At 37.5% G+C, this 144,179-nt stretch overlaps 1 protein-coding gene and 1 pseudogene across 5 annotated transcripts; one reads left to right on the forward strand and one right to left on the reverse strand.

The window, feature by feature from the left end:
- The first annotated feature begins 26,144 nt into the window (after positions 1-26,144).
- On the forward strand, positions 26,145-118,932 carry PLPPR5 (phospholipid phosphatase related 5). Of its 5 annotated transcripts, XM_016127559.2 has the most exons (8): positions 26,145-26,794; positions 27,207-27,395; positions 60,846-60,978; positions 64,167-64,417; positions 91,012-91,188; positions 96,944-97,078; positions 97,825-97,953; positions 116,576-118,931. In XM_016127559.2, the coding sequence occupies exons 2-8, from the start codon at positions 27,207-27,209 to the stop codon at positions 116,606-116,608; spliced, it is 1,047 nt and encodes a 348-aa protein (XP_015983045.1). In that variant the 5' UTR covers positions 26,145-26,794; the 3' UTR covers positions 116,609-118,931. The 5 variants fall into 5 exon arrangements, with proteins under 5 accessions (XP_015983045.1, XP_015983047.1, XP_015983043.1 ...); XM_016127557.2 differs by lacking the exon at positions 26,145-26,794 and having other exon boundaries at positions 27,137-27,395; positions 116,576-118,932; XM_016127558.2 differs by lacking the exon at positions 26,145-26,794 and having other exon boundaries at positions 27,137-27,395; positions 96,944-97,063; positions 116,576-118,932.
- Positions 118,250-118,367, reverse strand: LOC118613121 (annotated as a pseudogene).
- Positions 118,933-144,179: the final 25,247 nt, after the last annotated feature.

The raw sequence follows: 144,179 nt of genomic DNA on the forward strand, positions 1-144,179 counted from the left end.
TTCTTTTCTTCTCTAAATCGAAAATCATAATACTAATCATAACAACTAACACTGAATACTTATGAAGTGCCAGATCCTGTGCTCAGAGATTCAGAGGTGGGCATGTTTATTTCCCAGTTACTGATGAGAATTTTGAGGATTAATGAGGTTAAAATGTTTTCTGAAATTTATAAAATTGGAGTAACCTGAGAGAGAGAGAGAGACAGACAGACAGACAGAAGACAGAGAGACAGAAACAAAGACAAGGAGACAGAGAAAGATACACACACACACACACACACACACACACACACACACACAGAATGCGAGAGAGAGAGAGAGAGAGAGAGAGAGAGAGAGACAGAGACAGAGAGAGAGAGAGAGACCCAGAGAGACAGAGAGAGAGACAGAAAGAGAGAGAGAGAGAGAGAGAGAGAGAGAGAGAGAGAGAGAGAGAGAGATTGGAGAAAAGACAAAAGACAAATTACCTATTTTCCCCATTTCAACAGAACATCTGTATCCCTGATAAATACTTCCAAAGTTCCTCATTTCACTAGTCAGTTAAACTGCTTCTCCTCCAACAGAGAAGGGCCAGCGAGGGGTGAGAGACAGCATCAGGAAATGTTTATTCCAGTGCTGAAGAAAGGTAGTGCTTCTTGTGGCAAGGGCCCGAAGTCCCTGACTGAGTTACTGTGGAGACTAGATTATTTCATGTGTTAGTTCTCATTATTAAAATCAGTAATCATTGCATTTTTCTCAAAAGTGTTGCAAAATCTTCTCCCCTCTGTAGATGTGAAGAAAGAGGGAATAGGGGTCTCTGATAATATCCACGAACGGGACACTCAGCCTAAGACGTGACTGCTCACATTTATAGTGGAAAGAGAACATGATGACTAATTCACATCATATTTCTCTCTGTCTTAGAGCATGGAAGAAGAATGTGCTGGTTAGTCTTATGTTCCTTTTAAGTTTATGATAATGATGCTCGATCGTTTATTTGTAGTGTTATACATAAACCTTAAGAATTTTTTTTTCTTAAAAATGGTTTGATTGTTTTTTATTACAAATATAAAGCATGACAAATACTTTATACAATGCTTGAACAGGGAAAAGAAAGAAAATCATTGGTTATTCCACTCCTAAGAGGCAATTATTGTTAACATTTAAACACACATACCTTATAAAAGGTAGAGTGGGGCACCCATTTTCAAGTGCTCACTAATTTGTAAAAATGTATATTTTCCCTTCATAACATATCATTGGCAACATTTCATGTTAATATGTATTCACATCAACATTTTTAATGCTGTGAAATAGTCCATCATATGGCTATATTTCATTTATGTACCTTTCCCTGTTACTGGGCATTTAGGTTCCTTCCAGTATTTCACTATTAAAATATGTGCTAAGATAAATATCCCTGTGCATAAGTTTTTGTGCATCATCACATTATAATCCAAAAGATCAACAAATATATCATTTTTAACCTTTTACAGATATACTGAAAATTCTGATACATTTTCTGGTATATACAAACTTTATGTATGTGTGAGGGGAGACATATATCGTGAACCCGTTTTATTTTTGAAGGCAAAGAGGGTATAGTCATAATCTGCTCCTCAATTAAGTGTCACTAACTTTGTAATTAACAGAATTTCTTGCAAGATTTTAGAACTAGCTTGAGTGTAAACTTCGTTTTCAATGTTATTATAAATTTTTCTATGATTTTGTACTTTCATAGTTTTTTGAAATTATTTTTTATAGAAGTATGTATTTTTAAATAGAATTAAAACTAAGATAACATGTATAATAATTTTTGAAACATTTTGTCTTTAATTTCACAAGGGCATTCTATTATTTTCTACAGCATTTATCTGTTATGTTGGAAACTATCTCTAGGTTATCCAACTACTAGTTAAAATAAAGAGGTCAAAGAAAGAAATTCTCTCCTGGAATGTGTCACAAGGAAGAAGATTTCTCTCTCTCTCTCTCTCTCTCTCTCTCTTTTTTAAAGGGTAGAAATGTCTATTCTAGGAATATAAAGTAGTCTGTACCTGTGGGAAAATAGAGGTAGATTATTACAACTCAGAATGAACTCACTGCCTTGGCCTTGCCCATGTTTTGTTATGGAATTTTTTTTAGATCACCAATTAGGATCAGAAGAAAAGTCAGTAAACCAAACTGAAGAGTTGACCTTCCAGCAGAAATAAGTAGGTGAAAAACAGCTATGAATTTTAAGACATTTTGATCTCTTGTATTTGTAACTTCAACATCCATATTTCATTCATTCAATAAATTCTTATTGGACATTTATTATAGACCAAGTTATATTATAGGTTCCAGAGATACATCAGTAAACAAAACAGAAATTGTTATAATTAATCAATGAATATTTTGTGATTCTGTAACCTGCTTCAGATATAGCTGGATATCTAATAACTAATTCAGATCTTTCTAATTTTCTAACATAGTGTGGTTTCCTGACCTCTTCTCACACTTGATAGTTTGATTGTTATGTTTAACTCCTGACTATCCTGACAGACCCCACCATGGCAATTGGTAACAAAGACACGACCACTTTAATTGTATACTCGATCAGTGTAGATGTTTACAAATGAGTCCTAAATTTACAACTACAGAAAATATAGCTTATTTCCAATAACTGACATAACTTTTCTTTAAAATCATCTTCCTGCCTCCCTCACCAACAATGCCAAGGAGCAGGGAAAATCTATCTTGTTTTACTTCAGTAACTTATATTGACCTAATAATTAAATTTTTTTCTTTAGTTAACAGTCTTATTCAAGTAAATTCTCCATCTTTTATATTTCCTGCTCTTGCTTCTGATATGTCCAAGATAACTTCAAGTTACAAGATGGGGAGAACTGGATAACCCGTGGTGATTGAGAGGAAGGAAGGGACAGTTCCACGCGTAGGTCCTTGTATCTGCTAGCATAGTATGCTAAAGTTTGTGGCTGGGGAATTTGTTACATCATCTTTGGTTTGATCAGGACTCAGAGATCCTCCTCTCTTGACTCAGCTTTACATTCACTTACTACTTACTGGTGCTAAGGTGTCATAGATGTGGCTACAGAGTACTCTACTTAGCCATAGTATAGTCAACCTCTGTGGAATCTCTGGCAGTATCACAGCTGGAATCCCAACTACTTCTACATCCCACATCAACTCTGCTTTGAGGGCATGTGACATCTTCCAGGTCCTTTCCACAGCATGTTGGAGTGAAGAGTGCCTCAGGAATGTCCTCTAAAGCTCTTGTTCTGCCTAAAGACTCTGAGAAGAGGTCAAGATAAGCAATCTCTACATCTATGTTCTCTCCAGGGTAGATTTGTTTAGACAGTTCTTAATGTAGGACTCAATGCTAGCTAATCTATATCACTATTAATACTTACTGTTTAGTGCAGCAGACACCTGCATGTATCAGGTATGGTTAAAAAAAAAAACCTTGTGGTAAAAATGTTTTTTATTATCTTTGGGATTTTTCCATTTAAAAAATTGACCTACCTTAGTGAAGTACATAGGATAGATGATCTTAAGTCAAAGCCCATAAAACAGACCTACCATCAACAAGTGGCTATGAAAACATTTGATTGAGGCTAATGGGAGGTTGAAACAAATATGCATAATAGAGATACATCTATTGGCAGATGTAAAGGTCTCTGCCACAAAATTATAGTATAAAAGTGTTTGCCAGTACTCTTTATTTTCTTAAGGCATTTGCGATTTTAGAGATGCCCAGTTTACATTAAGGGATAATGAATCCCACGAGATTTTAACATTGTCAGCCCAGTTTTTAAATGTGGTTAACTGACTTGTTAATACAGTGTGAGTTCTTGGGACTGCATTAGGCTGATCAGTCTAATTAGGTTGCATGCCCACTGGGCACCGACTGCGAGTGGTTGGTAAGTTTTTCTTTTAGACCTAATGTATTTTTTTGTCCCAATCAATTTTTTTTACATTAAATCTCAAAAAGTAGCATGCAAATTGGCACTTAAATATTTTAAAAATAAGAACACATGATTTATGGAACAAATATTTTCAATTAGTTTGAAAATTGTTCTCTAATTTTATAGAAGTGCTCTAACATTGTTACATAATTTTTTCCCAAAACGGTAAAGGGAAAAAATTAGTGACACATGTATTCATTAAATAGATGTTATGCTACTGGACCTCTGTAGAATTCTGTAATTCTATGTCTATGTAAAGGAATTTTTAATAATTATTCAGTATTGTTTTCACTCTAAGCTTGGTAGACTGATTTATTAGTTGTACAGCTGTTTAATCAGTAGCTTGAGATATTATTAGGAGTTTCCACTTCAATAGGATAAACTGACATTAAAAATGGTCTATGTAAACAATACTTTTGTGCTACACTGATAGCTAACTTTTAAAACTTTGTTGAAACTTTTTCTCTTGTCCACAGCTATTAGTATTATATATGTACTGAGAGCTAAAATATTTTTCAAGAGAAACTTTTTAATCATGTGTCCATGTCATGGTATTTAGACTATAAGATTCATGAAGGCACATCCAGGTCTTTTCCATCTTTGTTTTACAGAGTCTAGCACATGGTAAGGACACAAACAAATATGAATGAATAGATGCCTGATTGAAATCTCCTAGGAATAAATGACACCGAATCATGTGTTTATGAGATATCATCTTGAGAAAGAAAAAGTACAGTGATTCCAAGAGAATCTGCTTATGAAGATTCAGGGGATTCCTAAGAACTTCGGTCAGGAGGAAACCAGTTCAAGATGGAACAAGCTGTGTAGGCAAATATTTTCTTGTAAATAATATACCTGTATCTTGATTCATCATTGCAACTTTAACTTCCTTAAGAATACCCTGTAGTTTTATGTGAAGTGCATACAAGAGAAAATAAACTCAGCATTTTATAAACATTTTATAGCCTCAGCAAATTCTAGAGTTGAGAAGAATCTTGTAAGTCAATAGCTCAAGCTTCTACCAAAAAAATTAGAGACCTTTTCCTACCCATACAAATGATTTAGCCTGAATCCCTCTACTAACTAGAATTATATACTTTAATTACATACTTATGTGCTTGCTATCCAAATTGAAAGGTCCAGGTTTTACAGAAAGGAGTCAGTGGGTTTGGAAAAAAAAAAAAAAAAAAAAACTCTACAGGTGGGACAGAAGAAATGATTGAATAATTGGAGTTATAACAAAATTAAATTTACCTAATTAGGATTAAGACCTATATCTAGGTCAAAAGGAAACATTATGTTTCAATAGTCAAAATTAATTAAAGTGACCAAAACTATACATATGTTGGGGAAATTGTAATTTCAAGTATAAAACATCTTTCAGGCTATATTGGAGACTTCTATTTGACATTCTCAACCCAATATTGGGTTTCATCTTCTTTTGTAGTAAGAGTATTTTAACAGGGCCACCTAAAATAACCATTCTTTACTCCAGCCTCCTTTGAATCCTAATGCGGCAATGTACCAAGTTCTGGTCCAAAGACATGAGTAGAATTTGTATATGTAACTTCTAGGCCATGCCCTTAGTAGGAAGAGGCATATCTACTCCTTCGTGCCCTTCCCTTTCCAGCTGGCTGAGATGTGAGCATGGTGGTGAGCTACCTTCCCCGTGTGGAGGAGAACAACCTCCTAGAAATGGCAGAAAAGCCAGATGAAAGGACTTCTGGATCAATTAGCCTTGGATTGTTTAGGCTTCCACTGTTACCAAAGAGAGAAAGAAACTTCTAACTTATTTCAGCTCCTTTTATTTTAGGGTCTTACTTAATACACAGGTTTCCAGATTGACAAATTGCAAAATATCGAGATCTAAATAATATAGATATAAATTTATTTAAGTAGTACATAATAAACGAACATTTTACAACAGATACAATAATTTTTCTTTAAGAACTAATAAATATTGTGTTAAATCTGCCTATAGTGCTCTTTCCCAGACTCAGTGGGGCTGGATTTTTACTTTCAGTTCTCAGTTTAAGTGATTTCTCCTCAGAATGACTCTTCCTTGACCATCCAAAAAGTATAGTAATTGTTCCCATTGTATTCTGTTAGTTTATTCATTTTCTTTGTAGTACTTTTCACATTGGCAATGACATATTTCCTTATTGATTACGTGTGTCTTTCATTAGATTGTCAGGTTCATGAGGACTGAGAAAACTAACTCAAGCATCAGATGGTAAGAGTCCAGGAATACTTCACATTACAGAAAGAACAAAGGAGGTTCTCTTTTAATTACTAAAGTGAACACTCACAATGACACCCCCAATCCTCCTCATGCGTTACTTTTTCATAGGTTTCCTTACCACTTTATGTTATTTATTGCCTATCTCTATCTTGTACTAGGTAAGCTTCTTGTTTTCTTTTGTTTTCATTGTTGTATTTCTACACTTACAATAGTGCTTAAATGCATGATAGGACTTGATAAATTAATGATTACATATTACAAAAATGCTGAAGGAAGTAACAGTAGCAAATTGAATATAAAGAATAAAGAGAAAAAACTAAAATAATAAATCCAAAGAATAAAGCCTAAAATATTTTTTAAGTGATGGAAGCAATTGGAGAGTTTTTATTCAATAGGGGAAATTTGGAATTTGTTTTAAATTGTAACCTAAATTTTATTAGGAAAGTATTATTTTTTAGCACTGTCTTTCCCACTTAGCTCAGTACTAACAGGGTTAGTGTTCCATAAATAGCTTTTGAAAGAATGCATACTATACTGGGTTTGAGGGTTAGTACACGTGTTCTATTTGGAGTTGAAAAGGTAGAACTGAAAAATTGGAAAAATAGGGAAAGTAGATTTGAGAAGCTTCAACTTGGAAGCTGGAAGGTCTGGTGTGGCAAAGGAGTTGTTAGAGGTTAAAAATACATAAATAGTTTAAGGTGTTTATGCAACTAATTTAGTGTAAGAAATGTAACTCTCATTTGACTAAAAACATGTTTTAGCATATTTAGAAATTAATTTGAGAAATTTGCAAACTGGAGGCAGAGCACACAAATGCTAAACTTTTGAATTAATTTTTTGCATGTGTCTTTTATTCATTAGGTGAATTTCTGAAAAGTTATGTGCAAATCAAATAAGGGCAAATCTAATTATATCGACTTACATTAGAAGAGCTGTTATCTGCATTTGTGATTGATTTGCCATCGGCAGTCCTTGATAACACCTTTACCTTCTCTGCCCTTCAAGATTCTGTCAATTAGTTGATGAACTGTCAGCATTTAAATTTGTCAGGAGCATACTATTTAAACACTGTCTATGATGAATACTTAGTTATATGAGAAAATTATATTAGGATATATCGAGTTTTATTAAGAGTAAGAAACACGTATCATGAAGTCTTAGAAGATTTGTCATATAATAAGAAAGAATAAGGCATAAACTATGAAATAATAGTTGTTGAAAACACAATAAATATTGATGCAAGTTAAAGTGTAAAAGTAGAGTATGTAATGTTTTTAATCAGTGTGAGAATTTGACCAGCTATTGAGAGCTCTGAATTCAAATTTTCCAAGACTGTTACTTGATATAAAAACTTGAAAATAACACTGACTTCCTTCTATTTCATTCTCTTTAGTCTTAAAGCCTAATATTTTATTATAGGTATATTTTAATTATGTGTCTGTGTGGGTGTGTCTTTAATCTATAATGTATACATACACATAAGTAATTAGTCAATGTATCTTACTTTTTTTCTCCTTAGAATGTCTATAATGCATAATTTGAGTCCATTTGAGCTAATTAATATTGTTAAGAAAATATCTACATGAAAATATTAGGGAAACAAATTTGAATTCATGTTGAACCTGACTCAGAGAGTTCTGAAATTAGTAACTGAACACCAGACTGAGAAGGAAGAACCTGGAGAGAGAACTTCTTGTTCAGTCCACCCATTTAGATCCCTGTAGCACTAGCTAAAATTGTGCAGTTGCTACGCAATAAGTAATGGGTCCTCTACTTCGAAAATCATCAAATTTATTGGGTTACATATTGATACACTTATTCCTGCTTCTTTTTGTCTTCTGAACAAAGATAGACAAAAATATCAGCAACATAAGTCAGTTGGCCCTTAAGCATCAACTCTTTTCAGATGTAATCCAAACCAAATGCATTTCTCATCTTCTTTTCCGTCTCTCAACTATTCTGTTTCTCTCATCAGAATTCATGATTTTGATGCTGATGGTCCAAATTTCTTTCCCTAAGCATTCCTGCTAAGGATACAGGCAGAACCAGCATGATCATCACACTCTATTACTGTTCAAAACTTTGATCTTTCCATAGATTAAACAACAACTAGGGATGAGAGCAAAGTATATCGGAAATACCAGTATGAAATTCTCATATGTGAACATACACTGAATATTATTCAAGATAGACTAGAATATGTTGCAGTAAGAAAAGTCCTTAAAATTCTCAGCGGCTTTCAGCATCAAAAGATTTAGACTTTGTCTGTTTGCTTCTTTTGCGTTCCTTGTTCTTGCAACATCCATCTTAGGTCAATAGTGAGCTCTGTTCCTTGTTGTCTTCACTGAGGGTACAAGATGATGTCGTTTCATGTTGAGGGGGAATCAGCACTGTCTCCTAAAGGCTTCTACCTGGACATGGCACACTCAGCTTTTCTCATCCTGAACTGGCAAAAGCACGTTATATAACTACCGCCAATCTTAAGCGGGTAGAGAGTGCATGCAGCTCATCGGATACCTGGAAAAAAGAAAATTATAAATCACAAGTGCTCTTATTACTGCATCACCCTGAAATGAACAAGAATTATGTGTATATAATTTATTTTTAAATGTGAAATTTGAGTTTAAACTAGTTCAAAAGTATTTTGGAAAGAATAAATCACTATATAAATATAAGTATTATTATCATTGTTAATGTTTTTCAGACAATATATGATATCAGTATGGAGAATTTAGTAATTATAATAAATGACTAGTTTTAAAGTCTTTTGATTTTTTCTTTATTTATAAAGAATTTATTGAGTACCTCTTATTTTCCTTGTACTAGACACATAGAGATAAACTAGACACACAAGGAAATTACAATCCAAGAGAAAGAGTCACTAGTAAATCAACAATTATAATAGATTACATTAAATGTGGTAATAGAAACAAATATGGGATTTAAAATGCACACTGATGAGTTGAATTTCACAAAGGGAAGTCAGAACGACTCCGTAACTCAATAGATTACCAACAATAGGTACTTTAAGATGAGTTTTAAATAGTGAACAGAAATTAGTAGGGCTAAGGATGGTGTGGACAAAAGGAATACCCTATCCCAAAGCACAGGATCATAGGAGTTTATCTGATGGTGAGAAATTGTAAGGAATTCTAAGTAGCTTGGGAGTAGATTTATGGAGGTAAGGGGTCCACACAACAAAATATTAGAGGAGACAGGCAGATGCATATGTGCTAAGCTAAAATTTTCAATTTTATCTGAAAGATGGTGGTGAAACACTGGAGATTTTCTGCTTTTAGAAAGAAGATTCTGTTGGTGGGTTGAAGCACAGATCTTCATGGCTTCATACTATACCTGATATATAATTGGCACTCAATGAACAATGTTGAATGATGAGTGAGTGAGTGAATGGTGGCATATAAGGCTAAGGTGAGGTTGTCTCACCACAATACATTAACCAATTTCTCTAAAATTCAGAAATATCACACATTCGAGAAGTTGATAATGTTTAAATAATGATTCAGAAATGCAAGTATTTATTCATTCATTTATTGATCCACTGATTTTTTTCTTTAGTCCATTCATGTAACAATTCTTCTTTGCAAATTACTATATTAAGTGCTGTGTGAAGCAAAGATAAATATCATATAGATTTTGCTCCTGCAAGAACTATAGAGTCAAACAAAAGAAAGACCTACATTCAAATAATTGTTGTAATGTGATCTGTGGTGAAAGAAATACAAGAAAAGCAGATTGGTAATTACTCTGGTCAGTGAAGTTACAAATGATTATAAACAGTTTCTGGAATAGGTATCACTCAGGCTGACCTTCTGACAGGTAGATTTATTTTAGGCTTTCAGAGATAGTCAGGATAGAAGTAAAAAAGGTAAACAACCATACCTACTCCAAACAACCTGTTCAACTTTGTTTTTTTTTTTATTGTTATTGTTTAATCTTTCAAAATTATGAGTCAGACTAATTTTTAACTAAGCAGCTAATTCAAGCATAACAGCCAATCAGATAACACAGCATCTGTTTTGCATACAAATGAGCTCTCAATGCACCAGCTTTTCATATTTAATTTCCTTTTTTGACTTGTGGAGCAAATATTGACAGCCTCTTTTTTATCATCACTATTTCTAGAAAACTAAAATTTAAAAGGTTTTCAGTTTTCAAATGTTATCCTTTTAGAAAAGTGGTAATAGAAAACGTTTAAGTGTATATGCTTATTTTGCAGAAAATATGCACATTTTAACCCTCTCATTGATAAATGCTTTCATTACAGTATATTTCATTAATTTTGTTAACCATTTGAGTATTTATTATGTTCCAGAAAATGTATCATATGATCAATAACATCAGATTCATGAAGTCATTTGATTTGCCAGGTACTGAACTTTCTGTTTTGCACCTTTAATCTCATTTAATCCTCAAAATGACAATATGAGATAAGTTGTTGTATGAATAAATAAATGAAGAGATACAGGGAGGAATTGGAGCATCGGGAGACACTTTTGCATGAGAAGAAAATGAGAGGTCAAACGTCCATCTCAAAGTCTAACATCTATCTAATCAGCACGTTTTGGTTTGAACTCAGATCATCTGACTCTACTCTTTTCTATGGTACCATTCTGCCTGCCTTTGGCACTGTTTCGGGAAGATAGCATATAGGCACAGTGGTGACAGCTGTAATTTACGCAAATGACAATATTCTTGAACTCAGGTTTTGTTCCATATTTACTCTAAAGCTCCAGTGTGCTATTGTATGCTCCAGGGGGCAGTATGCGGTGATTGATTGCAGTTCTTAGGTAGAATGGGTTCAAATTTAGGCTATGACCTTTGCCAGCTGTGTGATCCCAGGCGAGTTGCTTAACCTCACTAAGCCTCAGTACTTTCATTTATAAAATGGACATAATAGTACCTGCCTCATAGAACTGAATATTGAATGTGAAAATCCACAGAAAGTGCCTCTAAAGCATATGCCATAGTTTAAAAGAATTGGTTAATATTTTATATCGCTAGATGTATTAGTTTCCTACGGCAGCTATAACAAAGCATCAAAAACTGGGTGACTTAGAACAACAGAAATTTATTGTTTCATAGTTTGGGAGGTGACAAGTATGAAATCAAGGTGTTGGCAAGACCATGCTTTCTCTGATGGTTCTAGGGGAGAATCTCTCCTTGCCTCTTTCAGCTTCTGGTGTTTGATGGCAACCTTTGGCATTCTTTGGCTTGCAGGTGTATCACTCCAATAACAATGGCCATCTTCTCCCTGTGTGTCTTCACATCATCTTTCCTCTGTGCACGTCTGACTCCTTGTTCAAATTTCCCCCTTTTGTAAGGATGCCAGTCATACCGGGTTAGAGCCCACCCTAATGACTTCATCGTAAATAGATTATCTCTGTAAAAATTTTACTTCTAAAGGACTGGGGTTTGGACTGCAGCTTATCTTTTGAGGGGACATAATTCTACCTGTAACACTGGGCATTTACTTTTAATGCTGCTTCTTAAAGAAGCCAAGTAACTTCAAATCCCTCAACCCAGAGAGCCGCGTAAAAAGCCTTTTTCTGAGAACTGTCCCTTGTACGTCCTACTTTTCTTTACCTAACTTCTCAGCCATCTCCTGACAGCCCCAATTGAGAGTTGCCTCTTGGGTCTGATTGCGCTGTCACTCCTGGTCTAATTAGGGGAGCCACTCACTGACCCATAGCTTCTATTCCCAGTAGGCCCTGAGTTCTGCTTTTCTTGCATCAGTACCTGCTTCTGGTGAGGATTGCCTTCCTTGGAGGCTGACTTTGTCCTCATTTTACCTTCCTTAATGCTCTATTGACATAGATGATGGTAGTAACAGCTCATATTTATTGAAAGCTCTTATGTGCTAGAAGTTATACCAAATATGCTACATGCATTGCCTCATTTAATCCCCATAACACCTCTGTATGGTAGGTTGACCAGTTTACAGATAAGGAAACTGAGGTTCAGAGAGGTTAAATTGCCCTAAATCACAAGGCTAGGAAAGGTCAAAGTTAGAATACAAGCCTAAGTGTGTTTCATGCAATGATTGGTTCTTAATTATATAGTCTCTGCACAGTGTAGGAGAGGAATAAGACCATAAAAATAAGTAATATAGAAATAAATGGGTGGACTAAGAGGCAAACAGAAAACTCTGTGAACACCCAGGAAGGGTTCTAATCCCCAAGGGGTTAACAAGGACGGCTCCCAAAGGATCGTAATTCACCAAGCATATGTGGATGTGTGTGCAATGAGCAGAGGCAGGTGAAAGAAGAGGGATCAGGAAGACTGAAACCTTAAAGATGATAGAGGGAAGCATGGAGAGTATATCAGGAGAAGATGGCATCAAAGTTTCTTATCAATGCAAAAATGACACGATCTGTTTACTTGTTGGGAGATTCACTCTGAAAGCAATGTAGAGAGGAGATTAGAGAGATACAAATCAAGAGTTAAGGTACGTCTATTGCACGGAATGAAAAGATGGAGGCTGAGGGAATGGAGGAGGGCAAGGATTTCAGAGAGTGCAGGTGCAATCCACTGCACTCGAACCTGATTTTATGTGTGCATAAAAGAGTGGGTAAACAGTGAAATCGCTACTAAGCTTCCAGTCTGGTGCCTGGATGGACGCAAAGTGCTTCTTTTCTCTAGAATAGGGAATGAGAAAGAAAAACAGGTACGGGGGAGGTGAGAGGCAATCATGGCTTTAATTCTGAATATGTTGAGTGTGAGATACCATAGATTATGTAAGTGAAGGATTTTCAGTACAGAAAAAAGGAACTACAGATACAAGACCGAAGAGGTCAAGTACAAACCTTATAGTCTTTGAATTGGAATGTCAGTATGAACTTATGGTGTGTTTTCTCTAAAAGAAAAAAAAAAAAGAGCTAGGAAAAGGCCTAGAAACAATGGCTAAACTGGTGGCAACAAAGCAACTCCTATTGATTGGATTTTGGTCTCTAAATACCCTTTCTCCCTAAAAAGAACCTAAGTACCTTGGGAAAAATAGCTGGTTCTATGTTTGGGCAAAACATGTGTGAGATGATCCTGGAACATCTTTTCATACCAGAAGCAAAGAAACAAATGTGGAGATACTTATACTGGCCCAAAATAGAATAATTGACATACAAATAAGAAAAACAACCTGACAAATTGAACACATCAAATACCTTTGAATCCATACATTTTACCTACATTTTTATTTTTTCTTAATGTTTGAAATGTATCATAATAATAATGCAAAAAATAAGGTAATTAGTACAATACCTAGCATGTAAAAGACAAAAATGGGAGCTCTTATTTTTATTATTACATCCTAAAAGTAGCTAGCACCATTCTATAACTCATTTTATTCATGCTTTTATGTTAAGAAGTTCTTTTTCAATTCATACTAACTTACCGATTCAAGGGAAATCATTGAATTACCTTACTTTTCTTGATCCTCCATTTTCCTGTTTTTAAAATAGGAATGAACGAAAATTGATAATTAATAAACTTTATTTTTCTACGCTTCAAGTTACTTGAAGAAAATCATCATTAAGATGTAGCGATTTTTATATGTAACCAATCTTGCTATCAACCACACTGTTCTTGCCTTTTGCTTTTAATACAAAACTATTTTACTCTACATTTTCAAATGTTTTCATTTTTATCATCAAAAGGGAGGGGGCATAACACATTACTAATTTTCAGAGACAAGTGCTAGACCATACGAAAAGGGTCATGGGATGAATTTCTGTTTTGCCTTTTTTCTCAGGCTATGCTGGTTGGATGTGTCCCACGACTTAGTTCAGCTTCGGAACATGGCCCTGGATCCATTGGTGGGCTTGGCACAAATTTTGTCGCTCTGACATAGGATTCATTAATAAGGAGTCAAATTCCTGAGATATTTTAGCTGCTAAAAGAGGGAAACAAATGTGTTCATGTCCTTGTTATTTTTCCCAAAGGGTAAAGGAAGAGGGAGAGTAGAGGGGGGGTAGAAGAGTCAAGGGAGTGGAACCTCTGTTTCCTGAAGGCAGGAATCTTAAGATCTGCCTTTCAACCCCAAGATTAAGCTTTGTTCTCATGGAAGTTTTGGTTTCCAAATTGGGATGCCTAGGGATATATATATATATATATATATATATATATATATATCCCTCTAAAACTCTACTTTTCAATTGGGTTAGTGTTCTATTTTAGTACACTCCTCAAGTACTCTATAATCTAAAGGAGAGACTTAGATACTGAAGCTAAATGAGAGAGGAAACAGTACTTATTTTCAGATAAAGCGAGAGTCATCAGCCTTCTCGAGAACATTACATAAGATGGCTCTACAGAGGCTGACCCTATTTCTGATCTCACCTTCTCACTCTTCTGTCTCTGCCAAAATTTATCCCTATCATCAGGTTCTCCCCACTCCGGCCTCTTCATTCACTTACACTTCTATGGGTCTTAATCTTCAAATGTGTGTGCCCATCTTCCCTTTCTTGGGAAAACAAAAAAGAACACTGTTCTATTCCCCTCACATTATTGATTCTCGAAACTACTACAACAAACAATACAGACCTGCTGCTTCCCTTTCCTTACTGCCTCTGAAATCTGGCTTTTTCTTTGAGTGTTCCATGTAGAATAAAATTTCGCAGTGACCAGGTTAGCATGCCCAGTGGCTCAGACTCTGTCCTAATTCCCCTCGTTTGCTTAGCAGATTTGATCTGTGCACTGCTCATGGTCCTTTGTGAACTATTTCTTCTTGGTCTCTTTGACATGGGGAAGTCCTCAATATCTTCAGACGTTTTCAATGATTACCTCTCTATTTCACTGGCTGCTCTATTATTCTTCACTTTTAGAGTATTCTTTCTAAACACTTTTAGAATTTGGGGGCTCTAGGGGGCTAATATATAATGTCACTTGATTTTACTGAATAATGTTAAAACTGATTGAAAAACTAGACACAGGAGAGCAGCAAATGGATATTAACTGTTACCATAGATCCATGGCAAAAAGGGATACTATTTTTCTCTGCCTCTTCACTTATCCCAAGCTTAGAGTTTGAAAGAACCTATTTGAGTGAACAAATTGGATTCGTATAGCAGACATATCCACCCAGAACCACTGTCTCCCAGAAAGAGAGAGAGGTGAGTCATCGGATCTTTCAGCCTTTAAATAGATATAAGATTTACCCAGTGGAAAAACGTGAACCGGTGAATGCCACTGTCACTTCCAGTCAGATAAATCACTGCTCCCACTTGGGGGGAAATGAGTAAGACACATCATGAGTGTCATTCTGGTGCAGGTCCCTGCATAAGGAAATGCGAAGCTATATATACATGCAGTGTGGGATATTCTTTATTCTTATTTTAATCATTGTCTTTATGTAGATACTTCCCATATCTGTGTTTCCGACCCTAATATATTTCTAAACTTTACAATATCAAATGTACTGGCCCCTGTTCACCTCATATTCCTGTGTTATGGTCAATGGCACCATTATCTTGGCTTAATGTATCAATTTAAACCTAAGTTATGGCTTTCTCAGTGATATCATTTTTGTTTTGTTTTTCCATTATGAATGTGATATATGTTCTAAAGAAAGTTTTAGAAATAGAGAAAAAGAGAAAGATGATAAAAGAATCTGAGTCTAATTATAATATTGTATTTTCACTGTTCTTAAAAATATTTGGTAATATTTTCCTATACGCTATACTATTGTGCTGTTGTTTCATTATTTACTCTAGCATGTTCTGTTGCTGGATATTTGAATCTTTCCATTTCGTTATGTTATAAATAATGTGGTTAAACCATAATTTCTTTAGTTTCAATTATTTCCTTGGTATCGATTACAATTTTGTACTTACTGGGTCAAGGAGCTATTTTTATTACGTAATAACTTGATAGCCTTCCAGGGAAGCTATATTACAAATAGTATAAGAGAACGTTTACCTCAGCACATTGTCACTAGCATGGATTTTTATCATTGTATATATCTTTTGTATTTCAATATAGTTTTTGAAGTATCGTGTTGTTTTGATTTGAGTACCTGTAGCTAATGAGGTTTAACATTTTTCGTTTGTATATGTTAACTGAGGGAGGGAGTGTTGAGGAAATTGCTGGAGGAAAAAAGGGTACAATTGAACCCCAAGAGCGAGAAGACTTGTTGATCTGAGGCTTGACTCTTTCATTTATTCTGTAAATATAAATGAAATGTCAGCCATGTGTCAGGCAGTGTTCTGTGTCAAATTCGCCATAACACAGTGCTTCCCAAAAGTACTGCATATTGGAATCACCCAGGGATTATTAAAAAGCTACCGCTGCCTGGCTCCCACCCCCAGACATTCTGATTTAATTGGTATCGGTGTGACGTGGGCAGAAAGTTTTAAATGCTTTCTAGGGATTCCAATGTGCAGCAAAGTTTAGGAACTCTGTCAGAGTAAAGGACAGGGTCACAGAACATGGTCAGGAATGCTCTGAGGTGTATAAAAAAAGACACTTGAAACCACACACACACACACACACACACACACACAACCACAATGTTTTGAGCATTTGGCAGACTTCCTCTGCATTGGGTTACTGCTCTCACTGGCTTCAGGCGGTCCTGCTTGGATGACTTCAAAAGGGTAAGACTAACCATTGGGCAGAGCCAACTGATGATACACCAAATAGCTATTGACTGTTTCAGTCTGAATCTTAGTTTGCCTTTCAGAAGGTTGGGAGCTACAGATGCATCAAGTGTGGCATGCTCACCATCACCTGTGAAAATCTCAAGCCCTTACCCACTGTGCCTGGTAGAAGACGTTAGTGTAATGTTGTAAATATACTTAATATTTTGATTTTTGTGAATTATGTTATTTTAAAATAGTGCATACTTCCTTATTTCCCATCTGAATTGCTCATTATAGAGTATCTCTCTCCTGGCAAATATATGTAAAGTCTGTGCAAAGTTTTTTATCCACTCTTTTGATTTAGTTATCAGAGCATACAACATCTGCTAAAGCTGGTACCCACAGTCAAAAATTCTTCTTACATCGCACTCTCTCTACTCACATCGTTAGTACAATTCAGATGGAAATTCTGTCGAGATGCAATATTGCTAACAGATTGTACTTTCCCAGAAAATTTGACCCCCAAATTTGATTTATTTAACATATTTGCATTTTAATGAATTTTTATCTGAAAGAGTAATCTCATCAAAATGGGCTGCTGTGGTTTTACTGAGTAATTCACAATTTTCAGCTCATTTATATGTGTTTATCAATGCACAGTAAGAATATTTGTAGAACGTGCAGGCACATATGGATTATGTCTACTTGAAATGTACGTTTAAAAAATTTGAAAGACAGCATTTGGTATTTTGGTTACCTTGCAGATGTTAATTCTCCAGTTTAATACATTCCAATGAGTCAGTCTCCTAATTTCAAGGTTAATAATAACTAAAGCTTCTGTGGAACTCTACAATTTATAGTACTTTTTTCACATACATTAACTCATTTAATAACATGCCCAAAGTCTTGGAAGAGCTGAATAACCATTTGAAGCTACTGAAGAGCCTCTTAAAGGGCCAGTTCCTCCCGCCTCGCTCCCCAGTCTCTGTCATCAACTAAGCCAAACCCGACTAAGCTGTTAGACTTAGGTATGGCAAGTGGACATGGGCAGTGGGTGTGGCTAGCGGGTGACCCGCCACCTGATGAGACCAGATTAGGTTCTGGCGCTCCTGCCTTCCACCAACCAGCCCCAGCCTCCTTCCAAACTCCATTTTCCAGGCTCAGTTGGCACATATGTGCTTTACCCGATGTATCTCTGCTAGTTCTCTAGTTCTCCACAGGGATTGGTATGTTGTCCCCGAATCACTAGGACAGAGTGCCTATTTCTGCCACCAGCTCTCATGGGAAGGAGCTCTAGTAGAAGGACCTTATCTACATTCTCCCTAACTATTGGTTGGGATGTTCATCTTCATACACTGAATTCTTGTCTCATATGTTCACAATATTCCTTAGGGTTAAAAATATATACATACCTACTCTAAAAGGCTGTTGCAAGTACATATCAGACTCCATTATGCCTCAGCGCAATATTTTATCATTTTCAAATACAGATAAGTCAAAATTCATACTTTCCCATATGAGATTACAAACTTTCACCAAGTATGTCACCTTCATATGTAAGAAAAAAACTGTAAAAATATCTAAAGCCTTATTAATATAGTGACTTTTCTTCTACAATTTCTACCCTTCAAATATTTCCTTTTTTATTTTTCATTGATGTTTTGGTGTTCAATTCTATGAATAACAGCACATGTATAGTTCAGGTAATTGCCACAACAATAGGGGTGCGGACAGCTCCACCACCCCAAAGAACTCCCTTGTCACACCACATCCTCATTCCTAGCCTCTGTCAACCCTTGATCTGTTCTCTGTCACTGTAGATGTGTCATTCAAGAATGACATATATATGTATTTTTACAATATGTAACCATTCGAGACTGGCTTCTTTCACTCAGCATAATGCCTTCGAAATTCATCCAAGTTACAGAATTTTATTCCTTTTTATTATTGAGTAGTATTCTTTAATATGGATATACCATAACTTATTTATCTATTTAAACATATTTTAATATGTTGTACCAATTATATGTTGTACCAATTTAATATGTACAACACATTAAAAATTATCAATATGATGCAACAGAAATTTATTGGGATCCAGCCAGCTCTAGATTCAAACATCAGTTCTGTTATTAATTGTGGGCAGGTGAGAAAATTTCTCTGATATTCAGATTTGGAAATGTGGGGGCTAATGGTGCTTATTTTATAGGGTTCTAAAAATAAGTAAATAAGATTAAAGCATGTAAAGTGCTTGGAACATAGTAAATAGTCAAATGTATCTGTCTTCCTTTCATCTGCCACCAAGTTAAGGTGGCATGGTATGTATTTTAAGAAATTTTTATTCTCTTGATTTTCAGGCGTGGAAACTCATAATATTAACTTTATGTATTTTGTTTTGTTAGCAGATGGAAGATAATTCATTGTACTATGACCAGTACAGATCTTTGCAGAGTGTAAATTCTTAATAAATATGTTTCTAAGCAAGTGCAAAAAACTAATTTGCATGCTTTTCTAATACAAGGTTATTTCATGGTGTGAGTTCCTAGAGGCCAGAAATTTGGTCAATTTGTTTTGAGCAGCACCAGAAGAATTGGGAGGCCATGTAGCCTGATGACGATATGTGATAGATGCATATTTTGTCTGCTCCTTGTCATGCAGTCATAGCTGGCTGGAGAAAAGGAGGCTTGGGTAATTCACACAGTATTGGTTGGTCCTCTGTTGGGCTAATTTCAAAGCATCCTTATCTCACTTGACACGGGACTCCATTGCTTGTCAGTAATTGATCTGTTGCCATTTCTGGAGCATAGCATCTGGCTTCTTTATCAGTAGGAGCAAGAAGAAGCAATTACATTTCTGACCCAAAGATAAAAAATGTGTATGCTTAGCCCAAACTCCCCATATTTTATTCATTTTATACTTCTGGTTGCAAAACTGAGTCAGAACGTCCTTCAGATACCAACATTTATAGTCCGAAAATCATATCGAGGAGGGTGTTAGTACAGTTGCACTACCAAGTAAATCTTTAAAGTTATGTGCCACCGATTCAGTTTTAATTCATGCTTTCTGACTTATAATCAGCTCAACTGGAAATCTATCAGATTGGGAGGCACAGACATTATTAAAAATGAGTAAATATAGTTTATTTTCTATTTTCTAATTTACGAGATAATAACCTGATTTTCAGCAATAAAGCATATTTGTATAAATTGATCCTTTGAACTTACCAGTAATCAACTGTTTTCCACTCTTAGAAATGGCAATTTCATATAGTTTGATCTAACAAGATATTCTAATATGTTGAATTGTGAGAGCAATGGATGATATTAGAAACAGAATTATATTCTCTCCTCCAACCAAAAGAAAAAAAAAATTCATATGTTGAAGCTTTAACCTCTAATGTTTAAACCAGTCCCTTTATGGTGTTTTGTTATCGTCACCCGGGCGGACTAATATAGGTGCCAATCCCCAATTCTCTTCCACTCCTAGTTCAATAGCTAAGCTGGGTCGTCAAGGGTTAAAGGGATGTAGGGGCATTTACTCCTCAAGTCTCATTTCCAGGTCCACTAAACACCAACATAAGAACTCTGCACAACTCCAGAGCAGCTTCTGTTTTATGCTGCTGTAGAATTGCAGATCAGTATCTTGATTTGAAAACCGATTTATTCGAACTGGACTCTTCACACCCTGGGAGCCTCAATTAAGTGAAGTGGTTTTAGTGGTACTGTTTCTACACGCCACCTTTTGGAAGAGAGGCACACTAAGGCTGATACTATCGAATTGCTTCAGTAAACTGGGGTAGTTGTGAAGGCCAGAGATATGTGAGTAAATTATCTCCCCCTGTTTGTAGTATATAGTAGTCACTCAACAAATAGTGTTGCAAGAAAACAAAAATGAAGTTCAGGCATTTTTTCACAAAACGTTCAGGGATTGCCCTACTATCAGTAAAAATAAAAATCAATCTCCTACATCTTGTATTACTACGGTAATGAACAGTAAGAGTTGAGTTGCAAAATAATAACCCTATGTCAGGTCACTAAAGAAAAATGTAATATATTCAGCATACTTTGATTACTAATTTAAGAGTTCTGACAAAAAAACATGGAAGGTTTCTATTAATAAAAGCAGTAGTTTCCCAGGATGCCCTATTTTATGAGACTTTTATGAAGTTAATGAAGGTTTTACTATTCTTGTTCTTCTATTTTTATTGGAGATCTATACGAGCCAAAAAGAAGTATTAAAGCAAATCACCAGTGAGTGTAAAACAAACTAAAACATTTTATTCTTATCTATTACATTAAATCGAAGACATCATTATACATGGAAACATTAATTATAATAAGGATATGATCGATAAAATAGAATATGATTAATCATACCCAATTTAATAAAAAAGAGCTATAACCAGAAGAGTAAACAAAATAACATGCGGTGATATGTTTTTCTTCCCCTAACTTCACTTCAAAGTGGCACAATAGATACTTATATTTAAGGGTAATGTTTTCTACTACTTAATTTCATCCAGTTCAGCAATTAAGATATTATTTTCTTTCTTTGACCCAAAATTATTTTCCTTGCTTATATTTATAAACTCTTATGGGGAAAAGTCCAGAGATTTAATAATTCAATTATGCATGATAAAATTTAGACAGAGAAATCAACCCAGAAGCTTTTCTGCCCTCACTAAAAAATAACATAGTGAAAATCATCTGATTCTAACCTAATAGTTGGTAATGGTCTATCTATGAACATAAGGAGCCACTTTGAGTGTCTAATTTCTGCTATATCATTATTCCAATCATTACCTAGTACACTGAAGGACAACCAAACAAATGCTGATTTGCATTCACAATCTACATCATTAACAAAGGACCTGCAGCTGTCTTCAGCATAGTGTGCCCCACGCATAGCACTGCTAAAGAAACTGTTTCTCAAAGTGTTAGCAGGATTTGTGATTTTTTTTAGTATGATCCTCATTTATCATTGCACAAATGATGACTTTCAGGTGTCTTCAAATAACATAAGATTACAAAGACAGTTCAGCAGGATTTTATGTAGGCCCATTTCCAAATGGTTCAATGAAAGTTTTGCTGATCCAGCAGAGGCAGGATTAATTATAGCAGTGTCGTGAAGAGTATCAATAACTATAACAACCATTTATTGTCATCAATGGTCTAGGCTCTGTATTATGTTTTGGTATTATGTCTTAGGATACTGTAGGAACTGAGAAATTAAAAAGACTTGGCCAAGGTCCCTTAATAATGAAGCTATAAAGCAATGATTTGAACTCAGTTCTATTGAGTCCCAGTCCTAAGGCTTAGTTGTCACACTTCACTGACACACTCCTATGCCCTTTTCCTTAATGATTGTTTAAAGTTACTCTCAGGAAATGTGCATATTTTGAAACGTCCCTTGATGTTATAGATCCACAGATTTATACTAACAAAACAATGTGGTTTTTAAAAAATGATGGTGACCTACAGTAAGCAATTTAATATTCATAGACATGGAAACAGACCAGGCAGAGATTAATCTTAATTTTTGTCAGTTGGAACTCAGTGTTGGGGAGAAAATCGAGAACCCACTTGTATTAGGTATTCACTACTCTTAATTAATTTTTAATGCAGATGTGCCCAATGCCTTCATGTTTATGAAACCTTTAAGAAATATAAGCCTTTCAATAAATCTTTTAAAGATTTATTAACCCAGTTTCATAGATGAGCAAACTGAGAGTCGGAGAAGCTGATTGCCATGATCACACAGTAAATATTATCAGCATGTTTCATTTAACTTTTGATTACTCAATAATTTATTTTTTTAATATGAGTGTTTACTTAATAATGTGTTAATTAAATTGTTCTATTCTTTACCAGTCTTAATGTTTTATAAACTTTGGCTCTTTTACTTAGTCTAGCAATTTCATGCTTGTACCTTCAGTGAACTATAACTAGGTTCTCTAATAAAATATGTGCTTTGTTTATGATAACTCTTTTAAAAAGTTTGAAAACTTAAAATACTAGAAATTTACAATAGAATATTTATAATACAGTCACAGAGTATGGCACTTTAAAGACATCTTAGTGGTTCTGGTCAGAAGCATCTGGCCTTTGAGAGAAATATCCTATTACAGCTGAACCTCAAAGACAGACATACAAATTACTATACTAGCTGTTTTTCTTCCTGTTTTCTTGAGAAAACAGCTACCTCCTAAATCAAGCACTGAAGATCATTCTGTGAGGTTGCAGTACACTATGACGTCAGCAATAAGTCAAGGTGTAATCCCAAATGTTCCGTGCTCTCTTTAGTTTGTTTTTGAGGATCCCGTATCTTTGAATTTATATGAACATGTTTAAACATGACATTTCTTAAATTAACCAGTTCTATGTCTTATTTCTCATTCAAGTATCAGGAGTGATCTCTATGTCAAATTATTTGGGAGCTAGTAAACTAATATATTTGTTCATTCTCTAGATCCAATTCAATAAAGTTCTGTTAAGATATTGTCTTGTGTAGTTCAATAATTACTAGAATGAATTACCAGATGCCCTCACTTATTCTGAATAAGCAATTTCCTGACCTTAAAAAAATCTCTTTCCAAATCTATTCCCATGAGATCTTCTACCAATCTATATGTTAATATTTAAAGTTCCTCTTTAGTACGAAGTCATGTAACTTTTCACACTTGTAAATCTCTATAAACATCTCTAGCTCAGGTTTAGCATTATGAATATAGCTTGTTGTTGTTTTTAAAAGGAAGATTCTATTCTTTTGGAGATGCTTCCCTAGTTTGTCTTATGTGAAGCCTTCTGAAGCCTCCTTACCCCACTTTCCTACCAAGATCCCCTCTACCTTGACTTTTTGTACTTTGTCTCTGTGGAAGAAAAGTTATAAACCATATAGACCAGAACTATATCTTCCCAGGCTGCTCTAGAATCTTACTAGTTCTTACTCATATATAAATATAGGGGTGGGGAGAAGGTTGGCATTGGAATTAATAAATAATTCCCCCAAGATTAGACTCACTATTTATCATGGTGCATATTTTATGGGTGGAGAAACATGGCGGGATGGAGTAGTTGTTAAGTCATGCACATATAAATATAATATGAATACCGAAAGTGGGAAAATAAAAGAGCTATAAGTGCCACATTTTTAAACTAGATTATCTACCGTGGTTGGAGCTGAGATGGGGAAAGTTTGAAAGATAGGACAGTGCTTTGTCAAGAAAGACTGACTGCTATCATACATTCAGAAGCACAATAACATACCTAAAAATTAAATTAAATTAAGAATTTTGGCAGGATTCTAAAGGATTAAATATAAGTAGTGACATTTTTAATCTTGAAACAGAAAGTTAAACTAAAGATTGAGGCAGGATACCAAAGGATTCTTTAAAGTTGAAAATGTGTATTTTAGAAAAGAATTAGTTTAAATGATTTATAAGAAAATAAGACAAAGAAACACACTAATAAATACCTTTTTTAATGCCAAGTACTTTAAATATTCTCATTTAATTGTCAAAATGAGCCCATAGATAAGAAAAATTAGTTCATTTTGTCCCCGTAGTAGCTCAGGCTCAGGAAGGTAAAGTAATCAGCCCACAGGCACATAGTTCATGCTCTTTGATCCACTTCCCACCATTTGTTTGAATAACCGGTCTGCTCCAATATTCACAGAAGTTTAATTTACTGTTGGTGTTGTTATAACATAAGCTAAGAATCAGTATTAACTTTCCATTTCCACAATGGATCTTTAGTCAATCATGGATCAGTCAACAACACTGTTTGACCATCTAATACAAACAAATCATGGAGATATTGAGAAGTCTGAAGTAAAATAATACCTTATTCCTGTGAAGGATAGCATCTGAAAGAGAAGACAGAATGTGCATAAAACTACAGAAAAATGTATATACTTACAGAAATATGGATACATCCAGAATCATTTTGTAAGCAATAAAACAGAAGAAAGCGGCCGATGATGTGCTAGAATGACCCGAGTTATGCTAGATCCATTTATGTCTAGAAGTTGAATTTTGTAGAATTTAAATACACACACAAAATGTTTATTATGTGCAGACATGATTAATTGAGCATGATTAACCCTCATATCACCCTTCAAAGTAGGTCCTCGCATTATCCCAATTTTACTAGTGATGAAACTAAAACAAAAGGAGGTCAAGCATCTTGCCCAGTTTTGCAGAGCTGGTAGGTGACAGAGCTGGGATGTGAACTGAGGCAGTACCAGAGTCACTTGCTTTCACTTTCAATGCCACGAGAGTATATTTATCTGGGGACATAAAGATTGTGATTCCCTAACCCTCGACACCAATTTTATATATGAGAACAGTTCCCTATTGTTCTTAGACGAGTAAGTTCATTAATGTATTCAACAGATCCTTACTGAATCCCCACAATGTGCCATGCAGTGCTCCCACTGGGGACAGAGCTGTGAACAGGACAGATACGGACCCTGCTTTGTTACAGGCACAGTACTAGGCACTCAGTACACATTAATAATGCATTATGATACATTTTAATTTAAAAAATAATGCAATAATAAATTAGACCCTTCGTAATCCAAAGGTATCCTTAAGAAATCTTTCTTCTATAAACTCTATTACATAGAAAGGTTTGGGAGAATCCTATTTAGAAGTGAAAAAATAATTTAAAACTCTTATAGCCTTAGAACGATTTTCTGAATGAGCATTAAACCATGTACCTTTGGAGTAGTCTTACCATGAATACGGTTTAATATTGCCATAATGTGGTAAGTCACTCTCGTCCATTTAAGAACAGTTCACCCTTACTGCCCAAAATTGCTTATTACTTATGTCCTTCGATGTCATCTATCCTGTAAACACCAACTAATTAAATACTAAATGTTTGTGATGATATGGAGGGTAAGGTGTTTTACACTGAGGAAATGCCACTGCCATTAATATCCCATCCCCCAAATACTGATCATTTGCCAAGTTTAAACTTCCATTTTAGTCTAACGATGTTGCTTTTTCCTGGTGACAAAGGCCCATCTCTAAAAATCATCAAGCTACAACCTATTAAAACGAACATTCTAGAAACCTATTTCGTGATTCTCACGTTTTAAGAAGGGCAGGACTCTAGAAATATTTCCATCTTCTTGGCTCATATGCATGCTTCCTTACCTGCTCTCTGGAGTGGAGGATAGGGGCAGTGTTAGGCTGTGGGGAGCCCCCCACCCCAAGTCTGCTGCTTAAACTTGTCATGCAGGGCAGGGACCCACACGGTATCACGAAGCGGGCTCTGTACATATCTGCAGTTCCATAGCTACTTTCATGCCCACGCACATGCGTGTACGCCCACGCGGGGGGTGCGTTTTGTGTGCATGCAGTGTGCACCCGCGTTGTCCCCCTCTCCGTTGTTCACCTGACCCCTGGGGAATCCCGGCTGGTCCGGGGACTCGGGGCATAGCGACATGAGGCAAATAGCCTGTTTTCCCCTGGTGGCTGCCACTGCTGGGTCCCCGAAATCTGCAGTGTCTCGTATCACAAGCAGCTAATAATGGGAGACAGAAGATGAGCAAGAGAATACAGGAACGAGGAAGGGGCCGTTGTACAGGAGATGGTGCTTCGGGAGCTACCGAGCTGTGATTTCTGGGTTTTTACATACGAAGACCTGGGAAGCCGGAGGGGAGGCAAAGAAACTCCGAACCTAAAATCCTCTAAGATTATTTTTCTAACTGCGCCTGGAAGCCACCGCCTGGCGTGTGTGCTGCGCGGGGTTAAGGAATCCAAGCGAGCGCCGGCTGAAACTCGCCGCACCGCTGCTGCCACTTCGCGCTTTGGTGGCGTTTGCGCTCGGAAGACGCGTCCACGCACCATTTTTCCAGGCGTTGTTCGGGTTTCTTAAACCGCCCAGCTGCTGTCTCAGAAGGGAGTTTCCAGAAGCTCCTTTTCTACTGCTTCCCCTCCCCCCTTTTTGGTTTTTACCCCCGCGAGGAGCTTCCCTAGCTCCACTGCGTCCGCCCTCCGAGGGGTACAGGTGCTCTGTCCGGGGTGCTGCCGCCACGTCCGCCCACGCCGCCTCCTCCGGGCGGGCCTAGGGGCTTGACCCGGTGCTGCTGCACCGCGGATGCTCTGGCGCCCGGGCGCTGCGGCCACTGCTGGTCGCCCGGGACTCCCCGCCCTCCCGCGCGACCCCGCGCCCGGGCGGGCGGCGCTTGCGGAGGGCAGGGGGCGGGGAGGGGATCGGGGGCTCGTCCAGGGGTAGCCGCCTCCGCCGCCGCCTGACGGTGCCTCGAAACCCGGACCTGCCTCCGCCTAGTCCTCCGGCGGCTCCATCCCGCCTCCCGCCGCCCCCGCCGCCGCGCCCCCGGCGGCTGCCTCGGCGGACCCGGGAGGCGTGCATGCCCCCGCTGCCCGCGGCGCTCACCAGCAGCATGCTCTATTTCCAGATGGTGATCATGGCAGGGACGGTGATGCTGGCGTACTACTTCGAGTACACGGACACGTTCACCGTGAACGTGCAGGGCTTCTTCTGCCACGACAGCGCCTACCGCAAGCCCTACCCGGGCCCGGAGGACAGCAGCGCCGTGCCCCCCGTGCTCCTCTACTCGCTGGCCGCAGGGGTCCCAGTGCTCGTGGTAAGCCCGGGGGTGCTCGCTCGCGCCCCCGACTCCCATCTTTCGCCCTTCGCCTTCGGGGTTGAGGCCCCGCGGAGATCCGGGCGCGGCAGCCTTTGCCTTCTAAGTTCCTCCAAGTTGCGTGCAGCCCCTTCCCCAGAGGACATTCTTCCAGGGCGCGTCAGGGTGGGTGCGAAGGAAGCCCCCGTGTCTCCCCACACGCCACCCCCGCACCCCCTGCGGTGGCTGCAGTCTCGGGTGATGGAGCGGGGGATGGGAGGGAAGGGGGCTGTGGGAGGTAATGGGCGAGGGTCAAGGCTGGGGTGGAGGGGAGCCACTGGGATGAATTTCGACTGCATCTGCTCGGTGGCCTTGCTCTCGGATTGCGACGGGAAGATGAGCAGCCGCGGGGTCGGCGACAGAGAGAGAGAGAGAGAGAGAGAGAGAGAGAGAGAGAGAGAGAGAGAGAGAGAGAGAGGAGATCAATTGCTGGGGTGTGGAAGAGACTCCTGCTCCGGGCGCCTTGTGCCTGTTTTACCACCCCCTTTCCCCTTCGGGTGAAAGTGCCAGTGGAACTTAGCTGACCAGGGAACACATCTCTGAAAAAGAATATGAGAACTTCTAAATGAAGAGGCTCCACAGCAGTGCTTGCTGAGAAGCAGGAGCTGTGCCTAAATTCCAAGATTTATTTAAAGGCTCCTCCACTCCCGGGGCAGCTTAAGTCCTTGTCTCTTAGAGCCTGGCTGAGAATGCCTTTTGGATGTATGGACTGGATGTGTGTGTGTGTGTGTGTGTGTGTGTGTGTGTGTGTGTGTGTGTGTGTACGGACACACATATGTGTGCATATATGTAATTGTTAGGATAATAACCATAATAATTTACATATGTAAATATGGTGCAAAGTTATTGGTAGAATTGGTGGTGTTTCTTCAGAAAACATTATGTATGGTTCCTGTAATATTGCCAGAGCATCAGAGGTTCCCTTCCTCTGTGGCACTGCCTGCCTCCCTCTCTCTCTGCCACCCTCCCTCAGTTGTTAACAGATAACAAATAGAAAATTAAAAAATGAAGAGGGAAGTGAAAAGGAAGTGTTATTTTCCGTGGCCGATCATGTGAATCACAGTAATGAAATGTTAAGAACATCTGTCGTATCCGTTAGGTTCAGATATTCCTGTTTCCTTTGATTTTAGGAGAAATAATTTAATAATTTACAAAATAATGAAAAGCACCTAACACGTGTAATGGAATTCCAGGAACAAACCAGGGAACTTTTTACTAACTTCAAAGTAACTTTGTTTATCATGGGTACTGTGATAGTTGACTTCAAAGTCAGCTGTGGCATACCGGTTTGAGAGGTGTTAGACCTTGTACCAGAAAATGTTTCGTTTTGTATTAATGGTAATGCACTGAAATGTGTCAGAAACCCCAAATCCAGCTACATATTTGTTTGTGTTCTCTCGCTTCCAATTGAAAAGATGGGAAAGAAAAAAATTGTTTTTTTCTTGAGGCCCTTTTTGCTTTCTGCAGATGTTTAGCTTCCAGGCACATGTTTTCTGGAAACTAAATAGTTCAGAGATTTTTCAAGGACTTTATCTATCTATCTATCTATCTATCTATTTATTTATTTATTTTAAAGAAAAAAAGCCTGCCATTTTCAGTACAATAGTTTGGTTATAACCATAATCAATAATGTCTGTAACCTGTCTCTTGGTAATTACCATTCTGTGTTTTCTTTAAATGAGATGCACTTTTCAGATCCTAACCATCCATCTATGGTGGCAGGTGCCAGTTTGAGATATTAACATATTGGCCCAAAGATTTTGATTATTCTTCACTTAGGGGGAACTAAGCAGGGAAAGGGAATGAGTCATTCCTGGGTGCCTACTCTACAGAGGGTACTGAGTTGTCATAGCCACGTGTTTTCAGAGCAACCCCTCCAGGAGATAGTCTCTCCAATTAACGTCCGAGGACATTGAGGGTCAGATAATAAACTACGAACACCTGCAAACAAGAAAGGTGGGTGCGGTGTTTGTATGCCAGAGACTAGTGCCAGATGTCATGCTACTTCTAGTACTTCTCAAGAATGAAACCTCTGAAGGGAAGACCAGAGATGGCTGATGGACAGGCGTCAAGGCAAGATCCAACTTCATTTACATGTTTTGACTTTCAGTGCTTCAGGTACCAGAGGAAGAATGTGGGAGTCAATCTGCAGAGAAGGAAGTGTCAGGTTTTGGAGGATAGCTGTGCTGCTGGCTTTTGTTTCCCCTCTGCTCTTTGGATAGTATACTCATAGCGTGAAAAGTTGAGAACAGTAATGGCAGCTCTGCCTTTCCATTCCTTCCAAGAACACTGGCTGTGCACAGTCACGTTGCATGGAAATACTATTATTAATAATAATGCTAGTAGTGCCTGTCATTTTTTGAGCTATATAATTTCACCCATCCAATATTTGCACTATCTCTGGGAGCAATTATTGTTATTGTCACCTACCATTTGAGAAAACTGAATCTTAGAAAGATTAAGTAACTTGCCCAAGGGCCAGAGCTAAAAATGTTATACCCAGAATTTTAATCCTACTCTGTTAAACTCCCAAGCCTTGGCCTTTTCCTTTACAATATGCAAATTTAGCTTACTCATAAATCATTCTTTTCAATACATGCCTCAAACAGTCTCATTCTCCATCTCATGTTTTTTGGACTGTAGTGATAAAGGTTTTTCATAATCTATGTATTTTTAACCTTTGAAATTCATTTCTAATTCTTTAGATTCATTTTGAAAGCAGCTCTCCTCACTACAATTTTTGGTTTCCTTTCATACTTTTTAAATGTATTTATCTAAAAATTAAAAGCAACATATTTTTTTCAATTTTATCACTTTTACATAGTGTTGACTCGGGGCCCAGGTTTGGAGTCTAACAAATTTGGATTCAGATCCAAAGCACCTCCTGCTGTTGCTATCCTAACAGTTGGGAACTCTGCTTGCTGGGTAACCTTGAACAACTTATTTAAGCTTGTTAAGCCTCCGTTTCCTGTCATAGGATTTTGAATATTAAATTAGATACATAAACGTCATCCTTGGCTTTTAGTTGATACTCCATAAGAGATCACTATATCATTATCAATAAAATAGCAATTTAGTAAATGTCTATTGAATTCCTGTGTTGCAAGCACCATATAAGGCAGAGGAGTGGTTATAAAGGAAACTTCACATGTAAACCATACTCACTGATTCTAAGGAGTTTGCAGCCTAATTTTGGAAATTATAACATGGTAAAGGTCATAGTATAAATAAATCATCATAATAAAAGTGTTACATGTGCATATACACTTACATAAATATATCTGTATGTACATAACACAAGGACCTGTGATGGTTCAGAAGAGGATGATGTTATTTTTATTTGGAGGGGTAAGGAAAAGCTCCATGAAGAAAATGGTGGCATTTGAGATGTGACTTGAATGAGAGGCTGACATGAAATTTGAGTCAGAACATCACAGAAGCAGCTACGTGAACAACCACTTGGTCACAAAAAAAACCGTAGGCTGTCCTCGAAACAGCAATTGGTTTGTCTTGGTCCTTGTTCACCGGTGTGTCAGGCAACACAGCGGGCACACTGCTGAGGAGGAAGACGAGGGTCTCACTAATCAGTCCTGGAATGCCAGGCTGCGAGTTTTTCTCAATTTGTGGAAAATTGAGTAATGTAGGGATATTGTGTGATGAGTGGTGTTTTAGGACATTTTGGAAACAGTTTGTAGGGCTGTTCCATTATTAAAATGTCTGTATGAGGTAATTTTAAACCCAAGTCTATTTTGCATTGTTAAATATTATTATTTTAATCATGTTTTCAGAAAACACCTGTAATTTGGGCTAATTTGCAAAGATGACATGGTTTACAAACTCTTCGAAAACAGGTTCTTTGGTTTGATCTGTATAGCATTTGCCTAAGCACCGCATACAGCATTTAGAGATATAAATTTAATTAGTGATCTTGGTTTCCACTGAGTTAAAGAACTGGCGAGGGAAATAGTTTCTGCTCCCCAAATTTGGATACAGTGGCCACCAGCAGCTCTTGTTCCCTAGATCTCTAAGCAGTACAGATGGTCTGAAGGAGACGGAACTAGATCTTTTATCTTGGTAGAGCCAAAACCAAGAAACCAGCACCAAGAGGAACAGGGACATCTCTGGAATCAAACTGCTTGGATTTGAAACCCTGATCTGTCATTTTCCAGCTGTGTGAACTTGAGCCAGTCTCACTATGCCTCAGATTTTTTTTTTGGAGGGGTTGTGAAATGGAAATTATATGAATATCATTATGAGTATGAAATGAGTTAACATGTAAATATCAGAGTAATGCCCAGCTATACTGTATGTGTTGGCCGCTGTTTGTTAGTTCTTCCAAGGTTGTGATGGTTAATCAAGATAACCTGTTTAATACACCTAGCGACATACTTTTGTTTGTTGGTGGATTCTAAGGCTGATAAAATATTAGAGGTGAACAAAGGCCACTCACCCACAGAAACTGGAGAATCTTAATAGCAAGAATAGTAAAAATCGTAACTCTATTCTTGGAATCAAGTCAGTGATTCCTACCTTCGAGATCTCCATATCTTCAAGTGGGCTAACACTAGCTAATATTTTCTACACACTTGACACCGTATTAGGCTCACTTAATACATTACTTCATTTAATGCTCACCACGGTAGTACTTTCTTTAAAGTACTACTTAAATGATAGTACACAGGAACTATCATGAAGCCCACTTTATAAATGAGATGTATGATGTTTAGTGAGATTATATGTCAGACTTGTATTAAAGATTTAAAATCCACTAATACAATTAATTTTCACAATAAACCTATGAAGGCAACTGGATGTAAGAAAGCTTAGATGACCAATTCAGAGTCCCCCAGTGATAGTGCCAGAGTTGTCAAAGCCCGTGCATTTAGTTCTTTTGTTCTATACCTTTATCCTAACATATTAATGAATCTTTAAAGATTTTTAGTCATAGTGATTCAACATTATAAGAGTCAAATTTTTCTCAAGGCTTTTATTCTCAATTTCAATGTTTCTGGTTTGATGGGAAGCTTTGTGTTCCACTGTAGATAATGATTTTAATGTGTGGTGTGGGAAATTATGTTTTTCCGATTGAGCTTGAAATGTTGTGGAGAGGTGGGTGGCAGCAGAAGGGATTCAAAGAAATTTCTGTTCTGAAGCCATGTTTCCTATCTCGGTAGCACACGCACACCGACATGGTGTGCGGCCACCTGCGTTTATGTGGAGCCACCCTCTGGGTCTAGATCTGCAACTGCAGTTCAGGGACAGTGGAGGGGGCTTCGAGTAGAAAGGCATGTTTCTTAAAATGGGACCTAGCATTGGATTCGTGGGAGCAGTGAACACACGGCAACTGTATATCAAACGCTGCATGTATGCATGTATGCATTTTTTTAGCAAGAGCCTCAAGAGCTTTATTACATTGTCAGAGATGTCCAAGGTCCCCTAAAAGTCGGACACTACTCTTTGAGGGTATATAGATCTGTTTAAACCCCTCCATATGCTTCTTAGGATCTTGCTTTACTTAGATAGTCTCATTCATATTTATTCATTCATATTCTCCCTCCCTTTTTTTTCCTCCCTCCTTCCTTCTCTTCCAGAATTTCTTTTTGTCTTTTTCCATTTATCCCCTTCCCTTTGAAAACTGATAAAGAGATGGTGATGCAGAGGGGAGAGCCAAGGCCCAGGACTCTGAACAACCAGCTAGCTTTTCCTCCTTCTCCTTTTCCCTCTCACTCCCATCCTTCTTCCTCTTCTCTTCCTCCTCCCTTTCTCCCTTTTCCTCTCCCTGTCTCCTCCTCCCCTCCATCCCCCATTGCACATTATCCTTTTGGTGTCTCTGAGCTAGTTACCTTATCTGAAAAAATTTTGACTTATTCCTTCCTACCTTTCTGAGCTACTGCGAGAATCAAATGGATGAGCAGGCACTTTGGAGATAATAAATCGCTTCATACGTATGAAGAAAACATAATGCGAGCAGAATATACAGGTGATGTAGCCACCTGGTTGTTGATGGTTATGACTGCTTTGTAGGATGGCTTTGCCAGTCTAATACACTTACTCTGTGGTGTGGAAAAATGAATAAGACTTTTATACTTTTTTATGAGTTTCCTGTAGAAAGGATAGCAAAAATAAATACCATAAAAAGCCAACAGTATGAAATAGTCTCCCAACTAATTATTACAGAGTATTACTCCAACAATCAATTATGTTTTTCAAAATATTTCAATCAGCTCTGAGTATTGTCAAGATTATTATAAAGAATCATTCTATTCATTTATGTAATTTGAAAGAAAGACTGTTTCAGGAATCAATGTTGATAACCATCTGTTGAGTACAGATTATATCTGATTAATTCTTAAATTTGCACCGTGCCAAAAAACATTATTTGTAAAAGTTTTGAATGATGAAAATTCATCTATTATATACGAGGTACAATGCTATTGCTTGGACTTGTGTAACAAATAGGTCTATTCACTGCCTTTCAAGAGTTCAAACAAAATACATGAAATTATATCCCTAAGCTTCAGTTTTCTTGTCTGTAAGATTGAGAGAATGACACTTAACATGAAGCCTTATGAGAATTAAATGTAAGCATGCATTAAGTACTCGATGAGTGATAGCTGCTCTTCTAGCGTAAATGACAATAATATTTATTGATTGTGCATAGCAAAAGGACATCAGGTGGGTGTGCCTAATCATTTCTGTTGAATGAATGAGGTGAACCATTTACTGTTCACATTCGCTCTCTCAGAAAATACATGTGCTAACACATTTAGGGAGCTTAAGCAATTTGCTCCAGTTAGTAAATGACACATGGAGGATCTGAACCTATTACTTCAAGTCCAATGCTCTGCTGGCTACAGGCAGTTGCCCACTAATTTGACTCATAGCATAAATGGTAGCATTCCTAGAAGACAAGGGAGGGTTAAAGCATATTGATTGCATATCAATGTGCTCCTTACAGTATCCATGTGCTTATTGATGTATAGCCTCAATTACAACCAGACATGAAAAGGAAATTTAAAGTCTGTGTTCAAAGACAAAACTTCATTAGTTCCTCAGGCCAGTGGAATAACAAATAGAACTCAAACTCGATTTTTCCATCATACAGGTCGAGAGGGCAAGTTCTGATGTGAGAGGTACGATCTTAACCTGGAGTTAGGAGGACCCTTTTAACAGACAGGAAAATCATAAGGAATATCATTCTGATAGAAGATAGTTCAAATTATGTGAAATGAAATTCTATATTCATATTATTTAAACTATTTCTGAGAATGCCAGTTTTCACTCAGCAGGCTGGTTACTTTTTTAGTCATGTTATGACAGATGTAGTTTGAGAATCACTGTCAGTAAAGTCACCTTTTTTTTTTTTTTTTTTTTTTGTAAAAACAGAATCGGAGATTTTTTTCCAGGCCTAGTGCATTTGAAACTCTAAAGATGGTCTTTTGCTGGACATTTCTCACTGAGAACATGTGTGAGTGAATGTGTGTGTGTATAGTATGTATGTATATATTTTGGTATATAATAAATTTGTAATTTTTTGTATGAATACATTTGTATCTCCCTTGCTTCTAACCTGTGTAATGCTTCCCCCATCTCTTCCCCCCAAAACACCAACTTTTGGGACATCCCACTCCATCCTTCCAGACTTAGCTTCAACTCCTCTGAGTGGATCTCTTGCCCCCACACCCCAAGAAGTAACAGTATTGTCTTTTATGATTTCCTCATTTCTCACAAATTATGGCTTTAAAATAACCTTACATTGTGGTTTATGTTATATTTATTTTTATTCTTGTTTCCTGACTTTGAGATGCTCACTAGACTCAAGCATTTCAAAGTCAGTCTGTTATAATCTAATGCAAGCCAATTTTGCCATACCTAATTCTGGTTATTTTTGGTAGATAAGATGTAGAGATTATAATGACCAAAATCTGCTGAGTGTATAGTTACTTAATAACCATTCGTTAAAATAGAGAAAATAGTCCATGCACCCCGTTCTGTAAATTCAGTGTTTCAGGTGAATGAAATCCTGCATTAGAGGTTTGGCACAGCCCTTTGGGATTCTTCGTCCTCAGGCTGACATGCTTCAAGCAGAAACCATCCTGAACCGATGGCTGGACCCTAGGACCCTCAAGAACAAAGTATTGGGGTTTAAGTTACAGGCCTCACTGAAGTCTTAAACCTTGTTAATTCAGGGTGGGAAACTATTTTACTCTATCCACCTAGCTTGAAAATCTTTAATTTCACCAATAAAGAATCCACTTTTAGTATTCATCATGCTAATTAAAAGTCACTACTTTCATTAATAAAAAATCATTTTTTATATCCACAATTCTAATTAAATCAGTTGTTAACATAGTAAAGACTCCTAGCAGCCTCTTTGGAGTGGACCTTTCTGATAAAAGGATAGTGACTATCCAGGACTTCCTCCTCCGTTCCCTTTCTCATTCCTTTTCTCTTTGAGCAAGTATTTGCTGAACACCTTCCATATGTAGCATACCTTGAAAATAATAATGAAAGAGGTTACTTGCTCCAAATCCCCAAACCAAGATTAAAGCAATCTCTCCCTTCTCCAAATCTTTCAAAGCAGTACCAGGAAATAAAAAGCTTATGAAAACATAGGGCAGTGAAATACAAATGTAGTCCTGACATGTCTGTGTATTCCAAAATAACTTGGACCATTTTCTCTCTAAGGGAGACAGGATTTGTGCTGATAGAACCAGAACCTCTATGCTGAGTAAATTGTGTATTGTGTTTTTAGTGCAATGACCTCCCCCCACTTTTGTAAGGGTGCTTTCTGTAGTGCCAGCAGAAACTGTACTTTTCTATCAAGATTTTTTTATAGAGATTTCAGATTTAGCTTTTTCTCACACTGGGGTGCACAGAAGCACTTTTCACACTGAGAAGCAGCTTATAATTTCAGAGATCTCATCAAAGCAGGATGCTATGTTCTCACAGACACCAAAATTGAGCATTCTTGGATGGAATAGCACACCTGGGGTCTCATCTTGTAATTTAAAATGAACTCCTGACATTTCCAATTAAAGAACAAAACAATATCTTTGGATGGGTGACAGTGACCTCTTCCTTCACATGTGCCTTTGCTGCCTTGGGTTTTCTCAGTTACTAAAATGAATTAAGAGATTTAGTCAAAACTACGTGACAACCCTTTTGGTCTTTTACAAAGAGACCTTTGTTCCCCTTCTCTCTGGTTCCTCATCACATGATTACTTGGGGTACCCTTTTCATTTTTCCTGGGTTAAGTCTAGAATACAGATACAGGAATCCAGTAGACACTTTATTCAAGCTACACTATCAGGCTCCTTCTGCCATTCCATTTTCAGAAAAGATTTGTGAATCCAATATGAGAGAGAACACGCTTCTTTGTAGCTGGAACTTTTTAGTCATGAAAGAAGCCTCAGAGATCATTTAGTTTACTTCTTAATTATCAAATGAATGACCAGAGAGATTAAGTGACTTGCCCAAGGCCATGCTACTAATAGGAATTACACACAAAAAAGTTAACATATACGGGCACTTGGTAATGCCAGGCATTGTTGTAAGTGCTTTTTAGGTATTAATTAATTTAATCCTCGAAACAGCATTGGAGATAGGCACTATTGTTATCTCAATTTATAGATGGAGACACTGAGGCACGGAAAGATTAAGCACCTAGCCCAGGGCCCCTTGGCAGAATGACTGATGTGCTTTTAACACAGGGATGGTCTTTGTTCCCAATACTGAATCTTTGCCATCTCCTGGGGGGCTTAAGACCACTGGCAATGAATCTCTCTGCATAGCAGCATTGGCTGGGAGAAAAAGATGAAGTATGCGATTATGAGAGTTTTTTTCTTGTGACTTTATACCGTTGACCAAAAAGATTTCACTGAATGTTATATTTACAATTAACACTTAATTTGTGACAGTGAACAGGTAGTACCAGATAAGCAAAGAGAGCATTTAATTCCCAAATCATTTGGTTCTATTATGCTTTCTTTTACGTTCCTAACATCAATCTTTTCAAGTAAAAAGTAAAACTGCATAAGAAACTTTCTACAAGTGATCATAACAATATCCTACTCATTTTTGATGCACAGATTGCAAATTCTTATAGTATGATTTTAACATAATGTAATCATAACACTATATCTAACTAACATATCTGCTGCACCCAAGGCACAATCATTTCTTTAAGGTTTGGCAACTAATTAGAGACATGAAAAAACCATTCAGAGGTATAAATATATTTAAAAGAAAGTGTGGACATTTATATATTGAAGTCTTTTTTTTTCTTTTTTTTTTTTTTCGAAGGAACTTAAGAATACTTTCAAAATGAGAGCGAAAACTCTAGGTCCAATCCTGTGGTGCCATTTCCTGGGAGACAGCAGAGACTTGGGAAAGCAGTTCTCTGCTATGCTATGCTTTATCTTATTCTCCCTGCTCTTTCTATCCACACTTTAAACACTTCCCACGCTTTAATTTAGGCCCCTCCAATCCCACCCCTTTCATAACTCTTTCCTTGAAGTTCCTAGTCAACAGTGATCTATATTTCCTGTAAACTTCTTTTCTGAATAATAGTCTTTTCCTCTGATCTTATACAGTCTCCATAAAAGAGAAGGGTATTTGCAGATGTGGGATGAGGAGCTGGAGAGAAAGCAAGATGAAATAAAAGAAACTGTGCTATACTATGTACTGTTTTATGGAAACAGTGAATGCAGATGATTGGTAATAAATTTTGTACATGAAGGTTTCATGACGATTTGAAATTAAAATAAATAAGGGAACAATGACTCACTGGCTTGATAAGTAGGTGACCTAAGCTTTCCTCCTTGGTCTGACTCATGGCTTCCCAGGCAGTTCTTTCTGGGTATGAGACAAGTCTCACTATTAGGACCCTTGACCTTACACTGAAGTAAGGTCTGTCTTTCCGAATCTTCTGCTCAATGGCCTGTCTCACTTTTTGAAGCCATGTGGAAGATGCTTCCCAATGTATGAAGCTCTTGTTCAGTTCTCTAATTCTTCCTTTCTTGAGACCTTTTACAGCATGGATTTGAGTCCATGCTACCATGCTAGCTACACACATCTGACTTCATTTGAGATGGCCTATGTTTTTAAGATGTAGCACCAGCACTCAGTGATGTATTTCGGGTGTACTTTTACCCCTGGCAAGCAGAGAAGGAATTTTACATGCATTAATGCATTAGCCTTAATGCATTAGCTCTGAGGTCAGTATAAAGCCACTTTGTGGTCAATTTTCTCATCTATAAAGGGAGTACGTTAAATTTTTTTTAAGCAGGCGAAAGCACTGCACAATGATGGACAGTGTCCCCCTCCCATGATCAAACAGACATTGCTAGGGATTGTGGTGTTTTTGTTTTGTTTTGTTTTGTTTTTCAACTGTGATTGATATGGGCTTCTTAAGACAAAACTCTAGGCAACGTCTTCTAATTGGATTTGCCATCTTGGAATCAGGTTATTATTAAAATGCTTCCAATTGTATGTAGCATATACAATGTAGTATACCAAATGGTTATGCATTTAGTTAATTACATACAAATATTCTGGCCTTCAAAAGATTATAAATTCCTATAGACTAGGAAATACGGCTTATGTATCTTTGCCTCTTGCTCACCTCATAGTGCCTAATATAATGCCTTTCAAATGGTAGATATAAGTAACTATTTGTATATTTTAAAAGAATGGAATTAGGGAAACAGAAACCCACATGATTTGGGGCACTCTTTTTTCTTTAAGACTATTATTAATTTCCTAAACATTTGAGTGAATGCTATTTTTCATGATAAAATATATTTAGATGCACTACCCGTTCATAGATACTTAGATTACAAAGTCCAAATTTTTTTTCCAAAACCAAAGTCTTCAATGTGTTGCATTATTTCCAGGTTGTCCTTGATTTCAAATAGTTTCCCCATATACACCCATATAGTTGTTTAAATTTAATCAAAGTTATATATAATGTAGCTCGAAATAAATTTTACTTCAAAAGGAAAATATTTCAAATGCCTCTCATTTTATTTTAAAATTCTTTAAAATCATCATATTTTTCTTCTGTAACCACTAATTCAATTCCTCATGTCTTTAATTGTTCATAGCACATATTTTTATAACTTTAAATTGCCACTACTTAAGCATATTTGTAGTATATACTCTTTCTTCACCAAGTGTGACATTTTCTATATTTCAAAACTTGTTTTTTTATTTTTTTCCAAAACAAACAAATTGGTTGATTTAAAGAGCACACCATCTTTCTTTCTATTTTGTAAATTAAACCACCAATACATTTTACATCAGAAATTTGTATATACGGTAAATTAGAAAACTTTTTTTTGATGTTCTGATGTAGGATTCAGAGAGCTGGTAGTGTTCCTAAATGAGATGAGTCATGATTTTATTGTTATTCATGGTCTCTGAATCATACTCTGTACATTTTCATTAGTAATCATAGACGAAGAGTTCAAACATTTGACTCAATACATGGAACTGTTTTTTAGAAGAGTTTCTTTCCTCAGAGAGTGATAAAAATTAGTGGTACTTCAGAGAATGACATTAATGAGTAAAGAAAGATTCAGTGCTGCTTGGGCAGGCTAATCACTTACAACTTCAATTAACTTTGGGAGGAACTGAGAAAATGAAGTCAGGATTTTACTGTTTATGGATACTTTCCATTGAAATTCAGGATTTCCCAATTAGAGTAAAATATCAAACAAGTGCAGATTAGCCCCTCACCTTATCAAATGGGTGCAAATGAAATAGCCTATTAGCAATTACATTAAAGCACAAGTATCTGGTATTCAGTAATTCAGTCCTTCATGTATTCATTAAAATACATTTCCTGAGTCCTCCCTGGAAAAGGCTTTGTGTGTGTAATGGGTTCTGCATATTTGAAGATGGAAGAAAGGATTTCTGTCCTCAAAGCACTCAAATATACTAATCCTGGTAGAGATGCACATAAATGGCACTGGGTGTCGGGTGAGGAAGAAAGATAAAAGAGTGATGAAACAGAAGATTTCTGAGAGGTGGTGATGTTAGCTAAGCAAGGGAGCAAGGTGTTCCAAGCAAAGAGCATGTAAAGTCATAGAAGCTGGAGAAAACTTCGTAGGTTGAAGGAACTTCCAGAATGTCTGAAATGTGAAAGTGTATATAGCACAGAAGTAGTTAGGTTCAAAACATAAGGCTGTTTAGCAGAAAATACGTTACATAGATACTCAGAATTAACTCAAAATTCCCCCAACAGCTTGAAGAGGTAAACCTGTGATACACATTCTAAGCTCTTAGCCTTACTCTCTCTATCTGCAAAGTGGAACACCTAAATCTTGTCTTACAATGAAATCTTCTATCCCTGTTAAGGATTTTAATTTAGTAAACTGAAGGAAGAACGTTAGAATATTGTTTAGCATTTTAAGGAATCTAGGGCAATATTCATCACATGGGTCTCGGCTGCTAAGTATGTTCCAGAGTACTTATAGTTTTAAAATAAAAATATCACTGTGAGATCAACTTTTACTAGATAACCACTAAGAAGTTAACTCCAGTGACACACATACTACATGATTTTAAATCATTATTTGCAATGTGAACAATGCTTAAAGATCAATATTTGTATAGTTACGAAAGTTCATGTTGGTATGCATAATTCAAATTTAAATTGGCAAGGATATTTTTGTTACTGTTGCTGTGTTTTGCTTCTATAATTAGGTCATCTTGAGTTGCATTCTAAATTGCATAGCAGGTGTGATCACCTGTGTAATAAGTGTCTTCAATCTCCTCATTATAGGTTGGAAATTAAAGGGAAATATGTGCATTTATATGTTGCTCTAAAAATTTGGGGACATGATTTTACAATTATTTCAGGAAATGTGGGTTAAAATGTATGTGAAATAGAACAGTACTAGTTTTGGGAGTTGAAACTCAGATTTTCCAGTTTATAATATTAAGGATTAAATGTGCTTGGTTTTCTTGCAAGATGCTCTATCTTTCTAAATTTAGTCATCTAATTACAATTTCCATTCATGGGAAATGACTTTAAAGAGTACATAAGACAGGCTTTTACACAAACAAGCTTTGATTGGATTAATTGGATTTGCATAAATTTTATGATGTGAATGTGCTAGTGTCTTGGCCTCATTCATGTAGAAGGGAGAACTTAAAGGGATTCGAAAGAAGAAACACATTATAGATTGCAATGGAAGCATGTAAAAGCAGTCAGGTTAATGGCATGGCAAGAAGAAATCATAAGGAGCTAAAGCAATCAAAACTTTGGCAATACATAAATTGACCAGCTTGGAAAGCTGGGCATTGGGGGAAAGAAGTGGGAGATTCAGACAGACCACACAATTTAGTTTTCTGTTTTTCCCAAAGAAAAGGTATCTAAACCAGCCGTGCCACCTGATATGGGTTTGATTGCAGCGAGTGGGGGAGCCGGTGGTACATTGAAGACCAAGAAGGCCAAGGCAAGGATGGCAGCTTGGATCGTGGGCAGGCAGGCTTTTGGCAGGCAACCTAAGAGAGGGTCACTTGGCCATCAGAGATGAGTGCTGAGCCAGGGTCACTGAAGAGATGACAGTGTGGAACTGGGACACTGAGAAGTAGGGCAGAGCAGGGCAGTCTAGCAGAATCAGCAAGGACCGAGGGGCCAAAGGAGGGTGGTGACATGATGGTGCACCCAAGATGCACAGTCTGGGGTACCGGACCTTGGCAGCCCGCATCAGGATCATCACCAGCAGTCGAGACCAGAAGCACTTCCCAGCAGGCAGCGGTCAGGCGCTCAGAAATTGATTCAGAGCAGAGTCTAAACAACAGATATGAAGTAATAGAATTAAGGAAGCCTTGATGTGGAACCCAACTTCTGACCTGACAGCTGCTAGCACAGAAGTGATCTGACGAACATTCATGTGTTAAATAATAATGTGGCATCAGGCATTAACAACATGACCCCTTACATTTGTGTAAAGCTCTATCATTCACAGCATGGCTCACAACGACCACGTGGCGTGGATATGATAATCACTTTGGAGATGATAAAACCCAGGCTCAGAAAAATTAGATCTGCTCAGTCTTGCAACCAAAACAGCAGCAGAACTTGGATTAGAACCTGTCCCTGTTGTTTTAAACCTTTGTTTGTGAAGTTCTTGGTGGTGAGTGGAGAAAAGGGCAACTGGTCCGAAGATATGTGAGAAGAACTCTGCTGACATCGGAAGTTCGCGTTCCGGTCAGGGATCCAGACTCACGCAGGAATAACCCTCGCATTTTGAAAACTCATTCCAGTACGAGGAGACTGCCTGGGACTTGGCAGGTACTCAGTTGCTGTATTAATGAATATCAGGTGAGGTGCCATGGTAGCCAGTGAAGAACAGAGTCAACGTGAACTCAGGCTATAGAGATGGCTTCTCTGAGGACACGGCATTTTAGGCACTCAGTGACAGGAGGCTCCCATGAGCAGCAGCTGTGCTTGGATTTGCTCGGAAGTAGGGAGAACTGATATTGAGGTAAATTTAGAATGAGACACGCCTGGGTGTGGATCTTGGCTCTACTACTAATTAGTGTAATATGGGGCTGGTTACTTCATTGTTTCCCAGTGTTCTTATAGTAAGTGCTCATTGTATAGAAGCTAGTGCTTTTGAACATGTTAATTTGAGGCGGAAGTAATTTAATTTTTATGAGAGTTTTATCATTTTGTATCATCACCATTTTGCGAAAGAAGAAACTGAGCACCCGAAAATGTCAAATAACTTGCATGAAGTTAAGTAATTTGAAACCAGAGGTCTTCCTGGCTCCAAAACCCATCTTTTTCCATCTTCCAGTGAAATGCTAGGCATGTGTTCAGGAAGTCTAGGAGGGGTTTTGAAAAGAAGGAGCATGCTTCTTTCACTTAGCCCATTTGATTACATTAAGGGACTTTGTACAAGAAGAAAAGAAGGAGCAAGTGAGGAGAGCAATAATTTCTGGTAATTGAAACATGTCCAAATACAACAATGAAGCATCTTTGATGGAGGGGAGGAGGTTTAGAGGACAGGATAAAAATTCCATATGAACATCAAATTGTTGAGAAGCCAATTGAAAATGTTGTAAAGTAAGGCGAAGTAAATCAAATGATATAAACATATTCAACTTCATATTCGATTGTGAATCTAGATGATATTGAGTTGAAATAAACAACCAGAAGAATTTATGTCTTATGGATGTTTAGAATTAGGAGAAAACAGCTAAACCAATAAGAACATTAAATAGGATGGAAATGAAAGAAAAATTGGGTGTTAGTTCCTTCCCACAGAATTATCTCAGCTTTATTTGTATTTAACGATGTCTTCATATCTTCTTTTGTCAATTCTGATTTCTCCAAACTATTCTTAATGAATGTAGGATCCCAGATAAGTAGATATGATAAAAATGGAAATGTGAAGGTTTGTAGATTCTCATAGTACCATTAAAGAAGAGGCTGTCCTGTGATTAGATATGTGATATGAATGATTTTTTAATATTTTAAAGTATTGGCAAAGGCATGAATTCTGAGCCACAGAGATTGTCTGTACATGAGTGTGTGTGAGTGAGGGAACGTTGCCACCAGAGCACCTGGATGTGGTGTCAGGTACACAAGGGTCCCAGCCAAATGCTACATTTGTTTGTCATAGAGAACATCATTCACTCACATGGCAGGTGTTCAGTTTGTGAATCACCAAGCCAAGCCTCTTTTCATTTTTCCTGTATCTCCCTAAAATACCCATCCACCACACTGGAGTTTCATGTGTGTTTATTTAATCCATCCACAAATGCATGCTCGGTTGTTTGCTAGAGCATTTTATCTATTAAAAACCAATACACTATAATAAAGAAACAAAATGAAAAGTTTTCTAAAAGCTCTCATATTTAAGTTTATACTTCTTCCTCAGGAAATCAATCAGATGTGCATGCTAAGTAAATGCTTAGAAATTAATAGAGGTGGGCAAAGCAGAATCTGTTTTCCTCTGGTTTCAATTTACAAGTGTTACCTCTTGCCTGGATGCCTTTTGCAATGATGAGATTGGATACAAAAACTCATGACCATGTTTCAGGAGAGGTAGAGCAGAGATCCACTTTACAACCCAATGGAATCAATTAAGTCAGGAAGAGCTGGGTCATGGAAACAATTGAGAAATGGACACAGAAGGGTAGACCCCTCCAAAGGCACTCTGGGCATCTTGTCCTGCAGCATAACATGGGCTGTGGAAGGAAAAATTACAGACGACAGGTGTTCTGAGAAAGTCTGCATCAGGGAGACCAGTAGGGAGCAGAATGACTTGGTACTGGGCATAACACAGCTCCTAGGAGTCTAAGAGCTAATGGATGTTAGGAAAATATGTCACTAAGTAAGAGAATAGGGCCTTAGCCACCATGCAGGGTTCAGCAGAAGAACTCCAGTGTCTGGAAGACAGACAGGAACAAACAATCTCATTGTTGGAGGGATGGGGTGCTAAATAGATGACCAAAGCAGAGACTCGGGAACAGGGATCAGCTAGCAGAAATCAGGTACAAAGTGGAAATTGCATTTAAGGATTATAATGTATAAATCTCCCTATCAAATATAAGGCAGACTGTTTAACCTGAATTAGCAGCAGAGACTTAATACTGAATTACAGAATTTAGCTGTGTAAATCTCTCCTGCCTAAGGTCAGTGTCTTCAGAGATCAGAGAGGGCTGAGCTTAAAGTTAGGAGACAAGTAAGGAAGAAGGATATTCTAGCAACTTTGGCTTTGTGAAAAGGGATAGGCAAAACAGAGCTAAGAATGAAACACCAATAATCCATATCGGAGTCCCTCTTTCTACTCTTTACTGAATTGTTTTCATTATTTAAGTCCAACATACTCTTAGGTCATTTAAGGTTAGAGTGTTTGTGAAATTGAATCCATTGATTCAACTAACAAGGTTTTCTGAAAAGGAAAGACAATGTGAAAAAGTTTTCTGCTTTTGTCACTGTCAGAGTCTTTCTTAAAGGTCACCACCAACAACCGTTCTGCTTGGACATTAACTTCCCGATTTCTTTGCAACACTGAAGGCAGTGGATTAAGGACCGACCACCTGCTTCTCCCTTGAAATTCTTTCTTCTCATGGTTTCCCGGATCATTTTCTTCTATCTTTCTGACACTCCTGCTCTACGTCTTTTGTTTGCTCCTCTTTTTATTTCCTTCTGCTCATTATTTGCATGTACCCCTCTGCTTTCCCACTGCTGTAGGCCTGGCTCATTACCTGGAAACGATTAGTGCAATAGCTACTTACCTGGTTTTTCATCCTTCTTGCTTGTCTCCTCTGCTTCCAGATTGATTTCCCTAAAGCATAATGTGATCACACCACTCCCCTGTCCCAAAATTTCCTAGCCTTCCACAGCAAACAAAATTAAGTACCAACTTCTCACTTGGATTTCAAGGCATTTACATTGAGTTGTCAAGATTATTGTCCTTTGGGCCTCCATATCTAGCCTATATTCTAGACAGATGGAGCCACTTTCTGTTTTTCAAGGACATCCTATACTTTCCATCCTCTGAGACTTTATTTATGTTCTCCTTTTGCCCTATAATTGTGGTAACTATATGTCCTGGTTTGCCTGGGTCAGTCCCGGTTTATTCCTGTTGTCTCGATATCAATATTACTAAGCTTCCATTTCACACTCAGAAGTGTAGTAGTTTGGATGATAAATTATATATATGGTCACTCTACCAATAAAGCTCTTCTCCTGTTTTCTTTCTCAGTCTTACTCCCCACTCCGCACTCTGTTTAATTTTGCTTGTGGTAAAACATAGCCCTATCCTTTCGAGCCATGTGCCATGTAAGAAATATCAACTTTCATGAGGTTTTCTTTCTCACTCCACACCCCACCATCACCAAGTTGATGTCCCTTTACTAGTTTCAACTCTTACATTGAGCAACTTGTTGTTGTAGTTATTTATACTTACATGTAGTTATATGTATAATTGTTTTATCCTTCACAGTACTTCACAAGTTCAAGGCCTTATTCTTTGTATTGATTAGATTGTTTTCATCTGTAAATGACAAAAAAACTCTGACTTAAACATGTATACAATAACGAAAATGCATTATATTATGTAATAGGAAATGCCAAATCAGTACAGCTCAGAAATGCCTAATTCAGTACCTGAACAATGGGTCAATAGATCTGGGTTTCTCTTCTCTTTCCACTCTGCTATTCTGTGTGCCTGCTCTGCTCTTGGCTGGCTCCTCTCACGATTCCACAATGGCCACCCTAGGAATCACGTGCAAATATAATAATGTCTAACAGATTTCTTCTGTGAGTTTCTTTTTAAATGCGAGAACCCCTATTCTAAAGCATTCATACCTAGCAAAAGTCGCCTCATTATTCCTTGAATGGAATTTCATCATCTACCCAGGTTTAAGTTTGTCACAGATAGGAGCCATCAGGACTTGACAAATCTTCCATCTTTTGAGGCCAAGGATAAGAGAGTATTGATAACTGAACAAAATCAAGGCTCTTGAGGAAGCAGGATGGTTAACATTGATTAGGCAAACAACACTGTTTCTACATATGAGTTTGGGTTAAATCAGTGTTTATTAAATAGGGTTTTAATTTTATTTCAGGATGTGAAGAATTTTAATTCACTTGAATATTCTGATGCTGTTAAGAATTATAAATACATTTATTAAATAAACCTTCAAAACGATCAGCAATGCACATAACAGGTTCATTTCAATACTATTTTGCTTAAGTTCATATGGGGAGATTATAATTAACATTTTGAAAGGAAACTTGATTGAGATTTTTAATAGGCATCTAAAATTGCTGGCCAGGAAACTGTGCTCAGAATTGCTCATTAAGTAAAATTGTTTTCTGTTGCTTTTTGGAGGAATGTTTTTCCAAGTATTTTAGTCCTATATTCATTGGACTCCTGTATTCGTTGAGTTTTATATTCTTAGGACTCAAATGTTCATAGGATTTCAATTATTTGTTGCAAATTTGCTTTTTGGTACTAAATTTCAGAATTCTCGAAAGGGCTACCAGTTGTGAAATATAATAAACAATAGGTCAAAAAATTGTGATTTTAAAATGTGCTATAGCACCAAGGGGAGCTTGGAAAGAGAGACTACTACACGAGGGCCCTCTTCTCTCATGCCCTTGAGAGGACTCTCCTCACACCCAGTGTCTGGCGAGGCCCGACACCTCCCAAGAGCCTCTGCGGTAAGCGAAAAGCAGAAGCCAGAGAATTTGGAGCAGTGCTTGTGTTTTAGCACAGCAGTTAGTACTGTACTCTGCACACTGGGAGCTTGTTCTACCTTGTGAAGTGTTGTCATCACTCTGCAACAGTGATGGACCCCGAGGGGAGATCATAGGGGGCCCAGCACCCCCGGGTCAACATGAGAAGGAACCAGCACTATTAACAGGAACTATTCCCTGCAAGAAAAGGAACAGAAAGACTCACTTTGTTTCTGAATGAAATAGAACAGAACAGAGGAAAACCTCTAAATCCTTCATTGGATATTGCTGCTCAGAGTTATGGACCTCGGTGCCACAGGGCTTAGGGCTGGCATTTTGTCTTCGGCAACACTCTTGCTAACTGCTGAGATACGATGATACCCAATATTTTGACAGCCCACAATAAGACTCAATACAGAAACAGAATCTAATATTATGCATGGTTTGGACATTTGAACAAGTTTTCTGAAGGATAAGATAAGATCAAATTCCTTCCAAGTGGAAAAGTCAAGGATTTTTATCTCAGAGCAGTTTTTTTACATGTATGTTCGAATACATGTAAAACCTAATCTAAATCGAATAGGGAGTGGTGGTGGGAAAATAGCCCAGGAACTCAGTAAGTTAGATATGGGAGGGATAGCGGACTTCAATGTCTTATTTATTTTTCTCCCTTGATAATTCAAATCGATGGAAAGGCTTTCACCTCAGTTCTATGGGCTTCTGCTATTCTACATAACGTTTACAAATAAACATTTAAACATTATTCTTTTGAGAAATAATATGAATCTACAACTTTTTATAAAGCTTTATTTTTTTTTAAATGAACTTCCTGTTAATATTAATTGAACCTCCCACCAAAGTGCCCCAACATCAATACTTCAAAATGACATTTTGGAATAACAAGCTGATTCTCAGAATAAGATGTGGAAGACTGAGAGGCATTGTGGAAATTAATATCTCCAGCCCCCCTGCACTCTGCGCACCCATACAGACTATGTCCTCTACTCTTTGTTTGAATAAAAGTAACTCTTTATTGGAGCATCTTATCTATACTTATCTAGCTTTTTTTTTTTTGAAAGAACAGATTCTCATATTTGTGCTTTATGCCAAAAAGCTAAATGGGGGAAATCATATTCATAAGTGCAGAAGTTCAGGTAAAAGAGCTTTAATTGCTAGGCTTTTCTTCCTAAAATAAAGCTAAATAATAAAATATCGTAATGTCAAGTGTGACATTAAATGATAGTCAGTTAATACATATTTTATAAAGTGCTTTGACTCCATTCCTGTAAAAATCTTTGATGATGAATGTAATATTAAAGTTGGAATCACTCTGCCAGGGTTAAAAAGGTCAGTCATTAACTAGTTGTGAAATCTTGGGAAAATTACCTACCCTCTCAGTGCCTTGGTTTTTTTGTCTATAAAAAGAGATGGAAATACCTACCTGATAGGGTGGGTGTGAGGACCAAATCAAATGAGTATATGTAAAATGTTTAGAACAGTAGCTGGTCCATGGTAATTAGTATATGTCACTTTTTAAAATGGCAACAAAGGTAATATACTTATTAATTTATATAATAAATAAACATATATCAATATGCTTAAATTAAAGACATTTGGGATAATAAACTATCTGTTTTCTAAAGTGTATTTCCCATATTTATTGAAAACCCTTAAGTTGGCTTGCTTAATAAATTCACCAAGTCAGAGCTGTTAGGGTTTCATATTTAAATTAAAATTATACCTTTTCCTAATACACTGTGAGCAGTAAGCCAGAAAGTTGCATTTATACCAAATATAAAAGAGACCAGACTGCAAAATGAGTTTAGATTCCAAGGCACATCTCATTCATTTATTTTTGGGTTTCAATCATGCTTTTTTTTGTATGTACTCATCAAACATTTTTAATGGCTTGGTAATGTATAAGAATTTCCTACATAATCAACATTTACTCTTCCTGTGGAAGTGTTTTAAAAATAAAGTCCTTCAAATGTCTAGTTGTTTTTTTTTTTTTTTAAGAAAAAATGAATGGCCTTAAAAGACATTTGTCCTGGCAGTCTGTTTAAAGATGAGAGAAATGAAAGCCAAGAAAACCGGAAGAAGATGGCCTCAAGGGAAAGATCTGTATGATGGATTTGAAATTGCAAGGAATACTATTTCTGCTTTCCCAGGCAGAGCTGTCACATCAAAAGCGTATTTTTCATGAAAAGGAGAGTGTTACCCAGAGTATCACAGATTTACTCTATTGAATACATATTCCCTAAATATGAGTAGGGCACTTGAAGGTGACCACTAATAATACGGGCTTGTTGTACAACAGAACATATTTGGTATGGAAGAAATCTCAACCATACAGCAACATAGGTTTACTGAACTAGAAAAAATATAGGAAAGAAAAAGAGGCAGAATTACTGTCTACTATGAGACAATAATGGAGAGCTACCACACTACCACACTGGCCCAGGTCTCATGATTATTCTCTGGAGATTCAGTTTCCAGCGGACACCCCAAGGCAGTCCAGTGGGAAGAGTCTGGCTCTTCTGTCCTAGAGGAAAGGAATGCTAGTCTTTTTTAGCCACAAATTGGAAAGGTCAGGTAAACCGACTGTCTTTCCCCAGCCACTTTCTGCGGCACAAATACATCCCCACATGCTACTTAAATATCTTTTTATTTCCCACCTGTTTCACTTCTCAGAGTAATATTTTTCTCTCTCATTGTATGAGTTAGTATTTGTTCTCCTTTAAACATTCTTTACTTTTCTTCCTAATAACCTGAGAAGTGGTGAATGAGTTCATCATCACTTTATCAAGTTAGCCTTTCTCAACTTCACTTTTTCTTACTGAAGAGCCTTAGTCTTTTTATCCAATTACCATAAATAGCTATACTAGCTAATTCTTCCTAAAAGCAAATTTCTCTCCTCTAAAAAAAGATGACTTTTGCTTTTACTTATTCTCCCTAGAGTTTCTGGGATACAAGCTCTACTGGATATTTAGGACTGCCCCTAGAACATGGATTTCTAAGATCAAATAAGTTTAGGAAACATCCGGCAGTAAAGTTAACAGTTTTCTTTAACAGATTGTCATGCTTTTGGTCATGCAGGAAAGCTAATTGAGAGGAAATTGCACTCTTAAATGCAGTAGTTCAGACAAGAAAGCTTTTAACTGCCAAACTTTCTTCCTAAAATAAAGCAAAATAATAAAGCATCATAATGCCAAGATGAACTCTAGAACTGGACTGCATGGAATCGGGTCCTGCTTATATGACTTATTAGCTCAATGACCTTAGATAAATTATAGACTATCACTATGCCTTAGTGTCCTCATGTGTAAGATGAAGACGGTAAAATAATGCTGTCTTGGTGCAGCTGGAAATTATGATTCTCAATGTGCTAAAATACATTGTGAATCTCCAGGAGTGGTTACAGTATGTACTTTTTTTAAAAAAAACAGGAATTTTCCTGCCTCAAAAAAAAAAAGAACCCAATAACACTATCTTGCTGAACATAGTTTTAGAAGCACTGACATAGGGATATTTAATTATTGCTTGTGCTTCAAAGGCTCATTTCTACAAAAATCTATTATTTCAAAGTCCCGAAGAGTATTTAAATTCTATCATGTTGCTTTTATTATTATTATTTTTGATAAAAAAAAAATGGGAAAATAATTCAAACATTCATTTAGGAAGAGCTGGGAAGCAAGATAATAACCAGTATGCTTTTATTACTTATTAAGTTTTTATTAATTATTGAGTTAGCTCTTTTGAGGAATAACAGGTACATTATAATAGTACTGGCCTACAGTAGATTTATGAATATGGGAATTTGACCTCATGATTTAAAATTTTTAAAAAACCTACAAGTATGCAAAAGGAGGTTATATTACAATGCTCTTATAATTCACTTTTCTTATGGCCTATATTCACCACATTTATATGAATGGTTGGGCAAAGTATGAATATCAAGTAAAGTTTAATTAGCAGCATTTCTTTTAATTAGGGAAGTTTTTAAATGGTTTCGCAAGCTTCTCATCGTTAAAAAAAAAGAAAAAAAGGAAGAAAAATAAGAATGCCCAGTGGTTGTAAATCTGCTTTGTCCTTAGGCAGCCCATACTTGCTTTTTCTGTATCCTCATGCTGCTCCCCCCACTCACCCACACACACATGCACATGCACTCCAAGATTAGTGTCAGGACTTTCACGCTATCTCAACCTATCAAATTATCCTATCCCCTGATAATTATCCTACCCCGGCTTGTGATTCCCTTATCACAAGCACTAACTCATCACAGAGTTGGAGAGAACCTTCAAGGTCATCCAATAATGGCTAAAATATGCATAGTGCTTACTCTGTACTGCTACTCTTCTAAGAATTTTATAATCGTTAACTCATTTAATCCTTACAGCAGCCCATGATGGCATTAATTTATTATCTTTATTTTAAAGATGAAGACTGAGGCAAAGAGAAGTTATATGACTTACCTAAGGTCAATCAGCTAATAAGAGTTAAAGCCAAGACTCAATGCCATGCCGTCAGGTCTAGCGTTCACACTCACTGTACTTTCAGAGACAAGTTTGCCTTCCCAGTGCTTGGAACAGACATTCTAGGTAGTGCTGCTCCATCCTATGCTCTCTGGTCCTCAGGACCTGGAGGATTCACACTGACCACAGTGTCTAGATGGAGTTGAAGAAGACTGGACCCCTTTTTGCAAGAGTGTTGCAGAAAGGGACAACACGTTAGGTCACTTGTATATTCAATCTTCAGTCAGCCCTTACTCCTTATCTCACCCCTTTCTTATTCATTCACTGGTATTATTTATGTATGTGTCTGTATTGGCGGGTAAGTCATAAATTTCTTTGACGGTCTCTTGCATTTCGGCCATAGTGAGACGTGCATTAGACTCTGAGCCTGAGGATGAACATGACCTGCTAGGGTGCTGAGCATCGAGTAGCTTGCCAGGACACTTTATCTCTCCAAGACTCACTTAAAACATCTAGAAAGTGAGAATATTGGGTTTCTTTTTATTTTAGGTTTTATTTAACCTGTCCTTCTATAATCCAACCCTTCACTACAATGCCTCTGATAGTTCTTTGTGCAGTACAATGAATTAGTAACTATTTGTTCAAATAAATATCTAGAAATTCCTTTTAAAATATCTCTGACAAATTTAAAATGTAGTCATCTGGAGTTTTAGACCTCTTGAAATATCCTGCAGAGAGCTTGAGGGCTTATTAAAACACAGATGGCCGGATCCCACACCCAGCGTTTCTAAGTCAGTAGGTCTGGCACAAGACCTGAGAATTCTCATTTCCATCAAGTTTCCAGGTGCTGCAGGTGCTGCGTGTCTGGAGACCGCAGCCAAGAACCATTGCCCGTAGAGTACTCTCAAAATAGACCTATACGTTTTCTATCGTTTTCCAAATTAAAAGTGACTGAATAAGCTGATTCCACTCAGTGGCTGGGTTGGCAGCTTCATATGTGTCTTCTCCCCTTCCGTGTGCATTTTAAAGGGACTCGAAAGGCTGTAAACCTAACGCAAAGAAACAAATCCAGTTCTTGGCCTCATATCTTTTTATCTAAGCTGCCTTTTGACCACCGCCTCACTAACTATCCTCTTCTAGGGACGTTTGGCCTCCTGGTCGCCACACACCCACGAACATAACCACCACTAGTAACAGGTAAAGGTAATGGCATGGGTTTGCGAGATGGGCTGCCTTAGGCTCAGACACTGGTTCCTCACCCTATGCCCAACTCTAGGCAGTTTGCTTTATCTATGCTTCATTTTCTTCATTTTCTTCATCTGAATTTTAATAATAATACCTACCTCATCGGGTTATTTTAAAGATTAAATTGGTAAATATTTGCAAAGCACTTAGAATAGTCCCTAAAAATTAGTAAACGCCATGTTAGTTTTTTAAAACCTTTTTTCCTCAGCTTTATTGAGATATAATTGACGCGTAACATTGCATAAGTTTAAGGTGTACAGTATAACGATTTGATATATTTATATATTGCAAAATTACCACCATAGCATTAGCTAATATCTCCATCATGTCATATAATTAGTGTGTGTGTGTGGTGAGAATAATTAAGATGTAATCTTTTAGATCCTCTACCTGCTAGGGGCTCTCCATGGTGAGGGGTCAGGGTGGGGATGGGGTCAGTTCCCACTGAGCCTGATGGCCCTGCTGGGTTAGGCCCAATGGTACTAAGCAGGGCCTGCAACATAATCTACGGGTTCCAGGACAAAGTGAAAATCCAGGACTCCTTGCTAAAATATTAAGAATTGGAAAAAGTCAAAATGGCCTAGATGAGAGAGGCTTTGCTCATCTGCTCTTACAACCAGATCAAACAGGGAGCAAACAGCAAGCAGAGTCACCTGGAGTCTAGATGAACAAGCCCTACAACTAGGGAGAGAATTAAGAAATCTCCCTGAATCAGCAGAAGATAGGAGGAGGAGAGGATGTGAGGCTGCCCGGTCTCGAGCGGCTGAGTGGGACAGAGGCTGTAGCAGCAGACTTTCATGGTGCCGAATCTGCTTGCACTCAGCGCCAGCACTAGAGGCTAGGCTTTCTCCAGTGCAGAAGTGCTGGTGGTATCCATTGTTCCCTGTTTAGTCCTCCCTGCTCCCAGTATGCAGACTCAGCGCCACCATAGCTGAGACTTCATCAACTAAATAACAGAAGTCGCTCTGCCCAGAGGATTCCCTGAAACTCCACCTCCCTCAACTTGTGGCCCCACCCAAGCCACATCCAGTTGTGTCCTCGGTGAGTCCTGTGCAACTTGCTGAGCAGCGCCAAGAGTCACACTGGTGGCAGCTGGCCTCGGTTTCTGGCGTGGTTTCTGGAGGCAACAATAAGCACAGCCACTGTGGATTGTTTGCTGCATCTTAACAGGTGGCCCTGGAGGGGCACAGCCTGGGGCTAAACTTGCCCTGCAGCTGAACCCCTCTCAGGACTGTGCCACTGGACACCTACTACACAAATCCACACTAATAAGACCGGGAGACTTAACAGTTTTGCTTAGTACATAGAAACATACACAGAAAGCCATCCAAGATGAGAAGACAAAGAAGCAGAAACCATATGAGAGAACAGAACAGAGATCCAGAAATGATAGAGTGAAGCAATCTAACAGATGCAGAGTTCAAAACATTGGTTATAAAGATGCTCAATGAACTTAAGGGAAGAATAGATGAACTTATGAGAACTTTAACAAAGAGATAAAAAAAAAAATGGAAATGGAAATTATAAAAGGGAACCAGTTAGAAATGAATACATTATCTACATTATCTGAGATAAAGAGGGTATTAAAGGGAATGAACAGAGTGGATGAAGAAGAGGATCAAACCACCAACATAGAGGCTGGGGAAGCCAAGGACACGCAGTCAAAATAGGAAGAAAAAAGAAGCCAAGACTACAATAATAATTTAAGGAGTCTTTGGGACAAAATTAAGTGTAAAAACAATTAGGTTATAGGGTACCTGAAGGAGGAGAGGGAGAATAAGAAGAGGAAAAGCTATTTGAAGAAACAATGGTGGAAAATTTCCCTGACTTTGTGAAGAAAATAGACATAAAACCCCAGGAAGCTCAGAGAGTTCCAAGAAAGAGGGACCCAAAGAGGCCCACACCAAGACACAACATAATGCCAAAGGTTAAATACAAAGAGAAAATCTTAAAAAGCAAGAAAAGAGCGGTTAATTACCTCCAAAGGAGCACCTGTAAGACTGACAGCTGATTTCTCAGAAGAAACTTTGCAGGACAGAAGGACTTAGCACAAAATATTCAAAGTGATGAAAACCCAGGATATACAACTAAAAATACTTTATCCAGCAAAGTTATCATATCAGATCATAACATTCACAGATAAAGAGCTTCCCAGACAAAAATAAGCTAAAGGAATTCATCAGCACCAAGCCACTATGACAGAAAATGTTGGAGGGAATTCTTTAAGAAGAAAACCCATGTATCAAAATCACAAATAAAAAATAGCAATAACTATATATCTGTCAATGACTACCTGAAATGGAAAAGAATTAAGTTCTCCACCCTAAGGATAAGGTGGCTGAATGGCTAAGGAAACAAGACCCCTACATATGCTGCCTACAAGAGACTCACTTCAGAATGAAAGACACACAGAGACTAAAAGGAAGGGGAGGAAAAGATATTACCTTGATGGACCTAGAGGGTATTGTGCTAAATGAAGTAAGTCAGATAGAGAAAAACAAATACCACATGATTTCACATACATGCGGAATCTAAAGAGCAAAATAGACAACAATAACAACAAAAATGGAAACAAATTCATAGATACAGAGAATATTTTGAGAGCTAATAGACAGGAGAGGAGTTTGGGGGGATGGTAGAAAAGGGCAACGGGATTAAGAAATACACATGGATTATTACAAAATAGTCACGGAGATATAAGGAAAATAGTCAACGATGTAGTAAACATGTAAGAGAGGAGAAGGGTACTAGATTTAATGGGGTGATCACTCGAGCTCTAATCATTATACTATACAACTGAAATTACTATATTGTTGCGTGCCAACTATAATTGGAAAAACTCATTGAATTGAACAATGTAAGGATGAGCAAGTAATTGTCTATTATATTTTCATAAAGCTGGGGAAAAAGGATGTAATCTTTCAGTAACATTCAAGTATATAATACAGTATTATTAATTATAAATGCCAAGCTGTACACTAGATACCCAGAATTTATTAATCTTATAACTGGAAATTTGTTCCCTTTGGCCAATATCTCTCCACTCCTCCGACCCCAGCCCCTAGTAACCACCAATTTATTGTCTGTTTCTGTGAGTTCTACTTCCTTTTAAAAAAAATTTCACATGTAATTGATAACATGCAGTATTTGTTTTTCTCTGTCAGAATTATTTCACTTAGCATAATTAGCATTATGGCCTCAAGATTCATCCAATTTGTTGCAAAGGGCAAGAATTTCTTCATTCTCATGGCTAAATAGTGTTCCGTTTTATACGTACGTCATCTTTATCCATTCATCCATAGATGGACGCTAAGGTTGTTTCTACATCTTAGCTAGTGTGAATAATGCTGCAGATATCTCTTCAATTCCTTTGGATAAGCACCCAAAAGTGGGATTGCTGGCTCATATGGTAGTTTTATTTTTAATTTTTAAGAAACCTCCCTACTGTTTTTCATAGTGGCTATAGCAATTCAGATTCTCACCAAGAGTACACAAGGGTTCCCTTTGCTCCACATCCCCTCCTCACCAACACTTTTTATCTCTTGTCTATTTGTGATAGCTATTCTGACAGATGTGAGCGGATAGCTCTTTGTGCTTTTGATTTGCATTACCCTGATTATCAGTAATGTCAAGCACTTTTCATGTGTAGGTTAGCCATTTGTGTACCTTCTTTGAAAAACTGTCTATTCACTTTATTGCCCATTTTTTAAAAATTGGGTTGCTTGCTTTTTTTGTTATTGAGTTATAACACATTTTGCACATTAACCCCTTATCAGATATATGATTTGCATAGATTTTCTCCCATTCCATAGGCTGTCTTTTCATTTTGTTGATTGTTTCTTTTGCTGTGCAGAAGCTTTAATTTAGTATTTATTATGTTATGTATTTCCCAAATTCACCTATTGAGGTATCACCTTCATGCTTTCTATGATGGATGAATACCACCTCAACTATCATTTATTTTTTTCCTTAAATAAATCTACTTCACTAGGAAATTATTACAAAAGGAAACATATCATTACAATAAATGGAATACAAATATCACTTGGTAAATAGAAGGTAACCATAAAAAAAAAAAAATCAGTGAAAGCCAGTGTTTTTCGATTCTAGCCAATTATTGTTTTCTGTTGGACTCTGAGCCTGAGACTTTCTCCCTCTTTATTAAAAATGGTGAAATTAGCAATTTTCAGCTGCTGGAACAAATAAACCCCCATTTTCCACTGGCTCTACACATTAATGTATCTTTCACTTACGTGACAATTCAGTGCAGGGCTGCTGACCCAAGGACTTTTGGTCCTTCCATCTTCTGCCACCAAGTGCTGGGCCCAGAAATAGCTCTGCTTCCAACCAGCAGATGGGGAAAGAGAACATGAAGACACCCTGGATTTTTTTTCCCTCTTTCATCTGAAACTGACAAACGTAAAGCATCCAGACAGTCCTTTGGTGTAAGTTACCTGGAGGCAGGTATGCAGGGAATGTTGGTCCAGACTAGATAATCACCTCCCATGGCAACTTTTTAGTATGAAGACAAGAATACAAATTTTTGTGGTCAAATTGTGAAATATATACACAGTTTCTTAATTACTGGGAGGGATCGTGCAACAATTGTGTCACTAACTATATTATTTCTTTAGTTCAATTAATTTTCCTCTCTTCTAATCTCGGTTCCACTTAGAAACTAAGTTAGCAACTGCCTTCTTCAGCAAGGGTGCTGAAATTAATATATACACAGAAGAAACCTTATTTCTCAATATCATGACACAAAGTTAACGATAATACCCAGTGTGGTTATTTTACCTCTTTGTATGGCTTAGAACTTTCCTTGACTAGCTTGAAATTGATAATGGACATGGGCTCGCTCTCTCTCTCTCTCTCTCTCTCTCTCTCTCTCTCTCTCTCTATATATATATATATATATATATATATATATATATATATATATACATATACACACACACACACACACACACACACATATATATATGACTTTGTAATTACCAAGAATGCACAATGTGTTCGATAGGAACCTAAATATAGACCCAAACCCCTCTTACATTTAAAATTTTGTGTACCCCATGACTATACTTTTACAGATTGAAGTTGCTTTTCAGATATTATTTTACATATATCTGAAGCATATGAGACACACATGCCAGGTACCATCACGCTGATGGCATGACCTCTACTGCGCTATTACATGTGAAATGATTTTCTTGTACCAATATCAAACTAATAATGCATAGATATCTTTGAGTCATCATCACCAGTTGAAGGGGAGAGGAATTTCATATTGGATTTTTATCAATGAAAACATAAAGTTATTTGAAATTTGACATTTGATGAACATCTATAATGATTTTATCTTCCTGGAAAACTTTACTTCATAATTTTGTTACTAAAGAATTTGAACAATAGAGAGTCAGCCTCTGGGAATTGAAGTATGAGAACAATTATGTACTCTTAACAGTATTTTATACACTTATACTTGAGGATTTACGGTTCACATCTGCAGGTTCGTAGGTTCTGATTTCATCAGCAATATGGGACTTTTTACTTACTGCCAAACAGAGTAATGGATAAGACACAAGACCTAATACCACATCTGTCCTCAAAGATGGAAAAGAGATATAGATCCATTTAGGAAGGGGGAGCTGTGTAGGTCCAGCTTGATAAACTGTAGTGAGGGCTCAAGAGGCTTCATAATGTTAATATTGAGTTCAGTAAAGCATAATGGGATGACTCAATGAGAGCATGGGGTATATTAAGGGACACAGGACTTCAGTTTGGGGAGATCTGTGGAATGCAGGCTAGGTGAGGTTCCCAGGCCTAGGTCTTGCCTCCAAGGACATACCTATCGGGTTGCAGTTGGCAGGGGACTGTGACTCAAGTCACAGTGCAGTTGCTCAGACACAACCTGGCTGGGTAGGTGAAGCAGGGAGGGCCCTTAGGTACTGGCTCCTGAGCCTTTGGTGAGCATCTTATCACATTCCATGCCAGGCTGAATCTTGGCAAGAGGGAGAATGGGGGTGGGATGAGATTTGTGAACCCAGAAGGAAAATAGAAGGCAGATGCAAGAAATGAAGTGAGAGTTGACAGCTGTGTACTAACCGTGGCAGCCTACACTCTCTCTGACAGTAGAGTCTCCCCGACCCATTTTCTTTCATGTCCCAATGAATGGAGGGCTTTTGCTAAGGTGGGGGAGCAGCACCCCCTAGAACCGCTGACCCGCAGGAAGCGGGTAGAGTCTGCAGCGGGGCCCCAGGTCCCTCCTGCGTGTCCTGGGCGCTGTGGACAGGCAGGAGGAGACGCCACGTGCCTTCTCAGTCAGCTCAGTTAACAGTGTTGGTCGCCTCAGCAATCTTTGGAAACAGCTTTCATTTATTAGTTCGCAGAAGAAAGGCAATGTTATCAAGGAAATCTACGAAGTGACAAAGCTTTTAGCGGCCCTGGGTCTGGCTTCCGTGCCCCTGCCTGTCATGTTTCCCCGTCTCCCACTCCTGGGAGAGAAAGCAAACCGGTGATGCTCTTTACCCACCGGTGGCCGTGGGAATCTAATGAAAATGGCAGCTGGTGACTCCAGACTAAGAGTCCCGTCTTGGTGATGGGGGACAAATGACCAAACCATGAGATCCTCAGTTCCACATAAGAATCAAGGCACGCAGAGGAAACATGAGGAAATTTCAGTGAAAACAGAATCTTGGAGAAATAATGGCAGAGTTAGAAAGGGCGATGAGAAGCCTCTTTGGGTCTTTGCTGGAAGGCTGGCGTGTGTGTCAAAGGGATCAGGGAAGTCTTTTTCTGTATGCAGGTCTCTTACACCTGGTGGCCCCAGGAGTTGCAAAGGTCCCGATGAGGTGCTTTGTGCCCCAACACCTTCCTCTTAAAGCTGTAGACATGCTGGGAACGTGGTGGAGCTCCAGGGTGTACCCTGGGCATTGGGGAGTCAGATCAGGGAGCAGGGGCTGACCCAGCTTAACTAGGAAAAGGAGGAGGAAAAGCTCACCAGTTTCTAGGCAGATGCTGTGGTCAAAATAGGTCTGAACTTGAATTGAGATTCTGGCTACTCCAGAGAATTGTTCTGACTTCTATGGCAGTATCAAAGTTAAACAAGATACAATTACTTAAAAATAAAATATGGACTTCAATTACACAGCAAAATAAGTGAGTGCTGCTTTGAAGCAAAAAGCTTTTGTGAATTTAATTTTTTAATGAAGTCTTTTAGAAAACATTTGTATTCATAATTTATTAGTTTAATAATCCCTTGAATTGAGAGAAATATGGGTTAGTTACATAGAAATAGGTTATAATAAAAGGATTTGGTTAAGCGAATATGGTTCCGTTTTCTGTTGAGATTGTCACTACTCAAAGAAGCTCTTTTTTGTGTTTTTTGTTTGTTTGTTTGTTTGTTTGTATTAAAATAAAAACATTCTCCATTACACTGGTTAAATTCTAATGTTCTTTAACCTTTTATTTCCTCTCAAGATAATAGTTGGAGAAACTGCTGTGTTTTGCCTACAACTGGCCACAAGGGATTTTGAAAACCAGGAGAAAACTATTTTAACCGGAGACTGTTGCTATATAAACCCACTGGTGCGACGAACTGTACGATTTCTTGGTATGTGTCATTGAATTGTTTTCATTGTTGCTAAAACATATTTATTTATATATAAGCTAACCTTTAAAATGACCAGCATTTTAACTGTATGCAAGTATTTGGTTATATTTTCTTTGAAATGTTTCGCCTTAATTTTAAAGATAAGCATTGCATACTACTCTCTCAAATTGTAAGATTCCACATCAGTTGTCATTTCCATATTAATTTAAAGAAGAAAAAACATTACACTTGTATGTTTAATATTCTTTAAGAAACTAAAAATTACTTAACTAAAAGAAATGATTTACTGTGTTTATGATATTTCAGAAACAATGCTTGGAGAACCATGAAAACTTAGATTGTTGAACATCACAAAGGAGAAGAAAAGTAGCTTATCAAATAAAAGACATACTGTATTTGTTAAAATTATCATATGTTGAATTCCATGCAGTACTTTTGAGCTTTTTTTTTTTTTTAAACCAGCAAAATGTATTGATTTTATTAGCGGACAAGATTTACTGATACTTTAACTTTCAATCTCAAACTCTAGCGCTAACACATATGAACATTGATGAATTGTTGTAAATCATCTCAATTCAATAGAAACGACCAAAACAAAATTTTTACTAACATAAGAAATTTAATATAAATTATTATCTCCTGGACTTATCAGATAAAAAAATTATGTCTGCATATACTAAACACCCTTTAATATAAATCGTGATCATTATTAAGATTAAGAGTAAGGATACTATAAGCCTTCAATATATTTCTCATATTAATGGGATCAAGATGAAGACTTTTAGGTATTATGCACAGATCATTTAAACTCACATAAAGTCTAATCGAATGTTGTTGTACTTTTAAATCTCTCTGAAAATGAAAGGTCTTCATATCTAAGACTGTTGTTTTTATTGTCATCAAGTTACACATCTCTAAAGTTGTCATTTATATTGTCGTAAAGGTAACTTTCACATGAAATTTTAAAGTTTTTCTTCACATGCATCAATACTGTGCTCTTGACTCATTTTTCTTTGCCTGAGAGTCATTTAATAACAAAATAAGAGTCATTTAATAACAAACTAAAAATGATGAAATTCACACTTTTCTAAATACTATTAAGCAAATTATATTATGCCCACTTAAGAAAAGTCTTTTTTTCTGCATTTGCACACATATTTCTAAAGTATATATGACACAAAGCAAGTGTGTTTTAAGTCTCCATATTTCTTCTTATATGATTTTATGAAGTATTTAGGAGTGTTTCATTTGTTTCTTGCTAACTCATTTATCATGATTTGGATTTTCTAGTTTGTCGTAATAAAATAGGAACCTTGTAAGTAAAGTATTACTGCATAACAGGACGTCACTGTTTATAGTGTTTTTATTCTGGATGTCAGCACAGTGGACACACGGGATCTCATTTTAATAAGTATCTTTGTAGTCAACTATAGTATTGGCCATGGGCCTGATGCACTGACATTTTCATTCTAAAGCATATTTGGGAACTTTACAAGTGTCAAGATATTTCCATATCTTCATCAGATATTTCTCTTTATTTTAAACTTATTATACCAGATAAAGAGAGTGGTTTGGTTAAATAAAATGAGTACAACTTAGCCTAGATTTCAAAGAGTAGAGAAGATGTCATCTGGGTTCCTGGACTAGGCCGTAATGTTTAGAAGGAGAAATTGTGTAAAATGAACATTTTATTGTGCTTTATTCTCTTTCATTTCTCTGCCTCTCCCAAATTTCCGCTTCTGATAACATTTAATTTGTATGACTCAAGGAGTGCTGGTAAGAGGTAAAGAAAGGGCTTTTATTATTTCCTTTAAAATTTTTTAAATAAAGAGAGAACTAAGGTCTTACTCTCAGTGCTATTTCATACTCATAGAGCTTTGCTATGTGCAGTTTTATGTTCATGAACCTTTTATGAGCTTATATAATATTTTGGAAATTAAAAGAATAACTGTGCATCGAATGTTGGAAAATTATTTGGTCCTGAACAAATTTCCTGGTGATTTCTGACACAATAGCCAATAATTATGTGAAGGCTTAGGAAACAAATAATCCAGAAATACATGACTAAGAAGAAAAGCATATAATTATTATAATAGAATTATGTGACATTTTAATGAACCAACTGTTTGGGAAGTATTGTTTTGGTATAGTTTTTAAAATGTCCTGATGGATTTTATTTCCTAAAATGATAAAAAAAAATGGATTTCTTTACATTGGTACCACATCCTTGAATGTTGTACCTCTCAGTTTAATAGGAAAAAAATGCCAAAGAATTTATTTTGTCTACCCTACTTAAATAGAAAGATAAGTTTTGGCAACGATGATCAATGGCATTAAATTTAGAAACTGTTTTCAGTATTTGAGTAAACTGGTAAGTTCCTTACAAAAGGGAGGAAAAAGATCTATGTATTTAATTTTATACCTTTAGGTAATCAAAGCAAGTAAATTTTAATATCGTGAAGGTAATTAAACATTATAATTTCCATAGCTTTATTGTTTACTAAATTGACCCAAATTTGATCAATTAAAATTCGTGAAAGACTAAGTTACTAGCTGTAGGTGACTTTTTAAAATATGTTTCTGAAAGCAATGTAGAGATTACTCTGAGAACATTCTGCTACTTAAGATTTTCCATGATATTTAAATGAAGACTGATGGCGTTGGATTTTACTGCTAATTGGCACCTCCAGCAGAGTTAATATCAGTCTGAATGGGTTTAAAAGGCATAAATAGGGGAGACAACTGCTTTGCTTTATGGTAGTAAGATAAAAAATATTTTCAAAATAGGGAAAAATAAAGATTTCTAACATTAGCAGAAGGTGATAGACTGAGCCCTCTTTAGGAAAACATGTCTTCATTTAAAAAATCATATCACCCAAACACATTCTTAGAATATATCTTCTTCTTTTATCTCGAGGCTTATAAACCTGCCATGCATAAAAATGTAGCCAGTGGTAGACAGCTCAACATGTTAAATAATTTAACACTCCCACCACTCCAGCAAGCAAAGGGAGTGAGTAGCTGGAGAGGAATGAAATGTAAGGAAGCATATGTACATATGTATGTATGAACTATTTTATGGTTTCTGAAATATTTCCATGTTGGTTTATCGTAAACTGAAATACAAAAAAAAAAAAAAGAGAGAGAGAGAGAGAGTGAGAGTTAAAATGGTGTGTTTTCTTCCTCAGGAATTTATACGTTTGGGCTGTTTGCTACAGACATCTTTGTAAATGCGGGACAAGTGGTTACAGGGAATCTGGCTCCACATTTCCTCGCCCTGTGTAAGCCCAACTATACAGCGCTGGGGTGTCAGCAGTACACACAGTTCATCAGCGGGGAAGAGGCCTGCACGGGCAACCCAGATCTCATCATGAGAGCGCGGAAAACATTCCCGTCCAAAGAAGCGGCTCTCAGTGTCTATGCAGCTATGTATCTGACAGTAAGTACGATTCCAAACCGGTCTTTGTCTCTCTGTCACTCTCCCAGTGTGGACATGATTTTTTTCAGCCATCATGGGAGTCACATTAACAGCTTCCTGTAGACCATTTAATTTGTCTTTAATAATAGCTGTTTGTACTGCGAATAAAATTAAGTCAGTTGACTCTCATGAGATTACGTGTGGGTAGTTGGTTGTATTAAAAATATAGCCATTAGCATTTCTATTTGAGGACATGTTTGTCTTTATATTAAGTAGGGCTTAATGGAAGCAAATTTGTCCTGTGGCAGTCCCCATAAACTTGTAAAAGTGCAATTAAGAGAACTGCCCAGGCCTCTTAGCTGCTTACTCAAGCTCTAATATTCCCTGGTGGGGGTAAGAAAAGGGGCACACTTTTTCTAGAAAGTTCTTTTGTTATTGGTAACCATATTATCATAGTATCTCAATTAGTGTTTTAACATTTTCTTGTAGAACCAACCATAATGTTTTTATAGATTAAATTTTTCCTTGATTCTTATTTGCCATCATTTTAGTGGTAAGAGTCAGGCCCCAAACGCGGTTGTCTTAGGACCCATAGGTGGAAATAAGTGGTTGTGGGCAAGTGGTTACTGATCCGCTGGAGAGGAAGAAGGGCGGCCTTGGCAGGCAGCTCTTGACCCAAGTATTCCAGCCTTCAGCCTTTCCCTCCATCACCAGAGTCTGCCTTGCAGCAACGCAGTTGGACTCCAAAAGCATGCTCTGTAGCCTTTCCATAGCTACGAGAAGGTCGGAGAATTTAAATGTTTTTTAAGATTCTCCTTTCTAATGGTGCCAACAGTTACTTCCTTCTGATTTCAACTCATTAATAAGACCAAATTGAAACCAAATTTGATCGTTTCTAACGACTTGAAAAAAACAAGGCATTATTTTTACCCTCGAAGAGCTATTTGATTATGGAAACATTTCTAATGTTCTTCATTCAGTTATGTCAGGTTATCTCTAAAAGCAGAAAGAATATACCCTGTGACACCTCCACTTGAGATTAGAAATAAAGATTACTAAAAAAGGGACAATTTAGAAGGGGAAACATAGCATTGCATATAACATTCATAATGGCGGGATAATTTTGGAGATCGGAAGTGTATGTATTTTAACATTTTAGAAATTTTTTAGCCAAGCTAATTCTATCTCACACTGCCTGGACTTTTTAAAAATCTCATCGAGACAATTATTAGAAAGTTAATGATCAAATCCCATTCTGCCCATTATCTCTTCCACTGCCTCTGACTTCTGCGTGATTTGTGAGTTACAGCTCCCTCCTTGCCCTCACTGTGCTCCCAACTCTGCTCCTCTAATTTCCCCTCATTTCCTTAGTGCATAGGCTTTGCTTTCTGCTTCACATTCTAAGACTTGCTATGAAATCTACTATCCATGCATAGTCTTTCCTATTATTCACTAAATTGCTTGACTGCATGTTCCCCCTCTCCGAGAATCTGAAGATGCATTCAACCTTAAAATGAAGATTTAAAACTCAGAAGTCATAAAATACTTTTATTCATTGTCATCACATCTACATCTAATGTTTATATTTGTGCCTGGGTACGAATTGCAAATGTATCTACATATACATATGTGATCAAGCCAGTGACTTGAAACAAATTCCAGAATACTCTCTGACCTCAAATACTATTACATGATTATCTGAGCTCTAACAGATAGATTTTGCTGTGTAACCAAGGTTTGCCAATAGTGATGAATGTGCTAGTGTAGTAAAATAGTTGGTCTTTTTATTCTGCCAAAATGGTGTTTTCAAAGGGATTGCTATGGGAGAAGGCATTATTCTTTTAGGTACTGGGAAAATCTTAATATCTTGTCTTGCCCCTGGTCTGCTGGCATTTGTTTTAGCAATTTCTTATGTGATTTGTTTTAGCATCTTACTCGAAGGCATTTATTTAAGGAATATATTAATTATAAACCATACTGTTCTAGTCTATAATGAAGAGTTTGAGGTGCTTATAATAGTAATAATTTTATTAGTAGTATAGCAAACATTTATTTATTATGTGTCAAGTACTAAATGCTACAGTTTTACTGATTTATTTAATGCTACTAATTCTTATTTATGAATTATTAAAATTTATTCTTGACTTTTTATCATTTATGTAATAATTTATTATTTGTACTAATTTACCGAATTATCATAACAGCACCTTGGAGTAGGTAGTATTATTATGCCCACTTTACAGATGAGGACAGAGCAAAGTGCTTCGTGCAAATCCATAGAACCACAAGCTTTTCTGGCTAGGCAATTCCAAATGTTCCAGAGAGAGAATCATTAAGTCACATTAGCCCTGACATGTGGTCACCTGAATTCTTTCCTGCTCCCGCATAATCTCAGCACTCTTAAAGGTTAAGATAGGAAATATGTTTAGAGAAGAAACGTTTAATAACACTCCAACACTCGGAAATCTTCTATCATTAAACAGCGGTTCAGTTGAAAACTCAGAATTCCTGCCTGTAATTACAACAAAAGACAGGGAAACTCTGTCTTTTAAACAATAGATTCTTTTCTCTACTAACTGCTTTTCTCTCTACCACCCCTTTGTGTGTGTGAGTGTGGGTGGCTGCTATGGCAACTCAGTATAACTCCTGCTGCAAATGTAGGCATTACACTCAAGTTTTGCTGTTATATTTGAACCTATATACATATATAATTCTTCCCATCTTCACTTGAGACACCTTGGGAAACTTTTATAATAGAAATGTTGGGTGTTTCAAACTAATACAGTCTCATGAAATGCTTGCCAGAATTTTGATGAATAGGTAAATAGGGGGAAATAAAATATATTCAGTATTCTCTGTGGAAACGAGCTTATTGCTATTTAGGTAGAGATATATTTGCTTAATGTGGTGTAGGTGTTATAAACATATGTAAATACATAAATAAAAATAAATGAGCCTTATTCTGAAGTATGTGAATAAGATCTGAGGGATATTTTTCTGATGTTTCTGTTTGTAGATTAGTAAATAAAATTAAGGAACTTGAACTCTCCCTTAGCATCTGGCTTTAATTAATGGTTTGGGGATAATTTGATCACAGAGTTGTTCTCTTTTGCTTTACTGAGAACTTTCAGGGAGGAAAAAGTCCTTATGCCTAATTTTGCAAATGCTGTTGGTTTCCCAGGAAAAAAATTCTGAAGGTTATTTAAACCTCAAATGTTAAATTTATAATTCAATGATAAGTTATATTACACTAATCTTTAAATTTTGCTTTATGGTATTTCTTTTCATATAAAATGAGTAGGGTTTTTTTATTTTTTTATTTTTTTTCCAATTAAAGCCAAATGAACTTCAAAGCTGAGATTGAAGAATAATGTTTGGTGACTTTCCAGTTAATGTCATAAATCATTTAAACAAAAACACATAAAATAATCTCAGAGGTCTGTCCTAATTCTGACTATAGATTTTCTGAAAATGTCAAAGAAAGTAAAGGTCAACTACATTTGCTGACCTGTTTCCATTATCTGTTGCTGCATGGCAAACCACCCTAAACCTTAAAACGATAAGAATTTTATTATCCTCAGAATCTTGTAAGTTGACCTATGATTTTTCCGGTAGTCAATCCTTGCTTCTCTCATGGGTTGCATATAGCCGACTGGTCAGCTGGGGTGGACTGAACTGAGAAAGCTTCAATATCTGGGTCTCTCTCCTTCTCAAGAGGTCTTTTTCACTGGTTGTTTTCCCTGACAGGTCTTAGGGCATCTTTCTGAAGAGGGCAGAGGCCCAAGCTACAAGATATCTCCAAAGTTTGTTCAACATCCCCATCCCTATGGCTGTATCTTTGGGTCCAAGCAGATCACAAGGCCCGCCCAGATGGTTGGGGGTGGAGAAATACTGTAGACTCCACCTTCAGACAGGAGGCACGGACCAAGTCAGAGGGCGAAGAGGCGAATATAGGAGGAATTTGTAGACATTAAACAATTTACTGCAGTCTTTTCCCAGAATATTAGTGGAAAGCTCTAAAACATCATTCCCCTCTCTCTTCCCCCCCGTTGGTGGCCAGCCATTGGCATCATCCCTCTCTCGCTTCCCACACAGCCATCTTTTATAATAAGCTTACAAGTTCCCGTGTGCAGCGGTTACTGCTCTCAGGCTGCCAAGACGGGATAAATAAACACAGCCCACTGATTTCTGTTTGCGTCTCCTTTAATGACTTTTTACCCAGTTCTCTGTAGAGGCACGAGGAGGCCCTCCTTCGTGGAGAATGCCTGCCCGTTCACTCGCAGGTTGATTTCATGGGACCGATTGGAGCTTGGGTTGGGAGGAGAAGGATCGCGGGTGGATAAAAAGAAAAGCCCTACCTTTACATGTTTGTCTTCACTGGCCGATGATAGCTAGCTGCCACCAGCAAAACATTCCTCCGCATCTTCCTTGCGCAGGAGGAATTTCATGCTGAAATGTACGAAGTCCTCATGCATAGATTTCGAATGAGCAAATTTGTGTCTACTAGATAATATGTATCAAAAAGTATTTGTTGAGCACCCACTCATAATGTGACTGCTAAACTATTGCTGTGACTACCAGTGCTGCGACCACTATCATTAGTGGATTGACGTTTCTCCTGCCAGCCTTCAGCTGAGTGTTACTGGTAAGGGATGATGTACAAAAGGCATCCATGAAGTGCCCATTGGATTCCAATATCTTCACCACCATGGGCCCCTATTATAATTTACCCTTTACCCATTCCAACATAGTCCTCCATGAACTCTATGTTTTTAAATCTTCTATTTAACGTGTTAATACCTTCCCATCCCGATTTATGCCTATAAACATTGGCTTGTAATAATAAAAAATATAATAATACTGTTTTAAAATTGCACACTTACAATTATTACATGATAAGCAGTAAATGATTAAAGACACATGGATGCTCTGCATCTTTACCTTAATTTTACCTGGCTTCTCTAAATGACCCTTACATTTGGGTCAATCTTTGATTGACCTGTAGCTTTATAATAGTATCTGGTTCTCCAGTCACACCAAACAAATTCCTGCATCTTCCACACATCAGAACCACTAAGCAGCATGAGATCATCAGTGTTGCCATGTGACTTAATACAGTTCCAACCGAAAACAAAAGTAGTGACATGCTTGTTTGCACATATGGGCTTATTATGGGTAAGTATACTATCCTATTAGGTTCTTTGAAAGAGATGTCATAGAATTCCATTAATTTGTCTGGGGTTTCTTGAGTATTAGCAAACTCCAGCTTGGGGATTTCTGGCAGCACTTGCACATTCTAATTAGGAAAATGGGACTTACTATTATTATAGGGCAATATAAGCTTCAGGGCTGCATTATGAGTTTTGTAGGCCCTAAGTATTTACGTGTGCCTTCGTGGACCCCTTCTGCTATAGCTGTATATATACCAACATATATACATTACAACCTCATTGCTATATCAAATTTATAAATACTATATATTTAATTTTTTCAACCTAAATGTTCACTTTTTCCTTCTGATTTTGAAAGAAATTTAAACAGTTTCTGCGTCCCTAGAAATATCTTGGGCCGTCGATACCTTACCTACTGGCTAAATTTGCCCTGAGGATAGTACCTAATAAAGTTCAAAATGGAATATGATTGTTAGTGTATCTGGCAATGACAATGAGAGCCACTCGGTGCCAAGAGGGAAGAGATCACTGTGGGCAAGCCCTATGGGGGCATGCTTCAGAAGTAAATGGCACTTGGGATGGATTTTGGAGATGAACATGATTTGAACAGTAAAGAAGAGGAGTTCCAGGTAAGGGACAGTGAGAATAAAGGCAGGGAGCCAGAAACAGCAGATACAATTGGGAACGAGGGAGGGGGGAATCTCAAATGCTATATGTAGGGAATTGTGGGCTTTCAGGATTAGTAAGAATAAATCAAAAAGACCTTGTAAATCAACCCAAGGCTTCACACTGGAATAAATAAGTGACATGGAGTTGAAAAATAACATTACAGAAACAGGGCTTCAGAATTTTATTTAATTCAACTCCATACATATGGATTATAGCAAGCCTGTACATACCGATATAAACTCCTGATGTTTAAAATAATCCAATAGCGAGTAAAGAGGGAATTAAAAAGGAAAGAAACTAAAAGTAATGGAAACATTTTAAGGAGATCATCAAAGGATCTCAGATGGAAATGACAAGGACTTGAATTCACTTGGTTAATTTAAGTTTGGGAGACATCGTGCTGATGAGGCCATAGACAGACAAAATGAAATGAGATGAAATTCATAGTTTCTGAGGGATGGAATCTGTTGGACTCTATGAGCTGCCAAGAACTAGAACCATGGCAAGGTGAGTGTAGATGTGAGCAACTGGTGGGGAATCCCTGAGCGTTTTCCCTCAGAGCACAGGAGTAGGAAGTGAGACCTGGCTCCCGAGCCAGGCTCTGGTGTACGTGGCAGGGTTTCTACGCCTTCCTTAGATGCTATGGCTAAACATAGCCAAGTCTCTGGGCCCAGTTTCAGTTATTCTGTATTGTTTCTGCATTTTAACACCTCGCTCCCCAGCTTCTATGCATTGAAAAATAACTGTCTGTCTAGCATCATACTAAATACTTTATGTGCCTTAATCTTCACAACGTCTGGAATGAAAGTATGGCTTTCTTCATTTCACAGGGAACAAAACTGAGGATATGAGAGGCTAATTAACTTGCCCATGGTTATACAGCTAGTATTAGTTAGAGCCAGGATGTGACCCAGGTTAGTGTGACCCCAAAGCCAGCGTTTGGTCTCTTACATCACACCGCCTCCTGAGAGGAGCCCCAGTGAAGAGAAGGCAGCCATGTTTTGAGTTACCTTCAGAGTACAGTCCCTCACACTCAGTAGATAAAGAAAACTAGTCAGTTGATTTTAATTGAATGTTGCACAATATGAATTAGGAAGTTTGCTGAAAAAGCGTGTACTCCGGAAGTTCTTATCTCATGTCCCATTTTCCAGGCATTCAAGTAGCTCAGTCACTAAAATGTAATATAAATGGCCAGGATTATTGGATTTAATTATACTTTGATTTTAAGTGAATGCATATTTTACTCTTATGACTTACTTTTTAATCTTATGTTATGCACAGGATTTGAGTAGTTAAAGAAATTTAATTGCTTTTAAAAGAACAACTTCTAAGTTATCTTTAACTTTTTAAAAATGTACAGTAATTGACTACATAATAACCCGACTGGCGTTGGCAGTGCTGACTGCTGGTTAGCCCTCCATGGAAGGCAATATCACTTTGACAGGTCTGATTAGAATGGGCAGCTCTGAATGTGTGGTCATTTGATATCCCGGGGTCAAACATTCTATCTCTGCCAGGCCCGATAACGTGCCCAAAACCATTTTCTAAAGACAGATTATTCCGAGCTTCTGACAGCACAGCCTTGCTCCTGGATTCCAGGAGCCGACACTGTAACTCACACCGGGAAATGCCACCTGCGCCAGACTGTGTGTTTCCCACCACTGACACCTCAAGCGCCACGGAATCTGCCGGACCATGTGGCCCAACTAGCAGGGCTGCCTGCCCCAAAGCCTGGACCTGTTGCAGGGGCCTTTCCTGTTCCGGCCCCACTCGGCACTGGCATCTCTCAACATCGCTTGGCATAGGGGCCAGAGCAGTAATCACAGGTGTGGAATGTGTTCCCCCAAACACTAAGTGATCTAACGATGCTGTGCTTCCTTCTTTGTGGTATGAGTGTAAGACGTAAGATGCAGTCATTTGTCTTTCCTTTGAGGGGATGTCCAGCATGCTCCTGCTCCCCAAAAACTTTGCTGATGTCTCAGGCTCCTAAATCTTGTAAGGTTTATGTCCCACGATCTGGGATGCATGTGTGCTAGCACAAAGCCTCCAGTGTGCTAAACCATCTCATGCCTGATCGCCATGATGTCTTCAACATAAAGATTGATAAGTGGTCTGTGAGATGTCCAAAATGTCCACATCACTGCAGACTGGTGTGGCAAAGAGCAGGGGAGTTAATATAGCGCCTACGTAAACCGTAACATAAGGAGTTACTTGTTCCATGTGAATGTGTATTGTTTCTCATCCTCTTTCTTGAATGAGGTAGAAAAGTACACATTTGACAAATCATGGTCACTACCACTTGGTTGAAGATCCAGTACTCTATGGTCATTCTCTAGGACCTTTTCAGATGGGTGAAATAAATAGAGAAATAAAAACTACCACCTCTGCATTCTTGAGATCCTGAGGGTGGCCGTACGTCTCCCATAATACGATATTGTTTTTGATTTACTACCTTGGTGGAAGTGGGAGGGTATAGTTTCCTAAGTTCTCGATTGCATTCCTCCACCTGCCACGGGGAAAATGGCCCCTGGATGTGTTCACAGACCTAGTCAATCTACTGTGAGCTGGATTTTGGCCTGGCCTCATTTATTACCTACTCCCCATGTGACCCTGCTCTAACAGGGGACCACAATAATATTAATTCACGTCTCCAGGTATCATTGTCTAGGTAGAATTTATGTCCGATTGTACTCAAAATATCTGGATATTCTCTCTCCTCCAATGTATAGTCACCTGAATAAATAGTCATAGGTCCTCTTGGGGAAGGACTGGGAAAATCCTTATAAAATATCCTTTCTATATTTTTGCAAGGTCTTTCCTTCTGGGGACCTGATGCCTTTTCAGTCAGTAAGTTTCATTTCAGGTTTGGTAACTGCTCAAACGATTACAACTTTTTATCGGGGCATCCACTCTCAGTTCTGTATTCTTGTTTTCCTGTGATTCTATTTTCAGTGGTCTCTTTAGCTCACCGAGCTGTTTTGCCTTTAGGGGATCCTGTGTTCTGTAAATCATCTCTAAAACTTTACACTGGTCAAGTCCCGTTTGCGATTACTCAGGCCCCTACAAATATAATAACTGAAACAAGTGCGCGCGCGCGTGCACACACACACACACACACACACACACACACACACACACACCACCCCTGCTTCTGATGGTTAAGCACTGGAAACTGACTTCTATTTCTTCAGCCTCCCCTCACCTGCATGGATAGTAAGGATCCCAGCTCTGCTGCCATCGCCCCGGCCTGCGGAGGAGAGACACCTCTGACTCGCATGATGCTGGTGCCCCACCCCCCCCCCCCCCACACTGGCACTCTCCCGACGGCTGGATGAACAGTGTGTCCAGGAGGTCCTCCCATGGCACACAATCCTCGGATGGGTCTTTAGGTTCATAGTCTGTGTCCATTCCAGCATAGCAATGCTCACTTTTCTGAGCCATTGAATTCCTTCCGTCTGCCAAGGCAATTCAGCCACATCAGCTTCATTAAGAGAAAGCAGTCACTTTCTCCAGGCTTTTAAGAGCCAGCCCAGCAGGGAGATTTTCTTGTCCCTGTGGCCTTGTAAGAGTGTTAAATATCACATCTCCAGGGAGAGTGTTTTCCTGTCAACAAACACTCCCTTATCCTATTTACTTCTCAGCATCCTGAAAGGGCACCCAGGTGCAGCTAGGATGTGCTGGCTAATCCTTTCAGCTCTGTAGGAGTGGAGTCTCTTCCCTTATCAGGCTCATCGTATCCAGGGCAACTTAGCCTTAGTTATTGGCCTGGCAGCCAGGAGAAGAGGTAGAAAGCGCATCGTGAGGGGACCCCTCTTATGTTGGGGAAGAGAAAGGCTTAAATTTGGTCTTCAGCTTTTTCTTTGTCTTCAGCTTTTTCTTTTTCTCATACTGCAGAATATTGTATTAAAATGCCGTTTAAGTTACAGGAGAGGCCCTCTGGCTCTCACACTTAGTTTTCATTTGTAAAATACTCTCAGCTTTTCATTTTCCCTCTGTAGGGCACCAACACAATTTAATAAGAGCCAGCCAATTTCATTATCTTTCTAGGCATTGTCTCCCCGGACCGCTCAGCTGCCTGGATCGTCATCCTGGTGAGGGCATTCCTCTCACCTAGGATGACCAATAATCAGACTTCAGACTCTCAGTCTAAAGTCAGGAAAGTTTTGTATAAACCAGGATGAGTGAGGTACCCCGTCCCCATCAGAGCAGTCTCCCAAGTCACTGTTGATGGTTTTAGCGATTGAATTGCTACCAGGTGGGCTGCCTGTGCCTCATATGCCACATAGGCTGGTAACCTCAGTTCCAGCCAGGACATGTTTCCAAACCTTATGCTACCAACTCTTTCTTAGACCACCCCTGGTCCTCATTCTGTTAGGATTCTCCAAGAAATGGAAGATGAGAGAGAGTTAGGAGTGTGAGAGATTTATTGCAGGATTGAGCAGGGGCGGGTGGCAATAATACTTGCAAAGGATAGACAGATGCAGATGTGACAAAGTCTCAGCCCTTCTTGAGTAGAGATTGCCCATTGGGAGAACCCCACATTGAACATAAATGGCTTAACCTCAGTATCCCTGCCATGCTCAGTCACTGGCTGGGAACTGGCCAGGAAGGTGGTGGCCTCTGCTCAAATGCTGCAGAGAATCCAAAAGCACTACAGGTTGAGACTCAGCTCGCTGCTCTTCTTTAGCAGAATGGTTCTATTTTTTTCCTGAAGAGAGAGCAGAACACCCCACCACTGTGGCTGCCACACTGTTTTCATCTCGTTCTAACTCAGAGAGGATCTAATAAGCTAATGCACGGCAAGGTGTTAACGGTGCTATGTATTATCTCCTGTGATCCTCTGTGTGTCAGATATTTGCTTTCAAAGTGCCTTAACCTATAGAACAAAATTATAGCACTGTAATTTTAGTCATCAAGCTCCTCCCAAATTGAGGATATAGTTCAATTCAAGGTTTCTTGGCACCTGTTCCACTCTGTTTCAAAAGAGGTTACCTTCTCCCATGAACACAGTCTGCTTTGAGCCATTTGTTTCCTTTATGCCATTTAAAGAAAATCTTGGAAGGGGAACAAAGGATTTCAAATAACAAGTAGAAATCCCTCTATAATAATATAGAAATTTAGGGTATAAAAATAATAACTGTTATTATTGAGTGCTTACTGTTCTAAGTGCTTTATATAGAGTATATTTACTGCATTCTGTACTTTGTCAAACATATTAATCAAGCATCTTTCTACATCCAGGCATTAGCTTATGTGCAATGTAAAGAAATGTGATTTCTTTCGACATGCTAAAATTTCCACTGTCAAAAAAACAAAACCAACAACCACACAAAAACCTTCTGTCAATTTGAGCTATCATTCCATCTCTGAAAGAAACTTCTAGAAAAACTACTTTATACTTTCTCATCTTATAAATTAGTTACAATGTGGGTTTTTCCCTGGTCCACTCTTGTGCCCCAACACATACACTCTACAGAAACTACTCAGAGAGGTCTTATCAAAAGCCCCTTCAAATCCTCGTCTTGCTGCCCAGCTCCACAACATACAGCACCGAGACGCTTGATCATCCCTTCCCATGCAAGCCTTTCTCTTTTTAAGACTCTGAGGACATTATATTCTCCCAATTTGCTTCCTCCCTCATTAAATGGTTTATTGCGGTGTCAGGAAACTATCTCCCAGCATTTATCAGGTTTCTGTTCCTAACCTCGTCGTCTTCCCTCTGTCATACCCACCAAGGGTGAGCTCGTTCATTACCACTTCCGTGTCTTTTCAAGTGAACCCCAGATCTCCTTCACTGGCTTTAACCTCTCTCCTGAACTTCAGACTTAAATCCCCACTTGACCATTTCTATGTGATCTTGCATGAGCTCCTTAAACAACCTTTCGAAAACCAAAATCGCGATCTTGCCACTACTTCAAACTAGCTCCTGCTTTTGTATCTTCCGATTTGATTATTGGCATTCCTACCCTCCCAGTTACCCAAGCCTGAAATCTCTGAGTCATCTCGACTCCTCCCACTTCCACACCCTCGCATCCAGATGTCTGATTAATTCTGTTGGTTCCACATTCGAAATATCTTTCAAATCCAGGCTCTTCTTCACCCTGCCCCCAATAATTCTACTGCTGGCATTTGGCTCCTTTACATCACTCGCCTTGACAGCAACTGCCGGAGTCTGCCAAATAAACCCCCTAAGAAAGTCCTTTCCTCACCCCATCCGTCTACATTCTGCCACTGGAGTAACACTCCTAAAGCGTGCATTTTAAGCACGTTTCTCTTCGCATAAAAGCTTTCCATAGCCTGCCCTCACTAACCCTTCCAGGGTCATGCGCCTTTGTATGGCTTATGAGGCCTTTGTTTTCCCTTCGGTGTAGACTCAACTGTCCCCACCTCCATGTATCCCTGACCCCATCCCAAATTCACATGTTAAGCCCTAACCTCCAGTTGATGGTATTTAATGATGTGGCCTCTGGGGTGTAATTAGGTTTAGATGAGATTATGAAGGTGGGGGTCCCACGATGAGGTTAGTGTTCTCTCGCTCTTAGCCATGTGAGGACATGGCCAGAAGGCAGCCATCTATCTACAAACCAGGAAGAGGGCTCTCCCCAGAATCTGGCCATGCTGGCTCCTGATCTCAGGCTTCCAGCACCCAGAACTGTGAGAAAGTAAATGTTTGTTGTTTAAGCACCCAGCCTATGGCATTCTGTTACGACAGCTTGAGCTAAGACACCTCCCTTCCTTCGTATGCCCTCTCTCATGGGCTCGGTTCTCGGTTCTCTAGTTCACACTAGACTCTTACGAGTCACAACCACAACATCTTTCTACTTCAGTACTTGACTCTTGCTATTCTCTCTACCTACAACATCTCCAGTGCCCCCTACCTGCATATTCGCCTGTCAAATTCTATTTATTTGTTATATATTGGTCAGAGTTCTCTACTACGAAGAACAGAAAGTGAGTCTGGGAGATGTAGGCAAAATGGGGTGGGACTGTCCCAGGGCCCCAGACACCGGCACAGCTGCCACCACAGCTGCCAGGGCAATGGATGTTTCACTCTATCTGCTTTTTTGCATCACGTGCAGGTGTACCTGATGGAGTACAGATTATGTGCCCGCTTGTCAGGGCTTTGAGGAAGGCAACATCTAGCTCTTTTGAGTGTAGGTGGTGGGTTGGAGTGTATGCCTCCCATATAGGAGGCAGATTGCAGGGACTTTCCTGCTCACAAGTAGGGGGCTCAGATGCTCTTTAGTGAAGAAAAAAAAAAAAACAATGCTCTTTACCTTTGTGATCTAGATCAAGGCTGATCTCTTTTTTGAAGTTTTGTCTTATCTTTTCAATTGAAATTAAGCTACCCGTTTTCAGTGGTGCACTTAGCAAGTTTGACACCAAAGCAAAGCATCTTTTAGCATCCTTTCTATATGGAACAATTATTTTCAGTAACAGTTATGTGATAACGGTAATAATATTATTTTATTGATTCATTTATTTTAAAATAAATAAAATATATTTTAATTTTAAAACATAAAAGTTTAATACAATATTTCATGTAAGAATGAAGCAAATCATACTACACATTTACAGTACTTTATTGTAATGAAATATTTCATCGTTTCATTACATTATTTCCTTAAGTTAAGCATAAAAACTCCAAGTAGTCACATAGATTGGCAGAACTGAAGTAACTCAGTCTACTGTGTTTCTTTCCTTTCCAATCTACTATTTAAATTTAGCACCATAGGGGTTGGAGACACCCTGGCCAATGCATGCTTAAGTGGCTCCCAACCTTTACAAACTTACTCTCCGGACCAATGTGTGTAGCTGAGTCCACATGCTGGAATACAAATGTATTCTTCTAGTTAATTTCTATGTACGATATTTATTAGAGATTATGTAATAGAAATGCTCTGATGTGAAGCTTACATAGATATTATTAACACTCAACAGTAACTGCACTAATTATTTCAACGTAGACTCATGTTCCACATACTATTGCTCCATAATAACCCTCCCTCCAAACATGGTGGCATAAAATAATTTACTGTGTTCACAACAGATTCTGTAGGTCAGATATTTGAAAAAGACACAGCATGACTATCTTGTTTCTGTTCCAAGATGTTTCTTGCCTTAATGGGAAAGACCCAAAGGCTGACTGGAAGGGTGTCTCGATATCTGGGGCATGAAGTCATCTGAAAGATTGTTCCTTCAGATGTCTGTGTCTGGGTTGGGAGGACTTGAGGTCTGGGCTGCCTACACATGACCTCTCCATATACCTTGGCTTCCTCACAGCATGGCGGCCCCAGGTGGCCAGGTTTCCTACAGGACTCCACGCACAGTGTTCCAGTGAGCAGGTAGAAGTTCACTGGCTTTCAGGAGTTCCTAGTGTCACATCTGCTGCTTTTCGTTGACTTCACCTCTCAGTGGGGAAGTGACAAGGGAGCAAAAGGTTGGGGGACAGTTGCAGCCATCCTTGAAGAATACACTCTGCTACGACCAGCAAAAGGGTCTGTGAACAGTGACATAGTTTAAAATTGCCAGAGCATGGCACTCATACAGAGCAGACAGACATTCGGGAGGCTTTTTATTGCATCCTCCCGTCGCCTGCGCCCGGGGCAGACAGCTGCTGCCACCCCACACTCAGTGTGCCAGTGCCGTGTGCTGATCTGGGAAGGCCTCTGTAATACAGCATTTTAAGAAGGCAAAGATTAGGTTTGTTGTTTTACCGTTTGTATATTTCCGCCTCCAGTATATCGTAAATTCACGGAGGTTAGAGACCACCAAAACTCCAACCACCATGATGGAGTTTTGACTCGCAGCAGGTCCTGCGCTGCTCGTGTGGCCATGGCATGATGCTGTGGGCCAGCGCCGCTGACTTCTTGGAGGGAGCCAGAGATCGCAGTGCGCTCACCAGATAGGAGCAGTAAAGGAAGCCACAGCACACAAACCAGGCATATTTCTTATGCCAAAGGGTTCCTAATGGCTCCAGTGAGCTCATATATTTGTTGCTATTAAGTTTAACTTACTTACAATGGCACTTTGTAATTCAGCTGGACCATTTTTAACACAGAATCACAGGCCTTTTAACTCATTCTGTAATTGATTGATTTATAGAATAATCCATAAAGTTTTCTTACTGGGAGCTTTGATTTTCTGAAGCTCTATGGTGTGAAGATACATGATAGCTTTGGGGTTATTTTTAAATATTATTAAAAGCCAGAGAATTAAATAGTAAAGTCGAAGGTTATAGGAGGTATTACTTTAGGATGATAAAACTTCTCTCCCACTTCCACGAATGTGGTCCAGGCCCTCCTCATCGCTTGCCTAGATTACCAATAAAATGTTCCTACATAGCCCCTCCTCTTGCCTATTGTAATCCATTCATTCTTCATGTAATTTGCCAAGTAACTTTCTAAGATAGAAACCATACCATGCAGGGCCGCGTCATGCGTGTATGACTCGTGCTGTCCTGCAGGATGCCGTGACCAGGAGGGTTACGTGCTCTGCTGTCAGCGTCCTACATTCCCAACGGTTTTGAACAGTGGGCCCTTCATTTTCATTCTGCACTGGACCCTGCAAATTAAATAACCAGTCCTGGTAACATATAATCTTATAAACCAGCCTCTGCCCATGTTCCTCATAAATGCTCTGGAGGCTCCTCTGTTAATTTCCTATGAGCTCATGGAATATGATTTAGAAGCATCTGGATTTTCCATTAAGTTACTTCTTTTAAAATCCTATAATTCTATAACCATAAAAGGCTCTACAAATGTAATAATTAAGGCATGTCAAAGATATCATATATACAGAAACACCTCAAAAACTAATCTAGTGCTAATAAACCTAAAACGGCACTGTTTTTTGTTTGTTTTGGTTTCTCTGCTTGTTTTATTAGATAAGTCACACTGTTGACTTATATTGAACTGGTGATCACACAGTTCCCAAGATTTTTCTTTAGCAGTGACCTTTATCTTTTCCTTTAAATTCACAAATCTAAATTCGTGTCTAATAAGAAATGTCTGAAAGAGCTCAAAATATAAGAAATCTTGATTCACTATATTTTCATGCTAATTTATAACACTCGCATCACATTTTAAAGAAGAAATATGGATTAAAAAATCAAAAATTTTAAGTTGTTTAATAAAAACACTGAAAATAGCAATTTATTCATTATTTATTCATCACTTTGACAAGTGATTATTGAGCACCTAGGATGGGATGTTCTGAGGATTCAAAGACGAAGACACTCAGCCCCCTGATTTCATGGTGCTTAACACTTAAATGTGGCTGGGGGTGAAGGGGTACATTAATCTGCCAGGGCCGCATATCAAAATACCACAGACTGGGTGGCTTCAATAATAGAAACTTATTTTGTCAGAATTCTAGAGGCTAAAAGTTCAAGATCAAGGTGCCACTAGAGTTGGTTTGCAGACAACCACTTTCTCACTGTGTTTTCACATAGTCCCTCCTTTGTGCTTACATGGAGAATTCATTGTCTGCTGTCTCTTCCTCTTATGAGGACACCAATCCTATTAAATTAGGGTCCCATCTTTATGACCTCATTTAACCTTAGTTATCTTTCTAAAGGCCCTATTTCCAAACATAGTCACAATTGTGGTTTGTTTTGGCTGTTTCACTACTAACTTCTTGCCTCGATAATAAATTTAAATTTTTATTTGCATATTTTAATAGTTTTGCAGGTTCTACTTTCTTCATTTGCCTCAAAATTAATCTATAACTAATTCATAAATTCATCTAACCATCTAGAGCACTTTTTTTGGTATTTAAAGATCTCCAGATTGGTTTTTAACAAATTAATTTGAGTTCCATACTTATTAGCAAATTTTAAATCTTAGAGATTATAGAGTTATTAAAATAATAGGAATTAAATACCTTTTGCTTGCATGTAATGCCTCATATGTCACATAGCTTTCTTCTCTTTGTACCGCAATCAGAAATGAGAGCAGCCTATCTTTATGTAATTATTATCCTACTGATATATGCAAAACAAATGTTAAATGGTGAATATGTGTGGTTCTCAATTTCATAGATGACAAAGAATGTCAAGCAAGAGTGGTTTTGTTCTTCTAACTGATGGACAAAGTGCCACATGTACAATTTATTTATTGGAGTGAGGAGGGAATCCTACTGGATAGAAATGGTCTCCATGTAAAATCAGCCATGGCTGCACTTCGGGGAGAAGGTAAATGTGTCAGTGATGAAGGGGCTGTTATTCATGACCAAACCATCAATCGACCATTGTACCCGGGACAGCTGAGTCACTGAGCATATTCTGATCTTAACTGCATGCACCAGCTGGTCCTGAACACTGAGGTGGTTGTTATTTGCATCAAATTTGTGACTCCCTAGTGTTGCCCATTCAAGGACATCAACTACATGACAAATTCCGTGTTTGTGATTATGTAATCTTTTGTTAGGTACCCATTAAATATACTGAAAAGAAAATAGATAGGTACTCTTTGATTTTCAGATTTTCAGATGTTTAAGGACCTTTATCCCATGCCCGTAAGTTAGGCAATTGAATTTATTATTTCTCTCAGCAAATGTACAGCTTTAATTCAAAACTTTAATCCTTAAGGTTTATTCCAGTTACAAAGCAAACAAAAATCTTCATGGTACCATGTAACAGTAATAAAACTTATACTCCTTGTGTGATTCCTGAGCTAAATCTTACAGACAATTATTGTCTTTTCTGTTTTACGAATGGTATAACTAAGAGTCAGAGAAGTTAAGTAATTTGTCTAAGATCACAGAACTAATCAGTGATAGAATGACATTTTAACTCAGATTACTAAACTCCTAAAGTTAAGCTTTTCCCCCTGATTTACACTGATTAAATATAGAATCTCTCAAGTATCTAAAGGGTATTCATAAAAAGAAAAAACAATTGATTAACTTTGATGGAGTAAAATACAAAAAAGTAACCATTATGAAAACCAGAACCTGAAAAAAATTACACTGTGATAAACTCTGAAAATTCCAAATAATTTCATAATATCATTTCATTTATATTATGTGCTACTTGGAAAAGTAATGTTAATAGATATGAAAGATATATATAGGTAAAAAAGATACAGATAAGTATTGTCTGACAAAGCACAAGTATCCTAAAAAATAGTTTTAGCATCAGCACCCAATTCCAACCAATATAATAAATAATAAAATAGCAATAACTGCTGAGATGGGTATAATCTTTGTTGAATATTAACTGGTATATTTATCATTTCTCTTAATTCATGATATTCTTTTCTAAGTCAGCATTGTCCAATAGAATTATAAAGTTCATTGTTCAATAGAAATAGAACATGAACCTCTCTATATATATTTAATTTTCAAGTAAAATTATTTTTATTTTTATTATTGATTTTTATTTTTCTAAAAAAATTTAAAAAGGGAAATGAATTTTAAGAATTTATTTTATTTAACTGAGTAAATCTGAAATATTACCATTTCAACATTATATCAATATAAAAATTATTAATGAGACCTTTTGCATCCCTTTTTTTGCAGTTTTCAAAACTCAGTATATACCTGACACTTGCAATACATCTTAATTCAGGTACCAAAATTTCATCTGAAACATTCAACTTATATTTAGGTTTCAGAAGATTTACAGTATGAAAATAGGTGCACATACCCAATGTGTTCCAAACATATTTACATTTTTTTTTCTGATAATCAAATCAAGTACTAGGTTTGAAATTTAAATGAACTAAAATTTAAAATTTCAGTCCCTTGGTCCCACTGGCCACATTTCAGGTCTCAGCAGCTACACTAGCTAATGGCCACCACATTAGACAACACAGCTCTAGGATTTCTCATCTCTTTTTCAGTGCTTTGGAGAAGGATAGGCCATAAGGAGTTAGCATCTCCCCGTTTTCTCCTCTTCCCGTTTCCCCCTCCCTAGCTCCTGGAGACCACTGCTCTACTCTCTGCTTCTCTGAGTTTGACCATTTTAGATTCCACACGTAAATGAGATCATGCAGTATTTGCCTTTCTGTGCCTGGCTAACGTCACTTAGCATAATGTGTTTTTAGGTTTATCTGTGTCACAAATGGCAGGATATCGTTCTTTTTAAATTATATTCCTTCTTTTGAATTATATTCCATTACATGTGTGTATAACATGCACAAATCTACTATAGAGTAATGTGACTACAGTTAACAATACTGTATTGTATACTTAAAATTTGCTAAGAGGGTAGGTAGATCTTAAGCGTTCTCATCACACACGTACAAAGTGGTAATTATGTGAGTTAATTTATGTTAATTACCTTGATTGTGGTGTTTACTTTATAATGTATACATATGTCAAAACATCAAATCGAATATCTTAAGTATATACAATTTTTATTTGACAATTATACCTTAATAAAGCTGGAAATAAAATGAGAGATGGGCCAATACTAACTAGAAAAGGAAAAATGTTTTGTTTCCATAGTCAAATCTCTCTCTGTCAAGAGAGAATAGGAATGTCTAAATCTCAGAGCTACCTTTACATCCCCCAAGCAAAATCTGAAGATCTGAGCATTTTGTTATAAACCAGTAGTAGAGAACACTGGGTGTGATGTAAGGGGTGGTGCTGTTGACCTGGGGAGAGGAGGCAGCATTTCTGGGACTAGGAAGTAGCGGGGTTGAAGCAAAGGGCAGAATGGCAGAAGTGAGCATTCGGGCAAGCACCCATAGATAAGAAACTCTGAGAAGGAAGTTGGCTACCAGAGAGACTGAAGAGAACATAGAAAGCAGATGGGATTGTACCTCATTTCAGGCTTGAAACCGGGAGAATGCAACCTCCGTGTGCCCCTGTGTTGGGAGTTCAGGCGGCAGAGGATAGGCATGATGGGAGCAGGAAGACCCTGCAACAGAACCGGAGAGGGCAGGTAGCCCACCTGGGCCTAGAAGGCAGATGTGCTGAAGATGCAGAGGATCTCTATAGCGTGTGTGCCTAGATGGACCAAGTCAGCATGGGGCATGAGGACATTAGCAGTGGTTGGCAGTAGGGCACAAGTGACCTATGGGCAGAAGCACACAGCATTGGAGACCAGTGACGACTGAGAGGCCATTCTACAGGGCAGTCCTGTGGCTTTTCTGAGGTTGCCTCCCCACCTTGGCCATGTGGACTTGCAAGCCTCAAACTGGACTCCAGTGTTAAATCTCTTTCTGGCTATGGCACCAGGGATGGCTTTTTATCTGTAAAGACTCATGTGATTAGGTGACATATTCACAAGTTTTTAGGATTAGAACATGGGCATCTTTAGAGGGCTAATATTCTTCCTATCCAGGTGCCTGCCCTATACTAGATATTGCTCCAGGCAGCATGAGATAGATGAGGAAAAAGACAATAGCAAGTAAACAAATATATAGGCAAGACCATTTAAAATGCCAATACCTACTTTCGGACAATAAAAGAGTTCGGGAACTCACTTTTCCCCAGGTATGCCATTCTTGCATTCATTCATCCAGTAGCCTTTGAATGCCTAATATGTAAAAGTGTTCTACGCATTTCAGGGAGAAGAGTGAATGGACAGAAGCTTCCATTCTAATGGAGTATTCTAGTTGAGGGACCAGATAAACGAATATGCTTAGAAATGTAGTACATGATTTTAGATAGATACTAATGCTATGAAGAAAATACTCCATACTCTCTCCCCTGTACCTTTGCATTTTTCATTTATTATTTTATTAAGTAAATCTAGTAAGTCTTTATTGAGTGCTTTCTGTGTGCTATCTTAGAGTGCTGTCTTAGCACAGGGTTTACAGTGCAGAACTCAGATTTGGCTTCTATGTCTTCACTCAAGTGAAGGAAATAATTAAATTAATAAAAAACCGTACAGTGCGTTAAATGTTCTGGAGGGGGGGTGGGACAAAGCAGGTGCTTGGAGAGCACACGGCAGGATTACCTGGGACGAGGCCATCTTTCCCCACCACTACCTCCCCTTTGCTGGGAACCAGTACACTCGTCCTTCTGGATCTAATATTGGATGTCTCTTTTTTTAAGAAAGAGTTTCAGGTGTATACTAAGTACTTAACAAACACAATAAAAATCTAGAAACACATTTGTGTGTTTTTATTTTTAGTTATTTATAGATAGTATTGTTTTAAAATTGTACAATGCTTTCTCGACTTATCCAACAGATGGTCGTCTGTCATCGCAAGTTAGTTAATTCACATTATTGAAAAATATGGGCATTGCAATTACATTTTAGTAAAAGTAAACAAGAAAATCCTTATATATGTGTGTCTGTTATCGCACATATTTGTATAAACAAGATTAAAATATAGAAAAATATACACCAGGCTGTTAGCAGGGAGCAAATGATCTGCTTTGGCTTTCTGCATCTTTGCATTAATAGGAATTTGTGGAATGGATTGAATGAGTATCGTTAATAATGGTTAAATGGGTGGGCCTGTAATGCAGTGGGCATCCACTGACCCTGGAGGACTGAGTGGATGTCATCCAGTTCAAATCATACATCCTTCTGTCTGTTTTATTTTTGTTACATTTTGACATCTGGTTAACCTAGATGGTTCCATAAGTGAATTAAAAACCAAGAGAGCATAAATAATCAATTCCTGTCCTCTATCCAACTTGCTTAATAGATTCTTATGCCATAATTTCCTTTTCTGAAAATTAGGAGTAATAGACATTTTGTAAGGAAAATATAATTAGACTGGTTAAAAGGCACTTATAAAGTACTAAAGAGTTGTCAAAGATAACTGAAAACTCTAATTTTTCTTTTGTGACATCCATACCAACTGATTATGCCCAAGAAAAACCTGTGCATTATAAAGCACTTATATGATCCATCTTAAAGTCAAATGTATTTGAACAAATGTCACCCTCCTCCCATAACCCTTGAAATTCAATCTTCTCCCCTCTGGATCTGGATATTAAGTGGGGATCTGGTGGAGAAACAGCCAAGTCCAGACTATTCCTAATATAGAAGCTTTTTCATAAGTTTGCATAGTGGCCGGACTGTGTCTTTGGACTCCTTATAAACAATGCTCAAGTCATTGGAGCAATTAGGAATGAACACACCATTCAAAGGAAACTTCAGAGGGTTGTAGCCCAAGTTCACAGATTACCATAGGCCTACATGAGTTGGCAAGCAGGGTCTGGGCTTTATTAGAAATAGCCTTTGGGGATGAAGAGAAAGGCAAATATTTTCTAAAGCCATTTAGGTTGCCCACATAGACCACACATGACTTTCTACTTTTCCCTAACAGTAGAGTATAGATGTAGCCTTAACCCCATGACCTTCTTCTTATCTTTAATTTCAACTCTCTTCCTTTCGCTAATATTCAGCTTATGTCCATTGACCAATTTCTCCAGGCAAGAAATAAATGAAGAAAAAAGGAAGGAAATTGAGATACTTAAGTGCTTTCCCTTTACTTCCCTTTTACATCTCTCCTTTTTCAACGGTGCCACCTCCAATAGTTGAGTTGTATATTCTTCATAATAAGCTTTATCTTGATTTAATTTTCATCTATACAATGAAAGTAATGATGGCATCTGACATATATGATTGTTTTGAGGATTTCATAAGATAATTAATATAAAGTACTTAGAAGATTGCCATGAACAGTCACAACTCATTAATCATAGCTATAATGAATATTTGCAGTATTAATATCATTCAGTTATCATTTCACATTTATTTTGTCTCAATAAGGATAGGCTGTCTTTACAGTTCTTGCAGATATGAAGAAATGCAAAGGTAAGAAATCATTAATCAGCCTTGTGGCTGCGTTAAAGAAAATCTCACAAGCAGCCCAAATTTCACTCCCTATTTATATTCAGTAGTCAAATTGGGAATTCTGTATTAGATGCATCACTGGCAACCTGAAGTGGTGTGATATCCTTGCCTTATTATTCATGTGGGCAGAGCTCTTTAACACATTTTCTCAGAATAGCAAAGGCATCATTTTCTTTTTCTTATCTCTTTCTGTTTCCCTGTCATGTGTACTTATCCTCAATAACTGAAATTATTTCGCTCTTCTCAGCACAGACTTAGAACACACAGACCCAGCTCTGAATATCACAGGCTCAAGATGGAGGCAATCAAGCTCTTTTGTTTTGTTTTGTTTTTTTAAGAGTATTTGGACCTGGGATAGTTTGCAAAGGGCTGAACTTGGCTAGATTGAAGCTTTTGTGTCATATGGATTGTTTAATGATTCACACAGCTTCTTCTGGCAGCTAACAGGGCTGCAAACTTTGTCCAGGAAAACAGCAACAATGACAATGGAAAAGATAACTACTGAATTTTATAGCGTTCTAAAATGGCTGCTATAAACTAAAAACTGAAGCATTAATTTAGGTTTAATCTCTTAGGAAAATGTATTTTTTTATTCAGCTAAGGACAATAGGCAAGTAGTTATATGCATCTCAAGTATTTTTCTGAGTATAATATCAGCATAAGATAGTTACTGACATTAATACCATAAAAACATATTGTACTATCAAAACCATCTCTTTATAATTACTTTACTAATGACTTGAAATAATAATTGATATATTTTCCTTATAGTCAACTTATTTGCTTATATAGTAATACAGGATTTAAATGATAAGCAGTTGAGCTATAGAATAAATTAGATTATGGAAGGACTGAGTTATTCTTAAGTATAGTGGTCACAACTTGAAGAGGTTTTACTCAGTCCAATCAGTTGGCATTATATATTCTTCCTTAGCATAGTGAAGGTACCGAAAATTTAGGTATCCATTATTTTGTTTTGTTTTGTTTTTAGCTGATTTTTCCCTCTTTGTAATTAAGTTTGTGTTCATTTTTGCTTTTGTCCTAAGTCTGGCTAACAAAATTTACTTAAAGTAATTTCATAATTTCAGATAGCAATATAAAAACAAACTTTGGCACTGCAATGAACCTTAAATTCATTCTTCGTAGTAATATCTATTTAGTAAAAATCTGCTCCATTTTATTTTTTATAGCTATATTCATACTTGATTTTATCATGTATGCATACTCTCAATATAGGGTACAAAAATGTAAACATTAAGAACACTTCTTCATCAGTGTTCCCCTTCAACCAGTATTGATCTAAAATGTAAATTCATACTTCCAGTCAAGATTGCGTAGTGGATAGATGTTGTGCTCACCTCCTCTCAAGACCACATCGAAATTACAACTAAACTGTAGGACAATCATCATTGGGGGTCACTTGAGGTCTGGCTGAACAGAAGTAGTACAACTGGGGACACACAGTTGTCTAGTAGGAGGGGTGGAGAGCAAAATGGGCTTGTCCCACAACCATAGGTAGTAGTTGAGAATCAGGAGGGATATCTTGACCGTGGAGGCCCCTCAGAGGAATGAGGGGTCCCAACCCCACACTGGGCCCACCTCCCAGGGTTCCAATTCAAAAAAGAGACGTCCCCATAACTCCTGACTGTGAAAACCAGCAGAGATTGTAGCGAGTGAGGAGGAAGGCTACTGGAATCCCAGGCTTTCCTCTTAAAGCACCCACGCATAGACTTACTTGCTAACACATTCAGTCTCTCCAAGCTCCAGCACTCACGTAGCAGCTTGTGGGGTGCCAGGGACATATGGGGAGGAACTGAATTGTCTGGCTTTAGGGTGAGGGCTGGAGGGGCAGCTTTCTACCAGACAGAAGTGCTGGGAGAATCCGTTGTTCCTTTGTTGAGCCCTCCCACTCCCGATTTGCAGATGTAGGCACCACCATATCTGAGTCTCCATCAATTTGGCTAATACTGGCTGCCTAGGTGATTTTCTGAGGCCCCGTCCCACCTAACTTCCTAACTTGCAGGCCCAACCAAGCCACTTGCGGTAGCTTTTCCATACAAATAAGCAGTTTTAGCTCATGTTGTGGGCTTTCCTAAAATCTCTCACAGGTTCATAAAACCTAAGCAAGCAGCATCTGGCCTTGTTGTGCCCTGTCTCTCTTGCTGAACAGCCCTAAGCCTGGCATTAGTGGCAGCTGGCTTTTGGCTTGGCCTCTCAAGGTACCTCTAAGCCCAGGTAGCAGAGAGAGTCCCAAACAAGATGAACTCAAAGAGATCCACACCGAGACACATCATAATCAAAAGGCCAAAGGTTAAAGACCAAGAGAGTCTTAAAAGCAACAAGAGAAAAAGAGTTAGTTACCTACAAGGGAACTCCCACAGGACTATCAGCTGATTTCTCAATAGAAACCTTTCTGACCAGAAGGGATTGGCAGGAAGTATTCAAACTGATGAAAAGCTAGGACCTACAACCAAGATTACCCAGAAAAGCTATCATTTAGGATCGAATTACATATAAAGAGCCTCCCAAACAGAAAAAAAGCTAAAGGAGTTCATCAATACCAAACCAGTATTATAAGAAATGTTAGAGGGACAAGAAGAAGAAGGAGGGGAAGGAGAAGAAGGAGGGGAAGGAGAGGAAGAAGGCAGGGAAGAGGAGACAGAGGAGAACAAGAATAAGAACAAGAAGAAAGAAGAATTAAAAATACGAATAATAAAATGGAAATAACTACATATCTATCAATGGTTACTTCAAATGAAAAAGGATTAAATGCTTTAATCAAAAGACAGGGTGGCCGAATGGATAAGAAAACAAGACCTTTACCTGTGCTGCTTACAAGAGACTCACTTCAGATCAAAAGACACACACGGCCTGCAAGTAAAGAGATGAAAAAAGATATTTCATGAAAATGAAAATGAAAAAAAAAAACTAGGGTAGCAATATTCATACCAGACAAAATAGACTTTAAAACAAAGGCTATAATATAAGACAAAGAAGGACCCAGTTATCCCACTTCTGGGTATTTGTCCAAGGAAACCCAAAATACTACTTCGAAGGGACATATGACTCCATATGTTCATTGCAGCATTTTTACAATAGCCAAGATATGGAGGCAACCTGGGTGTCTATCAATGGCTGAATAAATAAAGAAGTACATATATACAATGTAATATTACTTAACCATAAAGAAATTTTATAAAGAATAAAATCTTGCCATCTGCAACATGGATTGACCAAAAAGATATTTTGCTGAGCGGAGTAAGTCAGACAGAGAAAGATAATTGGCATATAATTTCACTTATCTGTGGAATCTAAAGTGGAAAATAAACGAACAAACAAAACAGAAGCAAACTCATAGATATGGAAAACATTTTTGATGGTTGCCAGATGGAAAGGGTTTGGGGAGGGGGAAAAAGAGAAGGGGAACGAAAGAAGTACTAATTGGTAGTTATAAAATAGTTATGGGGATATAAAGTGTAGCATAAGGAGTACAGTCAGTAATATTGTAATAACTTTGTATGGTATCAGATGGGTACTGGATCAGATGGTTATGTAAATATCTAATCACTATGTTGTACACCTGATACTAATATAATATTGGATACTAACTATAACTGAGAAATAAAAAAATTATTTAAAAAATTAAATAAATAAAATGAAAGTGAACCAATTCTACTTGAAAAAATAATGTAAAATGTAAATTAATATAAAACAAAAATAAATATATTAAATTTTAACAGAAGGTCACTTAGAATGTCTGTGCTCTGTGTTCCTAAATGATCGATATTTTACAAAAGAATTAGCCAATAATTAATAAGAATTAGTAAATATCAGGTAAGTAAAATTAAATAATTACTACTCTTAAATTCTTTTAAGAAAATTTCTTCAAAAAATTAATAGTTAATTATTGAACCATATAAGCATATATATGTGTACATACACATATACAGGGTGTAAGTCAAGGAAATGCCCTAATGAAAAGTCATGTTTTTCATTTAACGTTTCAGATGTACATTACCAACACAATCAAAGCCAAAGGAACAAGACTTGCTAAGCCTGTTCTGTGCTTGGGCTTAATGTGCTTGGCCTTTCTTACTGGACTCAACAGAGTAGCAGAATATCGAAATCATTGGTCAGATGTGATAGCAGGCTTTCTGGTCGGAATATCTATAGCAGTATTTTTGGTAAGTACAGATTTACTTAGATATCACTGAGTTTTTAATTAACTTGTATAACCACCTGTAAGAAATTACTCATGTGAATCACTGGGTTTGTTTTAATGTGACATATCAAATGATGATATATATATTCTAAGGCATTCATTTGTTCCTCTTACTTCATTTGTTCTGCATAAAGTTAGGTTTGGGGATGAAAAAGTATAAATTCTGGATTTAAAGTTGAACAAAATATTTTCATATAAAATGAAACAAAGCTAACAGCACTCATTTCTCTGTGGATAGCTTTTAAGACTGGGTTGCACGGATAGTCCTGAAACTCCCTCAGGGCAGTTTGCATCCCGGAGTACCTAGAGCATCCCAGAGTCCCCTGGTGTCTCAGCACAGCACCTCCACGAGCCACGAGTTACAGCCACGGCGCTCGCTATCGGGTAAACCTCACTAGGATAAACTTCACTCGTGAGAGGGACCAGTCCCCTTCAGTGACTAATAGTCTGTGTTCCCAGGATTATACCTATTCCAGTCAGATTTTGCTGAGAAGTGAAGAGCATAGGCAGTGACTTCTAATGAAGTAAGTATGCCATCTCTACACCTATTTTAAAATCTCCTTGGAATAACTATATACATTTTGGTTGTTGGAAACTATATTTTAGCATGGCTTAAGAATGAATACATAACATTTTGCCCAGATGAAAAAATGTGTAGACTATAAATGAAAACATTTTTGCATTGACGTATTATGACACACTTTAGTTCCCGTTTGATGACATTTAAGTAGCTTCTCCTGCCTCCTTTTACTAGTTAATATCCAGTAAACGAAAATTTACATGTATCTTTCTGGCTACTAAAAATTTGAGCACAGTTTCTGTGCCAGGCATTTTAAATTGGTTCTTCTTCTAGAATCTCCTATGGTAAAGTGGTGACTATGCCCTCTTCCCTGCTCTGTGCCTGGTGCTACTTTTCTTCCTCATGTTATTCCCACTGTGTCCCAAGGTCTCTGGAAGACTTAGGCTTAACACCCTCCCTGTCCCAGAAATATGCTACAGCCTCATGTAAACTGGGGCCCAGGCTTGGATCAAAACCTTTTCCTTATTTTTGCTCACCACAGTTGAAGTAGACTGACATTTAATGAAACAAAACAAAAGACATCTTACATAAATCTTAAGGAAATAATCATAGGCAAACAAGGAGAATGCTAAAAATCAAAATTTCAGAGCAGTGGTGGCAGACGTAACTGCTTTCAGCTCTGTGGGTCCAGAGCATCTTCTCTGATGTCTCATCAGGCTTCCTGCTAATTATTTTTTGTGGCTGCTGCCATCTTTCTTTTGTTTCCAGTGAACTTCTTGACAAGGCCAATTCTAGAACGCTTGTGTCTTCCCAGTCACTTCCCTGTCTGAGAACCTCATGGTGAATGATGACTTGGATCGCCTTTCAGCTCAAGACCATCCTACTGCACATATTCAGAACATTCTGTAACAACCCTTCAAACATTCCCTGTAGTCTAGGAAAAATGACCTTATGAAAAGGTCATGGGAAAGTAATGCTTTAACTCTGTAGTAACTAAATGAGCATTTAAGCATCCATTCACAACCATTATCAAAAGTTTGAATGTCTACAGGTGTCAGGCACTGTGCCAAGACTAGAGATGCAAGATGGCTCAGATAAACATGACCTGTCTCCGGTGGGAGTTACAGTCTGTTTCAGGGGTCAGACAATAATACAGTGGCCAGATTATTCCTCCAGACATTCCCCCCTTTCTTCCTTCATAAAATAAACACTTACAGAGCCCCTACTGTAATAGATTGGAAATTCCACTCACCACCTCCTTGGACCTCAGACTCTAGTCACAAGTCTGGGTTGTTACTGTACTTCTGACTGACTGACTGAGTATAAATCAGAGGTCCCCACAACCCCCTCCTTAGGTTCAATTAATTTGCTAGAATAGCTTGCAGAACTCAGGAAAACCTGTTTCCTCTCTAGAAGACCAGTTTATTGTAGAGGGAACTCAGGAACAGCCAGGAGGAGGAGGGGTGTTCAGGAGGTGGAATGGTTTGGCGCCCGATGGAACACTGGAGATGACAGAGGCAAAGGAGAGGGAGCAGTCTCTGACGATTCCCAGGTTTCTCATGTAGGCAACTAAGTAGAGCATTTATTTTGAGCAGCGACTATAGCTCTGGCTTACAATATCCTGAGGTGTTTCTAATTATTGTGTGGTGTGTGCAGAACTCTAAAATGATTCCAAAATAACATGAAGACAGCCTACTGCGAGCCTCTGTGTTTCAGTGAAAGGCACCCACAGCCCACAGCCACCTAGACCCAGTGTCTGGTGTTTGCCTTTGACTCATTCTCCTGGTTTATCTCCCACACCCGGTGACTCATCTAATCCCAGTTCATTTCCATTATGAAAACATTTCTTCTGTATCTTATTTCTTTGCCATTCTGACTATAACCTCCTGATTTTAGATCAATGCATCTTCTCTCTATTATGTCTATAGATTCTTAGCTGCCTCCTCAGTTCAGGTTCTCCTCCAAATATCTCCTATTTTTCTTCTATACACATTATAACATAATTCATTGCTAATAACAAAACAAAACACCCCAAACCAATTTCCTGCTGCATTAAATATAGACGCTTCCAGTGAACTTCTGGGATCCTCAGTAATCTGGCTGCACTCTTCCCAGCCAAGTCTATTTTTCCCCCTTTACAGTGGAATCCGTGGACTTCAGATCCAGTCAGTGATCCTTCTCTCTCGCAAACAGACTCTGTCCAGCCTACACATTTGCCTCAGTGGAAAAGCCTGTTCCTCTGTATGTATCAGGGAGCAAAACAGGGGTTCTGGGAGTCAGACAAACCTAGGCGTGAATTCTGCTTTTGCCACACGTTGGATGTGTGACCTTGAACAAAGTACTTAGCCCTTCATTATGCCTGAAGCAGCGAGGCCTTCCCTGAACTACCCCTTCCTGAGGACATTTCTCATTCCCTATTCACTTTTCTTTATAGCACATTTCAACTTTTAATGTACCACGTATAAAATTTTTTGTTTAATTTTTTTTTTTTTTTTTTTTTTTTTTTGCTATGAAACCCATTAGAATGTAAGTTGCTCATGCAGAAGGCGTTTCTTTGTTTTCTTCACTGTGTATTCCCAGTACAGGGTCCAATATGTAGGAGGTTCTCAGGAAATATAGATGAACAGATGAAAGAATGGATGAATGCCTGAATGAGGAACTGTTTTATTCACTTCTCAGAGCTCCTTTCAGGGTTGAATGTAGTAAGTGCCGTCAAGTGGTACAGAGAAGGCTCCGGACATCATGGCCCTCACCTTTGATGACTGTATTCAGATCCTTTATGCACTTGACATTTTTCTTAGATGAGTCCCAACTTTCCCAGGAAGCATCCCTGATTACATGGTTCTCTCATTTTTCCTGACTGCACTCAAAGTCCATCCTATTAAATCTAACAAGGAATTATATTCTATACTGAGTTTATCACTCTTGTCCTATGTGCATTTTCATTAAAGTTAGAGAACAGAATTTCCATGCTTAGGAAAATACAAAACAAATACTAGTTGAACAATAGTTGTAGATTAATATTGTTTAAAGAACTTCCAAAAAAGATGCATATTACTGTGTCAGGTGAAATAGTTCAAGTTTGTTGAGCCATAGCAAAAGCTTGTCATGTTATCATATATAATAATAACAATAACAAAAAGTTATTGAAGCACTCTTTACTAAATTAACTCAACCAATAGTCACAGTAGCAGATTGAGATATAGTTATTATTTTCATTTTGTAGATAAAAGAAACAGATCTAGTTATATTAAGCAGCTTGCCCAGGCTCACACAATTAGTAAATAAGAGAGCCTAGGATTAAAGCCAAGATTTTTTTATCCCAAACCCATGCACTTGACCCCATACAATAGAGATTTTTATTTGCCACAAGGGAAGAGGGTAAATGATCATAGATGGATGAGATTAATTTATTATTACTATTGGAAAAATAAGAGAAAATATATGTGTTGTGGTGACTGTCATTTTTGTAGGAGAGGGTAGAATTATACACATGGAAGTTTTAATGTAAAAGTAGAATGTTTCAGAGTAAAGTTACTTTAAATTACACAGGAACATTAGAAAATTTAGAAATTTTGCCCTGCATGCAAGCTCATTCATTAATCTCTTCACTCTCTGTGGCACTGAGAATACAATGGTGAACAAAAAAAGAGAGAGACGGCGTCTGCTTTGATGGAGTTTACGATCTTGGAAGAGACATCAACCAATTAGGCTAACAAATGTATAATTTCATACAGAAGTAAGTGCTTTGATGAAAAGATTCACAGGTTGATGTGAGCAAAGCATAAACAAAAACAAAATAAGCTGACCTTGCTTCAAGGCAATCACGGTCAGTCCTCTGTAGGGTCATCATTCAATAGTTTTGTCAGCGTCCACCTCCAACCCCTTACCATCCCTCCCTTTAAAGATCTTGATGGTGATGATAAAGTTGAAGTATAAATGATCAAGATTTGATCTATGCTTCCGATCTGTAATTCTTAAAGGAAGTGGAAGGGTAGTAAATATATACCAATTTGCAAGGAAATATTTTTTCTAAGATAAGGTTTTGTAGTACATGTTATTACTTTGTAGATTTGTAAATTTTATTTAAAAACTAAAGAGTAATCGAGATCTAATTGGCCTTTGAAAGTGTTCAGCAATGAGCCCCACTGAAGAAAAGGCTTTCCAGTGCAGCATTTGTGAAAATAGACAATGTAAATGTGTAATTACATATTAAGCACTTTTTAAAATGACTGTTAGGTTTTAACTGCAAATGAATTCCGTATTTTGATTTGATAATAGAATATAAAACCCAGAAGAAGGCTCAAAAGTATCTTACCCACTAGTTAAGCAGATAGTAGCAAGTAATTTTCCTGTGTTGTTTAATTCACTATTTCTTGAAGTATGATCTACCTGCATCGGAAGCTTCTGGAATGCATTTTTAAAGTGCCAACTCCTAGGCCCCATCCTTCATCTATGAAATTATAATCTTTACTGAATGGTTTAGGAATGTGCATTTTTAACAGTGCCAGAGCTTTATTTTTATGCACTCTCGCGTATGAGAACCTCTGGTTTAGTTCAAATTCTGTCATCCCTGGGATATAATCAATTGAAACAAAGCTCAGTTCCCTTTTTGTCAAAGGTTTTCTATTTCAGCAGTAGCCCCGGTAAGCTACTGTTGAAATGCCAAGTATATATGAGATACAATAAGAGACAATAAACTAGGTTAATTGAAAGGATCTACTAAATTAGAGCCAGTTGTAGAGGTTTATTATGAATGTAATGATCTTGAAGCAATGAGTAATAATTAGCATTGAAATTAAGTCATAGGTTAGTTACATTAGGGAAAGGTTAGTTTACTATGAACTTTTATAAGGTCGTGATGTTATTTTTGGATTGATTTGAGCATTCACTATAATCTAATTTAATGAAAATAATGGAATAACAAATCATCATTATTAACTGAACTACATATTAATTGATGAATTTTCTTGAATACATTTGCACTGAAATAACTATTTCAAAATTATACAAGATAAATCTATATATAAAGTTATATATATAAAGTTATATATAATCTACATATAAAGATATATATTTAATCTTTAAGTAATTTTAATACTTTATTGCTATGATTCAATGTATTAGGCTACTCAAGAGTCATAGTCATAGAGTGCATGGCTTTGTTTTAAACTATAATTTTTTTCTGAAATTTTAGGTCGTGTGTGTGGTAAATAATTTCAAAGGAAGACAACCAGAAAACGAGCATATACGCACGGATAATCTGACACAGATGCCAATGATTAGCATTCCTAGAGCAGAAAGTCCTTTGGAAAAGGTAACATCTGTACAGGTGATGCATAATTTAAATTCTAAAATGTGTTTGTTACCTAGAGCAAAGAAATAATTATTCCTGAGAGTACTTGCACAGTCATTTTCCATTTATTGAAACATGCTCAGAGTCTAATGTGGTATTTAGCAGGGATTTACTCACTGAAGGCATTGTGTTAGAAAAAGGTAAATCACACTTAAAATATTTCTTTGAATCCCTCACGCTAAAGCTGCGTACCTGTATATGGAGTATGTTCCGTACTTTGTCATAGCTTCTAGAACATTGTGCAATGGTCTCATGCATGAGCAAAATAATAAGATAATTTTGAGAATATGTGTATTTTTTTTATAAAATAGGTTCCATTTCTTCTATGCTCCATTTACAGTTGATCCTTGAACAAGATGGATCCACTTATATGTGGATTTTTTCAATAAATACTGTATATGTGTTTTCTCTTCCTTATGATTTTCTTAATAATGTTTTCTTTTTTCTAGCTTACTTTAGTGTAAGAACACAGTATGTAATACACATAACATACAATATGTATGCTAATCAACTGTTTATGTTATCAATAATTGTTATGGCCCACAGTAGGCTATTAGTAGGTAAGGTTTTGGGGAATCTAAATTTATATGTGACTGCATGGGAGTCAGCACCTCTAACCTCCATGTTGTTTAAGGGTCAACTGTATATGAGAAACTCCTCGGTATAACATCTGGCACATAATGAGGGCTCAATAAATATTTGTTGTATCTCAATGCATGAAGGTCCAGCAGCTGGAAAACACCAGTCATGCTCTAATCAGTGAGGCACCCAGGGTCAGGTGGGGACTGATTGGAGCCAGACCAATGGTGGGTCAAGGCCTCCTTGGGCATGGCGATGAACACAGAAGCCAGGTATCTAACAAAAACTTTTCTTGAAACTTAATGTTTTTAAAATGATGATGACGCAGTTATGCACGTTTATAACTGGTTAAATAATTGCTCAGAGGGTTATTAAAGGCTTCTCCTCAGCCCTGTCCATATCCACATTTTGATCGATATCTTAGATGAAGAGTTCAATTACATGCTAATCAGGTGTTTAGATGGTGTGAATCTGTGAAGGAAATTAACATATTGGATTAATGAATAAAAATTCTTAAGAGATTACGATAAGATTACAATGAACAAGTAACTAGAAATAAAGAAAATGGTTTTTATGTGTATTTTTTAAAAGTTTGTGTAGGGTAGGGTACATCTAGGTGAACTGCATGAAAGAAAATCGCTCAGAGGGTATAGTAGGCGACCACCTAGCATGTGTGAACAGCATGATACAGCTTCCGAGAGTTAATATGATCTGAAGCCCTGCTTCAGGAAAACAGTATCCAGAGTGAGAGAGATGAGATTTGCTCTGCTCAGACCAACTTGAAAAACTGTGTACTGCCCTTGGTGACATAGTTTTAAGGTAAACATTGACAAAATAGAATAGTTGGCACTCAATGAACATTTGTTAAAGGAACAAATAAATGTGTCCAGGATGATGACTGGACTCAGCATCATGGATTATGAGAGACTGTGGAAGGAACAGAAAATGGTTAGTCTAGAGAAAAAGAAAACTCATGGAAGAAGCAATAACTTTTCACAAATATCTGAAGGACTATTGTATGTCAGAGGGATGTGATTTGTTCTGCGGGACCTCAGAGATTGCAATTAGGGTGAAAGAAAAGAAAGTGTAAGAAGATAAATAATGTCTGGAAAGAAGTAAAAACTTTCTGAAAATGGATTGGCTGCTTTAAGAGCAATGAAATTTACTTTTACTATAGAGATTCAAGTATTGCTAAATAATCATTTATTCATGATACTGTGGAGGTCATTCATTCAAGCATTCAGGTGAGGATAGAGGTACTAGATGATGATGATGATTATAACTACTATTTAATGACCATTCAATGTGTGTCAAGCACTACACTGATTGCTTATGTAAATTCTACAAAAATACTTCTATGCTCTACCAGTATAATTTTACTTTTTAATTATAATTTTTAAACCTGGGTATCATTATAGTGGCAAGGACTGCTAATAGTTCATCAGTATCCTTCTCCCCTTCTCCCTTTTAGCAACTGAATTCCCCAAGTCAATATTAGCCACTCCCATGACTCTCCAGTTGTAGTCTGTATTTCCCAGCTTCCATTGCAGTTAGATGTGACCATACAACTAAGTTAAGACCAATGCAATTAAGCAACGGGGTAAGTGCAACCTCTGGTTTATCTCTGTGAAGGCTCTTGTCCTAGGTATTCTCCACTCCTTTTCACCAAATGCAAAGGTAATGAGTAATCTGTAATTTTTAAAGGTACCAATCCACCTGACAGCCTGAGTTCCTGGATGAGCCCATGGAGCATTTCACACACACACCCTAGGTAGCTCTGAGAACAAAAAAAACCTCCATCTGTTTTTTACAGTGGCTTAGCTGATGGCCAGTTACGATAGATTTCCCCACTGTACAGTTAAGAAAACTGAACTCTCAAATGGTTAAGCATTTTCAAAAGTCCATCTCATTCACAAGCAGCAAAGAAAATTTATACGATGTAACATTTCAAGATCCATACTGATGCGATAAAATGTTTTTTTAAAAAGTGGATAATATGCGTAAAAGTAGATCTTGCTTAACTTAAAACAGTAGAATTTAGAAAGAGATCTTAAACATTATTTTGAAGAAAATGGTCCAGGTAGCTATTAGGATCTTCATTTTATATACATCTGAAATTAGCATTAATTAGTCTCCTCCATTTTAACTTATTTATTTGCATAAGAGTTCTTTAGTAGCCTCCTAGCATTGCCAAATATTCACATTCCATTCTATCATTCTATATAGTAAATGATTTAAAAATTCCTGTTGATTTTCTGTTAATTCATTTTTATTTACAGTGAATTTTAAAATATTAGATGGTGAAAGCAAAAAATATTCTATTAGAATCTATAGATTGCAGGAGGTCAAGGTTGATTAACTTCTTTCTTTCATTAATTTTTTTGTGACCAATTCGTGTGCTTCGTTTTCACTCTGGTAGTTAGGAAGTGAAGGTGATTTGACCCCGATTCGATCCTCCCCTTTGCCCACCGGAGTGCGTTGGCGCACACGCTGGCGAACCCCGACTTTGCTCTTCTCACTTTTCATTCCTGTTTCCAGGCAGAACACTGTCCGCACCGCGCACAGTGCGTGGTGTGCTCCCCGCACTCACACAGACCACGGGACGATCACGCGTCTAGACGCTGGCAACGCAACTCGGGCTTCCCTTTGGAGCTCTGCTGCTGGGAGGACGTGCGTTAGTGTGAAGGCCATCACTTAAAGAAAGCCCACAATCACTTTCTCTTCTTTTTGCAATAAGAAATATTTGGAGTAAATATTTCATCATCGTAGTTCACAATGAAAAACAAGTGAATGGAAAATTCTTCCCAGTAGCTTGATCTTCATAATTGATAGTTGATGAGTGACATTGGATACTAGAACTGGCCCTCTGAGTAGAGAAAGGGAGCTCCATGTTTCAGTTTTGGGGCATAGCCAGAACTCTTAGCATTATTATGCCAAGCTGTCATTTTCTGGTTATCAGTTTGGAGTGGAGAAAGCAAAGGGTTTCTTTTAGAAGTTATATATTTACATAGTCTCTTTTGTTCAAAGTACATGTTTGATAAACTATAAGGTACAGAGTAATTACAGCATGCACTCATTCTTTATTTTTATGCCAGCAATTTATCCCTTAATTATAGGGACTTCGTCATATAGTTAATTACCATAGTTTATGAGGAAGAGTCATGACTTTTCTGAAAGAGAAGAGTAAGTCTGAGCAATTATTATATTTGGTTTTATGAAAAGAATCATCCATGGAAACTAGCCCATCATATTTCAATGTCCACTAGATACTTGTTACTTCATTACAGCTTTTGTAATATCAAATCTTAAAAGGCCTAACTATATATCAGTAATGAATCAGTAAATCAATCATGATACATTCCTAAAATGGGATCTAGTACATTATTGTGTTTCTGCTCACAGGTTTGGGGGGTAGACTGGCTGAGGATTTTGGATAATTTGATCTTGGGCAGATAACAAGTTCTCGGTGACTCAGTTTTCTCATTTATAGAATGATAGTTATGAGAGTTCAGTAAGATAATAGTAAAGCACTTAGAATAATGACAGTTATCAAATCCTTAATCATTGCCAATCATAATTATTACTATTCAACAGTTAAAATGGATGAGGTAAATCAAGATGTAGAAAGTTTTCCAATGCTTATTGTAAAGTGTTTTTTTTAAAGTTGATATATGTAAAATGTGTGTATGTGTAATGAAGCTAGTTATACAAAATGCCAAACAAGCTACCTCTCTCTAGTGAGATGGAAAAGTGGCCGGTGGGAGGAGGGGGGACCTACAGATACCTGTGTGATAGCAACAAAACCTAAGGAGGCAGCTGAGATGGGAGACCTGACTTTTTTCCTTTCTCTCTTCCTCCCTTTTATCCCTTCCTTTCTTTCTTCCTTTCCTCCCTCCCTCCCTTCATCCAACTCTCCCTGCACCTCTCCCTCCCTTCTTTCTTTCCTTTTTCTCTTTTTCTTTCTATAAAGAGGCTATATTCATGAATAATTATGTAACTAAAATAGTTATGTTATAAAATTATTCAATTTTCTTCAGCTACTCTCCTAGGAAGTCCTGGTTATACTTCCTCATATTGACTTCTGATGTGTTCAGATTGATCAAAGTCCCTTGGGAAAAATCCCTCATAGTAGTTTAAATCCCTGTGCCCCTTCTTTATAACTTGCAAAATCTTTTGGAAAGTGTTTGGTTTATTTTTCTCTGTCAAATTGTGCATAGAGACCTTGATTGGAGTTCCCAAGCCTTCATGCCCTCGTACCCACAGTCCAGTGTCCCTTGGCACACTTGCGGTCATCCCCATTTCATGTTGTATCAGTCGTGGGGCCCTACATATGAGCTGTGTGCAGGTACCTCTCATTTATAGGATGCACAAAGTCCCCACTCACCCAAGGTCCTAGGGAGCCAACTTTCACCATAGGTCACGTCACCCCCTTTTCAGACTCATCATTTTCTGGCTCCTGCCTGTAAGTGCCCATGCATCCCAAACAAAAGCTTCAGTGGTGCTGGCTTCCAGATGTCTCCCCAAACACAAAGACACTTGTAATTACTCTTGGAAGTTTAAGAAACAAAAGTCTAACTCTTCTTCTAGGAAGTGAAAATGGAAACATTTACATATTCATTACCTTTAATCTCCTATATTAGCAAGAGTAAAGTCAGGGTTAATATCTTAATAGCTGTGTCACTAAGAGTGAAAAGTAGAGTAAAATCTTAGCCATTTCTACTAGATAGAGTATAAATATATCCAGTTCGAAGGACGTACAATTAAATTTTTTCTTTGCCAATAAAAAAGTTTAATGTGGTAGAAGTGGCTAAAATCCTATAGGATCTCAGTAATACCCCAAAATTTCAAACAGTGAAGATGAGAGATAAGTACACACTCTGAGAGAATGGAGAGTCTATTCTAGAGCTCAATTCAGCACTTTGAACCAACACCATTTTGAGACAGAGATAGCAAATGTGCAAATATACACTGAAAGAAAGCCTTCAGACAAGAAATTTTCCTCTGATTAGCCTTCTCATTAATATGGGTTCATGCCAGATGAAGGAACTGTTTCCTAACTGAATGAGTACCATAAAATGGGATGGGAATTACCTTCAAGTTACCTTCATTTGAAAACAAAAACCAAAAAACAACTGCCTCCGAAGACCACACCATCTTTCCTGGAGTGGAGGTTATGCTGAACAAAGTAGCAATCCTTCTGATATTTCAACAACCATAGAAATTAAACTATATAGAAACAAAGTGATCTTCCTGGAAATGCCCATGGCCTCAGCTTCTTTTCCCATTCCACTCAGGCTGGTAAATCATCGAAATGATGTTATAAAACTACATCCTTCATCTCTTCAGCTGAAGATCTAAGTGGAAGATTCCCCGACTATTCATGAAAACAATTATGGGATCTTCGATGAATCTTCTCTCACTCATTTTAAGAAAATAAACTGAGCTAAATCTATCTTGATTCAAGTAATCAGGATAATTACTTAGATTCTTTAAAATAATTTCATGATGCAGAGAGATAGACATATATTGAGAATTAGAAAATGTTTCTGAAAAAAGGATTAATGACAAGAAATTTAATTAAATTTATGGAGGACAGCATCTCTTTTCTTGGGTTTCAGCATATATGTTAACAGAACAGGAGAATAAACTTGACCAGAGAAAAGATAATAGACATGAAAGACATATCACAGAAATCTAACATATGAATCATTGTAGACCCTAAAGAAGAGGACAAATGAGCAATAGAAATAGAGATATACTTTAAGGAAAGTTTTCTTCTAAATAAATGTCTGAATCTTCAGGCTAGAAGGATTAACTAGATACAAGATAAAATGAAAATATGTTCTAGAACTTACATATTTCTCAGTGATTTTTTTTAATTTCAATACCAAAGAAAGAATTCTATAAATATTGCGATAGATGATACTGTTGGGAGAAATGGGTTTTTCTTGTTGGAAACACTGAGCTTCTGAGGTTGTAACATAGTGTACCAAATGAAAACTAATATGCACACAAGGAATACACTATCTGACTGACCGTTCACTGGCCTCCCACTTCCTCCACAACATGAAATGCCAGAACAGAGTGGAGTAAGGTCTTCTGAGTTTTTAAGGACAAAAATGTGTGACATAAGAATTTTATTTCCACCCAAAAGTTCGTTTAAGTATTAAGATAACCATAAAATACTGTATATGTAAGAATTCCAGAATTATACTATTTATGAATGGTAACAGAGGATGTTTGCCAGCTCACTGAGCCATATACATTAATACCTAGATAGAGCTCTCAAATTGGGAAAGTTATATAACTAAATTGGCAGAAAGAACTGGCAGAATATGCAATTAATTAGAATTAACTGTGGTAACAGAAAGAGTGCAAAATTAAAAATTAACTTAAGAGAAGATATGTAACAAAAGAAAAGAATATCACAATGACAAAATGAGTCAATCATAGATAATACCAACAAAAGTGTAAAAGCTATGATAATTTCCAAATTTTATAAAGGAGGGACTTGATATCACTGTTCATTCTTGGCATTGCTAACTAGAAAAATATGAGTTCAAACATTTTTAAAATAAAAGGCGTCAAGAATAGTTTAAAACATCAGAAAAGGCCAATGCCAAAGTGTAAAATATAAACAAGACACCGGTCAAAGTATTGATGTTTGTAGTATGTAAATCATCCTAACTGAGAAAAGGGCTAAGTCCACGAAGAGGCAAACCATCAGAGAGCAAATGCAAATGGGAAATAAGTATATGGGAAAGTATTCTCTGTCACTATTGGTGAAAATGCATGAAGGGTGTTTTATGCAACATGGTGAAGTTGGTGCTTACCTTATAAGCTACGAGGAGCCACTAAGGAGTATGAGGAAGGAAGTGGCATGTTCAGAATGAAGGGTAACTTGAAGGAGGGCAACACTCAAGTAAAACAAAACAAAACAAAACCCAATCTGGGAGGCTACTGTAAAAATCCAGATAAATGATACTGAGGACGTGGACTAGATCTCAGCACAGTCCTGTCACAGCGTGATGACCGAGCAGGCATCACTGGCAAAGTCTGTGTTTAGTAAGGTGCTGACTCTGATCAGAGGCATTGTCTCAGTCCACTCAGGCTGCTCTGACAAAGTCCCATAGACCGGGTGGGTTATAAACAGTAGAAATTTGTTCCTCATAGTTCCAGGGTCAAAGTGCTGGCCCATTTAGTGTCTGGCGAGGGCCCACTTTTTATTCCACAGATGGTCATCTTCTCCCTGTGACTTTATAGGGCAGAAGCTGTGAGGGAGTCCCATTCATATGGGCTCCACCTTCATGATGTAATCACCCCCCAAAGGCCTCACTTTCTAATATCATCACATTAGGGATTAAGTTTCGACATTTGAATTGGGGTGGGGGATAAGCATTAGGTCTATAGCAGGGGTTATCTAAACTGTCTCAATGATTTATTGTGGAAAAGGGCTAACTGCCAGCCAGAATGTCACTAAGAAAACCACTTCCCACCCCCACCCAAGAAACATGCCGACCTTTCATCGTAGCATCTTGTCCTCTCTCCAGAGATTTCTCTTGTTTGTAACTAATGGAAACGGAGCACATTGACATTCCTCCCAGGGGTCCTCCTGTGTCGGGCTGCAGTCACTGCAGCTGATAAGCACTCAACACTCTTCTCCTTTCTGTTTTGCCCCCTGCTAATCCTCCTCAAAGGCAGAATGCTGACATTCAGATTTGCATAGGCAAGCTCATGCAAATAATGTATGCATATGTATTATCATTATGCATATGTATTATCATTCTGATGCCATACAGACAATCTAAAGATAGGGACACTTTATCTGGCAAGGGAACAAAAATATTTAAAAATAAATGAAAGAATAGACAGGATTTGATAGAAAATGGAATATTTCTAATTGATCTGAGAGGAATAAATATCTACATAGTTTTATTAAGGTAATTAGAATGTATACTATAGTCACTTATAGCTAATTTGGGTTAACTTTGAGAGCTGAGTGGTTAGAAAATGCTTTTTGAGAAAACATTTTTTTTCCATTTAAACTTAGGCATTATTTTATTCAGGTTTATGTGATCTAATCAATTGAACCAAAGGGAATTCTCTCTTGCCAATAACAAGAAACAGAAGGTAATCTAGGAATAATTTACTAGATTACAGTTTTATAATTCGGATAAGGGGTTTTTCACCAACTGGCCCTACACAAGAAGCTCAGAGTGTAAAAGCATTGTCTAACAGAAGCACCACCTGAATGAAAGTGGTAAGCAGCGATGACAGTTCCCCAGAGCTGGAGATGTCATCAGTGTGTACTATTACAGATGGACATAACCGTGTTTCGTTCCCATGGCAACTCTAAAGGAAAATTATATAGATAGGAAAGTTCTAAGAGAGTTCACAATGACCCAGAGAAGCAAATGCATTGACCTTTACATTGACTGTTTTGCATATTATAAAATCACAGGGGTCGAAGAGAAGCCTGAGCTGAAATTTAGGCAGAGTAGGAGTAAGGTGGGGGATAGAGAGCCAGATTTTTGCAGCTGCCAGCAGTCCTAGGGTTGAAGCCTGGTTTGGCTACATAATAACTAGGCGGAATTAAACAAATCATTCCTCTTTTCCTCTTTTCCTTACCTGAAAAAGTGATACACTAATGGTTCCCTTATAAGGTAATTGTTAGAATTAACAGATCACAAATAAACTTCTTGGTGTATAGTAGGTGCTTAACACATATAGTTCTCTCCTGCAAGAACAATGATTCCCTTAATAGGGTTTTTATTTTATATCAGACTAGGATATGCTATAGATGTATTTCATGGATTTAAGGTTTATACAGTTTGTCTATGTCATACATAGCGCATGTGGCAGAAAATATTATATTATAAAATGTTGCATACATTAGACAGCAAAACAATCCTGTGGTTTCTTGCCAAGACAAATATGATTATACATTATGGTGTTCTCTATGATAAGTTCCTTTGAGGTTTCAGAATGTTGTCATGAGTAACTATGGCAGTCTATTTAAGATTCACTCGCTTTTCTATAACGCAAATCTTTGTTGTACAGAGCTGCTGAACTGTAATATAAATGTTACATAGGACCTTGTCAAAACAACTTTATTAGTGATCAGATATTGGGATAGTTAGTGGAACTAAATATATTCATATTTTAGGCATTTTCCCTCAACCTAAGCTTTGAGCACTTATGAAAAATATTTGAAGTAAATCAATGTTTACATGCTGTATGTACTCTGTTCTCATTTGTCTAATTTAATTTTGTTGTAAGAAAGTCAGTTGAAAATGGGAGCTTAAAAATTCCAACAGGTGTCAACATTTTAGTTTAAAAAACGAGCACACACTGCTGTTATTATTGCCACATGTCATTTCTCCTGTCTGTGCTCCCATATATTCATATTTATTTCTCCATTATTTATAAATCACAATATACTACAAAAGACTAAAAGCCTGTTTTTTTTTTCCATCATCTAACAGGCCTTTTATCTAACATCTTTTCAGTAAATTACTTTTGAATATAAATAAGCTTTCTCATCTCATTTGTGTGAATAAATATAGAGTTGATGACTGCGTCTTTAAATTCTATGATTCCCGCAGTCATTAGTTAAGGAGAGCATAAAACAGTAATGGATTTGAAAATCATTCCCAATGCACATAGCTAGTTACACATGGGGAACCACTCCCACCCACCCATTTCACCCCTCCCTCTCTCAGATTTGTTCTTACACAGTGGACAGTCCTAAAACACCTCTGAGGCCATCGGAATCAGTTCAGAGCGCCATGACACTGTAGAAAAAAATGTAAAGTTTCACTTGACTAAAACTAGAAAACTAAACAATGGGCACATTTACAGTGTTATGAAACAATGAAACAACCAAATATTTTTGTTTGTTGTTTCCATTAAAGAAGCAACAAGCAATTCATGTCTATTGTTTAAAATTTGAAAAATCTTGGTAAGCAAAACAAAAATGAATAGGAAGAATCCATATGCCACCATATATGGAAACTTTTCTTCAAATAGCCTTTAAGGTCCATGAGTGCATGTATGGGTTTGTGTGTGGTACAGGATCTTTCACAGAAGAGTACTTCACAGATGTGATCACAGATCGATAAATAAAGTAATCATATCAAGCACAATAGTAAAATCTAATCTTCAGTAAGACCTTAATATGTGTCTGGAGTTATGCAAAGAACATCACATAGAACATGTCATTTTAGTTTTCACAGAAATTATTTGAGTATATCTTATTTCTGTTTTACAGAGAACAAGACAGAGAGAGGTTAAGTAACTTGCCCAAGGTCACACAGCTGGTCTATGTTCTGACACAAGAATATAGAACCATATTTTCCACTTTTCATTTCTATATTCATGTATGTTTCATATTTATAACTTCAGAGCTCAAACTCATAATCACTATGCTATACAATATTATATAATTACACTGAAAAAGTTCTAATCCATATAAATGAACCATTCATTACCTTTTGTTAGTCATTGAAGATAGCTTTCAGTCCCATTTTCCACCATTAAAAGCAGTACTCGGATAAACATCTTTGTAAGTTAATAATTTAAGATATATTCATAGAAGTGGAAACACTAAAGAAAAGAAGATTAATACCCTTTGGTTCATGTCCTTCTGTCCTCTGGGGAGCATATTGTTCTTAATAATCTTCACCAAGCTTGTAAGGCAAAAGTAAATAAAGTGCTTTGTTTTAACTCGTGTTTTTTGAATATTTTTCCCTACCTTTATTTTGTATTTTTCTTTTGTGATTGAAACAATTGTCAAAATGATAATTCAAACACTGACAAACCAAATTCTACACATCATTTGGCTTTTAGGCTTAGTTCGCGTTATGGCTAATGGTCCTAATTTCTTTTTTAATCGGGGTTTATCAAAGCATAATTTACATTCTGTAAAATGCCCCTTTTTAGCATACAGTTTTATGAATTTTGACTGTGCATATCGTCATGTAATCATCGCTATAATCAAGTTATAGAACATTTCTACCACCCTAAAAAGTTCCCCTCTTCCCTTTGTGGTCAACCCCTCCTTCAGCTCCCAGCCCCTGGCAACCACTAATCTATTTTCTGTTCCTGTAGTTTTACCTTTCATGTAAAAGGACTCATAGGTATGCTGTTGGATAAGTAGACTCAGGTAGCCTGTTAGTCTGACTTTGAGGCTGACTTCTTTCACTTAGTTTAATGTATGTGAAATTCATGTTATTACCTGCATAAGTAAGTTTATTTTTTCTTTTTATTGCTGAGTAATATTCTGATATATGGATGTGCCACTTTTTTTTTAATTCTTTTGCAAATTGAAGAACATTTGGGTTGTTTCCAGTTTTTCATGGTTGTGAATAAAGCTGATACAAAATTAATGTACAGGTTTTTGTGTGAATGTATATATTTTTCTGTCTTTTGGATAAATACTTAGGAATGGAATTGCCGGGTTGTATGGTTGTATGGTATGAAAATCTTCCCTAAGTATCTGTGTCCTAGCTAATGGCCCTTATGGTTTTAATTAGTTCTCAAATGACTTGATGTGGCTTATCTAAATATGTACTGACTGGTACCTCTTTCTAAAAATAGGCAGGTTTTTAAATGAGCTTTTTAATCAGCTACTGGTTATTCAAGAATTTATCATGCACTTCATCCATTATTCACTTCCTCTGATTCTTTTCTGTCAAGTAGCATTGGCTACTTATTTAGCAAATATGAAGCATTTTAGAAAGTTTAAGAGAAGTGAAATAAATACGATACCAATTACGTGGATTAAAATACTAGTATAAAACAAGGCATGTATACAATTTATGGATGAGTTACCTTTCTTGTCATCTGTTATATATAGTAAAATTTTATTTATAATCAGATTTGTAATATATGGAATGTAACAAATATAAAATAAGCACTGTGGAACATTATCCAGGACTCATGAGCTGACAGTCTCATGGGGAGATAATTTTGTAAACAAATACAGACTAGGGTGATGATGAGTATGCTAGATGAACACGTAAGGGGGTCCTAGTCAAACTTAACAATACTTGTAACTTCCTCTACAGGGAGATCTGAAGAACCGTTAGCAAAGTTAGGAAGTGAGAGTAGAATGTATCAGATAGAGGACCAGCTTGTATAAAGATTTAGTTTGGCAGGTGAGGTAAGAACAGAGAGGCAAGACTTGAGGATGCCATTTAAGAGGGTTCAGGTGGAGTCCAGAGTGGATATAAAAGAAATGGAATTCAGAGGGAGCAAGATGGATAATTAGTAGCCAGGATATTTTCAAACTGTAGTGTGAAGGAGGTAGGCGAGGAGGTAAATTGGGATTTTACATTTCTGACTGTTGGGACTATAGCTATGAATATTGGCTCAAAATGTGGTGGACAGGAAGGTCATTAGAGTTAGGGAGGTTAAGGAACTTCTGAGAGAGTACCTGGATACTGTTGGTTCAAAAACTGGCCGCACACACGGAGGGCAAGGAGGACCAAAGGAAGAGACAGACCACCTACAGATCAGTAGGTGGTTGGTTTGATAAGCGAAAGATCTTACATAGGAGGCTGATCTTGGGTTGCTGCAAGATGAGTAAATCTCCACAGCTGACCACCAGAATCTTAAACGTTTATATAGAAGCCTTAACTGAGTTCAGCCACATGTACCATTCAGATGACCTCAGCAACACCTTACTCTCTCAGGTGACTCCTAGCATGGGAATGGTGGGCGGAATGTACATTCCAAGGACAGGGAAAGGAGAAAGAAGACTCTAATTGCTCATGTCCAGTTCCAGGACTAACCACTGGTCATGTCCTCTCAGTGACTGCCCGCAACAGAGACCCACAGCCACCAACTACCATAAAGACATTAGTGTTAACAGACGTACGTGGAGCTTTAAGTCAATGCATTAGAGAACGCTGAGTTAAAGTGAAACACAAGTCTCGGCTACAGGGCTTCTCAAACTCTATGCACCGCGAAGCTCTAAGCTAGGAATACAATATGGAGTTATTCCTAAGTTTTTTTGAGGACAAAGATTTCATATTTTTGAGAATCATTCAGGATTATTACTCTTTTAGGCAAGGCTCTTTTTTTTCAGAAAAAAAATGATAGAACTTTAAAGGAAGAATTTATTTTATGTATCTGACAATGATTATATTGCTAACCAATCACTGTTCCATACCTTTAAGCAGTGGTTCTCAGACTGGTGTGAAAGGGAATCCATCACTTGTGGCATTGCAAAAAGGGCAAATTTCTGGGACCCGTGCCCACAGGTTCTGATCCCGTAGGCCTGAGCATGGGTCTGAGGGTCTGTATTGTTATCAGGTACCTAAGATGATTTGAATATAGAGCAAGCAGCTGACCTGGATCAGACTGGGCCTGCAGAGCTACTGAAACAGTGGATTTTAATATTGGCTGCTCATTAGAATCACCTGAGGAGACTTTAAAAATCCTGTGGACCAGGCCATGCTTCAGACCAATTAAACTCAAATCTGTGGGGTTGCATCGGTATTTTTTAAAGCTCCCAGGTGATTCCAATGTGCAGCCAAGATTTAGAACCAGTGCTTCTAAAGATTCATAGCGGAAAAACCTTAAGCTCTTTGGCTCCTCCGGACTTGGAAATGCTTCATATGTTCTGTAGTTAATGCTCCCGTAAAAGCTGGGCCTGCCTCTGGTTTAGTTAGCTTACAGAGAAAGCTGCCTAGAGATTTTTTGTTCTCTAGGGAGAAAAAATTCTCTCAGAAAGTAGCTTTTAGCCCCTTTCTCCAAATAGTACCTCCCCTCCGCACCAATTCCTTTATAGAAACAAAACTCTGAGCTAATATAAATTCTGAACTTAAACAGAACCATCGTGGAGAAAGAAATGATTCAAAAAAAAACTTTCCAAGAGAATGGTCTATCACATTTTAGCTTTTATGTCTTCATATCCCCAATTTTTAAAAAATAAATTGCTTAACATGAATTTTACAATTAGTTTCACAGCGTCAAGTTTAAAATTCTCTAATAATTTCTTCTTAAATGGACCCATCACTTCTCTTTACTAAAATACTCACCAGCTTTACTACCCAGCAGTTGTAACTTAATGTGACAGAGTCTTTGAGCACGTACTCCATGCACTACTGCTTTTCCTCCTTGTCTCTTCTGTTCACTTTACCCTCCTCAGAGGACACAATGAATGGATGAAGGAAGTAAAAACCAAATGAAGAGGGCTAATGTTTGGGATTATGATACCCCCTGATAAAATGTAGGCAGTATCTTATAACATCAGAATGGTCAATGGATTTAATTATATGACTACGATTCCTTGTCCTAAATCCTTAGTGGTAGATATTTTTTAGGATTCAAAATATTTTATATTTTAGGGAAAATACTGTGTATTCCACTACATAAACACAGTCTTGAGCAGTAATTTGTAATCAAAGATTGATCTTTCTTCAGCACAAGTATGAATTGCTTTATATTGATTCAGATTTGGTTTTTGCCACCAAATGACTTTGTAGTAATCTTACAAGAAATATTAGAGTTTAAAAGTTTATTTGTATTTTAGAATTGTAGACTTGTAGAATTGTGACATTCCAACCAATTATTATCTTGATTTCTTTCTTTTTGTTTTCTTTCTTTGCCATTATTATTTTTTTTACTATTTATTTTGTTTCTGTGACTTTTATAGATGCCTACAATGGTATGTTTGAGTGTAAAAGACACTTTGTTCATATAATCTCTTTTAGTCTTAATCGAAATCCATTTAAATAGGTAATATTACTTTCATTTCACAGATGATAAAGCTGGTCTTTGAAAGATTAAATTGCTTGTGAAAATTTCTGTTGTATTGACCCATGTTCAAATGCTTGACTTCAGAGTCCACTATATCACATGGCTTTCTTACCAATAGATTGAAGACTAAATCATTGAATTAAAGATATTTTATGCAAGGATCCTATTTTAACTTTGGATTAAAGCCTAAGGAGATTGCTCACAACAACCTGTTAAAACACAGAAGCTGTTTATAATCATCTTGAAAGGAAGAAACTAGAGGAATATTTAACCTTAGCATTTGGTCTAACAAAATAACAACACAGATCTTTAAACAGACAAGTACTTTTTCTAAGTAAATAAGTCAATATTTAAAGAAACACTAAAATAATATATAAAACACATTCTGTAGGTGTCCCGAATACAACCTTTTGAGAACGGTCATGAAGAAAATTCACAGGGAAGGCCCTTTAAAGACTGTCTTGCAAGGCTCTTCAGATGGATAATGGGAATAAGCCGCTGTGAACACCTCCGGTTAAGGCAATAAGCGTATGTGCGCCAGAGCGCACTGGTGTTGGATTTGGCTTGCAGAGCTGAGGCGAATACAGAAAGATGTGTCCTTCTGTGCGAGTTTCTACTGCAACCGAAAGGGATCTAGGTATTAGATTACTGTTGTGGGTATTATTATTTATCTTTCAAATGTATTTTATTTTTTTTTTACTGACTTTTCACTGTGGAAACTTAGTATTCCCCAACCAAATAGCCCTTAATAGCATAATTGCTTTTCTTGTCTTCCTATGTGAAATGCTCTTTTCACATTTTTTCTTTTTTTTTTTTCCTAAGGGAAATGGTGAGTGGCACATCTTGTCAGGTGGCAAGTCGTCACAAATTTTTCATGTCATAAATGCATGACAACTTTGCTTTTAAAACTTTTTCTTTTTAATTACAGAATATTGTCTACAAATGGAGATATAAAATAAAGAGTAAAGATTTTCATGTAGAACTTAGAGCTTCAAAAATTGGTATACTATAGACTTTAGGATTTACCAAATTTAAATCTAAAACTACTTTTCAGAAATAAAAAAGTGCTTGTTTTGCGCAGGAACTCTGCACTCAAGGACTGGATTCAGTATTTTGCTCACTGACATGCTGTGGACTTTGAACACTTTCCAATGGCTGTAGAATTTTCTAATCTTCAACTCTTTGGGCTTGAGTTCTGATACCTCCATTCTAAGCTTCCGTATGTGTAATTGTGGATGGCACCAGTAACTGTACTGATGAATTATATAACCACATTTTTCTTGTGACTCTGAATTAAACTTTTATGCATGAGTTTTTGGTTTGCCTACTGTGTGTTTGCACTATCATCTACTAGATAGACTTACTATTGTATATTAAGAATTCAGCCTTGTAACCCGATTTGGATTACAGGGAGTCCATTCTTCAAGACAGGTGATCTGAAAATATTAAATGCAATTCTAGTTTTATAATAATTGAGAAAAATGCTGGTGGGAAAGTGAGCAACTTCTTGAATAGGAATTATGCCATCTGGATAGTACAAATTATACATTGTTGTAATATAGAATGATGGAGTCTTATGGATGGCTAGAAACTTAAGTAATTAGCTTGTCCTTCCTCCAGATTCCTTCAGGGAAAGCTGCCCCTATGCTAGAAGAGAATTAATGCCATTTAAAAAAGTCAACTGAGATAAATACTCTATCTCTTTCATTCTGTGGTGTGGGTTCATTTGCCCTTGCCAGTGAAATTAATGAACAGATGGCCCCTGTGCTATCTGCATACTCCTTCCATGCACTTAGAACCTAGTATTAAATTTCCTCCTTAATTTTCTCTTCTCTATGCACAGTCATACCAATATTTTATTTTCATTTGTTTGTTTCTCTACTAATGACCACCCTTAAATGATAAGCCCCAAGCAGGATCCTTTTTATTCTAGTCAAATAGAAAAGTTATCTCAGAGGTTAAAACTTAATGTGATATAAAACAGAAAGGGTGCTAATCAGAAAAAAGAAGGCATTTCCCCAGAGCCCTGGAACTTAAAACTGTAGTCAATCTGGAAATACTGTTACCCTGTAGTTTAACTTGGTAATGACTTAGCATAAAGAAGAGGGTAATAGTCTTTGGAATTTATGGGAAGGGAAAGGAAGACCCGCTGGCCACCAAAACACATTTTAAATACCAAGACTGAATCCAATATTTACTCAATAGCACACTTAAAGTTATATGTTCAAGGTCTTATTTCTAAGGTGACATTATTCCCCTATTTGGGACAATCTCAATTTAAGCCTGTTGTCTGTGTATATAATTAGCATGCCTTTTCCTCCTCAATATATATGGGCTTAGATGATAATTTATATGGTCACCCTAAGTCATTGAATATTTTTTGTCACTTGCTTTTACTTCTGTCTCTGTCCTGCCTTGCGCTGATTATCAGTGATTTGTTTCTGATACTTTCTCTGATTTATTATGATTTTTAAATATTTTTCTTCTATCTTCCAAAGTTATGGTTGTCCCCTTCGCTTAGGATCATCTTCAGCAAATTTAATGAACCTTGTGGACACTTCATTACCTAGGTCAAGGGAACACTGATGTCCAGGTCAATGGCCTTTAGAACTTGTGCCCCCCCCCCACCCCTCTCCCTGGTTCCCACTGATGGTTAATCTTCAATTTATATCTTAACACTTTTCCAGTAATTACTGTCTGCTGGGTCCCATTCAGAGGTGTGACAGTCCTGTCAGTATTGCACTGAAATGCTGTATATCAAATTTATTTTCTCACTTCACCACAGATTTCAAGTCCTCATGGGGCCACTGGAAATCAAACTACAATGTACTGTTTCTACAGTTCTTATGGCCTTTATTCAATCATAGTGCATTATGTAACCCTGACAAGTCTTTTTTGTCCTAAAGTCATGCTTGCACTTTTGTGATAAGAAATCTAGAAAACGTAGAGATGATGAGCTGAATTTCCCAACATTTTCGTCATGCATTTTTAAAATGGGAATTTAAAGTTTCTAAGGTCTTATCTGGAGTTACTGAAAAAGTCAACACTCTCTGGTCACTACTGACTTTTAATGATACTGTTTTTCTCCAAGTTTAAATGGGTCAAACCTAGAAAATAATGTTGCAACCAGCAGTCAGTGATATTCTCCTAGTTGTTGCTTCATATGCTTAAATTCAATGAAAATCAATTTAATTTCTTCACATGCATTTTTTAAACATTTTAACTAGTTAAACATTTTACATTTTAACTTGAAAAGAGCTCATGTACATGGGAGAAATCTCATGGCATGCATTCATTACATGAAATTCTATTTATAATGTTTCTGATTTATAAAGAGTCAATACAAAACTGCTATGACAAACATTTGAAACAGATAATAAGGTAAAACCCCTTAGTAATGCTGCTGTTATCCACTGCAACTGTCACTTTTGTTAGTTCTTGACATAACCCTGTATGTGTCATGATTAAGTCATATCAATTTTCCCCTGCACTCTTTCAGCAGCCACGATATGGCCTGTTGCATGTCTGAATCCATTTAAATATTAGTCATTCCATAGGGTTTCTTTGTACCTAATTCTGTTGCTTTAAACGAAAAAAATAAAAAGACTCTGAAGAATTCTGTGGTTGAGGTAAACCACATAGATTTCAGTCTGTAGTCTGGGTTCCAGCATCACAAATGAAGGATTTAAGTAGGTCTTTGTCAACTAGCAAATGCCATTTCAGTGTGAGCATTTCAGTTCATCCTGTGCCATCTGTCTCACAGGGAGCAATTAATCTGAAGCTCCAACACGCTAGCATTAGAATTCCATTAACACTGAGCAGAATATTAACGTGTCTGGCATTATCGCTTTTATCCTTCCAAATTTCAGTGTTAATTTTGCATAAAGCAGGTACAACATTTTAACCTATTTGGTTAATTAAGAATATTGAATAAAATATATAATTAGCAGCTAAATTTACGTAGTAGTACATAGAACTTAATTTAACAATGCCGTGTGTTTTTGCAACCTAAACATACGTGAGCTACGGTTTTGTGTTAGGCTAACAATTATTTGAAAAAGTGCTCAGTGTTTTGCAAAGTCAAATTTCCCCAAACCCTGATTTTGTAATTTCTTCTTCTGTTTGCAGAACCACATCACCGCCTTTGCAGAAGTCACATGATATTGAAGCAGATGGTTTTTCGCTGCATTGGACATCATCCCTTTTCACCATCCATTCGTAACACCCAAAGTTTGTTTCGATTACAGAAGAAGTTTGTAAAGTTGTCTAATGATTTTTATAATTTTAAAGTCAGTGTCAACGTATCTGTTTCCCCCACTAGACTGTGAGCTCCTCAAGGGCAGGACTGTGTCTTTCTTCTCTGTATCCCCGTTACCTACAACAAAGCCTTGCACAAAGTACAAGCTCAATTAAAATGTGATGACGGAATGAACAAACTAATTCTGAAATAAAATATCCACTTTAGTTTCTCACAGAATCACTGAGACCACATGAAAAGAAACCCTACACGAATCATATTTGTATAAGAAATCCCTCCATTTGCGGCTGGTTAAACTTTTTAATTTTTCATATATCTATTCAGGAGTATACCAAATTTCATTTGAAGTGGACTTTGAAAGTCATGGGGGTTTTTATTTTATTATTCAGCATGACATTATTACCATCCTAACAGATTTCAGTGTGTGAAATTACTTTACTTTTACAAATTATGTTCTATACTAAAATAATGTTTGCACATAATATTATGCTATATTTCCCTTAAAATACCATTCATTCTATACTTTCTAAGACTGGTGCTTCTGCTTTTGAAGGGGAAAATGCCAATTTTTACTGTAATAAGTAATGTATCATAATTAAAAATTATTTATTTGGACACTTGTTTCTGACAGTTGTGGTTTAATTATTGACTTGTAGTTTCTGAAGGCAGGCAGTGAGTATTTAGGGTAGTTTAAGTGACGAAATCCAGTAATGGTACCTATTTATCGAGTAATTTTCCAGTGATAACAGTATCTCAAGAGTGGTGAAGTTTCCATTCTTAGACTTTTTACTAGTCAAGTTTCCATGTAATTTAAATAGGAAAAAAACCACACTCGAAAACATAATTTAAATTATATAAATGCAAGAAACGTGGTTAACACATTTTACTTTGCACATTTGTAGTACTTTATAGTTTACAAAGTACATTTTCATTTGTTATTTCATTTAATTCTCAGAGTGGCCCCAGTTTAACATTAAGTATGGCTTTAGTTTTATAGATGAGAGAAATAAAGTCAAGGCAGGGTAAATAACACGCTGATTCCACACAACTAATAGGAGACAGATAAAACTTAAATTCAGGTTTTCTGATTCTGAACTAGTATTCCTTTTCAATTGGCCACAGCTACCATATTGTTCTGGACACACTGAGGCCTTTCAGAGGTCAGTAGAACCCTGGGCAACTACGTATATTTTAAAAAATGAAGGAATGTCAATAAAATAGAGTTATAAAAACTGTGCTGTACTTTAAATGTTTAAGATTACAATATAGTAACCTGTTTCAAATTCTATTTAAACAATAATGTCAAGAGCCTAGATGTGAGGTCTTCTGTAAAGTCAAAACCTGAATGGGATGTCTCTCCTGCCATCCTCACTGCGAGATCTAGGCCCCACCACACAGGAGAGGCGCCGAGGAACATTTTACACTGAGCATGTGGAATAAAGGATGAAAATCATGATTAATTAAGGAAAATGAACTAGACTATGAAAAAACCATTCAATGTACTTCTCAACAATAACTTGGCAATCTTTTTTTTTTTTTAAGATTGCCTACAGCACCTGGTCTTCCTAGGTGGTCTCCCATGCAAGTATTAACCAGGCTCGACCCTGCTTAGCTTCCAAGATCAGACAAGATCAAGCATGTTCAGGGGGCATGGCTATAGGCTAATTTGACAATCTTAAAGTTACCCTGAGTAACTCTGTCTCATATGATCAGTAGTTAGTTGACCGAAATGATACTTCTGAACCTCAACTAACTCAAGAAAATAAACTTAATTTGTAATTTCAACAGAGATCAGAAAATAAAGATAACCAAAGACTTTTTCATTACTCCCCCAAATAGATGTTACTTACTCTTTTCCATCACCGTGGGAGGTAAAACACCTTTAGTAGTGCCCAAACCAGAAATTTTAAATTCCTACTAATAGCGGACTTCTAGAACAAATTCGATTCTGTTGGAAAGTTAGAACATGAAAAACTTGGGAAGCCTTGACTCTCTTTAAAGATTTTTTGGGAAGTAAGGAGGGATTCACTTACTGGGATGGAGGTGAAAGGGGCGATCACAATGTCTTAGGAGGCAGGATCACCAGTAAGACTTCCAGAGTCAGATCAGCTCTATTGGTTATAGCATTAGTTTTTCAAGGAACTGATTAGTAATTATTTTTTCTTCTGTTGGAAGCCTTAGCTATATATTTGTATGTAAACATTGAATCTTTGCACTACGTTAAACCTGGTCTGAATGCAAGAGTTAAAAATCCCTTAGAAACCTGGATTTAAGCCCAGATCAGAGTAAAGTCGTCTTTAATATTTAAGTATTATAGACCCAAGATTGTGCAATGAATGATCCTGTGATCATTCATTTAGGACATTCAGAAGGATAAAAACATACAAGTACAGAAGGCAAAAAGCCAGCAGAAAACCCTTAACCATTTAACCATGATGCTGTTCCTGAGAATAATAGAAAACACATTAAATAAAGATCAATTTGTAAATGTGTACATATATAGTCTAGTAAAAGCAGGCAAATATGTCTTTCTGATGAAGACATCTTTTTATTCTCTTACTTGGGGCCCAGGTCAGTATTAATTAGGCAGCCCAAAAATTTCAGTCTGTTTGCATGGCAGAAATTCTGCACATGTTCTATTTGATTACTAAAATTATTTAAAAGGCTCTTTTATGTTAAAGGAGAGGTGAACCTTCTTTGACAAACTTTTCCTCTTCCACTTCTAACTGGGCCTCTCTTTCCTCAGGATTTATCCCAGCCAAATATCTCAGTTACCTTTACCAGACAGTTTCCTCTGTGAAAGAGCAGTAGGGGAGGGAATAACTCTCTGCTGTGTGTTGTGTTTTTCAAATAAAATTTTTTTAAAAATTAAATTAAAAAAATTAAGTTTGGTTTTTCTTCCCCCCACATATCAATCCTTTCTTGGGGGTAGAGGAATGACGAATGCTTGTCAATGTGATGAAAGTCAGATTGTTCCAGCGACTGGAGAATGTGTGGGGAGGGATGCAATGGTCCAGGTTAGACCAGTTCTTCAGGCAGCTAAGTGACCTCATGCATCCCATTGCTCATCCTGGGATCTCATCTACCTCCTCACTGACAAATCACACCCTCTGCAAACTACCTGGGACATTGAGCAGGTTACATCATCTGCCTCCTATGTATGAGCAAGGGGTTAAGAAAAAGATAAATGATCCTGTTCCTGCCGCTAGGGCACCCTTTATTAACTTCGTCTTGCATGTTCTAAAAAGATGCCCTGGACACACATCAAATAGTCCTATTTATGCCTTAAAAACATGGATCCTCCACAATTTGTCAGGCCTGGGCTTCCTAATGAATTTTGCGAGTTATGATATCTTTTAAAATATCAGTTAAGAAAATTTCTTTCAGAGAGTAAGTGAATGATTCTCTTCAAAGCAGAAAAAAAATGAGAGCATTTAAATTCTTCTTCCCTGTCCCCCTCACTGTAGATTATAGCTGGTTCCTAGTCTGATAGAGCTTTAGAAAGTGGTCGAGATTTAATAAAAAAAAAGAATAAGCCTGCTCTTCCCATCCAAGATTTGTGAGCCATGGATGGAGTACAGGGTTTAAATTAAAAATTCAAACCGCTATTTTCAAATCTGTGGTCCTTCTATTCACAAGGACCTCCAAATGGAAAAAAAACAAAAACAAAAACAAACAAACAAACAAAAACACAGGTGAGTGGATATACAACCACCTCCAACATTCAGACGAAAACTCAGAAGTTCATATCTCAAGGATGCTGTTCTTAACAAGGGTGACCTTGAGACTACCTTCTGGCCTGTTTACCTTCACATTATTGTATTTATAAATGTGTTTCCATTTTCATTATGTACTGAAATGCTATCACTTCTAGAACAAGGGGAAAAAAAATTTTTCCCAGAGGAAAAAAAAAGGTATATTAAAAAAAAGGTAGGTAAAAAAATTGATATTAAAAAGAAGAAAAACTTTTCCAAAATATTGAGACATTTTGAGTATTAATTAGGTTTTCCTAGAGGTATTTCTCTTGTTCAGCAAGGCCTTCCAGCCCTCATTTGTTCAGCAAATATTTGTCCAGTTATTCTGTATACCAGAAATGTGGCTGACTAAACAGTGGTTAGAAAGATGGACATGGTCCCAACCATTCAGATTGTACACTTGAGCAGCCCTGACATTGACAGTGCCCTAACAAGTCTATTTAAAGTTAAGGTGAGAGCATCGGCTTAGTGTTTACCAGCTACCTGCTCTCAGGACTAAGCAAAGGACATTTTTATAGATTACAGCAACAGCTAAGCATAATAAAAAAGCATTGCTTCCATAAACAACATTGCATAATTTGACTATTGTTGAATTTAAAAAACCTTAAATGCTGTAATAATAATCATCCCCTATTTTTCAGAAGCCTATGGTTCAGACGAGTCATTCTTCTATTCTGAGGTGGGCTCATTCATGCATTTGTGATGAGATTGGCAACTCTGCTGATCTTTACTGGATGTTCTCACATATATGGAGGTCATCTGGCTGTGGGCTAGTCTAGGATGAGATAGCTGGACTTTTTTCTGGAAGGTCTTCTAACTTCCGTCAGGCTTGCTAAACTCCTTCACATAAGGGACCAAGACAGAGCAGAAGCACTGGCCCTAAGGCACTGGCAGGCACATTGCACTTCCATCTCATTTAGTTGGCTAAGGCATGTCCCAAGGCCAGCCCAGATTCAGGAACGAGGGAGGAGCGGTGAAGCCACATTGCCAAGGGGTGAATGCAAAGATGGGTGGAGAATGAGGGCTACTGCAAACTTTTCCTGCAGCTAAACCTTAAACATATTCAAGCAGTGTCTTCCCGAATCGAGTTCCTCAATTTGTTGAGCACAGACTTATACCAATGAGAATGAGAAACCCACAAATGACATCAGAGAACAAGCTCATTGTATCTAAGCAAGGATAGCCAACCACCAACTATATCCCCAAAATCCCTTTGAGATAAAGCTAGCTAAAGAACTGTCTATCCAGTACTTAACTGGGAGCAATGGGAAGCTTGCTGAAGCTTTCTTAGGGTTTCTCAAAAAGCCTTCCTAGGTCTTCTACTGGCAATAATAAAGGAAGAGGACATAATTTTATGGGGAGGGGGGAGAAAAACATCTTTGCAGAAAGATTAGGAAAGAAATGGAAAAAGAATAAAACCCGAAAAAAGAATAACTGAACTATAAGACCACGTTATGACCCATTGATTGTGTGTGCGCATATGTGTATCTGTGTGCCTGTGTCATGTGTGTGCTTGTTTTGTACAATTCTAGTTTTCTTAAATTTCAGTTACCATGGTCTATGGACTGAATATTTATGTCTCATCAGATCTGCCAGCACCTTGATCTTGGACTTTGCAGCCTCTAGAACTGTTAGAAATAAATATTTGTTGTTATCCAGTCTACAGTTTTCTGTTGTAGCAGCTCAAATTGACTAAGACCCATGGTTTAGTTAAATAATGCCATACCCCCAGCAACAGGGTTCAAATTTTAGTTATGGTGGTATAATTACTATGAGTAATTGTATAAAGTACAAATGTTGCTGCTGGCTCTTCAATTCACAAATTGCTATGTAAATGACACATGCATGTTATGATTAGTGACCAATTATTTGGCATTTTTTAGAGTCTGCCAGTGGCCACTGCACATTTCTTATTCTGTTCATGCACAGACAGCAAAATGAGCACTTGTGCTGACTTCTTGTCACTCCATGAAAAATCCATGTGCCATTTTTTTAAAACACATAATTGCAAGAGGAAACCACTCAACAAAGATAGAAATGCAGGAAAAAAGAAAAGGGGATAATGCTGAAAATAAAATTCAAATTGAACAAAAGTAGCATAATAAACAGACGTAGCTGACCATGGGAACATTGATGCTGCTACCACCATCTGAGAAACTCTAGAAATGCAGCCAGAGGAGCTGAGCGAAAGTGAGTTTATTGACAAAAACGAAGAAAGAGATTGTGATGAAAATGAAGATATCCCACAGAAAGTGATTCCAACAAGACACTTCACATCAAAGGAACTCTTGGAGATATTTCACAACCTTGGAAGTGCCAATGATAAAATATTGGTAGCTGATCCAAAGTTAGGATATGACGATTAGTCAGGCACAGAAAGAAAACTCACTACACGCGGTAGGATAAATGACAGGAGGGAGGCTGCAGGCGCCGTTCAAACTGCTCTGGACGATGTTTTCACGAAGAAGTAAAAGATTTAATTCTCAATGTTTTTAATGTTTTAAATTACAGTGCACCGAATAAATATTAGTTTGGCTATTTTTCATTTCCCTACACATTTAAAATTGGCAGCAAGAAAGTTTTGAGTGTTTCGAAAAAAAATTTCAATTAACAGGTTAACTATAATTTTTCCCATTGTTTGTTAAAAACTTTGCATAAAATCAGTTTGCAAGGTCATTTTTATGCTCCTATATTACTGTGCAAAAAAAGTCTGTCTGTATATATGTATATGCACAGTATATGTAAGTATATATATGTGTGTATACAAAATGCATATACATGCACACACAAGTCTACAAATAGAGACCTACATATAAATGTATACAGAGGCATATCTATGTGTATAGAATCCCATATATTATATATATATGAAATATAAAAGCCATTTCTTAAAAAAGTTATCTATAGTTTATATTAATACATAAGAACTTTGTGGTCTCATAATTGTTTATTATTAGATCTCTTTTTCTTGTGATTATTTGGTCATTTATTTTTCTATGGCCAAATTAAGAAATCTGGTCTTATCAATAGATAGAAATGTATGGGTATTAGTGTATTCTGTTTAGCTATTCAGACTACTCATTAGAAGGAGTAGAAGGGTGATCAGGACAAGTGATTTTTTCCAAAAAAAAAAACCTCAGACTTGATACTTTATGTAATCTTTCTACATTATATTACGTACATTCTGGCTTGGTACAGAACCATACATAGTTCCACCCAGTCTCTTGAATAGAAATCATTTTGGGGGGTAAAGCTCTGGGGAGTTATGGGAGTTTGTTTCCTTGGTCTAAAGAATTTCAGAACCTTTTATTGTTTATTTAATTTTCCCCCCTATTTACCTTCTTATGGCTTTCTCTGCCCTCTGCTGCTAATTCTCATTATTTCTTATCTTGAAGTTTAACTTTCTTAGCAACCCGCTTCTTGTCTGCTTTTGTATTGTTCACTCAGGCTGCCGTAACAGAATATCACAGGCTGAGTGGCTTAAACCACAGAAGTTTATTTTCCCGCAGTTCTGGAGCCTGCATGTCTAAGATCCAGGTGTCACCAGGATTGGTGTCTTGCGAGTCCCCTCGCCCCTGGTTGCAGACAGCCACCTTCTCGCTGTGCCCTCACGTGGCCTCTCCTCTACGCTAACACAGAAAGAGAGAGCTCTGGTGTTTTCCTTCTCTCCCAATGACAGCAGTCCTCTCAGATTAGGGATGCTCTCAGGACCTCATTTAATCATAATTGTCTCCCAAAAGTCCCTGTCTTCAAATACAGTCACATTGAGGGGATTAGATATTCAACACATGAATTTGAAGGAACACAATTCAGTCCATAAAAGCTATCCACTGCCTTAAAATTTTCTATAGTTATGAGTATAGAAAGAATGGCAATGGAACACAGGTAATCATAGTGTTATACGCAAAATTAAGTCAATTAGACTGAAGTGGAGTCTGTTTTTCCATTATGAAATAAAATGTGTAGATTTATCATAGATGTTTTCACTGTTGTCGCTCTGACTTCAAATGGCCTTTATGGTTCAAATTAAAGTCTGATCATCAAAAGTGAGACTATGATTATGTATTTGTTGTGGGTAAGTTTATCTAGAAGTCAGGTATTTTTTTTCTCACTACTAGAGGTAAACAAGTGTTATTGGAGATATTCAGGTGTTGCCTTAAGGCATAAGCTGCAAGAATTCAAAAGAGATGTCAAAAAATTATGTCTGCTCTCTTAGAGTATGCTTTCAGCACATGGTTTAATTATAAATAAAATTTAAGCCGTTGAGTCTTAAATTGAAATGACTGCTGGCGAAACCTCAATGCCACAAAAATTTCAAGCTCTCTTAGCTAGCTTGCTTTATTTGTGATTTGGTTCTTTGTGTTTAGGGAGATTAACTTGTATATAATACCAGATAAGCCCAATGATATAGACCTGGTATTTTTTAAATGGGAAATTCATAAGACATATGGTGACAGCATCTGGGATCATATCCATACCATTTCAGATGCCTTTATATTTATTCTGAATACTTGGCCCTAATCTTGAAATGCTAAAGGCATATGGACCTACCAGCTGGGTATGTCCCATCGATTGAGACTCTAACACTGTTCACTTTAACAATATATATTTTAAAAAGACAGCAATGCTATTTTTCAACTCTCTTTTTTTATTATTGTCGGCTCTTTTTAATTCAACAGATTTCCAGGAATATTGTAAGGATAACAGAAGCAATACTAAACTAAATTCTCATCTATCCAGTTTAATCTAGATGGAGTCACAGAATTGTTATGCACTGTTTATACCCTGATATAAACTCATGGTATTTATTTTTAAATTGCACATATAATTTACTTTGGGGTAATGGACTAAGAAAGTATTTTTATTACTATCGTCATGAGTTGAATTGTGTCCCCCTAAAATTAATATGTTGCAGTCCTATCTCCAAGAATTCTAAAATGTGACCATATTTGGGAATGGAGGAGATGTAGATATAATTAGTTAAGATGAGGTCATACTGGAGTAGAGGGAGCCTCCAACCCGATATGATTGATGTCCTTATAGAAAGGGGAAATTTGAACACAGACATACAACACAGAGAATGCTATGTGAAGATGGAGGCAGAGATTGAGGTGATATTTCTACATGCCAGGGAACTCCAAAAACTGCTGGCAAACTCACAGAAGCTAGGCTAGAAGCATGGAACACGTTCTCCCTCACAGTCTTCAGAAGGGTCATCTTGGTTTCAGATTTCTATCCCCTAGAACTACGAAACAAAAAATTTGTCTTATTTATGCCACCCAGTTTACGTAGCCCTGACAAACTAATACACCTATTTACTGCCTATGATATTCTGGAATAGTGGAAAAGGGGCGGACAGAACCAAGTTTAAATCTTGTCTTCTCTACTGCCTGTTTTGGAATCTAGGCCACATTATTTAAACCTACTAATCTCTTTATCACTCAGGTAACACTAGATTTTACTACATAATAGCCAACCCTCCAATCTCAGGCTCGAATACTTGCTTTTCACTTCTGGTCCACACAACATGTCCACCAAGGTTCACTTTGATGTTCTCATCTATTTAAAAGCCATCCAAAATTGAGACGCAGTCCAGCAGAGGGGATGCTGTTTGAAACGTAGGCATTAACTTTGGCATAGGAGAAAGAGACCAGCGGTGAGTGTGCCTGGCTCTTAAGTAGTCTGCCCCAAAGAGACACACATCACATGCTCACCCTTCATTGGCCGAGGCAAATGGACCATGCTCAACCATGCTTGAATGTGACTGAGTGAGGAAGTAAGGAAGAGATAGCGCCAACTAGCTATAAATAGTCCTAATAGCCATCCCTCAGAACTGAGATTAATTAATTCAATTTTTTATATTTTCATTCAGTGATGTTTACCCAGGCCCCACTGTTTGCCAAGTACCATCCTAGATAGCAACACACATGGCAAAATCCTGCCACCAGCTGGTTTTCATTTTATTAGAGCAGTTAGTAAAGAAGAATGTAAATGTATAATATAATTTCGGATACTCACAAGTGTAATGAATAAAAGTGAAGAAGGGAAGGATATTGAGAGACACTGTGTGTGTATTTCAGGCAATGAGTATGCATTTCCTAGCATGGTGCATAGCAAGTGTAGGCACCCAGGATTCGTTTCCTTTCTTTCTCCAGCACCCTAGATCATTAGCATCAACAACATAAGACTCAAAGTAAATTTCGTGACTATTAAATTATAAAAAATATAAAAAAAGATTAAAATGCCCAAATCTGGCAAGGATGACTATAACCAATACAAGCATATATTTCCGCTGGCAGCGTAACTCTCTTTTGAAAGCAATTTGGCAATACATTTCATGATCCACTGAAACGCTCATAGCCCTGACTCAGTAATTTCATTCTTATGAATCTGTCTCCAAAGGTAATATAATTTAATAATCATAAAGATGGTGGTTGCAGTGTTATTTGTGATATCAAAAGCAACCTGAATATATAGCACTAGGGGAATGGTTAAATGAATTGTGGCTTACCAACCACATAGAATATTATGTAGTTATTAAAATGATAATTATGCACATTATGTAGCAACAAGAAAAATGTTTGATATAATTTTATGTTAAAAAAGAATGCAAGTTATACCCTATAATTGCTATGATGTAAAAATCATATATGTAAATGCATAATATAAAAAGAGAACATGGAAAAGTAAAATCTAAAATTACAAATTTGTAGTAATTAAAAAATATATTTCAGTGATTTCATTACCTTTATCAAATGTTTAACAAGTACTTTTACAGTTTATAAAAAGGATTCAAAATTATAATTAAAAGGGCCATGGAGAACAATGCCTCCCCACTCAGTAGGTTTGATCATGAATGAAATCCAAATATCTTTGTACTCTAATCTGACAGAGCCTTAGCCTATCTCAATTTATAATCCTCAAATTAGCATTTTTGTGATTTCTTTATTAAATTACTATTATAAAGAATCTCCTATATCTTAAACAAATTCTGAAATGTAGTAAATGGCATAATCAGGCAGAACTTATTTCTAATACATTATAATAAAATGCAGATTTTGAATTTTCAGATATTTGATATCTTAACTGCTGAAGTTTTGGAGGAAAGTATCTGTGTCTTCATTGCTTGAAAGCAGATTATGAACTAAGGCCAGTAGTTCTCGAACAGGGGGTCGATTTTGTACCTGAAGTGACGTTTGTCAATGTCTATAGACATTGTCACTAGTTGGGGGAGAAGAGTGTGCTGCTGGCATCCAGCAGAGGCCAGAGATGTGGCTAAACCTCCTAGTGTACAGACTTCTACAATGAAGGCGTAGCTGGCTCCAAATGTTGTTAGTACCCAGGATGAGAAATCCTAGTAAAAAAAAAACAAAAACAAAAACAAAAACAAAAAAACCCCAACTTTTTATTTCATATTATTTTTGACAGTAAAGAAATCCAACTTTTGGTTTTATTTTCACTGCTGAAAGGATGACCTTGAGCTAGCCACTTAATTCTATCCCTCAATTTACTTATTTGTAAAATGTAAATAAATAATATTTGTTCTACTTCATGGGATGATTCTGAGGTTAAATGTAAGACATAATATGATAGGGCTTTGAGAAGCTAAAATGTACCATATAAATATTATCATCACGTATACGTGAAAAATCTCTTAAAGTTAATTACAAAAAATGAAGGTAGAAACAATTATTAAATAGCTTACGAGTAATTGGTTTTGACACTTTTAATTTTTTTGTGGTTCCCCGGAGAATATTAATGAAAACTGTAACAAAATAATGCCACCTTACTGATATTTTCCAGATAAAACAATCTAGATTCCTTAATCAATTGTCTATTGCTGTTCCACGTCTTAAATTTCTCCATTGTCATTGGATCCTTGTCTTTATCTATAAACATGCTCAGGATTCTTTGGTGACTGTAGGGTTAACTCAGGCACAGCCCCTCCAAGTACTCAGAAGACTGATAGCTGCCAGGCCAGCAGCCAGCGCACAAAGAGCATTCAGCAGTGCCTACTCAGGATATTTTCTGCTGTTCTCATGGATGTTATCAGCTCCTGTAAACAAGCAGCACATCTTGCTCCCATCCATTGGAGAGGGCGGCTGGTCCCCCAATGAGATAACCTCTCCTTCTGCTTGTGGGCATAAAACACTCCGCTTGCTCTTAGTCAAAAGCTTCATTCTTGCATTTCGACCGGCAGCTGCTGAAGCTTTCCTACCTTGTGAGTAATAAATGCATTCTCACTCCTCTGGTTCTCCTGGTGGTTCTTTTGAAATACCCAGACCCAGGTGCAAGTTCTAGGCCTGGAGCTCCTGCATTACAGTGACAACAACCACTCAGACTCCACCTCAAGCACCTCTTCCCCTCTATCATTTTGTATTTGTTACTGCCAATTTCTCAGCTTCCATTGACTCATATAGTAGGCTTGTTATCACAACAGGCATGAAAACATAAGGATAGAGATAAGGATCTGACTACTAGTGGAAATATAAGATTAAGATCAGACATTGGGAATGAAGCAGAAAGCCAGGTTTATTTAACAAACACGGTGCAGTTTTGTGTTAGGCAATTCTAAAGCATTTCAGAAGTATTAATTCATTAGATCTTCATTTTATCCACAATGCCTATGACAGTACATGGTTTGTTGTAAGGAAGAAATGAAAGAAAGGAGGGAGGGAAGAAGAAGGGAAAGAGGGAGCAAGGAATAAATCCCTGCTCTTAAAAGTCTAAGTCGAATCTACTTAAATATCTCCCTTCTAGATCAGGGTTGGTTCTAGGGGATAGGATAGAGCAGAGCACATAGGCAGGGGGATTCAGAAGGTTATGCTGTCTTTGAGGGGGAAATGGAGAAGACAATAAGAACAAAACAGCTGACATTTACTAATCACTTACTATGTGCCAATACTGTGCGTGTATCAGCCCTACGAATCATCTTTACAATTAATATTATTATTACCCCTCATTTTACGTAAAAAGAAAGTAACATTTATATTTAATGCCTTACTCTAGGTGACACAGATAATAACCTAACAAAGCTGAAACTCAAACCTAAGTTAGATTATCTGCTCTTAGCCACTAAACAAAATCCTAAGCTAGAAGCAGTCAGAGCCTGACAAAGTAGATCAAAAGGTGGGCCCAGTTTTGAAGCAATCAATATGGCGCCTGTTTTAAGCAATCGTGTCTACTCATAAGGATAAGAAGAAGCACGTTTTACAGAGTTGATATAATCAGCATTTGTGAAAACAAGTCAGAAAGATGTACAGGGATAGGGTTGAAAGGTGGAGAGGAAGAGATAAAAAGCCTTGGCATTTACATCATATAAATCAATACCTACCTTAAAATCTTGCTGATGACTGTAAAAGGCAAAGGATATTAAATAAACTCTGTGATATAAGTCAGATGCATACAATACCCTGGAAGTAAAGCAGTCCAAAAAAAGTCAATTATATGGCAAGAATTTTGGAAACCGTTTAAATGCAATGGACATTCATCATTCATATACAAGTTCTTCAAGTTACTTTTCTTTTTCTCTTGGTCCTCAACTAATACCATCACCCAGAAAGGGGAAGACCTTTTTAATAGTAAGATATTAGCTAGCCCCAAACTGAGAAAGTCAAAATACCACATAGTGTAAAGTCCTATTTTACCAAGAACTAAAAATGTCTTCGTTTTTAGGCACTTTGTTCAGTGTTCCATCTTTAGGGTCTCAGAGACGCACTGAGAGCAGTGAGGAAGCTTGGCAGATAGCCTCTGCCTTGATCTTGTACTTTCTTGAATTTCAACTCTTTTCCACTCTTTGTTTCGGTCCCGCAATTGGATTATTGCCCCAACTCTTGAACTTAGTGTGAAATTGTGCTATCCCAGAATTTGGTCTCAGACCAGAAATGTCAAATTAGTTTCCAGTCAATATTAGAAATGTTGTCTGGATTGCTCAGTTAAGCCTGATTGTAAGGCTATATCCAGGCTTTCAGTGGAAAAGAATCCAGTGATTGATTAGCAAAGTCTGCTACTAACGCTGAAGGGCGAATTGAAGGAAAATGTGCCATATTTGGCATCTATGTCCCTTTGAGGCTTCCATTTCTAGCACAGCCTAAATAAGACTCTATTTGTATGATTCCCACCCACCTACACTGAAAACAGCAGATGAGTTAATCAGCCCCTAAGACTTTGCAAGCTCTAAGAATTTGTTCTCCCATGTGTAGACACAGGATTCTTCTCATGGCTATAGAGTAAGCCAAATTTGAACATAAGCCCTCCAAGCTTTGAGTTGCCAATCTCAGTCCCATTTGCTTTTCTCCATGTGATAAGTCTACTCCAGGTCCACCAAGTATCCTGGGGCACTGGCCTGGGAACTGGCCTGGCTCTTGCTGTTTGTGTCCTAAACATGTAGGTCAAGGCACTCCTAAGGGTAGCATTATGATAAGTCACTCTTGGTCCATTTTGCCAGACTTTATCTCCCACACCCATTTTTCACGGCTGACATTGCTAATTCATCACTGTGCTGGATGCAGCTTCAGAATCAGCCTTAATTCAGCAGCCAGAGTGGATAGGGAAGGAGCAACCTACTCATGGCTGGGAATCAGGTGGACCTGTCTTCCCCACTACCAGAGGAGCAAGGGCTCTGAGAAGTGTGATTTACTCTAATGACATTATGTCAGCTCTGGGAAGGGAAAATTTAATTCTAGAGCCAGAGAATATCAAAGCCATTATACCCTGAGCCAAAGCCAGGGCTGCAGTCAGACAAAATTATGAAGGAGACTAAATTAAGTTTCAAGTTTCCTTCCACATGCCCCCCCCTTGAGTTTTTTCATAATCTAGGCTGCCTAGATCCTGCAACACAGTTCCTTTCCTGCCAAAATTCTTTTTTTTTTCCTTCTAACAACTTCTTCCACCTCCAAATGTAGTAACTCATTGTCTCATTTCTTTAAAAACTAAACTTTCAACCTGAGTTCATCTTAGGTATTTAAGAGATGCTGGATATCTGATTAAAGGGGAAAAGGTTTCAAGAAAACATTAGATACAGGGGTTCTTCCCCATGGGTAATGGGGTATGCTGAATCTGCTAAATTTCTGTATAGCAACACAAGGCAGCTTGTGAGAGCAAGGATGAATTTTACATGTAATGGATATGAAATAGTTAAATAGCAAGTCCCAGCTAGGTGGCACTGTGTTTTAAGTAAATAATTTAAAATCCAATTCCAATAAGCCCTCTGGGAAGTTTGCTACACAGAAAATGGCTTCCAAAAGGTAAGGGGTAATTATTTAAGCTATAGTGCACCATGAACAAATGGAGTTTTATGGGCATATAGTTGCCAGATTTAGCCAACTAAAATACAGATGTCCAGTTAGCTTTGAATTTCAGGCAAACAATAAGTAATTTTTAGTATAAGTATGCCTTATGCAATATTTGGGACATACTTATACAAAAAAATTATTCACCATTTATCTAAAGTTCAAAGTTAACTGTGCATCGTATTTTTTATCTGGCAAATCTGTATGGACATCTATTGTATGTCTGGCATGGCATTAGGCATTACACACTCTTTTCCTGTCTCTTACCCCCATGTTTAGATCCTCAGCCCCTTGCTATCCAACTCTCAAGTTTCTCTGGAAATCTCCAGGGTGCATTTCTCATGTGCGAGCAGTTAGTTATTCTATCACACTGTATCACATCTGTCATTCTCATTCTCTCTGTGTCTGTCTGTCTCTCACTTCTCCCTTGACCCCAATTTATATTCATCTCTGCTTCCCCATTTGGCCAGAATAGTCTGACCACTAAATCAAGGCAGTAATTCAAATACTGCCACTTCTGCCAGGCACCACAGCATCTGGGCGCCACACTGTTCCTTAGGTGGCTCTGGCATCCCCAAGCATCAATTGAGTACCATCACTGCCTCTGGACACCACATGTTTTCCAGGTACTACAGCAACCTCTGCTAAGCAGTGCCACATCCACCAGTAACTATCTCATCCACTCAACTTTGCCACTTTCTCTAGTATTGCCACCTCCTGCCGTGTGTGCTGCCATTTAAGACAAAGCACTGGAGCTAGCTGTGTTCTCAGCAGAAATAGACAGGAGGATTCTTCAGTTCTGTTAGATCTATACTTTCTCCTAGACCCCAAATAGCTGTTGCTTGTGTTCCAATATCTTTAAAAGTTTTAAGTTGAAAGTAAATGGCACTTTTAACTTCTTACTTCCAACTCACCCTGTCCTATTGTCCACTGACATAATTTCACATAAATATGAGTCTTAATGAAATGAAAGGCTTGAGATCACACATAGTATGTTCTTTAAACACAGTGGAATTAACATAGAAATCAATTTAGAAAAGTACAAAATCTCCTACACATGAAATTTGAATAACATTTATAAACAACCTATGGATCAGAAAATAAAATTGTATTGGGAATTAGAAAATATTTTGAATCCCTCAAACCAATGGGTAATTATAGACAAAGTAGAGGGGGTAAGGGCAGGAACAAGGAGACCATGTAAGTGGTTATTACCTTGTTCAAGATGAGAGATGATGGCTTGGATGAAGATGATAACAGAGTGTTAGAACTGATCAGTTTCTGATATGTTTGAAGAGATAGACAATAGAATTTATGGATAGCTAAATATGAAGCTTGAGAGAAAAAGAAATGTCAAGGATTAATTTGAAAATTTGGCCTGAGCATGCAAAAAGATGAAGCTGTCATTCACTGAAATGAAGAAGATTGAAAGAGAAACACATTTTGAGGGGAAACAGCATTAGCTGAGTTTTGATAACAGATATTATTTTCAGAGACCCATCATCTATTTAAGAGATGTCCAGTAAACAGTTGGACTTGAGTCTGTTATTCAAGGGAGAAGTTGGAACTAGGATATAAATTATATCATATATACATATGATATAACATATATATATTTTATACATAAAATATATATTATATATTTTTATACATATTTATATGTGTAATTTACACCTGAAATAAATTCAGTCCTGTTCACTTACATGCTGAGATCGCTAATAGAGGAAGACTTATCCCTGAGGAATCCCGACATTAAGTGGCCAAGAGGGTGAGAAAAAAAGGATCCTCAAAGGAAACCATGATGTGGACAATGAGGCAGCAGGAAAACCAAGAGTACGAAGCTCTGGAAGCCAAGTGAAAGTGTTTCAAAGAGGAGAGAATAATTAAATTTGTCAACTTCTCCTTTAGGTCAAATAAGAAAGTGAATCGACCTTTGATTTAGAACTTGCAAGTTAGCTGGTGACCTGGAAAAGACTAGTTGTAGCGAAATGGTAGGGGTGAAAGCCTGACTATGGTGAACTCAAGGGAAAACAAAAAGAGAGTAAAACATTGTGGAGAGACAACTATTGTTAGTAGGGCTGTTTTAGGAGAAGTAAAGAAATAGGGTCATAGCTGAAGGAGGAAGTTGGATCAAGAGAGGGTTTTTTAAGGTGAAAGAAATGATAATGTTTTTGTACCAGTGAAGAAAATCTAATATAGAGAAAATTACCATCAACTGGGACATACAAGGAGAGAATTAGTTGACATCATATTCTTGAATGGGCAAAAGGCGATTGTCTAGCACAGAAGGGAGAGGTTGGCCTGGCCTCAGAGCGCACAGGCAATTTCTCTACTGTAACATGATGAAATGCAGAGGACATAGAAATGGCAGAACTTGGGAAATTCTCTTGTGATTGCTTCATTGGGAAGATGAGAAAGGGGATGAAGATGAGAAAGTGTGAAGAGAAAGGAGGAGGTGTAAAATAGTTACTTAGGAGAACTGGGTGATGAATGGAACAGGAACTACTCCTGTTGAACAGCGCTAAGAGCCCAGCTAAAGTATTTTATGGTGAACTTAAGTGAGACCTGTCATCATAGTTGCTCATTTTGCTCCAGATATTTTTATCTGAGCAGGTACAGGGATAAGGTAGCCAGAAATTTAGATTTAGCCAGGGTTGGGACTTTGCCAAATAAACACAAGAAAGGTAAAGGCGTATTAGAGGAAGTGATTATAGCAATTAACAATGGAATTAAGGAAGGAAGAGAGGACATGAGAATAAGTAAAAAGCTGGCTCAATTAATGGATTTCAACTCTGAACGTGGGTTGAAACAGTTGTCAGAGCAATAGCACTCTGTGAGCAAAAAGGCCAAGATGCTATTCAGAGACTAGGATGCTTGGACTGAAGATTATGGAGGGATTTCAGTATTGATACTGTCAGTGAGAATGAGCATCTAAGGTGGTTTGGAGGGAAAACAAGTCATTAGAGAAGAGAAGTCAAAGAGACTGAGATTTTATGGGTTTGGAAAAATAACTTAAGTGAATACCGAAATACTGTGATTTCAATCATGACAGGGTTAGTATTGGAGACAGTGACAGTAAGCCAGGATCTAACATCTTCAAGAAATAAAGGATGTCATTTGGCAGATGGGTTTGTAGATGGGCTGCATCTGGGTGCAATCTGTTGGCTTAGAAAAGAAAAAGAATGCTCTAAGAAGGGATAATAGGAGCGAAGGGGATTCTTACCTCACCCCTAGTACCTGATATACTGCTATAAGTACAGAAGGGAAAATGGCCTCCCAAAAAAAGTCTCACAGGAAAGAGACTGTTCTCCAAGGAGAATCTTGTTTCAAATTTTTCTTAATGACAGAACAATCCTGGTCTCCAGAAATAGCCCAGGAGAGAATGGTTGTCACTAAGTCTGCTTTTCTGGCTGCTGAAGTGTCGGCTCTATCTTGACACTTCCTTTGGTGCCATAAGAAAGTGTTACTGCTACATCTCTGGCAGTCTCAACCAACCCCCAAACTGCTGACAACTTTGAAGATCTTGCACCTATTGATGACAAAATTAGTTTCCATGTGATGAAACAGAAGTTCTCTCTGTCTCTCTCTTTGTCTCTCTGTCTCTCTCTGTCTCTCTGTCTCTCTGTCTCTCTCTCTGTCTCTCTCTCTGTCTCTCTCTCTGTCTCTCTCTCTCTCTCTCTCTCTCTCTCTCTCTCTTTCTCTGTCTCTCTCTCTTTCTCTGTCTCTCTCTCTCAATGCCTCCTTTGCTCCCCTTACCCTTCCACATTCTCTCTGTTTCTGTCTTTTGGAGGGGGGATAAGCAAAGAGATGATAGAATAGTTTAAAGCCCTTGGCTACTGTTAGAAACAGAAGGTAGGAAGGTTACACTGTCAGAAAGCACTAAATATAAAACTGAAGTATGCAATTTGTCAATCCCCTGTAACATGGGTGGATCCGGAAAGAGACCAGAGAGAGTTCTGAAAGGTGAACCCTCCAAGCTGGGAAAATATCAGGACTACATTAAAGAAGAAAAACCTTTGATGCCCAGATGTTCATCTCTCACAATTCTGTATATATTTCTTCTTTTTCAGTTGGTTTTTCAGCAGAGGGAAACTTCTTAGGGATTAATCTGCTAGATTATTAGACTATAGTCAGAAATGAATTCCTAACATTTATCTGATGAAATAAAGTGAAATAACTTGTAGTGGATCGTGCAGTAAATTTTCTGACCTAATACAGCTTGGATTAGTGATTAGACCATTGAGTTTCAATGGTCTTATAAGAATATTGGAGCTACAACATTGATTGCAACATCGATTCTGCTGTGTGACCGACCTTTTACTCATGTCTGAGGAAATGCTCATAATTGCCTTTTGTCCATTCATCTTAGGAAACTATATCGCTGATTTTATAAAGAGCACTTCAACAGCAATAGCTCCTTTAATCTCACAGTTGGTTAAAATTCAGTGACACCAACTGAACACTCACTCCTGTACACCTATGTGGTAGCTGAGCTCCAAGACAGCCTCCAAATTCTTCCCTCCCAGTATCCTCGCCTGTGTATCATCCCCCTATGGCAGTGATTCATGGCTGGCCTGGTAGCCAGCTGTATACAGAGGAACTTATACGTAGAGGTCCATTGATGGGGAACTGCAGTCTTCCTCCAACTTCCATTCACATAAGTGAATCATCTTGGGAGCAGATCCTGGAGCCCAGTGAGACCTTCAGACACCTGCAGCCCTAGATGACATAGTCGCTGAACCTCAGGAGAGAACTTGAGACAGAACTGCCCAGCGGAGCCTGTCCTGAGTCTCTGTGTGTGAGAGTAAATGTGTGTTGTTTTAAGTAGCAAATTTTGAACTCATTTGTTACATAACAACTCAAGCTATCTAATACAACCTAATCAAGGTACCTATAGAACCTATAATTGATCACTTATAACTCTACATAACAGTGGATCCAATGGTACTAGTTTAAGGAGAAAAAAAAGGTTTTAGGTACCGTGATAAAGAGTAGAATGGCCTCCCCAAGAGGTCCAGATCCCCAGAACTTGTGAATTTGTTACCTTACATGACAAAAGGGAGTGCAGATGTGATTACATTATGAATCTCGAAATGGGGAGTTTATCCTGGATTATCCAAGTCGGTCTGCATGAGGGGGGAGGAGAAAGAGTCAAATGAGATGGAGGAGACGTGACATGGAAGCAAGAGGTTGAAGTGATACAAAGAAGAGACCACGACCCAAGCAATGCGGGCAAACTCCAGAACCCGAAAAAGACAAGGACATTGGTCCCCCGGTGAAGCCTCCAGGAAAAAATGTAGCCCCAGCAACACTTGGATTTTATTCTTCTGCCTCCGAATTAGTAAGAAAATAAATGTGTGCTGTTTTAAGCCAATAAATTTGTTATAATTTGTTACAGCAGCAGTAGGAAACTAAAACAATAAACTAATATTATGCCACAAGGAAAGAAACAACAAAAAAGGAGTCAAAATGGTGGCTGATTTCACGACTTTACCTTACAAAAGCCTCCCCTATGACTAGTGTAAAACACACCAAGCTTCTATTCTGAACGAATGCACTCTAAGGGTTGCAATCCACAAAATGAAGCCATTTAAACAACTCTCACCATTTAATTTAAAAATGCATTTGATGATGCCAAGACTCCTGTTCTTTCACCAAAATGCAAATGAAAGAAATTCTGTTTCCAGCGCGAGCTCCATAAATATCCATTGATACACAACAAAATTTACTAAGAGCATTTTTGGCAATAAAATATATTTTGAGGCTCTTTGGATACTTGTTCTTTCCATAAGTGAATTATATGTAATCTGAACTATGGCACTGATTTTTTTTTTGAGTGATAATAACAAACCTAATACTTATATAGTCTTTTACAAAATGCATACATGTCTCAGGTGATCCTCACAACCTCCTTGGGAGGTAGATGAGAATATTTATTATTATTATTATTATTATTATTATTATTATTATGCCTAAGTTTTAGCAAGGTTGATTTCTGAAATGTCATCCAAATATAAATGACAGAGCAGCAACAGAAAATTCCTTATTTAATTATAAACACTGTATATCCTTACATCTCTTCATTTTATACTGTACTTTTTTTAAGTGTAAATTCAAGAAAATGATGCATTCTCAGAAAAATGACTGGATAAAATGTATACCATTCTGACTATTTCTTCTGACAAATACATTTTGAGCACCTCTATGTTTCGGGAACCAGGCCTACAACAGAGAAAAAAGTATAATCCCTTTCCTCAAGTTCATTGTGCAGTAGAAAAGACAAATGAGTAGGTTGGCATTTACTCTTAAGGCTGGTAGAAGCTGTGATAGGGGTCATTTCTTTGTCACAAGAGCAGAGAGCAGGGGACACTAATGTAGAATTGGAGACATCAGAGAAGACTTCTCAAGGTGGTAACTCAGATCTGTCAACTGTAGCTGAGAAAATTAGCCCCGCAAATGGGAGATGGGGTTGGGGGAAGATATTCTGGGAAAAAGAAATAAAGCGAGCTAGGAATGAGTTTCCAAGAACATTTCATTACAGCATCACTGCCTCTGCTCCCAACCCTGCCCCACATTGGGTAATGCACCTACTATTTAACAAATGCTACCCACATGCCAACAACACAGAGATGAGTCTTACCAATCCAGGAAGGGCACCTGAATGGAAGGATGTTTTTTGTTTGTTTGTTTTTCTAATTTTTCTTTTCTCAAGAAATTGGCAGACATTTCTGATATCAAAATGTTAATTTGAGCACATTGTATCTCAAAGGTCTGTCTCCCGATTCTTCCTAGGAGAACTCCTCAAACACTCTTATCTTTTCAGACTGTGCATCAATTCCTGTTAGCTTTGTCTATGAAGGGTCTCCTTCCCTGAATCCTGCCGGTCTCCCTGCACTGGAAAGAAAGAGCAGATGTGGTAAGAACATTTTAAAAGGTCAGTAGCAAACCGTTTAACTGCAGGAGTATCAGGTTTAGAGCTATAAAACATTTCAATAGTTTAGAAATGCAAAATTAATGCAAAACATTGTTATATTAAATAACAATAAATTTGCTTGCAGTGTTATATGTTATGTCATTTAACAGACATCCAGAATTAATTCACTAAGGTTCATGCTGAGGACCTAAAAAAAATAATAGTTTTCTTAACATCCAAACTTTATCCATAGGTAGAATAAGTTAAATTTATTAGATAGAGCGATATAGCTGTATTTATTATATAGGATTTGGAAATTGAGAGATATGTATACTCTTTTAGATATTTAAATATGGGATCAAAACATCAAAATAATTTATCAAGAAAATTCATAAGGCGTCCAGTGGAGTGCAGTGAACAGCACTTTAGACTAAATAGATACAAGTGAGACAACACCCGTTAGAGCAGGGACCTTATCTATTTCCTTTATTGCCTAGATGTGCAGTGGTTATATATTAAGTGTGTGCATGAGCATTTATTTTGGTTTGAATTATGTCCCCCCACAGTTCATACGTTGAAGTGTTAACCCCAAGTACCTCGGAATGTGACCTTATTTGGAGATAAGGGCTTCAGAAAGTTAATAGGAGGTCATCAGGATGGGCTTCAATCCAAGATGACTGGAGTTCTTAAAGAAAGGAGAAATTAAGAGGCAGATATGCACACAGGAAGGCCACCATGTGAAGATAAAGACAGAGATCATGGCGATGCTTCTCCAAGACGAGGACCAGCAGGGATGGCCGGCCAGCCACCAGAAGCTGGGTGTGTCATCAAACAGATTCTTCCTCACAGCTCTCAGAAGGAGCCAACAAGGGCTGATGCCTTAATCTCAGATTATAGCATCTGGAACTGTGAAACACCAAATTTCTGTAGCCACTCAGTTTGTTTACATGCTAGAAAACTAATGCAGTATCTTCCTAGTTAAGTTATAGGCTATTATCTTGATTTTAATGTTCCACTATGACTTACTTAAGTTCATCAGTTGTGTTTCTATCAGTGTTTGGCTACTTAACCACTCTGTAAAATAGTAAATAAATCTACTTTCTTTGGACTTCACATATCGTAAAACTGTACAGTGAAAGTGTTCAAAAAAATGTTTATGTGTACACAAGTTATAAAATATTATGTCTCATGTTATTAAGTACATTCTGCATATGCCTGTTGGAGGATTAAATGAGATAATTTGTGTAAAGTACAAAGATGCCCAAGAGAAAGCCCTTAATAAATAAAATAACAGTTTAGTGTAAAAGAAACATGTTTTGAAGTTAAATACTATGGATTCAAACTCTCACTAACTGTATGACCTTGAACAAGCTACACAATCTCTCTGTGTTCATTGGGAGGTTATGTTTCTTCATGTTCCCTTGTAATGATTTTATAATATGGTGTAAAGATGATTGTGATAACGTATGAAAAACTTAGCATGGTGATGACCACATAGAAAGAACTCAATAGGAGATAGTGCTAGACAATGAGTGGGAGTTGAGAATATACGAAGTTTCAAAAATGAATGAGTCAGTTTTATTTCTTAGTAAATTCATAAAAGCATAGGAAACTATTGTAGTTAAGAAATGCTAGCTGCTATTACAAAGAAATTGTCAGATTTTCATGACTAACCCCAATAGAAGTTTGTTTCCTACTTGTGCAAAAATCCAAGATGGTTTTTCCTATTTGGCAGGTGTGGTTTTCCTTTATGCAGTCATTCAGAAAACCAAGCTCCTCTGCCTGTAGCTCTGAATTCCCTTAGGACCTCTGTGTCATCTGCCTCCAGCCAGTAGAAGAGGAAAAGTAGTGAGTAAGAGGCATTGAAGAAGGCGTAAGTACTTTTTTAAAATGCAGGTCCAAAAGTGAGCACTCTATTTCAGCTCATGTTCCTTTGATGAAAATCAATTCACCTAGAGGCAAAAAATCTAGGAAGTATAGTCCCTGGTTCAGCAGAACTCCCAGCAATAACTCACACTGTGAAAGTGAGAGATATAGACTGGCTATATTTGTCACGGAGAGATATATATATACACAGTGACAAAATGGAGTGAGCCCAGGATGGGGAAGAAGTATAAATTACAGTCTGGGTATGAAAGTAGCCATTCTTAAGGCTCCAGATTGGAACTCTAGAGTTTCAGAACTTTCATACCCATTGTCTGTTGTATAATCAATAGTAGAAAACCCTACTTAATGGTAGAGGCAGGAGAGAAATAGGAGTAAGGGGAAATGTTGTTAAACCCTATTTCAGGAATGTGATAATATAGAATTCCGGAGTGGTATTCTAGAGAAAGAACTTAAGCTTATCATTGAAGAGTTTGGCATAGTTTTATGTCTGCTCATTCCTGTTAGTTTTAGAATATAATTAGAATATAATTACTTGGTGAAACCATTCTTCAGTAATACATATGAATACATGTGTGTGTTGGTTCTGATCTTCTGAGGTATGATTGAGTTTTCTGTTATTTTGCTTAATAGAAAATCATTAAAACAAAGGTAGCATTCAGTCAGCATCACTTAGTTGTTTGGAAGACCTTCTCTCAAAACTAGCAAGGTCAGCGATACTACTGTACAATTTGCTATTGTACAATGAGGTTCCAAATTCCAGGGCTGAGAATGCCACACTGCGGTGCAATGCATGGTGCACAGATAGGAAGGAAACCTTCCAGGTTGTGAAAGCATTTTCTAAGAACTAACAAACAGCCAAATTTGTTATGGCTGCTCTTGGGCTGGGGAGGAAAAAAACAACTCTCCAAACGGAAATATGCACTGACTATTTATTTATCTGTGAGCCAACTGTTCCTTATTAAGGGAGTCAGTAGAAAATGCTTTGCTAGAAGACCGGAACAGACTTGGATTCAATTTGAAAATAGTTCATTGTATTAATTTCTTATCAAAAGGTAAGTCATAACAGAAGGGCAGAGTTTGTTCTTATTTCACGGGCAAATTTTAAAAATCATATAATTTAACGAGATAGAGTTATTTATTTTTAAACACGCATAGTAAGTGCGACATTCCTCTGCTATGGCTGAAGTTCTTTCTCACTTTTTGTGAGCAATGATTGAAAAAAGGACCTCTGTAACTTTCATCGGCAAATATTAAGGCTGGGGGGCCAATGACCCTCAAAGAAAACATGACATTTCTATGTACTACTTTTGCTTTATAAAACAATTTCTTATTTAATGGTAGGGCCTCCTGAAAATGCGCACTATTAAGTCAAGTTCTAAAGAGATTTAAATATTCTATTAAAGTTCATTAAAGAAAAATATGAGCACTATAATTTAGTACAAAAAGGTAGCTGGTAATACATGTGAATTGGATATCAAAAATAATTATAGTTGCTTATTGTAAAGTTCTAGAAGTTGCATCAAATAGCTTGCTCTTCTATTTGCTAAGTCAAATGAGATGAGTCCAATTTATTTAATGCTGCTTGTCTTTTATGCTATTAAAGACTTATGTATTTAGAAAGATTCAGCTTTAGGCAATAAAGCAGGCACCTACCTAGATGGATCCGAACATTTAGTAAAAAGTTACCACTTCCAAACATTGTACCAATAGGGAATATCCACACGATTGCTTATAAATTAAAGGAGGAAAATTTAAGTTCTAGTAATGAATTCTCTGTCCAGTAATAAAAGGGTAAATAAAACACACAAAAGAGATTATCATAGTCAGGAGAGCTTTACCCAGTAATTTATCCCAAGATCTCCAAATATTTAAAACATTCAGTTCCTAGGGAAAAGAAGCTAAAAGTAATGCAGAAATGAGTGTAACAGTTTAATGGTCATCATATGTTATAGTACTGACTTTCCAAGCTTCTATAATTTTTTATAACACGAAAGTTCAATAGCAAAATGACTGGTTTGTGAGTCTGGGGTTATACGATGTGTGACTTTGAGAAAATCATTTATGCCCTCTTGCCATTTATGACCTGAGAGGTAAAACGAAGGGTTGAGAAGAAACATCAGCTGGTGGCAAAGCAATCACCAACGCAGGGTCTTTTAAAAACACGTGATACCCCAAACTCAACTTCAAAAGCAGAGAGAGCAAGGTGACACTATCGTAAGTGGCTGCTAGTTCCATAGATCATTCTGTAGTTTGGATTCCAGAGCAACTTTTTACATCACAGCAAGAAAAATTAACCGAATGTTGAGAGGAAGCTATTCATTACTGAGAACAGATGATGCTTGACAGAACTGGGTGATTGGCTTACATGACATCTCATTTACCTTTGCACACAGTCATAAAGCAACAGTTCACCTACACATTGCCCGTGTTTAAGCCATTAGTTTCTGACTAAACCAGGAGACCTGTTTGAAAAATGAACCTAAGAATCATTTGAGGTTATATCAATTTTTTTCTAGCAGAGTAGAGTAATAGAGTTTCTTAATTACCGAATGTCAGAGCCAAGAGAACTAAATAAATAAATTGTTATTCTACTACAAAATTCATCTTAATGAAAGAATCCAGGTAGTCATAGACAAGCATTTTCTCAGGCCTCATTCCAAAACCAATAGTGAAGTTCAAGATAAAGACACATCTTACAGACCTTCACCCCGCCCCAATTTACAGGTTGCAAGAGGCTGAAGCAGATGAATTGAATGAAAATGATACATCTGTAACACTCATTGGCTAGAAACAGAAAACAAGCGGATGGTTTCCAGAGGGATGGGTGGTGGGGGGATGGGTGAAAAAGGTGAAGGGAATTGAGAGAAACAGACTTCTCGTTACAAAATAAAGACGTCGTGGGGATGTAATGTACAGCGTAGGGAATGTAGTCAACAATGTAATAACTTTATACAGTGACAGGTGGTTACTAGAGTTATTGTGGTAATCACAGTAAGGTAAGGCATATAAGTGTCAGATCACTACGTTGTACACCTGAAACTAGTATGCCAACTGTAATTTTAATAATAATAAATAAATTTAATTTTTTAAAAATATAAATGAATAAAAAAAGAATCTCCCTCCTTAAGTCCTCTGTACTTTAGAACCTTCAATAGCTCTATGTTTTTACCTAATCCTCTTCCCATGTAGAAGAATTAACAAGTAACTTAGAACTTCATTCCTAAGAAGGCTGCTGATCTAAAAAAAAAAAAAAAAATGTTTGTTTTGATCCCACCCACATGCTGACCACCCACGCCCCAACTACTCAATTAACAGTGATACTGATCAAGCAAAAATATTAAGAGATTATATGAGTGTAACAACAACATTGATCTCAACTTCTAGATGAAATCTAAATCCACCAAAAATATTTTCCACACAAGCTAGAATGTGCCTGATCACCATAGATCTCAACTCTTTAGGTCAAAACAAAAATAAATAAATAAATTTGTTTCACCCATTTATTTTCTTTCCATCTGTGGTAGTTAAAAAAAAAATGGATAGAAATTCATTGACACAGCTAGCTCCCATGGAGAATCATGCTCTATGTCCCCTCTCCTTAAATCTGGGCAAGCTTGTGACTCATTTG

Source organism: Rousettus aegyptiacus, unplaced genomic scaffold, assembly GCF_014176215.1.
Source record: "Rousettus aegyptiacus isolate mRouAeg1 unplaced genomic scaffold, mRouAeg1.p scaffold_m13_p_17, whole genome shotgun sequence".
Lineage (NCBI taxonomy): Eukaryota > Metazoa > Chordata > Mammalia > Chiroptera > Pteropodidae > Rousettus > Rousettus aegyptiacus.

Bases quoted from the DNA above. Each gene is read 5' to 3' on its own strand.
- PLPPR5 (XM_016127557.2), top strand. From the start codon at position 27,159: ATGCCCCCGCTGCCCGCGGCGCTCACCAGCAGCATGCTCTATTTCCAG. The intron at 97,079-97,824 runs GTGATGCATAAT...CAATGCATGAAG, and splicing joins AAAAGGTAACATCTGTACAG to GTCCAGCAGCTGGAAAACAC. The intron at 97,954-116,575 runs GTATCTAACAAA...TTCTGTTTGCAG, and splicing joins GCGATGAACACAGAAGCCAG to AACCACATCACCGCCTTTGC.